Source organism: Aulonocara stuartgranti (genome assembly GCF_965226115.1).
Source record: "Aulonocara stuartgranti genome assembly, chromosome: 13".
Lineage (NCBI taxonomy): Eukaryota > Metazoa > Chordata > Actinopteri > Cichliformes > Cichlidae > Aulonocara > Aulonocara stuartgranti.
The window spans coordinates 13426984-13561173 of NC_138949.1; the positions used below are offsets into that span (position 1 = coordinate 13426984).

The window sequence follows — 134190 nt, forward strand, 5'->3', positions numbered from 1 at the left end:
TACCTGCATCAATGATGAACTCTCAAGGCTGAAAAGTCCTGGCTTTGGTCAGCCACGGTCCACGCACACGCACACGTCACCAATCCCTGACTGCTTGATCATAACAGCAATTGGGCTGCTGGGAACATGACGGGCGTTCTTCTTGATGTTAACAAGGTGCTCACCAATCTCCCTGGGAACAAACGAGATTCCTAAGACAGACAGACAAAACAGATGTTAACAACGCTTATTCTTGTGTGTGCATGCAGCCCGTTTCAGTTGCTCCTGCTTCTTTCTCCACGCTTTAACTTTTATTACTTTCCCCCTCTGTCTTTTACTTAAGGGTTAATAAAGTATTTGGATTCTGATGAGTCTCATTGTTTAGCAAACTTCTCACTTATCAGACGGACACTCACCAATGTGAGCGTTACGCAGCATCTTCAGCAGGCAGGGCTCCTCTGGGCCTGAGGGTGTTGTAAGAGGGGCTGTCAGCTGGCTGAGGTCAAGCTCGCCTATGTCCAGTGGAATATCTGCAGCAGAGCCCGCCTTCAGTGAAGTATGTTGGCTGGAAGGCTTTCAGGCCCGTCTTTGCCACTCCAGGGTCAGAGACCTTCACCTTGTTTGGATGACAGCCTGCTCTGATATTCATCTGTGGGCACAAACACCAAAACTCAAGAGACTTTTCAGTGAGAAGAAAAGGCAAACCTTGCATGCCAGAGTGAAAGTGAGAGTGTGTGTGAGTGCATACTCACCCTGAATGGACTCTCAGGGATGTTAGCGTCTCCCCAGGAGACCATCACAGTGTGCTTCACAGGCTTACGTGGGGTGCAGGTGTATGTGCTGTTGCTATTATCCTTAACCTGGACATCCACAGAATTGACTTCACCATCCTGTGCAGAAGACAAGGGATTATAGTTCAATCAGATTTAACACACTGTATTTTTCGGACCATAAGGCGCACTGTCGATGAACAGGTCTGGTTTCATACATGAGGCGCACTGGACTATAAAACGCATTAAGCGAAACAAAACAGCCAGATAAGTCAAACTTTACTCAACTCTTTCTTCTTGCTTCCTCCACTTCCGTACCATTGATTCATTCATGTTGAAATCTCTCGCAGCTGCTCTATTCTCATGTTCTACTGCGTGACTGACAGCCTTGAGTTTGAAATCCGCTTCGTCAGCATGTCTCTTAACAGGTGGCATTTTGGGGTCATGATCCACACACAATACAGTAATATTATGTTGCAGCACAGTACGTATCACTCCGCCAGGCTCCTGACTACGTAGCCGTAATGCTCCGACAATCCATCAAGCGGTGCGACTTCGTAGCTTACCAAAGTCGTACTAAAACATTTTTTGACAGATTTTTAAGCGCCGTGTATTACATAAAATCGGTTCAAGGTCAATAAGCACAACCAGAATTCATACATAAGGCGCACTGTCGATTTTTGAGATAATTAAAGGATTTTAAGTGCGACTCATAGTCCGAAAAATACGGTACATACAATATATTTAACATATTTGTGATCATATACAAAGCCAGATATACCTGGGCTATAATTTTCAGAGGAGCTTTTCCTCCTTGCTTGGCATCAACTGTGAGTTCACTGGGTTTTCCAACAGCCAGACCACTGCTCTGTAGGCCTGGACCGTACGCCTTAACCTAGAGAAAACTATTTTAAACAAACAATTAAAAAAGGAACAAGTCAAAGATCTACTATAGCCAAAAGATCATTTACAGACTATAGCGCTGTGAAAAAATATTTGCCTCCTTTCTCATTTCGTATCTTGTTCCATATTTGTCACACTTACACGTTTCAGATCAATAAATGTTAATATTAGACAAGAATGTCTAATATTAAACGGCAGTTTTCAAGGGGAAAAAGCTATCCAAACATACTTGGTCCTATATGAAAAAGTAATTGCACCGAATTAAATAAATTCTAACAACAGCTTATCAAGTTTAAAGGCGCTTCTGCTGTTTAACACGACCTCTGCTAGTTTCCTCTTTCTGGCGCAAAGCGGGAGATAAACAAGCAAGAGAGACGGGACTTGTGGCAGAAACGCCGATCAGCTGATCATTGATCAGTTTCATGATTGAAGTAGCAGCAGGAGAGGGAGAACGAGAGAAGAAGAGGCAGCTGTGCAGCAAAGACACAGAATAACTCCAGCTTTTTGTCTTTTTTTTATTGTAGCTGAAGTACGGGACAAATCGCGTTTATTTTCAGCTCAATACAAAACGCATAATATTAACTCTGAATACCAGAGGATTCCGTTTTTTATGGCACGGTTGGCTCTACTAACTAACCATATGAATAAAATAAAGTTCACCAGTAACATCATAGCACCCACCCAACTGTACAGAAACTCCATCATGCTAGCTAGTACACAGTACGAGTTATTGTAACTGACTGTAAAAAGTTAGCACAAGGAAAATAAACTCCACCTAAACTTGGTTTGACCCAGATAGACTGCAGGTCATAACTTCTTACCTGAAGCTCATTTCACCTGACAGTCGGACTGGCGGCCGCCTTGCGTCTCTCCACCTCCAGTCCTTTCCCCCATCCACCTGCTGGCCTCCACCACTTGCTAATTTGACTGAATGTGTGAAAGCTCCACCATAGCCACTACCAAACAACTGAGTTCTTTTTACACGTCTGCCAGCATCTGTCCAATCCGCCACCTTTCACTGTTTACACAGTTAGGAAAAAAAGACAACAACAACAACAAGAAAACATTGGGCCATTTAAAAGGCAAAATGAGCATCGGCCCACCGGGCAAATGGCCGGTATACCCGATGCCCCACAGACAGACTGAGGCCCCGCCGCTATTTTTGAGTGCAAAAATGTGTGGTCTCCAGCTAATGGAAAAGGCTGATCGCGTAGTGCTCTTTAAATAGAACAATTTGCCCCATTCTCTTCGCCCGTCATGTGGCCACATGTGGCGGGCTAGCAGGCTAGCAACATACAGGCCCGGGTTCGAGCCCTCGGCTCACTTCCCTCTGTATGTTCACCTGCTAGGGGGAGGTCCAGGCGGGCGATCTTGGAGTGAAAATTCCAAGGGATGACCCCTCGTAGCCTGGGCTTCCCCTGACTTTTTTCTTTGCTTTGCTTTTTTTCATTTACCTGCCAGCAACAAACACACCTCCTTGTTGTCATGGCTACCAACGACCACTCTTCTTGTGCCAACAAGTCATTGCCTGACAAAACATTATTTCCTATGTTTCCCTGCCTTTTTTGCCTTTTTTATTTCTTGTGTTTTAGACAAAAACAAAAGAAAAAGATCTACAGATTCAGGCTTTTCTTTACCTGTGGTAGTCGGGTAGAATGACGTCACTGACACTATTTCATATGAAAACAAACTTTCTCAAACAAAAAACAAAAACAAAAAAGGAGTGGGTCGGTGTGTCATCTTTACCGAGCACCATACATGTTTTGCTTCACATTCAAATTATTATTTTTCCTTTTCAAAAATAATTCAGAGAGAAAAAAAACAGAGAAGTCAAATATATCAAATTTGCACGAATCTTCTAGTGAAGGTGCCTCCTCCTTCTGACCTTAGGGTAACTAATTTCTCAGACAGTGACATGACAGTGCGCTGGGAAGCTGCAGCTGATGATGATGTTTCTTACCTCACTAAGTGGAGGCGACCTGAGACAGGTGGGGAAGAACTATTGGATTGTTGGGGTACATATTATGAAGTAAAAAAAATACAATATCTCAATAAACTGTTGTCCTGTGTCTTAAGGAGTATGAGATATCACTGTCTGCACTCTATGGAGATGGAGCTCAGAGTGAAGCTGTGGCCATACGCTACAGCACCTGTGAGTCACACATTTTCTGATCCTGAACGTTTGTCAAACTCAGGAGGGGAGAGCCTGAAACCATTTACCTAAGTCACATTAGCAGCAGTGTTCAGCCTAAAAAATAGACAAGTTAAAAGTCATGCATCCATATTATTTGTTTATTTATTAAATTATTTTCGAGACACTGTTAGTTGTTAGAAGCCAGTGTTTTAATGACAGGACATATATGACAGTAATGAGACAACCTAAGATATCCAAGATTAGCACAAAAACACAAATAGAATCACAGAAAGCGTGTTTCTCTCCCGTTAGTCTTTAAGCCCAGTTACCTTTTACTTTTCTGTGGTCAGAAGCCCTTCATGTCAAATTCTGTCTCTATGTACAATATAGCATTACTAATACAATAACCTATATGTAAATGAACTTCATTGTGTAATTGATGGCAGTTCTCAAAGTACTAGTCACTTAAAGGTTAAATTTCACATCGAAATTCTCATATTATATTCTATTTGAATGTTTAAAAAGAAAAATATCACAGTATTTATGCTTTCACTGAGCATATACCTGCATCAATGATGAACTCTCAAGGCTGAAAAGTCCTGGCTTTGGTCAGCCACGGTCCACGCACACGCACACGTCACCAATCCCTGACTGCTTGATCATAACAGCAATTGGGCTGCTGGGAACATGACGGGCGTTCTTCTTGATGTTAACAAGGTGCTCACCAATCTCCCTGGGAACAAACGAGATTCCTAAGACAGACAGACAAAACAGATGTTAACAACGCTTATTCTTGTATGTGCATGCAGCCCGTTTCAGTTGCTCCTGCTTCTTTCTCCACGCTTTAACTTTTATTACTTTCCCCCTCTGTCTTTTACTTAAGGGTTAATAAAGTATTTGGATTCTGATGAGTCTCATTGTTTAGCAAACTTCTCACTTATCAGACGGACACTCACCAATGTGAGCGTTACGCAGCATCTTCAGCAGGCAGGGCTCCTCTGGGCCTGAGGGTGTTGTAAGAGGGGCTGTCAGCTGGCTGAGGTCAAGCTCGCCTATGTCCAGTGGAATATCTGCAGCAGAGCCCGCCTTCAGTGAAGTATGTTGGCTGGAAGGCTTTCAGGCCCGTCTTTGCCACTCCAGGGTCAGAGACCTTCACCTTGTTTGGATGACAGCCTGCTCTGATATTCATCTGTGGGCACAAACACCAAAACTCAAGAGACTTTTCAGTGAGAAGAAAAGGCAAACCTTGCATGCCAGAGTGAAAGTGAGAGTGTGTGTGAGTGCATACTCACCCTGAATGGACTCTCAGGGATGTTAGCGTCTCCCCAGGAGACCATCACAGTGTGCTTCACAGGCTTACGTGGGGTGCAGGTGTATGTGCTGTTGCTATTATCCTTAACCTGGACATCCACAGAATTGACTTCACCATCCTGTGCAGAAGACAAGGGATTATAGTTCAATCAGATTTAACACACTGTATTTTTCGGACCATAAGGCGCACTGTCGATGAACAGGTCTGGTTTCATACATGAGGCGCACTGGACTATAAAACGCATTAAGCGAAACAAAACAGCCAGATAAGTCAAACTTTACTCAACTCTTTCTTCTTGCTTCCTCCACTTCCGTACCATTGATTCATTCATGTTGAAATCTCTCGCAGCTGCTCTATTCTCATGTTCTACTGCGTGACTGACAGCCTTGAGTTTGAAATCCGCTTCGTCAGCATGTCTCTTAACAGGTGGCATTTTGGGGTCATGATCCACACACAATACAGTAATATTATGTTGCAGCACAGTACGTATCACTCCGCCAGGCTCCTGACTACGTAGCCGTAATGCTCCGACAATCCATCAAGCGGTGCGACTTCATAGCTTACCAAAGTCGTACTAAAACATTTTTTGACAGATTTTTAAGCGCCGTGTATTACATAAAATCGGTTCAAGGTCAATAAGCACAACCACAATTCATACATAAGGCGCACTGTCGATTTTTGAGAGATAATTAAAGGATTTTAAGTGCGACTCATAGTCCGAAAAATACGGTACATACAATATATTTAACATATTTGTGATCATATACAAAGCCAGATATACCTGGGCTATAATTTTCAGAGGAGCTTTTCCTCCTTGCTTGGCATCAACTGTGAGTTCACTGGGTTTTCCAACAGCCAGACCACTGCTCTGTAGGCCTGGACCGTACGCCTTAACCTAGAGAAAACTATTTTAAACAAACAATTAAAAAAGGAACAAGTCAAAGATCTACTATAGCCAAAAGATCATTTACAGACTATAGCGCTGTGAAAAAATATTTGCCTCCTTTCTCATTTCGTATCTTATTCCATATTTGTCACACTTACACGTTTCAGATCAATAAATGTTAATATTAGACAAGAATGTCTAATATTAAACGGCAGTTTTCAAGGGGAAAAAGCTATCCAAACATACTTGGTCCTATATGAAAAAGTAATTGCACCGAATTAAATAAATTCTAACAACAGCTTATCAAGTTTAAAGGCGCTTCTGCTGTTTAACACGACCTCTGCTAGTTTCCTCTTTCTGGCGCAAAGCGGGAGATAAACAAGCAAGAGAGACGGGACTTGTGGCAGAAACGCCGATCAGCTGATCATTGATCAGTTTCATGATTGAAGTAGCAGCAGGAGAGGGAGAACGAGAGAAGAAGAGGCAGCTGTGCAGCAAAGACACAGAATAACTCCAGCTTTTTGTCTTTTTTTTTATTGTAGCTGAAGTATGGGACAAATCGCTTTTATTTTCAGCTCAATACAAAACGCATAATATTAACTCTGAATACCAGAGGATTCCGTTTTTTATGGCACGGTTGGCTCTACTAACTAACCATATGAATAAAATAAAGTTCACCAGTAACATCATAGCACCCACCCAACTGTACAGAAACTCCATCATGCTAGCTAGTACACAGTACGAGTTATTGTAACTGACTGTAAAAAGTTAGCACAAGGAAAATAAACTCCACCTAAACTTGGTTTGACCCAGATAGACTGCAGGTCATAACTTCTTACCTGAAGCTCATTTCACCTGACAGTCGGACTGGCGGCCGCCTTGCGTCTCTCCACCTCCAGTCCTTTCCCCCATCCACCTGCTGGCCTCCACCACTTGCTAATTTGACTGAATGTGTGAAAGCTCCACCATAGCCACTACCAAACAACTGAGTTATTTTTACACGTCTGCCAGCATCTGTCCAATCCGCCACCTTTCACTGTTTACACAGTTAGGAAAAAAAGACAACAACAACAAAACATTGGGCCATTTAAAAGGCAAAATGAGCATCGGCCCACCGGGCAAATGGCCGGTATACCCGATGCCCCACAGACAGACTGAGGCCCCGCCGCTATTTTTGAGTGCAAAAATGTGTGGTCTCCAGCTAATGGAAAAGGCTGATCGCACGATGTGCGCGTAGTGCTCTTTAAATAGAACAATTTGCCCCATTCTCTTCGCCCGTCATGTGGCCACATGTGGCGGGCTAGCAGGCTAGCAACATACAGGCCCGGGTTCGAGCCCTCGGCTCACTTCCCTCTGTATGTTCACCTGCTAGGGGGAGGTCCAGGCGGGCGATCTTGGAGTGAAAATTCCAAGGGATGACCCCTCGTAGCCTGGGCTTCCCCTGACTTTTTTTCTTTGCTTTGCTTTTTTTCTTTTACCTGCCAGCAACAAACACACCTCCTTGTTGTCATGGCTACCAACGACCACTCTTCTTGTGCCAACAAGTCATTGCCTGACAAAACATTATTTCCTATGTTTCCCTGCCTTTTTTGCCTTTTTTATTTCTTGTGTTTTAGACAAAAACAAAAGAAAAAGATCTACAGATTCAGGCTTTTCTTTACCTGTGGTAGTCGGGTAGAATGACGTCACTGACACTATTTCATATGAAAACAAACTTTCTCAAACAAAAAACAAAAACAAAAAAGGAGTGGGTCGGTGTGTCATCTTTACCGAGCACCATACATGTTTTGCTTCACATTCAAATTATTATTTTTCCTTTTCAAAAATAATTCAGAGAGAAAAAAAAACAGAGAAGTCAAATATATCAAATTTGCACGAATCTTCTAGTGAAGGTGCCTCCTCCTTCTGACCTTAGGGTAACTAATTTCTCAGACAGTGACATGACAGTGCGCTGGGAAGCTGCAGCTGATGATGATGTTTCTTACCTCACTAAGTGGAGGCGACCTGAGACAGGTGGGGAAGAACTATTGGATTGTTGGGGTACATATTATGAAGTAAAAAAAATACAATATCTCAATAAACTGTTGTCCTGTGTCTTAAGGAGTATGAGATATCACTGTCTGCACTCTATGGAGATGGAGCTCAGAGTGAAGCTGTGGCCATACGCTACAGCACCTGTGAGTCACACATTTTCTGATCCTGAACGTTTGTCAAACTCAGGAGGGGAGAGCCTGAAACCATTTACCTAAGTCACATTAGCAGCAGTGTTCAGCCTAAAAAATAGACAAGTTAAAAGTCATGCATCCATATTATTTGTTTATTTATTAAATTATTTTCGAGACACTGTTAGTTGTTAGAAGCCAGTGTTTTTTTTTTTGTTTTGTTTTTTTTTTGGCCTGTCCCGTTTGGCTCTTTTGCCATCAGAATTGTTGTCTAAAGGCAAAGAAAGATGCCCAACGGATTTACTTTACCAAACTGACCATCCCAGCCTTGCCGTAATGGTCCATTTGATTCACCTTTTATTGTTTATTTTATTTTCACTTACTGAATACGGGACAGACTTGACTGGGGGAAAGAAGGGGAGAAAGAAGGAGGGAAAGAGAAACAGCTGAGAAGAGGGACGGGGGAGAAGGGCAAAAGACAAAAACCAACAGAACGGGCAGAGAAAAAAACAATGCATATATCAATCACCTGGATCACCTGCTGAGAAAGAAAAAAGAAAGCAAGCAGAAGAGAACAAGAGTAATAGAATAAACAACATCACAATGATATATGGGAATATGACAGTAAATACTAAATGTTAAACATTATTGTGCAGCACATAAGATCAACAGAACACAGTGTGCTTTGAGGTAGGAGCCAAAAAGGGTGTAGTTTGTGGGTGTGATCACCCGTGTGTACACCTGTGAGCATGGACGCGCTTGTTTTTTGTTTTTTTAAAAGGTTCCTTCATGTAATAATCTGCTAGAGGGTGTGGGGGGGCCACAGCCCCGTCCTCCAGGGCGTGAAGCAGGTGTGGAGGAGATCAAAACTCCAGACATCCAGAGGCCCCCAGAACACAAGAGACCAAGGAAGACCAACAGAGGGGCAGCTGCGCCACTGTCCCGGAAAGAGCTGAGGAGAGTCCCAGATGAGGGCTCACTCAGCAGCCGCTGAGCAGAAGCCAGGGGGAGTTGCAGTGACGCGCCCGTGAGCTCCGCCGGCAGCCAGCTGCGCCTGAGTGACCGAGCCCCAGGCCGAGAGGCCGGGGGCACCCCACCTCCGAAGTGGCCCGAGCGAGCCCCAGGCTCCAGGCCCCGATAAGCGGCCGCCAAGGAGTGAGCCGGTGTGTACCTGGACGCCCATCCCCGGACACAAAGAACCACCAACGCACCGACACCTGAGGGAGTCCGCCACCGGCAGGGGAAGTGGTGGTAGGGGGAGATAGGCCTCCAAACCTTGGAGGGCCTGAGATGTCCCCAGAGAGGTGGCGCCTGACACCCAACCTGACATATAGACACAGACATACAGGCACACACAGATACAAACATCCATTCCCACCCTCATGCTCTCATATGCACTTACTCCACACTCAACCAACGTGGAGACAGACATAAAGAGACGTTGTACACACGATCACACTCCCCAAGCGTACTCTACAAACCGGGTCTAGGTGCCCCCGCCCCTGGAGGGGGGAACTGCACCCAGACCCAGGTGGTGTTTCCCTTTTCCCTGCGGTGGGGGGAGGCAGACCGCCCCGACTCCGCAGCAGCAGGAAGGCTCCACACTCCAGACCGCAGTCGGACGGCCAACTCCTCCTCCTAGTCCTAGCCCCCCTGCTCCAGCAGGTCGCAGAGAACGGGGGTGAGAGAAGACTCCGAACCTCCCTCCACCCGCTCATTGTAATGTTGATGCATGTGTGTTCTAAGGTGCATTTAAAACCCAGGAGGGCTTGGAGCTACCTGCCAGAGAACAGCAGGTAAGCGCATGGTCCCTCCTGCTAGCCCTCAATGTCTACGTGTATTTAAAATTGAGAGGTGGGCAACGATGCCAGGGGTGGGGTGTACACCCTGATGGTACTTTGGACTCCGTGTATCGTGCCCACCCCCAAGATCCTATATGTATGTGTAATGAGAGTGTGAGTAATGTGAATGTCTAAGTTGTGGGATAAAATTGAGGCAGAGGCAGCCAGAAGGGGACAGGGGGGGGGGGGGGGGGGGGTAGCCTCCTCTGCACCCTGGTGACATACCCCTACTCCAAGGCCCTGCATGTGTGGGTGGTTGTGGTGGAGCGGGAAGAGGGAGGCAGCTGGAGATGGGGAGGGAAAGAAGGGAGGGGCAAGTGACCCCTCCCTGGGGCCAGCTCCCCCGCTGACCCCAGTAGGCACCCCCATACTCCGCGACCCGCCAGGGAAAGGGGGCCCAGGCCCATCCAGACCGGGCCCAGTGCAGCAGCGCCGCCCGGCCCCACAGAGCCCGGGACAGTCCACCCAACCCCACCACAGAGAAAACTGCACCCACCCCACCATCCACTCATCTTCCAGACTACATAAGACAATAAACACCCAGGCTGAGATCTTCCTCCACCTCTCCTGTATCTCCCCCTCCTGCAGAGGCAGCTCCTGAGGAGAAGAAAGCTCCTGCAAGATGTGACAATCTCCCCCACCAGTTGAAGAGCCCCCCAGGTGGCTCGACGCACCGGCGGCACCCTGCTCCAGGGCTGGGCCCCCATGCACCCACCCGCCCACAACCCCGGCAACACACCAACCAGGACCCAAGCCCCCGAGGCCCGGTCCGTGTCCCAGCCCAGAGACAGAGCGCCCCCAGAACCTCACGCCCATCCCGGACCCACCCAGGGGCAGCCAGGCTACCAGGTCAGTAACCCACGTCCGTCAGCACAGACCCTCCCCTAGCCCAGCTGCACGCAGCCGCGAGGAAACAGTCACCGGAGAGCCAACAGAGCCCCTAACCGGACATGACCGCTACCCCGGGTTGAGCCCCCCAAGGAAGATGCCTCCGGGGAACCCCCCGACGCCCTAAGCCTGTCCCTACCCCCACACCAATCACAACAGTGAAGGCGGGACCAAACTATGACCCCCCACCCCCACTAGGTGATGGAGCTGATCAAAGGAGCCCAGAGCAATTGATCTGATGTGGTGGCAGAGGCTGTATCAAGACTAATGTAATCTAATAGATAATTTCTATATTGGTTAGAATTAAGATTATTTTTATTTTTCCAGTTCATGAGGACTGTTTTCTTGGCTATGCATAGGGCAGTGAAAACCATATGGGCGATATTCTTTTCTGAAGCGACATTATCTAAGCTGCCCAACAAACACACTAAGGGGGAAGTTGGAATGTTACATTTCAGACACTTCGATAAGTCTTCACATATCTCGCGCCAAAACTTCTGAACTGGTGGACAGAACCAAAGAGCGTGGATATAATTGTCCGGTGAATTGGTTTGGCAGTGTGAGCAGTTGTTGGTAGACGTAAAGCCCATCTTGAACATCCGATGACCTGTATAGTGCACTCTATGTAATATTTTGTATTGAATTAATTGAAGACTGGGATTTCTAATTAGATGAAAGGTTTTTAAGCAAATCTGAGACCAGAAGTTTAGGTCTAAGTTAACTGATAAATCCGCTTCCCATTTTGCAATAGGAAGTGATATTGATTCATCTGTTTTAGAAAGCATTCTGTATATTTTGGATAGTAATTTGGGGGGTTTAAGAGTAAGAAATTGAACCACACTTGGTGGTGTTTGTAGTTCAACTTGACCCGGTTTAAATTTCTTTTTTACTATGGATTTAATTTGTTGATATTCTAAAAATCTTTTCTTGTTGATCCCATATTGTGTAACTAGTCCGTCAAATGAAATAAATTCTGTTCCTTCTAGTATATGTTCTAAATATTTGATTCCTTTACCACTCCAATCTGAAAAGTTTATCATATTATTGTTTTGTAATATGTCAGGGTTGTTCCAGATAGGTGTACGTTTGCATGGGATTAATGAAGACGCCGTCAATTTTAGAAACTCCCACCATGCTGTCAGAGAAGAGCTGATGTTGATGCTTTTAAAGCATTCATGTCGTTGGATGTTTGAGCTGATAAATGGTAGGTCTGAGATCTCTAGATTATTGCAGAGTGCTTGTTCTACATCTAGCCAAGGTTCATCTAAGAGGGTGTGTTTTAGCCATCCTGAGATAAACTGAAGCCTGTTGGCTAAGAAGTAGTGCTGAAAGTTAGGCAGTTCTAGTCCTCCTTTATCCTTGGTCTTTTGTAGTGTTTTTAAGCTTATACGTGGGGGTTTATTTTTCCAAAGGAATTTGGACATACATGAATCTAGAGATCTGAACCAATCTTGTGGCGGTTTAGTTGGGATCATTGAGAATAAATAATTTATTTTTGGTAAGACCATCATTTTTATAGCGGCAACCCTTCCCATGAGTGATATGGGTAGACATTTCCATCTAGCCAGATCATCTTCTACCTTCTTTAAAAGTGGGATATGGTTTAATTTAGTTAGATCTGCAAGCTTGGGAGAAACATTAATACCTAAATATTTTATATTTCCCGATTGCAGTGGTGTAGAAGAGGAATTATGGAAGGAGCAATTAATCGGTAGGACTGTAGATTTTGACCAGTTAATTGAGTAATCTGATATTCTTGCAAAAGAGTTTATCAATTCAATCACCCCAGAGATATTGGTTTGTGAATTTTGGAGAAAGAGTAACACATCATCCGCATAAAGGCTGATTTTATGTTCCACGTTCTTGCATTTTATGCCCTTAATTACTGAATTCTGTCTAATTGCTGCTGCTAGTGGTTCAATAAAAATTGCAAATAGTGAAGGGGAGAGTGGGCATCCCTGCCTGGTGCCCCTCAAGAGACAGAAGCTGGAGGATGTCTGGTCATTTGTTCTAACACAAGCTGTTGGGGAATTATATAATATTTTTAACCAGTTTATGAAAGAGGATCCAAAACCAAATTTGTGTAAAGTTGCAAATAGAAATTTCCAGTTAACTCTGTCAAATGCTTTTTCTGCGTCTAAAGAGAATATTGTAGTTTCTAGGTTTTTACTGTATGAGTAGTCTATCAAATTAAGTAATCTACGTGTATTTGTTGATGAGTGCCTACCTTTTATGAAACCAGTTTGGTCAGGATGAATTAAGAGGGGGGTTATTTTCTCCAGTCTCTTTGAGAGAGCTTTGCAGATTATTTTAAGGTCTACATTTATAAGGGATATTGGACGATAGCTTGAGGGATATACAGGGTCTTTGCCTGGTTTTAGCAGGAGATTAATGTTTGCAGAATTCATATTTGATGGAAGTCTGCCCTTTTCTTTAATTTCCAACAACGTTCTGTAGAAAACTGGTGCTAGAATCGACCAGAATTCTTTGTAGAATTCTGCCGGAAAGCCATCTGGACCTGGAGCCTTATTATTGTGCATACTTATCAGGGCTTCCTGGAGTTCACCTGGTGTCAGTGGTGAATCCAGTGCCATTGCTTGAGTGTCCAATAATTTTGGAAGAGTTATGTTGTCCAAAAACTGATCAATTTCTTTTTTAGATGGGTTTATTTGTGGTGAATACAACGTTTTATAGAAATCCCTGAAAATGTTGTTTATTTGTATCGGTTCATATAATGTGTTCCCAGATGAATCTTGAACAGCACATATAGTTGTTTTTTCTTTATTTATTTTTAGCTGGTTTGCTAGAAATTGACCGGATTTATTACCATGTTCATAATTTTGTAGGCATAGTCTTTGTACTAAGAATTTTGTTTTTTTTATCAATTATCTCATTTAATTCTAGTTTTGTTTTGCGTATTTTGTTCAATGTTTCCTGATTTTGGTGGGACGCGTAGGCTTCTTCTAGTGATTTGATGTTTTTTTCTAATTCCTGAATATTTTTGTTTTCTTTTTTCTTTTTATGTGATGAGAAAGAAATTATTTTACCTCTCATCACAGCTTTCCCTGCTTCCCATAGAACAGAAGCTGATGTTTCGGGAGTGTCATTATAGTTCAAATATGAAGTCCACTCTTTTTTAAAATATTTAATAAAGTCTTCATCTTTAAGTAGTGATATATTAAATCTCCAGTTTTTTCTTGGCGTAGTATTATTCTTGTGCATTAGTGTTAAAGATACAGGACCATGATCGCTGACAGCTATAGGGTGAATCTCAGTGTCTGAAATGTCGTTCAGCAGTGAGCTGCTGACCAAAAAATAATCCAGACGAGAGTAGGAGTGATGGACATGTGAGAAAAAAGTATATTCCTTACTGGTGGGGTGAAGGGAGCGCCATGCATCGCAAAGACCAAAGTCGCTCATATACTGTTTGATTATATTTGTGGACTGCCAATTACGCTGAGTTCCCGCTGTATTGAGCCTATCCATGTCTTCATTTAGTCCAAGGTTGAGGTCACCTCCAAGAACAAGTGTGCCATCTAAGTGTTCAGAGAGTGCACTGAAAAAACCGTGAAAGAATGAGGGATCATCAACATTTGGACCATATACACTTGCAATACATAGCTTTTTATCACGTATAGATAGTTTAATGATTAAGAATCTGCCCTCTGGATCTATAACTGTATCGAGTACTGTGAAATTAATATTTTTATGTATTAAAATTGCTGCTCCCCTTTGTCTAGAATTATAACAAGCTGAGAACACATTAGGAAACTCAGGTGTTTTAAGTTCATTCGAACCTCTAAGAGGTCTGTGGGTCTCTTGTAATAGGACAACATCTGCCTGTAGTTTTTTGAGTTGGTTAAATATTTTTAACCTCTTTTCTCTGGAGCCAGCTCCATTTATATTCCATGTAATGAACCTCAGTGTACCCATAGATGTTTGTGTATAACTAGGGATGTATGCTGTGTGCGTCGCTTAGACAGGTGGAGAGAATACGTCACTTGTTCATAAATAAAGAGAAGGAGAGAGAGAAAAAATGTGTGGCGAGATGCTCCCTGAGTCTGACTTTGTGTATGCATAGTTACTAATATGAGTAGGCTTGGCTTAAGTGTGTGTGTATCTTATATGACTGTGTGCGCTGTCTGACTGATGTAAATGTGCTGCCGTTGAGCGCATGGTGCGTATGTGTCGAAATAAAGGATGTTTGTGGATGAGTGTCGAAGCAGGTGATCGAGGCAGTGAAAGGAATAAAGAAAGAAACCAAGGACAGGGGTGAGCAGCATAAAACCAAGAGGGGGAAAAGAGAGGAGGAAAAAAAAAAAAAAAACGAGAAGAAAAAAAAACAAAAACAAAACGTAAACATTCCAATTAAATCACTGACGGAGAGTGACGGTGTTAATTCTGCTATGAAATCACACTTTAAGATGTGATTTGATGCTGGTAAGTTAAACAGATGTTAATGCAAGTTAGTGTGAGTGGATAGGGAAATGGTGTAGCTGATTCTTATCTGGTGTGAGGTTAATACAGCCACGGAGTGATGTTGGGGTCGCGGTGGAGCTGTCCGTCCACGTACAGCCGGTCCACAGCGATGACAGCGCGGGAGCCCTTCTGGATGAAGCCGCGTCGGATTGGGAAGAGGACCCTGCGTCGTTCCAAGATCTCTTTGGGGAACTGGTCGTTCACGCTGAAGTCCGTTCCTTTTAATTCCCTGCCGCGGCTTTTCACATGTTGCTTTTGTTTGAAGTGGCCGAATTTGGCCACGATAGGACGTGGTCTCCCGGCCGTAGCCCGAATGGGGCCGAGGCGATGTACCCGATCGAAGACGATGTTCTTCACAGTGTCCTCCGGCAGCTTCAGGTGGGTTTTGATGAAGCTTTTTACCGTGGTCTCCGCGTCCTCTCCAGCGGCTTCTGGAATACCAGAAAATACCAGATTATCACGCATGCTACGAGCTTGTAGATCGATAACTGTTTCTTTTATTTTTTTATTTTCTCTATTGAGCTGGGTAACATTATCTCTGAGACATTTCACCGACTCCCTTAGCGTGGCATTTTCAGCAGCAAGCGTTTCCACCTGCTGCTGGCTGTACTCCAGGGATTCTCGCAAGCATTTAAATTCTCGGTGAAGAATCTCCACCAAGGACAGCCTTGCGTCGAAACTGGACAATCGCTTGTTGATTGACTCCAATATGTCGGCAATATCTTTGCCGGCTGGCGATGTTGAGCCGGGGGAATCTGCCGGGCGTTGTCTTTTCGACGACGGCGTCTCAGCTTTGGCCGGGGAAGCTGCACACGGGGTCTTCTTCATCACGAGATCCTGAAAGCACTGATCGATGTAATCTTGGAGAGTCTCTAAACTCTCCTCGTTGTTCTCCAGGGTGTTGGAGATTATTTAGACAAATAGTGTTAGTTATAAGACAATTGATAAGTGTATTTGGTAATGCTGAAGCTTAAATGAATTTGTTCAAATCTAAACTACCATTTGCTTTAATTTTCCGCCAAAATCTCCGGCGTCTGACGTCAGTTACAACATGAGTCGCTTACCTTGTCAGTCACTTCCGTCACTTACTCACCTGCCCGTCACTTACTCCTCACCTGCCCGACCAGCCTCAGGGTTTCTGATGAGACTGCCGTCAGCATAGTGATCAGCTGGGTACCTCCCAATGCTCATGTCCTCCAGTATCACATGTCCTACATGGCTTTAACTGGAGCTGATAGCCAGGATCACACTGTGAGTGGGTCGTAGTCATTACATCTTCACCTCCTCTGGCCTTCAGCCGGCTGTCATGTGTCAGAATTCCAGAAATTCCAAAACTTTAAATGAGTTCTGACTGTGTTGGGATGATAGTGTTGTTTGTTGTCTGCAGGTGCTGGTCCCTGGTGGAGAGAAGCAGGTGATGCTGGAGTCATTGCAGCCAGATACACGTTACAGCATGCTGGTCACTGCTGAGTACCACAACAGAGAAGGAGGCAGCGGTTCAGCTCAGGGCAAAACTGGTGAGTCAAACAAGGAAAGATGCCAAGACAGCTCAAGTGCAACTTCCAGTTAAGACCGACAGGCTTACATGCAAAAAGTGCAAATGTCCCATTACTTTACCCTAACAGGAGGACATGCATACTTGAAGGTTTCCACATATAGAAACATCAAGGTTTTTGGGCGGTATTGTTTCTACAGCACTACACGTACAGTCATTTTGGTCCAGAGACACAGATTCCTTTCACTGCATAATGATGGGCTCTCTGAACAATGAGACAGCAGCCAGTACCGGTACAATGACAGTACTGCTCTTGATACTTGGTTGGAAGTTTAAAAATTACTGGGTGCACTGTGTCTGCGTTTATTGTCCATGCTAGTGTGCAGACGACATTCTTTGGCTTTGTGTTTTTTGTTTGTTTTCTGTCTTTTTTCTGTCTCTCTAGACACTTTGTGGGTAAGCAGTGCGAGTGTGGTCAGGTCAGACCACTCCAGTATCTGTGTGTCATGGAGACCAGTATCTGCCGTTGATGGATATCCTATTGTAATCCAGGATGTAAAAGGTATTCTGTAATCACGTCTACAGTGATGTGAAAAGGTGTTTGCCCCCTTCCTGATTTCCTAGTGTTTTGCATATTTATCACACTTACATGTTTCAGATCATCAAACTAATTTTAATATTAGACACAGATAAGACAAGTTAATACAAAATGCAGTTTTTAAATGATGATTTCATAGATTAGGGAGAAAGATTATCCAAAGCTCCCTGGTCCTGTGTAAAGACAAATTGCCCCTCTTGTTAAATCAAGGGTTAACTGTGATTAACCAATTTTGGAAACCTCAGTTCAGTGTTACTAAACACACTCAGGCCTGATTAATTGCAGACTTGTGAATCAAGAAATCCGTTAAATAGAACCTGTGTGACAAAGTGAAACAGGCTAAAAGACCTCAAAAAGCAACACATCGTGCCATCCTCCTGGTCCTCAGTGTTAATGCCCACTTAACTGGGCCCTTCAGTGGAAAGGCTCAAGCAGATGAAGGCTAATATAACAAGATGAGACTGACAAATATTCTATTTGAATGTTTAAAAAGAAAAATATCACAGTATTTATGCTTTCACTGAGCATATACCTGCATCAATGATGAACTCTCAAGGCTGAAAAGTCCTGGCTTTGGTCAGCCACGGTCCACGCACACGCACACGTCACCAATCCCTGACTGCTTGATCATAACAGCAATTGGGCTGCTGGGAACATGACGGGCGTTCTTCTTGATGTTAACAAGGTGCTCACCAATCTCCCTGGGAACAAACGAGATTCCTAAGACAGACCGACAAAACAGATGTTAACAACGCTTATTCTTGTGTGTGCATGCAGCCCGTTTCAGTTGCTCCTGCTTCTTTCTCCACGCTTTAACTTTTATTACTTTCCCCCTCTGTCTTTTACTTAAGGGTTAATAAAGTATTTGGATTCTGATGAGTCTCATTGTTTAGCAAACTTCTCACTTATCAGACGGACACTCACCAATGTGAGCGTTACGCAGCATCTTCAGCAGGCAGGGCTCCTCTGGGCCTGAGGGTGTTGTAAGAGGGGCTGTCAGCTGGCTGAGGTCAATGTAACCAACTTTAAGGTATAAAGGTGAATTACAGCGCAATAATTACTTGGGCTCGTAATAAGACCCTGGCCAGAATCAGAAGACACCAAATTCGTATGGAGCCAAAGTATTGAGCAGCAATAATGACCTGGACACAATGTTAACTTTTGAGTAGCCACTCTTGTATTGTTACAAAGTATAACAGGTATTTGTCCAATTTGTACAGATAAAGTATAAAATAAAATAAATAGTGTGCACACTCAACAAAATAAAAGTACTCGTTGGGGCCCTTTAAGAATTTAGAGTTAAGCTGGCGATAGCCAACTTCAAAGGTCCTTGTGAATGTAACTGGAATGTATGAGTGTGTGGTGTGTATCTTCTTTGGGGTGGATCGTCCTCAAAGTGGTTGGCTCGCCATCTATCACAACCAGAATATCGTCCTGGTCCTTGGACTTTTCCGTCCTCTCCAAAAAACCTGACCGTTGCTCTGTTTCACAAAAGCCCAACACACACTGGCGTTGGAATTGCAGCAGCTCTCCGGATGAAAGGTGAGTGGTTAGCCGACGTTGCCTCTCTCCTTCATCCAGCCACTCGACTCCGGACTTCCAGCAGGTAAGTAGGCTGGCTTTCCTTCCTCTCAATCCTGAGTTTTCCTCTCTTTTGTCCGTGGATTTCTCAGTTTGAGTAGCAGATGCCTCCACTCCTCTTGCTGAGATAAGAAAAACCCGGGACACCATGCACCTCCACCTCACTTCCTGGCTGACAGGGTCAATGCGGCCTGGGTAGGCTCTGATTGGTTGCTGAGCTAGAGGTGCATTCAATGGTCATAGGAAATACGACGCTGTTGATGTGGACAGTTAATATAAAGAGAATAAGTATGATATTTTTCATCTGGGCTACACCCTCCCCTCCTGAACTCATGCACGTCCCTGTGCATGGTAGACAGTTAAATGATGATTATTTGACGGGTCAAGGAAGAGGGCGAAGCAGGCTCTTCACCATCACTGATGACATCGGCCCAAGCTGAAGACAGTCCTTGCAAGAATGATTTTGCTGCAGTGATCAGAGGATTGCCTAGCTCCGTATAGTCAAGCCGTCGTGGCGGACGACGGTTTCTCTCAGATCTCCTTACAGAATCATTTGTATCCATGTTTTCCCTTGTATCCACTGGGACTATCTCCTCCACTCTCTCCTCAGAATTCGCACCTCTGGTGCCAGCCTCCTGAAATGGAAGTTGCCTTTCTTGGACGTCTGGGTCATCAACAGGTGAGTCAGTTTCAGTTAAGGTTATTTCATCCACTTGTTCGGTCGGTGTGACTCCATTGGTAGATAAGTACTCAGTATCATCTGTAGTACTGTTAGGCATATCAGGTATGTTGCCAAAATCAGATTGGCTGTCAAAAACAGGTGGGTTGTCAATATCAGGAACATTTACAGGACTCTCACTCACTGTGTGGACAGGGGAACTCAACCAAACAGGAATGAGCAAATCATCTTCTTCGTCTGAGGAGTTCTCTTCCTCTAGCGCTGGATTTGCACGGGTTCTTGGCCTGCGTGACACTGGCTTCTGTACATGCTCACTGCTTTCCTCCACAGGTAGGTAGCCACATGGTAGCAACAGATCCCGGTGTAGTGTTCTTAGGGGACCATCTTTGTTTTCAGGCTTAACTGTATATACTGGGAGGTTGCCTGCCCTTCTCACCACTACATGCACAGTGTGTTCCCACTTGTCTGAAATCTTATGTTTGCCCCGGATACGGACATTCCTGACCAATACCCGATCTCCAGCTTCCAAGTCTGATGCAGTTACATGTCTGTCAAACCTCATTTTGTTCTTGTGAGCCATCTTTGCAGCCTTGTCCATAGCTAACTTGTAGCTTTCTTTGAGACGTGACTTGAGTTTTTGCACATATTCAGAGTGAGATGAGTGTTGTTCCTCTTGCACTGGCAGGTTGAATGCAAGGTCAACTGGCAACCGAGGTTGGCGTCCGAACATCAGTTCGTACGGGGAGAAACCAGTCACTTCATTCCTGGTGCAGTTATAAGCGTGGACCAGGGGTCTTACATGGTCACGCCAACAGGACTTATCTTGATCACGGAGAGTTCCCAACATATCAAGCAAGGTACGATTAAATCGTTCCACAGGATTGCCCCTAGGATGGTATGGGGTTGTCCTCACCTTGTGGATACCAGCCACCTGACAGAGCTCCTTGATTGTGCGGGACTCGAAATCTGGACCCTGGTCACTATGCAATTTTTCTGGGATGCCATAGTGTACCATAAAGTTCTCCCACAGACACCTTGCCACTGTGCGGGCCTTTTGATTAGGTGTTGGGATAGCAACTGCAAATTTAGTGAAGTGGTCCGTGATCACCAATATATCTTTGGTTCCACTTCTGTCAGCTTCCAGGGACAAGAAGTCCATGCACAAGAGTTCAAGAGGTCGTGTCGTATTAATGTTGACCAAGGGGGCCGCTCTTTCAGGCCGTGCCTTCCTCCGCACGCACCTGCCACACGTCTTCACTTTCCTTTCCACGTCCAAAGCCATCCTTGGCCAATAAAATCTTGACCTTACAAGGTCCAGTGTACGGTCGACTCCCATGTGACCCATATGGTCATGCAGGCTGGTGAGAACTGTGTTGCGAAGCTCAGCTGGAAGTACAAGCTGGTAGGTTTTCTGGGACCCCTCTTGGCGTCGCCGGTACAAGACATTGTTGCGGAGCTCAAGACGGTTAAGCTCTCGGAGGAGCAGTGGAAGCTCAGGGAACTGTGTGCGCACGGTTGGAGGTGGTGTGTCCCCATATTCGATCTGAGAAATAACATGCTTTATACACTGATCGGCTCTTTGCTCGTCTGCCAGCTCTGCCTCAGTTAGATGGGGAATGGTTGGCAGACCTCCAAACTGTTCCTCTTGCCCATAACTATCAGGTACAGCACTAGGAGACACAGCAAGCACCTCCACCAAGGCAACACAATCTGCATCTGCCTCTCTTTCCTTGTCAGGACTGACGCTGTAGGTGAACTGCCTCTCACAGATTGCTTTCACCACAGACTGATTTACAGCATTGATGTTGTCTGGATCACAAAGGTGATCTTGAGTGAACTGTTGTATGCGTTCAATCTCTTTTTGTGATTTCAGGTCGTCCGCTAGCCCTCCGTGTGGTCTGCGTGATAATCCATCCGCATCTCCATTCTGCTTCCCTGGACGATAGAGGAGTTTGAAAGAGAATGTGGACAGTGCTGCTAGCCACCTATAGCTAGTTGCGTCAAGTTTTGCTGAAGTCAGAATGTAAGTCAGCGGATTACTATCCGTTACAACAGTGAAGTGGTTGCCGTAGAGATAGTCGCTGAACTTTTCTGTAACTGACCACTTGAGCGCCAGAAACTCCAACTTGTGCGCTGGATAGCGATTTTCGCTCCGTGACAGCCCTCTACTTGCATAGCCTATGACTCTAAGTTGTCCCTCTTGCTCCTGATACAATACAGCACCAAGCCCGGTGGTACTGGCGTCGGTGTGCAGTATATAGGGTTTCTGGGGGTCAGCGAAGGCAAGTACAGGGGCAGTGGTGAGACTTTGGATGACTGACTCGAAGGCTGCCTGGCAAGCTGGCGTCCAGCGACCTCCGAAAGGGTCTTTTGGGTCATGGTACTGATGTGCACTTTGTCTTGCGTTTACTTTTGATTTCTTGTGGCTAGGTGGGTACCCTGAAGTTAAGTTGTGGAGAGGTTTCACAATGCTGGAATACCCCTTAACGAACCTTCTATAATACCCAGCAAAACCAAGGAACGACTTTAACTCTCGCAGGGTCTGTGGGACAGGCCATGTTTTAAGGGCCGAAATCTTCTCAGGGTCAGTCCGAACTCCATTTCTGGAGACCACATGTCCCAGATAACGGACTGAAGTCTGGAAGAAGACACATTTCTCTGGTGACAGCTTTAACCCAAACTCTTTTAGACGAGTGAGCACTTTCATGAGTCTTTCTTCGTGTTCCTCAAGGGTTCGGGAGAATACTATCACGTCATCAAGAAAGACCAATGCATCCTTCAAATGCATATCCCCCATGCACCGCTCCATTAACCGCTGGAACGTGCTGGGGGCGTTCATTACACCCTGAGGCATTCTGTTGAACTCCCAGAAGCCGAGAGGGCACACAAAGGCCGTCTTCGGTTTGTCTGCTTCTTCGACCTCGATCTGGTAGTACCCTGATTTTAGATCAAGAACAGAGAACCACTGTGAACCATTGAGGGCTGAGAATGTGTCCTCTAGCTTCGGAAGGCTGTACGCATCTTTTATAGTCTGAAGGTTTAGACGCCTATAATCGATGCACAACCGGACTTGGCCGTTCTTTTTCCGGACTACCACTATGGGTGACGCAAATGGGGACTCTGACTCTCTAATAACTCCTGGATCAAGGAGTTCCTGAATGTGCTTCCGGACAGCCTCAATGTCCCGTGGGTGGATTGGCCGGGCACGTAGTTTGAAAGGCGTGCCATCCGAAAGTTTTATATGATGTCGCACCTGGTCCGTCCGGCCAAAATCCAGGTCGTGCTGTGCAAACACCTCAGGCATGCCGCTGAGCTGCTGAGTGATGCGCTGTTTCCATTCCAATGGAACTGGGGAGTCACCAAAATTGAAGGTTATGGTGGGCTCTTGGAAAGACGGAGTGTCTGGAGTTCTCTGGGATAGTTCTGACTGTTTGGTCTTGTTGTGTTCCTTTAATAGGATGGTCTGATAAGCACTAACCTCTGCAATAGTACACTTGGCAGGGATGACAATGTCGTGGTCAGACTCGTTGCTTATAACAACTGGCAACTTGTGGGGCCGCCGCTGGGGAAAGTCCACCAGACCGGCTTTAAGTAGCAGGCCACCGGGCAAGGGGGACGATGATGGGTACTCAATTACAACTGATTTTTCATCCTGAAGGCCCTCGCCAAGGGCGACTCCCTCCACCACTACAGTTGAACCAGCTGGAATGACTTGAGGCATCTTGCCAAGTAGCTTCACTACCCCCTGATGGGTGTCACTTGTCTGCTTCCGTCTCAACTCAATGATTTTGAAGACTACTTTGTAGCCATGTGGGAGGGGTTGACGATTGGCTAAGTCAGTCTCTGAGTAGATGTCGAACAGTACATCTAGGGTGTTTGTGCCTATGAGCATGAGGGATTGTGAAGTGTCAGGGACGATTAAAGCAAGTGTGTTTACATCTACTGGAACACCTATAAAGTCCTTTGGAAAAGTTATGGTCATTTCTATATAGCCAAAGTAAGGCACTAGCTGGCCATTAGCACCTTCCACTTCTAAGAGGTCATGTAGTGGCTTGATCTTTTGCTCTGAAAGGTGCTGCTGGTAAAATGACTCAGGAACAGTGGTAACTTGGGAGCCTGAGTCAAGAAGACAGTTGACTTCTTCACCTCTCACAGTCACTTGAGCTGTACTTCTGGTACCAATCAACTGTTTAGGGAGTTGGAAAGATTGGTTCTGCTCTGAATGGTTTAAGCCAGAACATGTTTGTGCTTTGACAGTCTTTGCTGGGGTACTTACTTTGTTAACCTCAGCTGTGATTTTGTCACCATTGTTTACGTCTGAGGGACGTTGTTGACTCTCCTCAGCTCCTGTTTGTCCCACAACAGGAACTGTTAGATGTTTAAAGGTGAATCTGTACAATCTCGCGCTTCCCACTGGCGTTGTTTCTCCTCCAACTGCTTCTTTTTTTCTGCTACTAGGTTGGGGTTAGCGGGGTCAACACAGCATGGAGCGATATGTCCATCTTCACCGCAGTTGAAACAATACCAGGGCTTGGGTCTGCCCCTTTGCCTCTTTGAAGTCTGTCTTTGCATACGTCCATCTACACCATGTGGCTTTGACATCTTACTCTGCGGCTTCCCTGCAGGGTCCTTGCTGTTTGCAAACTTTGTTTTTTTCTGTGACATGAATGTAGTTAGTTGACTTTGCAGACTCGCCACCTGCTTTCGCAGATCCTCAATAGCAGCAATGCTGCTCCCATGTTTCTCCTCTGGTTCACAAACATGTGCACCCTGGAACTGTAACTGAGTTCTCTGCTTTGTGGTGCCAATGTGTTTTCTCATACGGTTAGTTTTTGCTTGCTGTCGATCTTCCTCAGAGCGAATCATTAACAACAGGTCTGAGAATTGGGGTGGGCTGCTCTTCTTTTGCTCAAGTTGCAGGGCGCTGAGTAGGTCGTTGTCCCAACATCCCCTGCAGAACTGTTTAAGTAGATGTTTGTCCACTTCTTCACATGCGACTCCCCCCCTCTTCGTGGCTCTGTTTAATGCTAGCTGTAGCCGGTGAAGGTAAGTGGATGACTTCTCACTTGGATCTTGAAGGGTGTTCAGGAATTGAGCGAAAAGTTCCTCACCATCTTCTACAGTGCCAAAGGCTGAATCTAGAAGCTGCAAATAAGTCACAGGTGGTGACTCAGGCCGCAAACTCTTAACTATATCAGCTGCTGGTGGGAGCAGGCTCTCATGGATCTTTCTGGATATTTGCAGGGGGGACATGCTGGGATCATTTTGGAGCAGTTCAATTTGTGTGCGCCATGTGTCATAATCAGTTTCACTGTTAGGTCTGGGAACCTTACCGGAGAAGGAACGGAGTCTCACCTGGGACTGGATGTGTGGGACAACATCTTGCCTTCGTACGATATGCTCTACCACAACCTTCTGAATGTCAGGTGGGTTCAAGTCACTTACTGAGAGGGACGCTGCTCTCCTTCCATTAGTGAGGGGAACATCATCAGTGGCACCAGTATCACTTGGTGTAACATCTGAATGTGAGGTGTGACACTGTCGCTCTTTAGAAGCGGGCGGAGATACAACAGTGGTCTCGACATACGTGGGAGAAGGTTCTTCAGTGGTGGGTCGCATGGCTTCAACATCCTCCCCAATCTGACACATCATCTCCTTCAGCACCTCACCGTAGTCTTTGCCACTCAGCTTGGCTAGTTCCTTGAGTTCCGCCAAGTAGGTTTTTGTAACATTACTCCCAACCGTGGTAGTGTACATGCTACTGAGTGTTTTAATTTCATAGACAACGCTGGGATCAGCTTGTGCTGTGTATGTGTATGGTAAACGAGGTTCTAAACCTTCTAAGGCTGAACTGCTAGAGTATTCTACGATCAGGTTTTGGTAGAAGTTGGACAGTGAATCATCAACAAAAAGGACTCTTGTGATTTTACCATACTGTTTCAGAAAGTCAATGACCTGTTCATCTTTCTCAGATACCTGTGTTATCCCAGCGACAACAACCGCATTAGGTATTTTGACACCAGACTTTTGTATGAAATCCATGCTGGTCATTGCCTCAATATTGATGCTCAAATCAATTGGCTCCTGGCTGGCTCGCCACTTCTGTAACCAACTTTAAGGTATAAAGGTGAATTACAGCGCAATAATTACTTGGGCTCGTAATAAGACCCTGGCCAGAATCAGAAGACACCAAATTCGTATGGAGCCAAAGTATTGAGCAGCAATAATGACCTGGACACAATGTTAACTTTTGAGTAGCCACTCTTGTATTGTTACAAAGTATAACAGGTATTTGTCCAATTTGTACAGATAAAGTATAAAATAAAATAAATAGTGTGCACACTCAACAAAATAAAAGTACTCGTTGGGGCCCTTTAAGAATTTAGAGTTAAGCTGGCGATAGCCAACTTCAAAGGTCCTTGTGAATGTAACTGGAATGTATGAGTGTGTGGTGTGTATCTTCTTTGGGGTGGATCGTCCTCAAAGTGGTTGGCTCGCCATCTATCACAACCAGAATATCGTCCTGGTCCTTGGACTTTTCCGTCCTCTCCAAAAAACCTGACCGTTGCTCTGTTTCACAAAAGCCCAACACACACTGGCGTTGGAATTGCAGCAGCTCTCCGGATGAAAGGTGAGTGGTTAGCCGACGTTGCCTCTCTCCTTCATCCAGCCACTCGACTCCGGACTTCCAGCAGGTAAGTAGGCTGGCTTTCCTTCCTCTCAATCCTGAGTTTTCCTCTCTTTTGTCCGTGGATTTCTCAGTTTGAGTAGCAGATGCCTCCACTCCTCTTGCTGAGATAAGAAAAACCCGGGACACCATGCACCTCCACCTCACTTCCTGGCTGACAGGGTCAATGCGGCCTGGGTAGGCTCTGATTGGTTGCTGAGCTAGGTGCCCTCACGTGGGGTGAACTGAGAGGTGCATTCAATGGTCATAGGAAATACGACGCTGTTGATGTGGACAGTTAATATAAAGAGAATAAGTATGATATTTTTCATCTGGGCTACATCAAGCTCGCCTATGTCCAGTGGAATATCTGCAGCAGAGCCCGCCTTCAGTGAAGTATGTTGGCTGGAAGGCTTTCAGGCCCGTCTTTGCCACTCCAGGGTCAGAGACCTTCACCTTGTTTGGATGACAGCCTGCTCTGATATTCATCTGTGGGCACAAACACCAAAACTCAAGAGACTTTTCAGTGAGAAGAAAAGGCAAACCTTGCATGCCAGAGTGAAAGTGAGAGAGTGTGTGAGTGCATACTCACCCTGAATGGACTCTCAGGGATGTTAGCGTCTCCCCAGGAGACCATCACAGTGTGCTTCACAGGCTTACGTGGGGTGCAGGTGTATGTGCTGTTGCTATTATCCTTAACCTGGACATCCACAGAATTGACTTCACCATCCTGTGCAGAAGACAAGGGATTATAGTTCAATCAGATTTAACACACTGTATTTTTCGGACCATAAGGCGCACTGTCGATGAACAGGTCTGGTTTCATACATGAGGCGCACTGGACTATAAAACGCATTAAGCGAAACAAAACAGCCAGATAAGTCAAACTTTACTCAACTCTTTCTTCTTGCTTCCTCCACTTCCGTACCATTGATTCATTCATGTTGAAATCTCTCGCAGCTGCTCTATTCTCATGTTCTACTGCGTGACTGACAGCCTTGAGTTTGAAATCCGCTTCATCAGCATGTCTCTTAACAGGTGGCATTTTGGGGTCATGATCCACACACAATACAGTAATATTATGTTGCAGCACAGTACGTATCACTCCGCCAGGCTCCTGACTACGTAGCCGTAATGCTCCGACAATCCATCAAGCGGTGCGACTTCGTAGCTTACCAAAGTCGTACTAAAACATTTTTTGACAGATTTTTAAGCGCCGTGTATTACATAAAATCGGTTCAAGGTCAGTAAGCACAACCAGAATTCATACATAAGGCGCACTGTCGATTTTTGAGATAATTAAAGGATTTTAAGTGCGACTCATAGTCCGAAAAATACGGTACATACAATATATTTAACATATTTGTGATCATATACAAAGCCAGATATACCTGGGCTATAATTTTCAGAGGAGCTTTTCCTCCTTGCTTGGCATCAACTGTGAGTTCACTGGGTTTTCCAACAGCCAGACCACTGCTCTGTAGGCCTGGACCGTACGCCTTAACCTAGAGAAAACTGTTTTAAACAAACAATTAAAAAAGGAACAAGTCAAAGATCTACTATAGCCAAAAGATCATTTACAGACTATAGCGCTGTGAAAAAATATTTGCCTCCTTTCTCATTTCGTATCTTGTTCCATATTTGTCACACTTACACGTTTCAGATCAATAAATGTTAATATTAGACAAGAATGTCTAATATTAAACGGCAGTTTTCAAGGGGAAAAAGCTATCCAAACATACTTGGTCCTATATGAAAAAGTAATTGCACCGAATTAAATAAATTCTAACAACAGCTTATCAAGTTTAAAGGCGCTTCTGCTGTTTAACACGACCTCTGCTAGTTTCCTCTTTCTGGCGCAAAGCGGGAGATAAACAAGCAAGAGAGACGGGACTTGTGGCAGAAACGCCGATCAGCTGATCATTGATCAGTTTCATGATTGAAGTAGCAGCAGGAGAGGGAGAACGAGAGAAGAAGAGGCAGCTGTGCAGCAAAGACACAGAATAACTCCAGCTTTTTGTCTTTTTTTTATTGTAGCTGAAGTACGGGACAAATCGCGTTTATTTTCAGCTCAATACAAAACGCATAATATTAACTCTGAATACCAGAGGATTCCGTTTTTTATGGCACGGTTGGCTCTACTAACTAACCATATGAATAAAATAAAGTTCACCAGTAACATCATAGCACCCACCCAACTGTACAGAAACTCCATCATGCTAGCTAGTACACAGTACGAGTTATTGTAACTGACTGTAAAAAGTTAGCACAAGGAAAATAAACTCCACCTAAACTTGGTCTGACCCAGATAGACTGCAGGTCATAACTTCTTACCTGAAGCTCATTTCACCTGACAGTCGGACTGGCGGCCGCCTTGCGTCTCTCCACCTCCAGTCCTTTCCCCCATCCACCTGCTGGCCTCCACCACTTGCTAATTTGACTGAATGTGTGAAAGCGCCACCATAGCCACTACCAAACAACTGAGTTCTTTTTACACGTCTGCCAGCATCTGTCCAATCCGCCACCTTTCACTGTTTACACAGTTAGGAAAAAAAGACAACAACAAGAAAACATTGGGCCATTTAAAAGGCAAAATGAGCATCGGCCCACCGGGCAAATGGCCGGTATACCCGATGCCCCACAGACAGACTGAGGCCCCGCCGCTATTTTTGAGTGCAAAAATGTGTGGTCTCCAGCTAATGGAAAAGGCTGATCGCACGATGTGCGCGTAGTGCTCTTTAAATAGAACAATTTGCCCCATTCTCTTCGCCCGTCATGTGGCCACATGTGGCGGGCTAGCAGGCTAGCAACATACAGGCCCGGGTTCGAGCCCTCGGCTCACTTCCCTCTGTATGTTCACCTGCTAGGGGGAGGTCCAGGCGGGCGATCTTGGAGTGAAAATTCCAAGGGATGACCCCTCGTAGCCTGGGCTTCCCCTGACTTTTTTTCTTTGCTTTGCTTTTTTTCATTTACCTGCCAGCAACAAACACACCTCCTTGTTGTCATGGCTACCAACGACCACTCTTCTTGTGCCAACAAGTCATTGCCTGACAAAACATTATTTCCTATGTTTCCCTGGCTTTTTTGCCTTTTTTATTTCTTGTGTTTTAGACAAAAACAAAAGAAAAAGATCTACAGATTCAGGCTTTTCTTTACCTGTGGTAGTCGGGTAGAATGACGTCACTGACACTATTTCATATGAAAACAAACTTTCTCAAACAAAAAACAAAAACAAAAAAGGAGTGGGTCGGTGTGTCATCTTTACCGAGCACCATACATGTTTTGCTTCACATTCAAATTATTATTTTTCCTTTTCAAAAATAATTCAGAGAGAAAAAAAACAGAGAAGTCAAATATATCAAATTTCCACGAATCTTCTAGTGAAGGTGCCTCCTCCTTCTGACCTTAGGGTAACTAATTTCTCAGACAGTGACATGACAGTGCGCTGGGAAGCTGCAGCTGATGATGATGTTTCTTACCTCACTAAGTGGAGGCGACCTGAGACAGGTGGGGAAGAACTATTGGATTGTTGGGGTACATATTATGAAGTAAAAAAAATACAATATCTCAATAAACTGTTGTCCTGTGTCTTAAGGAGTATGAGATATCACTGTCTGCACTCTATGGAGATGGAGCTCAGAGTGAAGCTGTGGCCATACGCTACAGCACCTGTGAGTCACACATTTTCTGATCCTGAACGTTTGTCAAACTCAGGAGGGGAGAGCCTGAAACCATTTACCTAAGTGACATTAGCAGCAGTGTTCAGCCTAAAAAATAGACAAGTTAAAAGTCATGCATCCATATTATTTGTTTATTTATTAAATTATTTTCGAGACACTGTTAGTTGTTAGAAGCCAGTGTTTTAATGACAGGACATATATGACAGTAATGAGACAACCTAAGATATCCAAGATTAGCACAAAAACACAAATAGAATCACAGAAAGCGTGTTTCTCTCCCGTTAGTCTTTAGGCCCAGTTACCTTTTACTTTTCTGTGGTCAGTAGCCCTTCATGTCATATTCTGTCTCTATGTACAATATAGCATTACTAATACAAGAACCTATATGTAAATGAACTTCATTGTGTAATTGATGGCAGTTCTCAAAGTACTAGTCACTTAAAGGTTAAATTTCACATCGAAATTCTCATATTATATTCTATTTGAATGTTTAAAAAGAAAAATATCACAGTATTTATGCTTTCACTGAGCATATACCTGCATCAATGATGAACTCTCAAGGCTGAAAAGTCCTGGCTTTGGTCAGCCACGGTCCACGCACACGTCACCAATCCCTGACTGCTTGATCATAACAGCAATTGGGCTGCTGGGAACATGACGGGCGTTCTTCTTGATGTTAACAAGGTGCTCACCAATCTCCCTGGGAACAAACGAGATTCCTAAGACAGACCGACAAAACAGATGTTAACAACGCTTATTCTTGTGTGTGCATGCAGCCCGTTTCAGTTGCTCCTGCTTCTTTCTCCACGCTTTAACTTTTATTACTTTCCCCCTCTGTCTTTTACTTAAGGGTTAATAAAGTATTTGGATTCTGATGAGTCTCATTGTTTAGCAAACTTCTCACTTATCAGACGGACACTCACCAATGTGAGCGTTACGCAGCATCTTCAGCAGGCAGGGCTCCTCTGGGCCTGAGGGTGTTGTAAGAGGGGCTGTCAGCTGGCTGAGGTCACGCTCGCCTATGTCCAGTGGAATATCTGCAGCAGAGCCCGCCTTCAGTGAAGTATGTTGGCTGGAAGGCTTTCAGGCCCGTCTTTGCCACTCCAGGGTCAGAGACCTTCACCTTGTTTGGATGACAGCCTGCTCTGATATTCATCTGTGGGCACAAACACCAAAACTCAAGAGACTTTTCAGTGAGAAGAAAAGGCAAACCTTGCATGCCAGAGTGAAAGTGAGAGTGTGTGTGAGTGCATACTCACCCTGAATGGACTCTCAGGGATGTTAGCGTCTCCCCAGGAGACCATCACAGTGTGCTTCACAGGCTTACGTGGGGTGCAGGTGTATGTGCTGTTGCTATTATCCTTAACCTGGACATCCACAGAATTGACTTCACCATCCTGTGCAGAAGACAAGGGATTATAGTTCAATCAGATTTAACACACTGTATTTTTCGGACCATAAGGCGCACTGTCGATGAACAGGTCTGGTTTCATACATGAGGCGCACTGGACTATAAAACGCATTAAGCGAAACAAAACAGCCGGATAAGTCAAACTTTACTCAACTCTTTCTTCTTGCTTCCTCCACTTCCGTACCATTGATTCATTCATGTTGAAATCTCTCGCAGCTGCTCTATTCTCATGTTCTACTGCGTGACTGACAGCCTTGAGTTTGAAATCCGCTTCGTCAGCATGTCTCTTAACAGGTGGCATTTTGGGGTCATGATCCACACACAATACAGTAATATTATGTTGCAGCACAGTACGTATCACTCCGCCAGGCTCCTGACTACGTAGCCGTAATGCTCCGACAATCCATCAAGCGGTGCGACTTCGTAGCTTACCAAAGTCGTACTAAAACATTTTTTGACAGATTTTTAAGCGCCGTGTATTACATAAAATCGGTTCAAGGTCAATAAGCACAACCACAATTCATACATAAGGCGCACTGTCGATTTTTGAGAGATAATTAAAGGATTTTAAGTGCGACTCATAGTCCGAAAAATACGGTACATACAATATATTTAACATATTTGTGATCATATACAAAGCCAGATATACCTGGGCTATAATTTTCAGAGGAGCTTTTCCTCCTTGCTTGGCATCAACTGTGAGTTCACTGGGTTTTCCAACAGCCAGACCACTGCTCTGTAGGCCTGGACCGTACGCCTTAACCTAGAGAAAACTATTTTAAACAAACAATTAAAAAAGGAACAAGTCAAAGATCTACTATAGCCAAAAGATCATTTACAGACTATAGCGCTGTGAAAAAATATTTGCCTCCTTTCTCATTTCGTATCTTGTTCCATATTTGTCACACTTACACGTTTCAGATCAATAAATGTTAATATTAGACAAGAATGTCTAATATTAAACGGCAGTTTTCAAGGGGAAAAAGCTATCCAAACATACTTGGTCCTATATGAAAAAGTAATTGCACCGAATTAAATAAATTCTAACAACGGCTTATCAAGTTTAAAGGCGCTTCTGCTGTTTAACACGACCTCTGCTAGTTTCCTCTTTCTGGCGCAAAGCGGGAGATAAACAAGCAAGAGAGACGGGACTTGTGGCAGAAACGCCGATCAGCTGATCATTGATCAGTTTCATGATTGAAGTAGCAGCAGGAGAGGGAGAACGAGAGAAGAAGAGGCAGCTGTGCAGCAAAGACACAGAATAACTCCAGCTTTTTGTCTTTTTTTATTGTAGCTGAAGTACGGGACAAATCGCTTTTATTTTCAGCTCAATACAAAACGCATAATATTAACTCTGAATACCAGAGGATTCCGTTTTTTATGGCAGGGTTGGCTCTACTAACTAACCATATGAATAAAATAAAGTTCACCAGTAACATCATAGCACCCACCCAACTGTACAGAAACTCCATCATGCTAGCTAGTACACAGTACGAGTTATTGTAACTGACTGTAAAAAGTTAGCACAAGGAAAATAAACTCCACCTAAACTTGGTTTGACCCAGATAGACTGCAGGTCATAACTTCTTACCTGAAGCTCATTTCACCTGACAGTCGGACTGGCGGCCGCCTTGCGTCTCTCCACCTCCAGTCCTTTCCCCCATCCACCTGCTGGCCTCCACCACTTGCTAATTTGACTGAATGTGTGAAAGCGCCACCATAGCCACTACCAAACAACTGAGTTCTTTTTACACGTCTGCCAGCATCTGTCCAATCCGCCACCTTTCACTGTTTACACAGTTAGGAAAAAAAGACGACAACAACAACAACAACAAGAAAACATTGGGCCATTTAAAAGGCAAAATTAGCATCGGCCCACCGGGCAAATGGCCGGTATACCCGATGCCCCACAGACAGACTGAGGCCCCGCCGCTATTTTTGAGTGCAAAAATGTGTGGTCTCCAGCTAATGGAAAAGGCTGATCGCGTAGTGCTCTTTAAATAGAACAATTTGCCCCATTCTCTTCGCCCGTCATGTGGCCACATGTGGCGGGCTAGCAGGCTAGCAACATACAGGCCCGGGTTCGAGCCCTCGGCTCACTTCCCTCTGTATGTTCACCTGCTAGGGGGAGGTCCAGGCGGGCGATCTTGGAGTGAAAATTCCAAGGGATGACCCCTCGTAGCCTGGGCTTCCCCTGACTTTTTTTCTTTGCTTTGCTTTTTTTCATTTACCTGCCAGCAACAAACACACCTCCTTGTTGTCATGGCTACCAACGACCACTCTTCTTGTGCCAACAAGTCATTGCCTGACAAAACATTATTTCCTATGTTTCCCTGGCTTTTTTGCCTTTTTTATTTCTTGTGTTTTAGACAAAAACAAAAGAAAAAGATCTACAGATTCAGGCTTTTCTTTACCTGTGGTAGTCGGGTAGAATGACGTCACTGACACTATTTAATATGAAAACAAACTTTCTCAAACAAAAAACAAAAACAAAAAAGGAGTGGGTCGGTGTGTCATCTTTACCAAGCACCATACATGTTTTGCTTCACATTCAAATTATTATTTTTCCTTTTCAAAAATAATTCAGAGAGAAAAAAAACAGAGAAGTCAAATATATCAAATTTGCACGAATCTTCTAGTGAAGGTGCCTCCTCCTTCTGACCTTAGGGTAACTAATTTCTCAGACAGTGACATGACAGTGCGCTGGGAAGCTGCAGCTGATGATGATGTTTCTTACCTCACTAAGTGGAGGCGACCTGAGACAGGTGGGGAAGAACTATTGGATTGTTGGGGTACATATTATGAAGTAAAAAAAATACAATATCTCAATAAACTGTTGTCCTGTGTCTTAAGGAGTATGAGATATCACTGTCTGCACTCTATGGAGATGGAGCTCAGAGTGAAGCTGTGGCCATACGCTACAGCACCTGTGAGTCACACATTTTCTGATCCTGAACGTTTGTCAAACTCAGGAGGGGAGAGCCTGAAACCATTTACCTAAGTCACATTAGCAGCAGTGTTCAGCCTAAAAAATAGACAAGTTAAAAGTCATGCATCCATATTATTTGTTTATTTATTAAATTATTTTCGAGACACTGTTAGTTGTTAGAAGCCAGTGTTTTAATGACAGGACATATATGACAGTAATGAGACAACCTAAGATATCCAAGATTAGCACAAAAACACAAATAGAATCACAGAAAGCGTGTTTCTCTCCCGTTAGTCTTTAGGCCCAGTTACCTTTTACTTTTCTGTGGTCAGTAGCCCTTCATGTCATATTCTGTCTCTATGTACAATATAGCATTACTAATACAATAACCTATATGTAAATGAACTTCATTGTGTAATTGATGGCAGTTCTCAAAGTACTAGTCACTTAAAGGTTAAATTTCACATCGAAATTCTCATATTATATTCTATTTGAATGTTTAAAAAGAAAAATATCACAGTATTTATGCTTTCACTGAGCATATACCTGCATCAATGATGAACTCTCAAGGCTGAAAAGTCCTGGCTTTGGTCAGCCACGGTCCACGCACACGTCACCAATCCCTGACTGCTTGATCATAACAGCAATTGGGCTGCTGGGAACATGACGGGCGTTCTTCTTGATGTTAACAAGGTGCTCACCAATCTCCCTGGGAACAAACGAGATTCCTAAGACAGACCGACAAAACAGATGTTAACAACGCTTATTCTTGTGTGTGCATGCAGCCCGTTTCAGTTGCTCCTGCTTCTTTCGCCACGCTTTAACTTTTATTACTTTCCCCCTCTGTCTTTTACTTAAGGGTTAATAAAGTATTTGGATTCTGATGAGTCTCATTGTTTAGCAAACTTCTCACTTATCAGACGGACACTCACCAATGTGAGCGTTACGCAGCATCTTCAGCAGGCAGGGCTCCTCTGGGCCTGAGGGTGTTGTAAGAGGGGCTGTCAGCTGGCTGAGGTCAAGCTCGCCTATGTCCAGTGGAATATCTGCAGCAGAGCCCGCCTTCAGTGAAGTATGTTGGCTGGAAGGCTTTCAGGCCCGTCTTTGCCACTCCAGGGTCAGAGACCTTCACCTTGTTTGGATGACAGCCTGCTCTGATATTCATCTGTGGGCACAAACACCAAAACTCAAGAGACTTTTCAGTGAGAAGAAAAGGCAAACCTTGCATGCCAGAGTGAAAGTGAGAGAGTGTGTGAGTGCATACTCACCCTGAATGGACTCTCAGGGATGTTAGCGTCTCCCCAGGAGACCATCACAGTGTGCTTCACAGGCTTACGTGGGGTGCAGGTGTATGTGCTGTTGCTATTATCCTTAACCTGGACATCCACAGAATTGACTTCACCATCCTGTGCAGAAGACAAGGGATTATAGTTCAATCAGATTTAACACACTGTATTTTTCGGACCATAAGGCGCACTGTCGATGAACAGGTCTGGTTTCATACATGAGGCGCACTGGACTATAAAACGCATTAAGCGAAACAAAACAGCCAGATAAGTCAAACTTTACTCAACTCTTTCTTCTTGCTTCCTCCACTTCCGTACCATTGATTCATTCATGTTGAAATCTCTCGCAGCTGCTCTATTCTCATGTTCTACTGCGTGACTGACAGCCTTGAGTTTGAAATCCGCTTCGTCAGCATGTCTCTTAACAGGTGGCATTTTGGGGTCATGATCCACACACAATACAGTAATATTATGTTGCAGCACAGTACGTATCACTCCGCCAGGCTCCTGACTACGTAGCCGTAATGCTCCGACAATCCATCAAGCGGTGCGACTTCGTAGCTTACCAAAGTCGTACTAAAACATTTTTTGACAGATTTTTAAGCGCCGTGTATTACATAAAATCGGTTCAAGGTCAATAAGCACAACCACAATTCATACATAAGGCGCACTGTCGATTTTTGAGAGATAATTAAAGGATTTTAAGTGCGACTCATAGTCCGAAAAATACGGTACATACAATATATTTAACATATTTGTGATCATATACAAAGCCAGATATACCTGGGCTATAATTTTCAGAGGAGCTTTTCCTCCTTGCTTGGCATCAACTGTGAGTTCACTGGGTTTTCCAACAGCCAGACCACTGCTCTGTAGGCCTGGACCGTACGCCTTAACCTAGAGAAAACTATTTTAAACAAACAATTAAAAAAGGAACAAGTCAAAGATCTACTATAGCCAAAAGATCATTTACAGACTATAGCGCTGTGAAAAAATATTTGCCTCCTTTCTGATTTCGTATCTTATTCCATATTTGTCACACTTACACGTTTCAGATCAATAAATGTTAATATTAGACAAGAATGTCTAATATTAAACGGCAGTTTTCAAGGGGAAAAAGCTATCCAAACATACTTGGTCCTATATGAAAAAGTAATTGCACCGAATTAAATAAATTCTAACAACAGCTTATCAAGTTTAAAGGCGCTTCTGCTGTTTAACACGACCTCTGCTAGTTTCCTCTTTCTGGCGCAAAGCGGGAGATAAACAAGCAAGAGAGACGGGACTTGTGGCAGAAACGCCGATCAGCTGATCATTGATCAGTTTCATGATTGAAGTAGCAGCAGGAGAGGGAGAACGAGAGAAGAAGAGGCAGCTGTGCAGCAAAGACACAGAATAACTCCAGCTTTTTGTCTTTTTTTATTGTAGCTGAAGTACGGGACAAATCGCTTTTATTTTCAGCTCAATACAAAACGCATAATATTAACTCTGAATACCAGAGGATTCCGTTTTTTATGGCACGGTTGGCTCTACTAACTAACCATATGAATAAAATAAAGTTCACCAGTAACATCATAGCACCCACCCAACTGTACAGAAACTCCATCATGCTAGCTAGTACACAGTACGAGTTATTGTAACTGACTGTAAAAAGTTAGCACAAGGAAAATAAACTCCACCTAAACTTGGTTTGACCCAGATAGACTGCAGGTCATAACTTCTTACCTGAAGCTCATTTCACCTGACAGTCGGACTGGCGGCCGCCTTGCCTCTCTCCACCTCCAGTCCTTTCCCCCATCCACCTGCTGGCCTCCACCACTTGCTAATTTGACTGAATGTGTGAAAGCTCCACCATAGCCACTACCAAACAACTGAGTTCTTTTTACACGTCTGCCAGCATCTGTCCAATCCGCCACCTTTCACTGTTTACACAGTTAGGAAAAAAAGACAACAACAAGAACAAAACATTGGGCCATTTAAAAGGCAAAATGAGCATCGGCCCACCGGGCAAATGGCCGGTATACCCGATGCCCCACAGACAGACTGAGGCCCCGCCGCTATTTTTGAGTGCAAAAATGTGTGGTCTCCAGCTAATGGAAAAGGCTGATCGCACGATGTGCGCGTAGTGCTCTTTAAATAGAACAATTTGCCCCATTCTCTTCGCCCGTCATGTGGCCACATGTGGCGGGCTAGCAGGCTAGCAACATACAGGCCCGGGTTCGAGCCCTCGGCTCACTTCCCTCTGTATGTTCACCTGCTAGGGGGAGGTCCAGGCGGGCGATCTTGGAGTGAAAATTCCAAGGGATGACCCCTCGTAGCCTGGGCTTCCCCTCACTTTTTTTCTTTGCTTTGCTTTTTTTCATTTACCTGCCAGCAACAAACACACCTCCTTGTTGTCATGGCTACCAACGACCACTCTTCTTGTGCCAACAAGTCATTGCCTGACAAAACATTATTTCCTATGTTTCCCTGCCTTTTTTGCCTTTTTTATTTCTTGTGTTTTAGACAAAAACAAAAGAAAAAGATCTACAGATTCAGCCTTTTCTTTACCTGTGGTAGTCGGGTAGAATGACGTCACTGACACTATTTAATATGAAAACAAACTTTCTCAAACAAAAAACAAAAACAAAAAAGGAGTGGGTCGGTGTGTCATCTTTACCGAGCACCATACATGTTTTGCTTCACATTCAAATTATTATTTTTCCTTTTCAAAAATAATTCAGAGAGAAAAAAAACAGAGAAGTCAAATATATCAAATTTGCACGAATCTTCTAGTGAAGGTGCCTCCTCCTTCTGACCTTAGGGTAACTAATTTCTCAGACAGTGACATGACAGTGCGCTGGGAAGCTGCAGCTGATGATGATGTTTCTTACCTCACTAAGTGGAGGCGACCTGAGACAGGTGGGGAAGAACTATTGGATTGTTGGGGTACATATTATGAAGTAAAAAAAATACAATATCTCAATAAACTGTTGTCCTGTGTCTTAAGGAGTATGAGATATCACTGTCTGCACTCTATGGAGATGGAGCTCAGAGTGAAGCTGTGGCCATACGCTACAGCACCCGTGAGTCACACATTTTCTGATCCTGAACGTTTGTCAAACTCAGGAGGGGAGAGCCTGAAACCATTTACCTAAGTGACATTAGCAGCAGTGTTCAGCCTAAAAAATAGACAAGTTAAAAGTCATGCATCCATATTATTTGTTTATTTATTAAATTATTTTCGAGACACTGTTAGTTGTTAGAAGCCAGTGTTTTAATGACAGGACATATATGACAGTAATGAGACAACCTAAGATATCCAAGATTAGCACAAAAACACAAATAGAATCACAGAAAGCGTGTTTCTCTCCCGTTAGTCTTTAGGCCCAGTTACCTTTTACTTTTCTGTGGTCAGTAGCCCTTCATGTCATATTCTGTCTCTATGTACAATATAGCATTACTAATACAATAACCTATATGTAAATGAACTTCATTGTGTAATTGATGGCAGTTGTCAAAGTACTAGTCACTTAAACGTTAAATTTCACATCGAAATTCTCATATTATATTCTATTTGAATGTTTAAAAAGAAAAATATCACAGTATTTATGCTTTCACTGAGCATATACCTGCATCAATGATAAACTCTCAAGGCTGAAAAGTCCTGGCTTTGGTCAGCCACGGTCCACGCACACGCACACGTCACCAATCCCTGACTGCTTGATCATAACAGCAATTGGGCTGCTGGGAACATGACGGGCGTTCTTCTTGATGTTAACAAGGTGCTCACCAATCTCCCTGGGAACAAACGAGATTCCTAAGACAGACCGACAAAACAGATGTTAACAACGCTTATTCTTGTGTGTGCATGCAGCCCGTTTCAGTTGCTCCTGCTTCTTTCTCCACGCTTTAACTTTTATTACTTTCCCCCTCTGTCTTTTACTTAAGGGTTAATAAAGTATTTGGATTCTGATGAGTCTCATTGTTTAGCAAACTTCTCACTTATCAGACGGACACTCACCAATGTGAGCGTTACGCAGCATCTTCAGCAGGCAGGGCTCCTCTGGGCCTGAGGGTGTTGTAAGAGGGGCTGTCAGCTGGCTGAGGTCAAGCTCGCCTATGTCCAGTGGAATATCTGCAGCAGAGCCCGCCTTCAGTGAAGTATGTTGGCTGGAAGGCTTTCAGGCCCGTCTTTGCCACTCCAGGGTCAGAGACCTTCACCTTGTTTGGATGACAGCCTGCTCTGATATTCATCTGTGGGCACAAACACCAAAACTCAAGAGACTTTTCAGTGAGAAGAAAAGGCAAACCTTGCATGCCAGAGTGAAAGTGAGAGTGTGTGTGAGTGCATACTCACCCTGAATGGACTCTCAGGGATGTTAGCGTCTCCCCAGGAGACCATCACAGTGTGCTTCACAGGCTTACGTGGGGTGCAGGTCTATGTGCTGTTGCTATTATCCTTAACCTGGACATCCACAGAATTGACTTCACCATCCTGTGCAGAAGACAAGGGATTATAGTTCAATCAGATTTAACACACTGTATTTTTCGGACCATAAGGCGCACTGTCGATGAACAGGTCTGGTTTCATACATGAGGCGCACTGGACTATAAAACGCATTAAGCGAAACAAAACAGCCAGATAAGTCAAACTTTACTCAACTCTTTCTTCTTGCTTCCTCCACTTCCGTACCATTGATTCATTCATGTTGAAATCTCTCGCAGCTGCTCTATTCTCATGTTCTACTGCGTGACTGACAGCCTTGAGTTTGAAATCCGCTTCGTCAGCATGTCTCTTAACAGGTGGCATTTTGGGGTCATGATCCACACACAATACAGTAATATTATGTTGCAGCACAGTACGTATCACTCCGCCAGGCTCCTGACTACGTAGCCGTAATGCTCCGACAATCCATCAAGCGGTGCGACTTCATAGCTTACCAAAGTCGTACTAAAACATTTTTTGACAGATTTTTAAGCGCCGTGTATTACATAAAATCGGTTCAAGGTCAATAAGCACAACCACAATTCATACATAAGGCGCACTGTCGATTTTTGAGATAATTAAAGGATTTTAAGTGCGACTCATAGTCCGAAAAATACGGTACATACAATATATTTAACATATTTGTGATCATATACAAAGCCAGATATACCTGGGCTATAATTTTCAGAGGAGCTTTTCCTCCTTGCTTGGCATCAACTGTGAGTTCACTGGGTTTTCCAACAGCCAGACCACTGCTCTGTAGGCCTGGACCGTACGCCTTAACCTAGAGAAAACTATTTTAAACAAACAATTAAAAAAGGAACAAGTCAAAGATCTACTATAGCCAAAAGATCATTTACAGACTATAGCGCTGTGAAAAAATATTTGCCTCCTTTCTCATTTCGTATCTTATTCCATATTTGTCACACTTACACGTTTCAGATCAATAAATGTTAATATTAGACAAGAATGTCTAATATTAAACGGCAGTTTTCAAGGGGAAAAAGCTATCCAAACATACTTGGTCCTATATGAAAAAGTAATTGCACTGAATTAAATAAATTCTAACAACAGCTTATCAAGTTTAAAGGCGCTTCTGCTGTTTAACACGACCTCTGCTAGTTTCCTCTTTCTGGCGCAAAGCGGGAGATAAACAAGCAAGAGAGACGGGACTTGTGGCAGAAACGCCGATCAGCTGATCATTGATCAGTTTCATGATTGAAGTAGCAGCAGGAGAGGGAGAACGAGAGAAGAAGAGGCAGCTGTGCAGCAAAGACACAGAATAACTCCAGCTTTTTGTCTTTTTTTTATTGTAGCTGAAGTACGGGACAAATCGCTTTTATTTTCAGCTCAATACAAAACGCATAATATTAACTCTGAATACCAGAGGATTCCGTTTTTTATGGCACGGTTGGCTCTACTAACTAACCATATGAATAAAATAAAGTTCACCAGTAACATCATAGCACCCACCCAACTGTACAGAAACTCCATCATGCTAGCTAGTACACAGTACGAGTTATTGTAACTGACTGTAAAAAGTTAGCACAAGGAAAATAAACTCCACCTAAACTTGGTTTGACCCAGATAGACTGCAGGTCATAACTTCTTACCTGAAGCTCATTTCACCTGACAGTCGGACTGGCGGCCGCCTTGCGTCTCTCCACCTCCAGTCCTTTCCCCCATCCACCTGCTGGCCTCCACCACTTGCTAATTTGACTGAATGTGTGAAAGCTCCACCATAGCCACTACCAAACAACTGAGTTCTTTTTACACGTCTGCCAGCATCTGTCCAATCCGCCACCTTTCACTGTTTACACAGTTAGGAAAAAAAGACGACGACAACAACAACAACAACAAAACATTGGGCCATTTAAAAGGCAAAATGAGCATCGGCCCACCGGGCAAATGGCCGGTATACCCGATGCCCCACAGACAGACTGAGGCCCCGCCGCTATTTTTGAGTGCAAAAATGTGTGGTCTCCAGCTAATGGAAAAGGCTGATCGCGTAGTGCTCTTTAAATAGAACAATTTGCCCCATTCTCTTCGCCCGTCATGTGGCCACATGTGGCGGGCTAGCAGGCTAGCAACATACAGGCCCGGGTTCGAGCCCTCGGCTCACTTCCCTCTGTATGTTCACCTGCTAGGGGGAGGTCCAGGCGGGCGATCTTGGAGTGAAAATTCCAAGGGATGACCCCTCGTAGCCTGGGCTTCCCCTGACTTTTTTTCTTTGCTTTGCTTTTTTTCATTTACCTGCCAGCAACAAACACACCTCCTTGTTGTCATGGCTACCAACGACCACTCTTCTTGTGCCAACAAGTCATTGCCTGACAAAACATTATTTCCTATGTTTCCCTGGCTTTTTTGCCTTTTTTATTTCTTGTGTTTTAGACAAAAACAAAAGAAAAAGATCTACAGATTCAGGCTTTTCTTTACCTGTGGTAGTCGGGTAGAATGACGTCACTGACACTATTTAATATGAAAACAAACTTTCTCAAACAAAAAACAAAAACAAAAAAGGAGTGGGTCGGTGTGTCATCTTTACCGAGCACCATACATGTTTTGCTTCACATTCAAATTATTATTTTTCCTTTTCAAAAATAATTCAGAGAGAAAAAAAACAGAGAAGTCAAATATATCAAATTTGCACGAATCTTCTAGTGAAGGTGCCTCCTCCTTCTGACCTTAGGGTAACTAATTTCTCAGACAGTGACATGACAGTGCGCTGGGAAGCTGCAGCTGATGATGATGTTTCTTACCTCACTAAGTGGAGGCGACCTGAGACAGGTGGGGAAGAACTATTGGATTGTTGGGGTACATATTATGAAGTAAAAAAAATACAATATCTCAATAAACTGTTGTCCTGTGTCTTAAGGAGTATGAGATATCACTGTCTGCACTCTATGGAGATGGAGCTCAGAGTGAAGCTGTGGCCATACGCTACAGCACCTGTGAGTCACACATTTTCTGATCCTGAACGTTTGTCAAACTCAGGAGGGGAGAGCCTGAAACCATTTACCTAAGTGACATTAGCAGCAGTGTTCAGCCTAAAAAATAGACAAGTTAAAAGTCATGCATCCATATTATTTGTTTATTTATTAAATTATTTTCGAGACACTGTTAGTTGTTAGAAGCCAGTGTTTTAATGACAGGACATATATGACAGTAATGAGACAACCTAAGATATCCAAGATTAGCACAAAAACACAAATAGAATCACAGAAAGCGTGTTTCTCTCCCGTTAGTCTTTAGGCCCAGTTACCTTTTACTTTTCTGTGGTCAGTAGCCCTTCATGTCATATTCTGTCTCTATGTACAATATAGCATTACTAATACAAGAACCTGTATGTAAATGAACTTCATTGTGTAATTGATGGCAGTTGTCAAAGTACTAGTCACTTAAAGGTTAAATTTCACATCGAAATTCTCATATTATATTCTATTTGAATGTTTAAAAAGAAAAATATCACAGTATTTATGCTTTCACTGAGCATATACCTGCATCAATGATAAACTCTCAAGGCTGAAAAGTCCTGGCTTTGGTCAGCCACGGTCCACGCACACGCACACGTCACCAATCCCTGACTGCTTGATCATAACAGCAATTGGGCTGCTGGGAACATGACGGGCGTTCTTCTTGATGTTAACAAGGTGCTCACCAATCTCCCTGGGAACAAACGAGATTCCTAAGACAGACCGACAAAACAGATGTTAACAACGCTTATTCTTGTGTGTGCATGCAGCCCGTTTCAGTTGCTCCTGCTTCTTTCTCCACGCTTTAACTTTTATTACTTTCCCCCTCTGTCTTTTACTTAAGGGTTAATAAAGTATTTGGATTCTGATGAGTCTCATTGTTTAGCAAACTTCTCACTTATCAGACGGACACTCACCAATGTGAGCGTTACGCAGCATCTTCAGCAGGCAGGGCTCCTCTGGGCCTGAGGGTGTTGTAAGAGGGGCTGTCAGCTGGCTGAGGTCAAGCTCGCCTATGTCCAGTGGAATATCTGCAGCAGAGCCCGCCTTCAGTGAAGTATGTTGGCTGGAAGGCTTTCAGGCCCGTCTTTGCCACTCCAGGGTCAGAGACCTTCACCTTGTTTGGATGACAGCCTGCTCTGATATTCATCTGTGGGCACAAACACCAAAACTCAAGAGACTTTTCAGTGAGAAGAAAAGGCAAACCTTGCATGCCAGAGTGAAAGTGAGAGAGTGTGTGAGTGCATACTCACCCTGAATGGACTCTCAGGGATGTTAGCGTCTCCCCAGGAGACCATCACAGTGTGCTTCACAGGCTTACGTGGGGTGCAGGTGCAGGTCTATGTGCTGCTGCTATTATCCTTAACCTGGACATCCACAGAATTGACTTCACCATCCTGTGCAGAAGACAAGGGATTATAGTTCAATCAGATTTAACACACTGTATTTTTCGGACCATAAGGCGCACTGTCGATGAACAGGTCTGGTTTCATACATGAGGCGCACTGGACTATAAAACGCATTAAGCGAAACAAAACAGCCAGATAAGTCAAACTTTACTCAACTCTTTCTTCTTGCTTCCTCCACTTCCGTACCATTGATTCATTCATGTTGAAATCTCTGGCAGCTGCTCTATTCTCATGTTCTACTGCGTGACTGACAGCCTTGAGTTTGAAATCCGCTTCGTCAGCATGTCTCTTAACAGGTGGCATTTTGGGGTCATGATCCACACACAATACAGTAATATTATGTTGCAGCACAGTACGTATCACTCCGCCAGGCTCCTGACTACGTAGCCGTAATGCTCCGACAATCCATCAAGCGGTGCGACTTCGTAGCTTACCAAAGTCGTACTAAAACATTTTTTGACAGATTTTTAAGCGCCGTGTATTACATAAAATCGGTTCAAGGTCAATAAGCACAACCACAATTCATACATAAGGCGCACTGTCGATTTTTGAGAGATAATTAAAGGATTTTAAGTGCGACTCATAGTCCGAAAAATACGGTACATACAATATATTTAACATATTTGTGATCATATACAAAGCCAGATATACCTGGGCTATAATTTTCAGAGGAGCTTTTCCTCCTTGCTTGGCATCAACTGTGAGTTCACTGGGTTTTCCAACAGCCAGACCACTGCTCTGTAGGCCTGGACCATACGCCTTAACCTAGAGAAAACTATTTTAAACAAACAATTAAAAAAGGAACAAGTCAAAGATCTACTATAGCCAAAAGATCATTTACAGACTATAGCGCTGTGAAAAAATATTTGCCTCCTTTCTGATTTCGTATCTTGTTCCATATTTGTCACACTTACACGTTTCAGATCAATAAATGTTAATATTAGACAAGAATGTCTAATATTAAACGGCAGTTTTCAAGGGGAAAAAGCTATCCAAACATACTTGGTCCTATATGAAAAAGTAATTGCACCGAATTAAATAAATTCTAACAACAGCTTATCAAGTTTAAAGGCGCTTCTGCTGTTTAACACGACCTCTGCTAGTTTCCTCTTTCTGGCGCAAAGCGGGAGATAAACAAGCAAGAGAGACGGGACTTGTGGCAGAAACGCCGATCAGCTGATCATTGATCAGTTTCATGATTGAAGTAGCAGCAGGAGAGGGAGAACGAGAGAAGAAGAGGCAGCTGTGCAGCAAAGACACAGAATAACTCCAGCTTTTTGTCTTTTTTTTATTGTAGCTGAAGTACGGGACAAATCGCTTTTATTTTCAGCTCAATACAAAACGCATAATATTAACTCTGAATACCAGAGGATTCCGTTTTTTATGGCACGGTTGGCTCTACTAACTAACCATATGAATAAAATAAAGTTCACCAGTAACATCATAGCACCCACCCAACTGTACAGAAACTCCATCATGCTAGCTAGTACACAGTACGAGTTATTGTAACTGACTGTAAAAAGTTAGCACAAGGAAAATAAACTCCACCTAAACTTGGTTTGACCCAGATAGACTGCAGGTCATAACTTCTTACCTGAAGCTCATTTCACCTGACAGTCGGACTGGCGGCCGCCTTGCGTCTCTCCACCTCCAGTCCTTTCCCCCATCCACCTGCTGGCCTCCACCACTTGCTAATTTGACTGAATGTGTGAAAGCTCCACCATAGCCACTACCAAACAACTGAGTTCTTTTTACACGTCTGCCAGCATCTGTCCAATCCGCCACCTTTCACTGTTTACACAGTTAGGAAAAAAAGACGACAACAACAACAACAACAAAACATTGGGCCATTTAAAAGGCAAAATTAGCATCGGCCCACCGGGCAAATGGCCAGACAGACTGAGGCCCCGCCGCTATTTTTGAGTGCAAAAATGTGTGGTCTCCAGCTAATGGAAAAGGCTGATCGCACGATGTGCGCGTAGTGCTCTTTAAATAGAACAATTTGCCCCATTCTCTTCGCCCGTCATGTGGCCACATGTGGCGGGCTAGCAGGCTAGCAACATACAGGCCCGGGTTCGAGCCCTCGGCTCACTTCCCTCTGTATGTTCACCTGCTAGGGGGAGGTCCAGGCGGGCGATCTTGGAGTGAAAATTCCAAGGGATGACCCCTCGTAGCCTGGGCTTCCCCTGACTTTTTTTCTTTGCTTTGCTTTTTTTCATTTACCTGCCAGCAACAAACACACCTCCTTGTTGTCATGGCTACCAACGACCACTCTTCTTGTGCCAACAAGTCATTGCCTGACAAAACATTATTTCCTATGTTTCCCTGCCTTTTTTGCCTTTTTTATTTCTTGTGTTTTAGACAAAAACAAAAGAAAAAGATCTACAGATTCAGGCTTTTCTTTACCTGTGGTAGTCGGGTAGAATGACGTCACTGACACTATTTCATATGAAAACAAACTTTCTCAAACAAAAAACAAAAACAAAAAAGGAGTGGGTCGGTGTGTCATCTTTACCGAGCACCATACATGTTTTGCTTCACATTCAAATTATTATTTTTCCTTTTCAAAAATAATTCAGAGAGAAAAAAAAACAGAGAAGTCAAATATATCAAATTTGCACGAATCTTCTAGTGAAGGTGCCTCCTCCTTCTGACCTTAGGGTAACTAATTTCTCAGACAGTGACATGACAGTGCGCTGGGAAGCTGCAGCTGATGATGATGTTTCTTACCTCACTAAGTGGAGGCGACCTGAGACAGGTGGGGAAGAACTATTGGATTGTTGGGGTACATATTATGAAGTAAAAAAAATACAATATCTCAATAAACTGTTGTCCTGTGTCTTAAGGAGTATGAGATATCACTGTCTGCACTCTATGGAGATGGAGCTCAGAGTGAAGCTGTGGCCATACGCTACAGCACCCGTGAGTCACACATTTTCTGATCCTGAACGTTTGTCAAACTCAGGAGGGGAGAGCCTGAAACCATTTACCTAAGTCACATTAGCAGCAGTGTTCAGCCTAAAAAATAGACAAGTTAAAAGTCATGCATCCATATTATTTGTTTATTTATTAAATTATTTTCGAGACACTGTTAGTTGTTAGAAGCCAGTGTTTTAATGACAGGACATATATGACAGTAATGAGACAACCTAAGATATCCAAGATTAGCACAAAAACACAAATAGAATCACAGAAAGCGTGTTTCTCTCCCGTTAGTCTTTAGGCCCAGTTACCTTTTACTTTTCTGTGGTCAGTAGCCCTTCATGTCATATTCTGTCTCTATGTACAATATAGCATTACTAATACAAGAACCTGTATGTAAATGAACTTCATTGTGTAATTGATGGCAGTTCTCAAAGTACTAGTCACTTAAAGGTTAAATTTCACATCGAAATTCTCATATTATATTCTATTTGAATGTTTAAAAAGAAAAATATCACAGTATTTATGCTTTCACTGAGCATATACCTGCATCAATGATGAACTCTCAAGGCTGAAAAGTCCTGGCTTTGGTCAGCCACGGTCCACGCACACGCACACGTCACCAATCCCTGACTGCTTGATCATAACAGCAATTGGGCTGCTGGGAACATGACGGGCGTTCTTCTTGATGTTAACAAGGTGCTCACCAATCTCCCTGGGAACAAACGAGATTCCTAAGACAGACCGACAAAACAGATGTTAACAACGCTTATTCTTGTGTGTGCATGCAGCCCGTTTCAGTTGCTCCTGCTTCTTTCTCCACGCTTTAACTTTTATTACTTTCCCCCTCTGTCTTTTACTTAAGGGTTAATAAAGTATTTGGATTCTGATGAGTCTCATTGTTTAGCAAACTTCTCACTTATCAGACGGACACTCACCAATGTGAGCGTTACGCAGCATCTTCAGCAGGCAGGGCTCCTCTGGGCCTGAGGGTGTTGTAAGAGGGGCTGTCAGCTGGCTGAGGTCAAGCTCGCCTATGTCCAGTGGAATATCTGCAGCAGAGCCCGCCTTCAGTGAAGTATGTTGGCTGGAAGGCTTTGAGGCCCGTCTTTGCCACTCCAGGGTCAGAGACCTTCACCTTGTTTGGATGACAGCCTGCTCTGATATTCATCTGTGGGCACAAACACCAAAACTCAAGAGACTTTTCAGTGAGAAGAAAAGGCAAACCTTGCATGCCAGAGTGAAAGTGAGAGTGTGTGAGTGCATACTCCCCCTGAATGGACTCTCAGGGATGTTAGCGTCTCCCCAGGAGACCATCACAGTGTGCTTCACAGGCTTACGTGGGGTGCAGGTGTATGTGCTGTTGCTATTATCCTTAACCTGGACATCCACAGAATTGACTTCACCATCCTGTGCAGAAGACAAGGGATTATAGTTCAATCAGATTTAACACACTGTATTTTTCGGACCATAAGGCGCACTGTCGATGAACAGGTCTGGTTTCATACATGAGGCGCACTGGACTATAAAACGCATTAAGCGAAACAAAACAGCCAGATAAGTCAAACTTTACTCAACTCTTTCTTCTTGCTTCCTCCACTTCCGTACCATTGATTCATTCATGTTGAAATCTCTCGCAGCTGCTCTATTCTCATGTTCTACTGCGTGACTGACAGCCTTGAGTTTGAAATCCGCTTCGTCAGCATGTCTCTTAACAGGTGGCATTTTGGGGTCATGATCCACACACAATACAGTAATATTATGTTGCAGCACAGTACGTATCACTCCGCCAGGCTCCTGACTACGTAGCCGTAATGCTCCGACAATCCATCAAGCGGTGCGACTTCATAGCTTACCAAAGTCGTACTAAAACATTTTTTGACAGATTTTTAAGCGCCGTGTATTACATAAAATCGGTTCAAGGTCAGTAAGCACAACCACAATTCATACATAAGGCGCACTGTCGATTTTTGAGAGATAATTAAAGGATTTTAAGTGCGACTCATAGTCCGAAAAATACGGTACATACAATATATTTAACATATTTGTGATCATATACAAAGCCAGATATACCTGGGCTATAATTTTCAGAGGAGCTTTTCCTCCTTGCTTGGCATCAACTGTGAGTTCACTGGGTTTTCCAACAGCCAGACCACTGCTCTGTAGGCCTGGACCGTGCGCCTTAACCTAGAGAAAACTATTTTAAACAAACAATTAAAAAAGGAACAAGTCAAAGATCTACTATAGCCAAAAGATCATTTACAGACTATAGCGCTGTGAAAAAATATTTGCCTCCTTTCTGATTTCGTATCTTATTCCATATTTGTCACACTTACACGTTTCGGATCAATAAATTTTAATATTAGACAAGAATGTCTAATATTAAACGGCAGTTTTCAAGGGGAAAAAGCTATCCAAACATACTTGGTCCTATATGAAAAAGTAATTGCACCGAATTAAATAAATTCTAACAACAGCTTATCAAGTTTAAAGGCGCTTCTGCTGTTTAACACGACCTCTGCTAGTTTCCTCTTTCTGGCGCAAAGCGGGAGATAAACAAGCAAGAGAGACGGGACTTGTGGCAGAAACGCCGATCAGCTGATCATTGATCAGTTTCATGATTGAAGTAGCAGCAGGAGAGGGAGAACGAGAGAAGAAGAGGCAGCTGTGCAGCAAAGACACAGAATAACTCCAGCTTTTTGTCTTTTTTTTATTGTAGCTGAAGTACGGGACAAATCGCGTTTATTTTCAGCTCAATACAAAACGCATAATATTAACTCTGAATACCAGAGGATTCCGTTTTTTATGGCACGGTTGGTGAAGGAAACTGTTTCCAGGGCCTACTCCGTGGATCGGCTTCCTCCGAGGCGTGGACGTCTATCAGCAGAGAATGTACCTTCACCTATCAGCAGAGAATGTCCCTTAGTCTGTAACACAGTCAAATATATTCTCAAGTAATATTCAAGCATGCCATTCAGCGTGTTAGTACGAGCAGCTCGGGAGCAGCTTGGGAGAACAAGAAAACAGAGACTGCTTTAGATTGTCTTCCCAAAGTGACTCAACTTTATTCACAAGTACAACAGTTTATATAGAGGGTAAAATTCATGAGACAGCAGATTATCAGTTTAAACCAGTACAGACCAAGATAAGGCAGCGTCTTCCTGCCCTTGGGTGAAGAAGCATCCTTTGTGTAGTGTATCAGTTCAGCTACAATTGTGATTATCTCAGCGACATATTTTCAAGGCACAAAACAAAGAGTTCTTACATTAGTGAAATCTGAAACAAACCATTTGGCCTTCAACAGGCGTCTAAAAGATTAAGAAACTAATGTAGCTGAGGGAGTGATCTCTGTGGTATTTCAACCTTGTACCAGCCTGTGATTCTCACACATCAATTCTTGGGTCAAAGAGAAAAATAACTAAAACAAAAGGGGCCTTATTGAATGACAGAGTTTTCCTGCATAATGTCACTATAAAACAATATCCAGTAAATGCTCCCATGGTACTAAAATACCTAACAGTTCCCCACTTTTATTATTTTTAAAAATAATAACTCAAATAGAAAGGAAAAATCACAAATGTAATAACATAATATAAAAAGCAAATCATAAAATGTAATAGTTCACAACCTAATGTTCAATATACACATCAGGAACATCATTGGTAACATCTGGCACATCCTCAGGATCAATTTGTGCTAATTGCAAATACATTGAAGTAGCTGTACTGGTAGCTATACGGGTTATCATTGAGCGTACACAGGGTATCACACAACAGGCAATAATCATCAAAAACAAAATAATACATGCTACAACTGTTACAAAGGCTATAATGAGTTCCTTCCATTTTCCAAACGTGTCCTGCATCCACTTGTCTAGCCACTGACCGTGACCTGTATTGGCTCTTAGTTCTATCTGCAATGCTTCAAGTTTATTCATAGCTTGTGTAAATGAACCGTTAGGGGCGGTATTATTGGGAATAAAAGTACAACAAAAATCTTCAAACATAGCACAAACACCTCCTTTCTCAGCTAACAGCATATCTAAGGCCATTCTATTTTGCATGGTCATTAAGGAGGCAGCAGACATCTGTTCTCCTAGGGCTTTAAGGGCCGTATTGGTCAAATTAGTAAGTCTTTGCTGATTGTAATAAACATAATTGATCCAGCCTACATTTTTGTTTACCTGTATCCACGGTAGTATTGAGACAAACCCTGCTGATATTTCTCCTTGTGCCTTTAATTCATTTGGTATCCCGCGTGGAACTCCTATAGCATCTATGTAAACGTTATGTGAATAAGCGGAGCGTTCCGTCCGTCTGCTGGATACAGGCAGATCCGAGGTTTGTTGTATCAGTAGTTCTTGAGCTAAAGTTACTAGACCGCAGGTACCGGTCCAATTAACAGGTAAGGCTAATCTAAGAGTATTATTGCACATCCAATAAGCATGTGGGATTGGTCTGGTCAGGCGCGAAGCTGTAAAGCCTTTTAATATGCCTCCCCAGTACGAGTCGTTTAGTGTGTTGGGCGAATGCAGGATTGTTGAGTTATCTGAATGCGTACTTATATATGCATATATATAAGAAAACATATGTTTATATTGTGTCCTGTCAACACTCGCTGCTAGCCATGTTTCGTTACAGCGTGCTCCTGGAGAGTCAGAAAAGAACGTATAGTTTTGTGTGTCATAATTTATGTTTTCAAGTTTTGGTCGGTGTATGCATGTCATCAAAATATTTGGGTGATGGCGCACCTGTGTTGGGGGCGAAAGAGGTTCAGTGCGGTCTTCGGGGCGCTTCATTTGGTTGCAGGGGTGGGTAGAATCATTAATCATGCTAACATCCTTACTAGAGACTTGTGCTGTGTATATGAATAAACAATCTAAAGGACTTAGTTCTACTCGCAGCGCTTCAATCAGGGTTACCGTTAAGGGCCCCTTTTTATCATTTTTGAATAGCATCTTTGTTAAGGGAAAACCTGAAATTGGATATCCCACTATGACCTGTTCTGGATTACCCTTTGAACAGACATAACAGTTACTGTTTCCTAAGTCACGAGCGGCTGTTCTGGCATTGTCATACCAGGCGTTAGTTCCTGTTCTAGGGGGTGCATAAGATGGTTTATTGGTGGTGTCTGTGTTGCTTTCTACTGATTTTAGAGAACGTGACGAGTGTACTAGGTGGGTGTCTTGCCAAGTGGAGCATGAGGTATTGTCAGCAAAATGTGGCTTGCAGAAATGTGAACAGGGTTGCACTTTACAATACGAAATAGTAAATAAAAATCCTAAGATTAATGCAGTAGATATGATTAATAACCTAAATATATAAAAAAGACAGTTCTTTAGTCGTCTCCTGGCCTGGTCCCAGGTTCGAGAGACACCGAATAAGCGTCGTGTGATGACAATGGGCATTTCATTTTCTCCATTATCAGGATGAAACGAGTCTATCTTTATCAGGTTAGACATTGTGTGGTACTCTAGGCTTTCTGTTCCTGCTGGATGTTCGAGTACCTTGTTGTTGTTCAGGCGGGGGATCAAAGGGCTTTCTGAGTCTTGGCTCTTTCAGGCGTTGTGTGTTAATCAGTGATTGTGTGTGTGTAGGTGGATTGGATCCGGGCGCTGGCTCGCCTGAGTCGTCATCTATAGGTGTATTGAATCCGGGCGCTGGCTCGCCGGAGACGTCATCTACTTGATCCGACGCCTTAGGTGGTTTGGTGGGGCTGGTCTTAACCCTGCTGGCATGAATCCACTGAGGTTGTCCGTCTGTTAGGATGCTGGTTCTCGTCACTGCAAGTACAGTCTGGGGGCTGGAACACGCGGCCTCCCCGAGTGCCCTTGGTTTTAGCGACTTTACCAACACCGCATCTCCTGGTTTCCACGGATGGGTTGGATCTATGGAAGGGAGAGGCTGAGAGAGACAAACTTTCTGATAGTTATTATTCAGTGTTTCTACCAGGTTATGAACATAGTCAGACAATGCAGTGTCTATGTCCCCTTCCAATAGCGGTGCCCCTCTGGAGGCTGACCATGGTGTTGGAAACGGTCTTCCCATGATTATTTCAAATGGAGATAATTTGGTTGCTGCGGATGGAGTCATTCTAATCTCACAGAGGACTTGAGGAAGTAATTTGATCCAGGTCATTCCTGTTTCTATCATTGCTTTAGTCAGGCGGTTTTTTATGGTCCTATTCATTCTTTCTACAACTCCTGAACTCTGAGGATGGTATGGCACATGATATTTCCAGTCTATTGCTAGAGTTTTAGCACACTTTTGAATTACTTCTGATGTGAATGAAGGTCCTCTATCACTGTTAATTTGGTGAGGTATTCCGAATCTGGGTATTATTTCATTGCACAACTTTTGACAGACTACTTCTGCAGTTTCTTTTGATGTTGGGTAAGCTTCTACCCATTTACTAAATTGGTCCACTATTACCAGTAAGTACTTGATGCTTCCTTGTGCTGGCATGTGTGTAAAATCAATTTGTAATGTATGAAATGGGAAATCTGGTTGTGGTAAATGCTGATGTTTTGCTTTTGGTTTTCCTACATTAGTTCGTGCACATGTTAGACAGGTTGCTAATATGCGTTTTACTGCGTGTGATGTTTTCTTGATTACAAATCTTGATTTTATTGCTCCTATTACCCCTCTTTGTCCGACATGACTCACACCGTGAAAAATGGCGGACAAGGATTGGCAGTAGTGAAGATGGGAGGGCAATCAAACCCTCAAGGTTTTTGTATAAGCCGTCTCTGTTATCTAAGGTACAATCATTACTTTCCCAGTAAGTGTAATCTAAGGCAGAGGCTTGCTCTTGTATGAATTTTAGGTCAACATTTGTTTCTAAATAGTCTGGGAGCGTGACAAGTGGCAGCTGTAAAGGCAAAGATAATACTTCCCTTCTGGGTGGTTGCTGTGAGGCAGCAGCTGCTTTCGCGGTTACGTCTGCAAGAGCATTTCCCACTGCTTCGTCTGTGTCAGCCGTGCTGTGCCCCTTCGTTTTAACAACTGCAATTGCCGATGGCAGCTGTATAGCCTGCAAAAGTCTTTGAACAAGGTCAGAATTAGCGATCGGTTTTCCATCAGCAGATCTAAATCCTCTTTGTCTCCACAATGTGCCAAAGTCATGCACCACACCGAATGCATAACGGCTATCAGTGTAAATTGTTACCCGCTTATCCACATGTAACTCACAGGCGCGTATTAAAGCCATGAGTTCTGCTTTTTGTGCTGAGTGAAATGGTAATGAGTGAGCCTCTAGTATGATGTCAGGCAATGTCACCACCGAATAGCCACAAAGAAATAAGTTGTCATTTGGTTTTGAACAGGACCCGTCCACATAAACAATGACTGAGTCTGGGATTGGTGTCTGCTCTAAGTCTGGGCGTGGTGCTGTGGATTCCTGTATACGTGTCATACAATCATGATCGTCAGGGTCGTCTGAACCATCCTGTCGGTCAGAGGAACACAGCATATGAATGAGTAAGTGTGCTGGCGAATTGGGTGTGCTGCTTGCTTTTATAGTGAGATTTGCTGTTGAAGTTAGTGTAGCTTCATAACCTGAGCGACGTTGTGCGGTCATGTGTTGTGTAGTTATGTTTGCTAGAATGGTCGTGACCTGGTGATTGGTGTGTAGAATAGTGTCATGTGAGAGTGTGAGCTTCTCGCAGTCCCTTATCATGATAGAGCAAGCTGCTACTGCTCTCAGGCAGGCCGGCATCCCCTGAACTACTGCTGGCAGCACCTTTGAGTAGAAGGCTACTGGACGGTAGCCACAGCCATGCTCTTGGGCCAATACACCTGCACAGGTTGTGCCGTTCTCTGTGACGTACAGGTGGAACGGTAAGTGGTAGTCAGGCAGACCCAAACAAGGGGCGGAGGTCAGCGCTCCCTGTAATGCATTGAAAGAGGCAGTCATTTCTGTGGACCACAGTATTCGAGGAGGCTTGTCTTTTTTGCAGCATTCACGCAGAATGTGGTCATGAAAAGAACAGTCTGGTATCCACTGTCTGCAATAGTTCACCATGCCTAGGAAAGACAGCATTTCTTTCTGTGTAGTGGGCTTAGGGACAGAGGTCACAGCTTTGACCCTGTCTGTAGTCATAGAACGTTGTCCGTGAGACAGTGTAAATCCCAAATATTGAACAGAAGTCTGACAGTACTGCATTTTCTTTGCTGATGCTTTGTGGCCAGTCTGTTGGAGGTGCTGGAGTAGCATGTGTGTGGCAGTTTGACATAGTTTTTCACTTTCAGCACAGAGGAGGAGATCATCTACATACTGGATCAGAGTACAGCCCTCTGGAGGAGTGAAGCCGTCCAGGGTAGCACGTACTACCATTGAGAAAGCCGCAGGGCTGTCTATCATGCCTTGGGGTAAGCGAGTCCATGTGTACTGCTTATCTCTATGTGTAAAAGCAAATATCGGCTGTGTGTCTATATGCACAGGTACTGAGAAAAAGGCGGAGCACAAATCCACCACAGTAAAATGTGTGGCTGTTGCTGGAATAGATGTCAGTATGCTGGGGACATCTGGGACAATAGGTGGCAGAGGCTTAATGACTGCATTAACTTGCCTTAAGTCTTGTGTGAAACGCCATACGCCAGGTTTGTTAGGCTTTGGCACAGGATTGACAGGAGTGTTATATGGAGATACTGTGGGCTTTATTACTCCAGCTGTCAATAAATCTCCTATGATGATGTCTAAGGCTGCGGCTTTTTCAGCGGAAATGGGATATTGCTTGACATATACCGGCTTGTTGTTTTTCAGCTGAGCATGATAAGGTGTACAGTCAATAAATCCTACATCATTCTCACCTCTTGACCATAATGTCATGTTTTGATATTCAGCTGGCAATGTGACAGCAGAGATAGTACAGTGTATGGGGTAGGTTAGATCTATGTGTCGACATGGTGCAGTGATGTCATAGCCTATGTCTGAGTTATGTGACAAAACCACTGTTTGGCCTTCACTGGTGTGAGCAGTTATCATGTTGTTGAACAGTGTGAGAGAAACAAATATGTGGCTTCCAGGCATGGGGCTACCTGGTAACGGTGTTTGCACATGTTTTTGACACAGAGTGTGACGTGGGATACCAGTCAGATGGATATTGAGTTCATTCTCCGCTGAGGCGTCCAGCTGACACAGAGGCTGTTCCTTCTCCATGGTGTCGGTGCATAGGGCAGAGAAAACATAGCTGTTATCAGTATCTGCAAACATTTCACCCTTTGTGTTAAATGAAATACACAAGTTCATTTTTGCCATTAAATCTCTGCCTAATAGATTCACAGGCGAGTTTGGAATAATTATGAATGGATGATATGTAATTTCATCTGGTTTTGGGCCCCAGCGTGTTTTTAGAGAATGAGTTTTGGGGCATTGCACTAGAGTTCCGTTTATTCCCATGGTGTTGATGCACACAGAGGAAACAGGCCCACTATAGAATTTTCCAGACAGTGAACTTTTAGTGGCTCCACTGTCAACTAAAAAAGAATAAATCTTTTCACCTATTTCTATATCTAACATGGGCAAGCTTTCTGTGTTACGGGACAATTGCAAATGCAGCATCGTGTGTAGTGCTTCACACTGTCCCTCATCTTCACCTGGGCCTCCCTATGGTTGGTCCAGTCTTTCGTTATCATATGGGTGGGGATTAAAATGTGGATTATAAGGTTGCTGCCTAAGTGCAAAGGGGCCATTATTTTGATGTGATTCCTGTCTGCGTTGCCAGTTACCTTGTCTGTAAGAGCTCTGCTGACGCCTAGTGGCAGGAGCTGGTCCTGTGTTTTGTGGTTGAGACCTATGTGCTGCTGATTTGCATTCCCTCCTCCAGTGTCCTATTTTTCCACAGTAAAAACATACGTCTCCACTCCTATCTCTCCTTCTGAAATCTCCCTGCTGCGCTTGTTGAGGGGACGGGGCCCCTGCATACATCATTTTTTCACTTTCCTCTGAGCCTTCAACATCAAAATTCAACATCATCTTAACAGTTTTAGCCTTCGTGCTGTTGGGGAAAAGATCTGCACCAGCTTTTGTTTTGACAAGTGTGATAAAGTTCTTTATTTTCATGTCATAGAGATTATCAGTGGCAGTCAGCTTCAATAGTTGTGAACATTCTGGATGAATATTGTTTAAGAATGTTGTTATGAAAATCTGATCATTTCCTCCTTCAGGCATGCATGCCTCATTAGTCCAGCAGTGTGTGAAACGTTTCATAAACACTAGAATGGATTCATCTGGCTTTTGCTTACACATGGTTACTGCATTTAAATCAATTTTATCTCTAGACATTGTGAGCAGAAATTTCTTTAGATTTTGAAAAAAGGCTGTGATTTTGTCATCGTTTATCCACAAAAACGAGGTGGTGTTGGCTGCTTGGTCATTTTTAGGGTCTAGTTCCTCTACTTCTTCAATAAGCTGAGATTCAGTCACACCTGGGATTCGTTGACATAATATATATCTATAGTCAGGCCCACCCAGGTGGTGGTATCTGGTACTTCTCTGTAATGCAGAAACAAAGGCTGTAGGATTTTGTAGAGGATCGGGAAGTTCTTTAATGGTTGCTGCTAACTCTGAAATTTTAGGGGGTTGAATGCAACACATGTCCCCTATTATCATGAACGGGAGGGAGGTGCTGACGTCATTAAATTGTGATCCCTGCTTTTCTTTATAACGGGTGTTTTTGTGGGGGCCCTCTTGAGTTTTTTCCTCTTTTTTCTGCTTTAAGTAGTTCCTTATTAAATTTCTGGTGTTAGTTATTGCTTTTGGCACAGTCAAACCATTCGCTACTCTAGTGTGGCGCTGAACATGATTATCTATGACGGAAACGGCTTCCTGCAGTTCAGCTTCCGTACGTTCAGTTAAAGGATCTTTCATGATTTCCTCACACTCTGCCATTAACTGTTTTGTTTGCTTTTTATGTTCCTGTAACTCTCTTTCTCGTTCAGTGTATTCTCGTTCCTGTCTTTGATCTAGGTTAAACCAGTCATCTTCTTCTGATTTAGGTGTCATTTCAGTGCCTTCCTCACTCTTTTGGGATTCTGCTGTTAAATCAGGATATACGCGCTGATGACGTGCAGCCGCCGCAGCAGCTATTAATTCTGTTTTTTCATCATAAGGCGGCGGAGCCGTAGGTTGAACGGATGGGCATATAAGGCTAGTTTTTTCTGCAGTGGATTTACTAGAGCCTACACTGGCTTGATTTAAAGCATTTACGTCTGGCTCGGGTCCTTTTTTCCATAGTGGTAGCATGCGATTGGTCACATCACGACATTCTATCATATATTTTTTACAGGACTTTTTAATCAGCCTACTTTCCTTATCACAAATAGTATTTAACATTTCTACTGACCTGTTTTCTGGCGATAATCGTTCGGGATAGGGCTCCGGAAATACATTAGGATGCATTAAAGTTATAGTTCTTAAGTTCGAGACGAAATCAGTCACGTAAGCACTTCCGCATGTTCTGGATACGTAATCATGGAAGTCTTCATTGATTCGCGAGCGTGGGTTAAACATAACCGGAAGTGGGAGTCGTACTGAGCCGCTATTTGTGATTTTATATTTTATTTTTTTCGGTTTTACAGTTAATTTTGATTTTTTATCGGACCCGTCTAAGGTCTTTGAATTATTCTGACCCATGGTCAGTGATTTCCAGAGGGGTTTAGACGCTTTGAAGGATTTAAGTTAGTTTTTATTTTTGCTGTGGCACACCTGAGGTTACTTGATTTTTTTTGCTAGCAATTTTATGTTTTTAGTGAGCAACTTCTCACTTTTTAACGAGCAACTTCTCGTTTTATGACCCCAGGCAACTTCCTGTGTCCTTTCTGCTGGTGAGCAACTTCTTAGTTTATGACAGCAGGCAACTTCCTGTGTCCTTTCTGCTTTTATTTTACAAAACAACAGGCAACTTCCTGTGTTTCTATGTGGGCCACTAAAGAAGGCTCCTCAGTGTATCCCACTTGTTACTATGTGGGCCACTGAAGAAGGCCTCGTCAGCGTATCCCGTTTCTATGTGGATCACTGAGAAAGGCATAACACAGTCTTATAAAATAAAAGACGAGTGCCTACCTTCGTCAGGATCCCACTTCTGACACCAAAATTGAAGGAAACTGTTTCCAGGGCCTACTCCGTGGATTGGCTTCCTCCGAGGCGTGGACGTCTATCAGCAGAGAATGTACCTTCACCTATCAGCAGAGAATGTCCCTTAGTCTGTAACACAGTCAAATATATTCTCAAGTAATATTCAAGCATGCCATTCAGCGTGTTAGTACGAGCAGCTCGGGAGCAGCTTGGGAGAACAAGAAAACAGAGACTGCTTTAGATTGTCTTCCCAAAGTGACTCAACTTTATTCACAAGTACAACAGTTTATATAGAGGGTAAAATTCATGAGACAGCAGATTATCAGTTTAAACCAGTACAGACCAAGATAAGGGAGCGTCTTCCTGCCCTTGGGTGAAGAAGCATCCTTTGTGTAGTTTATCAGTTCAGCTACAATTGTGATTATCTCAGCGACATATTTTCAAGGCACAAAACGAAGAGTTCTTACATTAGTGAAATCTGAAACAAACCATTTGGCCTTCAACAGGCGTCTAAAAGATTAAGAAACTAATGTAGCTGAGGGAGTGATCTCTGTGGTATTTCAACCTTGTACCAGCCTGTGATTCTCACACATCAATTCTTGGGTCAAAGAGAAAAATAACTAAAACAAAGGGGCCTTATTGAATGACAGAGTTTTCCTGCATAATGTCACTATAAAACAATATCCAGTAAATGCTCCCATGGTACTAAAATACCTAACAGTAACTGACTGTAAAAAGTTAGCACAAGGAAAATAAACTCCACCTAAACTTGGTTTGACCCAGATAGACTGCAGGTCATAACTTCTTACCTGAAGCTCATTTCACCTGACAGTCGGACTGGCGGCCGCCTTGCGTCTCTCCACCTCCAGTCCTTTCCCCCATCCACCTGCTGGCCTCCACCACTTGCTAATTTGACTGAATGTGTGAAAGCTCCACCATAGCCACTACCAAACAACTGAGTTATTTTTACACGTCTGCCAGCATCTGTCCAATCCGCCACCTTTCACTGTTTACACAGTTAGGAAAAAAAGACAACAACAACAACAACAACAAAACATTGGGCCATTTAAAAGGCAAAATTAGCATCGGCCCACCGGGCAAATGGCCGGTATACCCGATGCCCCACAGACAGACTGAGGCCCCGCCGCTATTTTTGAGTGCAAAAATGTGTGGTCTCCAGCTAATGGAAAAGGCTGATCGCGTAGTGCTCTTTAAATAGAACAATTTGCCCCATTCTCTTCGCCCGTCATGTGGCCACATGTGGCGGGCTAGCAGGCTAGCAACATACAGGCCCGGGTTCGAGCCCTCGGCTCACTTCCCTCTGTATGTTCACCTGCTAGGGGGAGGTCCAGGCGGGCGATCTTGGAGTGAAAATTCCAAGGGATGACCCCTCGTAGCCTGGGCTTCCCCTGACTTTTTTTCTTTGCTTTGCTTTTTTTCATTTACCTGCCAGCAACAAACACACCTCCTTGTTGTCATGGCTACCAACGACCACTCTTCTTGTGCCAACAAGTCATTGCCTGACAAAACATTATTTCCTATGTTTCCCTGCCTTTTTTGCCTTTTTTATTTCTTGTGTTTTAGACAAAAACAAAAGAAAAAGATCTACAGATTCAGGCTTTTCTTTACCTGTGGTAGTCGGGTAGAATCACGTCACTGACACTATTTAATATGAAAACAAACTTTCTCAAACAAAAAACAAAAACAAAAAAGGAGTGGGTCGGTGTGTCATCTTTACCGAGCACCATACATGTTTTGCTTCACATTCAAATTATTATTTTTCCTTTTCAAAAATAATTCAGAGAGAAAAAAAACAGAGAAGTCAAATATATCAAATTTGCACGAATCTTCTAGTGAAGGTGCCTCCTCCTTCTGACCTTAGGGTAACTAATTTCTCAGACAGTGACATGACAGTGCGCTGGGAAGCTGCAGCTGATGATGATGTTTCTTACCTCACTAAGTGGAGGCGACCTGAGACAGGTGGGGAAGAACTATTGGATTGTTGGGGTACATATTATGAAGTAAAAAAAATACAATATCTCAATAAACTGTTGTCCTGTGTCTTAAGGAGTATGAGATATCACTGTCTGCACTCTATGGAGATGGAGCTCAGAGTGAAGCTGTGGCCATACGCTACAGCACCTGTGAGTCACACATTTTCTGATCCTGAACGTTTGTCAAACTCAGGAGGGGAGAGCCTGAAACCATTTACCTAAGTGACATTAGCAGCAGTGTTCAGCCTAAAAAATAGACAAGTTAAAAGTCATGCATCCATATTATTTGTTTATTTATTAAATTATTTTCGAGACACTGTTAGTTGTTAGAAGCCAGTGTTTTAATGACAGGACATATATGACAGTAATGAGACAACCTAAGATATCCAAGATTAGCACAAAAACACAAATAGAATCACAGAAAGCGTGTTTCTCTCCCGTTAGTCTTTAGGCCCAGTTACCTTTTACTTTTCTGTGGTCAGTAGCCCTTCATGTCATATTCTGTCTCTATGTACAATATAGCATTACTAATACAAGAACCTATATGTAAATGAACTTCATTGTGTAATTGATGGCAGTTCTCAAAGTACTAGTCACTTAAAGGTTAAATTTCACATCGAAATTCTCATATTATATTCTATTTGAATGTTTAAAAAGAAAAATATCACAGTATTTATGCTTTCACTGAGCATATACCTGCATCAATGATGAACTCTCAAGGCTGAAAAGTCCTGGCTTTGGTCAGCCACGGTCCACGCACACGCACACGTCACCAATCCCTGACTGCTTGATCATAACAGCAATTGGGCTGCTGGGAACATGACGGGCGTTCTTCTTGATGTTAACAAGGTGCTCACCAATCTCCCTGGGAACAAACGAGATTCCTAAGACAGACCGACAAAACAGATGTTAACAACGCTTATTCTTGTGTGTGCATGCAGCCCGTTTCAGTTGCTCCTGCTTCTTTCTCCACGCTTTAACTTTTATTACTTTCCCCCTCTGTCTTTTACTTAAGGGTTAATAAAGTATTTGGATTCTGATGAGTCTCATTGTTTAGCAAACTTCTCACTTATCAGACGGACACTCACCAATGTGAGCGTTACGCAGCATCTTCAGCAGGCAGGGCTCCTCTGGGCCTGAGGGTGTTGTAAGAGGGGCTGTCAGCTGGCTGAGGTCAAGCTCGCCTATGTCCAGTGGAATATCTGCAGCAGAGCCCGCCTTCAGTGAAGTATGTTGGCTGGAAGGCTTTCAGGCCCGTCTTTGCCACTCCAGGGTCAGAGACCTTCACCTTGTTTGGATGACAGCCTGCTCTGATATTCATCTGTGGGCACAAACACCAAAACTCAAGAGACTTTTCAGTGAGAAGAAAAGGCAAACCTTGCATGCCAGAGTGAAAGTGAGAGTGTGTGAGTGCATACTCCCCCTGAATGGACTCTCAGGGATGTTAGCGTCTCCCCAGGAGACCATCACAGTGTGCTTCACAGGCTTACGTGGGGTGCAGGTGTATGTGCTGTTGCTATTATCCTTAACCTGGACATCCACAGAATTGACTTCACCATCCTGTGCAGAAGACAAGGGATTATAGTTCAATCAGATTTAACACACTGTATTTTTCGGACCATAAGGCGCACTGTCGATGAACAGGTCTGGTTTCATACATGAGGCGCACTGGACTATAAAACGCATTAAGCGAAACAAAACAGCCAGATAAGTCAAACTTTACTCAACTCTTTCTTCTTGCTTCCTCCACTTCCGTACCATTGATTCATTCATGTTGAAATCTCTCGCAGCTGCTCTATTCTCATGTTCTACTGCGTGACTGACAGCCTTGAGTTTGAAATCCGCTTCGTCAGCATGTCTCTTAACAGGTGGCATTTTGGGGTCATGATCCACACACAATACAGTAATATTATGTTGCAGCACAGTACGTATCACTCCGCCAGGCTCCTGACTACGTAGCCGTAATGCTCCGACAATCCATCAAGCGGTGCGACTTCGTAGCTTACCAAAGTCGTACTAAAACATTTTTTGACAGATTTTTAAGCGCCGTGTATTACATAAAATCGGTTCAAGGTCAGTAAGCACAACCACAATTCATACATAAGGCGCACTGTCGATTTTTGAGATAATTAAAGGATTTTAAGTGCGACTCATAGTCCGAAAAATACGGTACATACAATATATTTAACATATTTGTGATCATATACAAAGCCAGATATACCTGGGCTATAATTTTCAGAGGAGCTTTTCCTCCTTGCTTGGCATCAACTGTGAGTTCACTGGGTTTTCCAACAGCCAGACCACTGCTCTGTAGGCCTGGACCGTACGCCTTAACCTAGAGAAAACTATTTTAAACAAACAATTAAAAAAGGAACAAGTCAAAGATCTACTATAGCCAAAAGATCATTTACAGACTATAGCGCTGTGAAAAAACATTTGCCTCCTTTCTGATTTCGTATCTTGTTCCATATTTGTCACACTTACACGTTTCAGATCAATAAATTTTAATATTAGACAAGAATGTCTAATATTAAACGGCAGTTTTCAAGAGGAAAAAGCTATCCAAACATACTTGGTCCTATATGAAAAAGTAATTGCACCGAATTAAATAAATTCTAACAACAGCTTATCAAGTTTAAAGGCGCTTCTGCTGTTTAACACGACCTCTGCTAGTTTCCTCTTTCTGGCGCAAAGCGGGAGATAAACAAGCAAGAGAGACGGGACTTGTGGCAGAAACGCCGATCAGCTGATCATTGATCAGTTTCATGATTGAAGTAGCAGCAGGAGAGGGAGAACGAGAGAAGAAGAGGCAGCTGTGCAGCAAAGACACAGAATAACTCCAGCTTTTTGTCTTTTTTTATTGTAGCTGAAGTACGGGACAAATCGCTTTTATTTTCAGCTCAATACAAAACGCATAATATTAACTCTGAATACCAGAGGATTCCGTTTTTTATGGCACGGTTGGCTCTACTAACTAACCATATGAATAAAATAAAGTTCACCAGTAACATCATAGCACCCACCCAACTGTACAGAAACTCCATCATGCTAGCTAGTACACAGTACGAGTTATTGTAACTGACTGTAAAAAGTTAGCACAAGGAAAATAAACTCCACCTAAACTTGGTTTGACCCAGATAGACTGCAGGTCATAACTTCTTACCTGAAGCTCATTTCACCTGACAGTCGGACTGGCGGCCGCCTTGCGTCTCTCCACCTCCAGTCCTTTCCCCCATCCACCTGCTGGCCTCCACCACTTGCTAATTTGACTGAATGTGTGAAAGCTCCACCATAGCCACTACCAAACAACTGAGTTATTTTTACACGTCTGCCAGCATCTGTCCAATCCGCCACCTTTCACTGTTTACACAGTTAGGAAAAAAAGACAACAACAACAACAACAAAACATTGGGCCATTTAAAAGGCAAAATGAGCATCGGCCCACCGGGCAAATGGCCGGTATACCCGATGCCCCACAAACAGACTGAGGCCCCGCCGCTATTTTTGAGTGCAAAAATGTGTGGTCTCCAGCTAATGGAAAAGGCTGATCGCACGATGTGCGCGTAGTGCTCTTTAAATAGAACAATTTGCCCCATTCTCTTCGCCCGTCATGTGGCCACATGTGGCGGGCTAGCAGGCTAGCAACATACAGGCCCGGGTTCGAGCCCTCGGCTCACTTCCCTCTGTATGTTCACCTGCTAGGGGGAGGTCCAGGCGGGCGATCTTGGAGTGAAAATTCCAAGGGATGACCCCTCGTAGCCTGGGCTTCCCCTGACTTTTTTTCTTTGCTTTGCTTTTTTTCATTTACCTGCCAGCAACAAACACACCTCCTTGTTGTCATGGCTACCAACGACCACTCTTCTTGTGCCAACAAGTCATTGCCTGACAAAACATTATTTCCTATGTTTCCCTGCCTTTTTTGCCTTTTTTATTTCTTGTGTTTTAGACAAAAACAAAAGAAAAAGATCTACAGATTCAGGCTTTTCTTTACCTGTGGTAGTCGGGTAGAATGACGTCACTGACACTATTTAATATGAAAACAAACTTTCTCAAACAAAAAACAAAAACAAAAAAGGAGTGGGTCGGTGTGTCATCTTTACCGAGCACCATACATGTTTTGCTTCACATTCAAATTATTATTTTTCCTTTTCAAAAATAATTCAGAGAGAAAAAAAACAGAGAAGTCAAATATATCAAATTTGCACGAATCTTCTAGTGAAGGTGCCTCCTCCTTCTGACCTTAGGGTAACTAATTTCTCAGACAGTGACATGACAGTGCGCTGGGAAGCTGCAGCTGATGATGATGTTTCTTACCTCACTAAGTGGAGGCGACCTGAGACAGGTGGGGAAGAACTATTGGATTGTTGGGGTACATATTATGAAGTAAAAAAAATACAATATCTCAATAAACTGTTGTCCTGTGTCTTAAGGAGTATGAGATATCACTGTCTGCACTCTATGGAGATGGAGCTCAGAGTGAAGCTGTGGCCATACGCTACAGCACCCGTGAGTCACACATTTTCTGATCCTGAACGTTTGTCAAACTCAGGAGGGGAGAGCCTGAAACCATTTACCTAAGTGACATTAGCAGCAGTGTTCAGCCTAAAAAATAGACAAGTTAAAAGTCATGCATCCATATTATTTGTTTATTTATTAAATTATTTTCGAGACACTGTTAGTTGTTAGAAGCCAGTGTTTTAATGACAGGACATATATGACAGTAATGAGACAACCTAAGATATCCAAGATTAGCACAAAAACACAAATAGAATCACAGAAAGCGTGTTTCTCTCCCGTTAGTCTTTAGGCCCAGTTACCTTTTACTTTTCTGTGGTCAGTAGCCCTTCATGTCATATTCTGTCTCTATGTACAATATAGCATTACTAATACAAGAACCTGTATGTAAATGAACTTCATTGTGTAATTGATGGCAGTTCTCAAAGTACTAGTCACTTAAAGGTTAAATTTCACATCGAAATTCTCATATTATATTCTATTTGAATGTTTAAAAAGAAAAATATCACAGTATTTATGCTTTCACTGAGCATATACCTGCATCAATGATGAACTCTCAAGGCTGAAAAGTCCTGGCTTTGGTCAGCCACGGTCCACGCACACGTCACCAATCCCTGACTGCTTGATCATAACAGCAATTGGGCTGCTGGGAACATGACGGGCGTTCTTCTTGATGTTAACAAGGTGCTCACCAATCTCCCTGGGAACAAACGAGATTCCTAAGACAGACCGACAAAACAGATGTTAACAACGCTTATTCTTGTGTGTGCATGCAGCCCGTTTCAGTTGCTCCTGCTTCTTTCTCCACGCTTTAACTTTTATTACTTTCCCCCTCTGTCTTTTACTTAAGGGTTAATAAAGTATTTGGATTCTGATGAGTCTCATTGTTTAGCAAACTTCTCACTTATCAGACGGACACTCACCAATGTGAGCGTTACGCAGCATCTTCAGCAGGCAGGGCTCCTCTGGGCCTGAGGGTGTTGTAAAAGGGGCTGTCAGCTGGCTGAGGTCAAGCTCGCCTATGTCCAGTGGAATATCTGCAGCAGAGCCCGCCTTCAGTGAAGTATGTTGGCTGGAAGGCTTTCAGGCCCGTCTTTGCCACTCCAGGGTCAGAGACCTTCACCTTGTTTGGATGACAGCCTGCTCTGATATTCATCTGTGGGCACAAACACCAAAACTCAAGAGACTTTTCAGTGAGAAGAAAAGGCAAACCTTGCATGCCAGAGTGAAAGTGAGAGTGTGTGAGTGCATACTCACCCTGAATGGACTCTCAGGGATGTTAGCGTCTCCCCAGGAGACCATCACAGTGTGCTTCACAGGCTTACGTGGGGTGCAGGTGTATGTGCTGTTGCTATTATCCTTAACCTGGACATCCACAGAATTGACTTCACCATCCTGTGCAGAAGACAAGGGATTATAGTTCAATCAGATTTAACACACTGTATTTTTCGGACCATAAGGCGCACTGTCGATGAACAGGTCTGGTTTCATACATGAGGCGCACTGGACTATAAAACGCATTAAGCGAAACAAAACAGCCAGATAAGTCAAACTTTACTCAACTCTTTCTTCTTGCTTCCTCCACTTCCGTACCATTGATTCATTCATGTTGAAATCTCTCGCAGCTGCTCTATTCTCATGTTCTACTGCGTGACTGACAGCCTTGAGTTTGAAATCCGCTTCGTCAGCATGTCTCTTAACAGGTGGCATTTTGGGGTCATGATCCACACACAATACAGTAATATTATGTTGCAGCACAGTACGTATCACTCCGCCAGGCTCCTGACTACGTAGCCGTAATGCTCCGACAATCCATCAAGCGGTGCGACTTCGTAGCTTACCAAAGTCGTACTAAAACATTTTTTGACAGATTTTTAAGCGCCGTGTATTACATAAAATCGGTTCAAGGTCAATAAGCACAATCAGAATTCATACATAAGGCGCACTGTCGATTTTTGAGAGATAATTAAAGGATTTTAAGTGCGACTCATAGTCCGAAAAATATGGTACATACAATATATTTAACATATTTGTGATCATATACAAAGCCAGATATACCTGGGCTATAATTTTCAGAGGAGCTTTTCCTCCTTGCTTGGCATCAACTGTGAGTTCACTGGGTTTTCCAACAGCCAGACCACTGCTCTGTAGGCCTGGACCGTACGCCTTAACCTAGAGAAAACTATTTTAAACAAACAATTAAAAAAGGAACAAGTCAAAGATCTACTATAGCCAAAAGATCATTTACAGACTATAGCGCTGTGAAAAAATATTTGCCTCCTTTCTCATTTCGTATCTTATTCCATATTTGTCACACTTACACGTTTCAGATCAATAAATTTTAATATTAGACAAGAATGTCTAATATTAAACGGCAGTTTTCAAGGGGAAAAAGCTATCCAAACATACTTGGTCCTATATGAAAAAGTAATTGCACCGAATTAAATAAATTCTAACAACAGCTTATCAAGTTTAAAGGCGCTTCTGCTGTTTAACACGACCTCTGCTAGTTTCCTCTTTCTGGCGCAAAGCGGGAGATAAACAAGCAAGAGAGACGGGACTTGTGGCAGAAACGCCGATCAGCTGATCATTGATCAGTTTCATGATTGAAGTAGCAGCAGGAGAGGGAGAACGAGAGAAGAAGAGGCAGCTGTGCAGCAAAGACACAGAATAACTCCAGCTTTTTGTCTTTTTTTTATTGTAGCTGAAGTACGGGACAAATCGCTTTTATTTTCAGCTCAATACAAAACGCATAATATTAACTCTGAATACCAGAGGATTCCGTTTTTTATGGCACGGTTGGCTCTACTAACTAACCATATGAATAAAATAAAGTTCACCAGTAACATCATAGCACCCACCCAACTGTACAGAAACTCCATCATGCTAGCTAGTACACAGTACGAGTTATTGTAACTGACTGTAAAAAGTTAGCACAAGGAAAATAAACTCCACCTAAACTTGGTTTGACCCAGATAGACTGCAGGTCATAACTTCTTACCTGAAGCTCATTTCACCTGACAGTCGGACTGGCGGCCGCCTTGCGTCTCTCCACCTCCAGTCCTTTCCCCCATCCACCTGCTGGCCTCCACCACTTGCTAATTTGACTGAATGTGTGAAAGCTCCACCATAGCCACTACCAAACAACTGAGTTCTTTTTACACGTCTGCCAGCATCTGTCCAATCCGCCACCTTTCACTGTTTACACAGTTAGGAAAAAAAGACAACAACAATAACAACAAGAAAACATTGGGCCATTTAAAAGGCAAAATGAGCATCGGCCCACCGGGCAAATGGCCGGTATACCCGATGCCCCACAGACAGACTGAGGCCCCGCCGCTATTTTTGAGTGCAAAAATGTGTGGTCTCCAGCTAATGGAAAAGGCTGATCGCACGATGTGCGCGTAGTGCTCTTTAAATAGAACAATTTGCCCCATTCTCTTCGCCCGTCATGTGGCCACATGTGGCGGGCTAGCAGGCTAGCAACATACAGGCCCGGGTTCGAGCCCCCGGCTCACTTCCCTCTGTATGTTCACCTGCTAGGGGGAGGTCCAGGCGGGCGATCTTGGAGTGAAAATTCCAAGGGATGACCCCTCGTAGCCTGGGCTTCCCCTGACTTTTTTTCTTTGCTTTGCTTTTTTTCATTTACCTGCCAGCAACAAACACACCTCCTTGTTGTCATGGCTACCAACGACCACTCTTCTTGTGCCAACAAGTCATTGCCTGACAAAACATTATTTCCTATGTTTCCCTGCCTTTTTTGCCTTTTTTATTTCTTGTGTTTTAGACAAAAAGAAAAGAAAAAGATCTACAGATTCAGGCTTTTCTTTACCTGTGGTAGTCGGGTAGAATGACGTCACTGACACTATTTAATATGAAAACAAACTTTCTCAAACAAAAAACAAAAACAAAAAAGGAGTGGGTCGGTGTGTCATCTTTACTGAGCACCATACATGTTTTGCTTCACATTCAAATTATTATTTTTCCTTTTCAAAAATAATTCAGAGAGAAAAAAAACAGAGAAGTCAAATATATCAAATTTGCACGAATCTTCTAGTGAAGGTGCCTCCTCCTTCTGACCTTAGGGTAACTAATTTCTCAGACAGTGACATGACAGTGCGCTGGGAAGCTGCAGCTGATGATGATGTTTCTTACCTCACTAAGTGGAGGCGACCTGAGACAGGTGGGGAAGAACTATTGGATTGTTGGGGTACATATTATGAAGTAAAAAAAATACAATATCTCAATAAACTGTTGTCCTGTGTCTTAAGGAGTATGAGATATCACTGTCTGCACTCTATGGAGATGGAGCTCAGAGTGAAGCTGTGGCCATACGCTACAGCACCTGTGAGTCACACATTTTCTGATCCTGAACGTTTGTCAAACTCAGGAGGGGAGAGCCTGAAACCATTTACCTAAGTCACATTAGCAGCAGTGTTCAGCCTAAAAAATAGACAAGTTAAAAGTCATGCATCCATATTATTTGTTTATTTATTAAATTATTTTCGAGACACTGTTAGTTGTTAGAAGCCAGTGTTTTAATGACAGTAATGAGACAACCTAAGATATCCAAGATTAGCACAAAAACACAAATAGAATCACAGAAAGCGTGTTTCTCTCCCGTTAGTCTTTAGGCCCAGTTACCTTTTACTTTTCTGTGGTCAGAAGCCCTTCATGTCAAATTCTGTCTCTATGTACAATATAGCATTACTAATACAAGAACCTATATGTAAATTAACTTCATTGTGTAATTGATGGCAGTTGTCAAAGTACTAGTCACTTAAAGGTTAAATTTCACATCGAAATTCTCATCTTTGAATAACTAGAACTCTGAGCTATGAAATAAATGTAGTGAGGTTAAAGTATCAAATCAAAGTATCAAATTCTCTGTTATACTTTACATTTATTTTCTAAAAAAACACTTTGCTCTGCTGCCAAAATAATTTCCTCCTTTAAAGAAACAAAGTGAGTGTTAAGTGTCGTTAGCTGTGGTACTTTATCTCTTCTATGATGTTGCTGCAGGGTCTGGTGGAGGCCCGACCAGCCTCAGGGTTTCTGATGAGACTGGCGTCAGCATAGTGATCAGCTGGGTACCTCCCAATGCTCATGTCCTCCAGTATCACATGTCCTACATGGCTTTAACTGGAGCTGATAGCCAGGATCACACTGTGAGTGGGTCGTAGTCATTACATCTTCACCTCCTCTGGCCTTCAGCCGGCTGTCATGTGTCAGAATTCCAGAAATTCCAAAACTTTAAATGAGTTCTGACTGTGTTGGGATGATAGTGTTGTTTGTTGTCTGCAGGTGCTGGTCCCTGGTGGAGAGAAGCAGGTGATGCTGGAGTCATTGCAGCCAGATACACGTTACAGCATGCTGGTCACTGCTGAGTACCACAACAGAGAAGGAGGCAGCGGTTCAGCTCAGGGCAAAACTGGTGAGTCAAACAAGGAAAGATGCCAAGACAGCTCAAGTGCAACTTCCAGTTAAGACCGACAGGCTTACATGCAAAAAGTGCAAATGTCCCATTACTTTACCCTAACAGGAGGACATGCATACTTGAAGGTTTCCACATATAGAAACATCAAGGTTTTTGGGCGGTATTGTTTCTACAGCACTACACGTACAGTCATTTTGGTCCAGAGACACAGATTCCTTTCACTGCATAATGATGGGCTCTCTGAACAATGAGACAGCAGCCAGTACCGGTACAATGACAGTACTGCTCTTGATACTTGGTTGGAAGTTTAAAAATTACTGGGTGCACTGTGTCTGCGTTTATTGTCCATGCTAGTGTGCAGACGACATTCTTTGGCTTTGTGTTTTTTGTTTGTTTTCTGTCTTTTTTCTGTCTCTCTAGACACTTTGTGGGTAAGCAGTGCGAGTGTGGTCAGGTCAGACCACTCCAGTATCTGTGTGTCATGGAGACCAGTATCTGCCGTTGATGGATATCCTATTGTAATCCAGGATGTAAAAGGTATTCTGTAATCACGTCTACAGTGATGTGAAAAGGTGTTTGCCCCCTTCCTGATTTCCTAGTGTTTTGCATATTTATCACACTTACATGTTTCAGATCATCAAACTAATTTTAATATTAGACACAGATAAGACAAGTTAATACAAAATGCAGTTTTTAAATGATGATTTCATAGATTAGGGAGAAAGATTATCCAAACCTCCCTGGTCCTGTGTAAAGACAAATTGCCCCTCTTGTTAAATCAAGGGTTAACTGTGATTAACCAATTTTGGAAACCTCAGTTCAGTGTTACTAAACACACTCAGGCCTGATTAATTGCAGACTTGTGAATCAAGAAATCCGTTAAATAGAACCTGTGTGACAAAGTGAAACAGGCTAAAAGACCTCAAAAAGCAACACATCGTGCCATCCTCCTGGTCCTCAGTGTTAATGCCCACTTAACTGGGCCCTTCAGTGGAAAGGCTCAAGCAGATGAAGGCTAATATAACAAGATGAGACTGACAAATATTCTATTTGAATGTTTAAAAAGAAAAATATCACAGTATCTATGCTTTCACTGAGCATATACCTGCATCAATGATGAACTCTCAAGGCTGAAAAGTCCTGGCTTTGGTCAGCCACGGTCCACGCACACGTCACCAATCCCTGACTGCTTGATCATAACAGCAATTGGGCTGCTGGGAACATGACGGGCGTTCTTCTTGATGTTAACAAGGTGCTCACCAATCTCCCTGGGAACAAACGAGATTCCTAAGACAGACCGACAAAACAGATGTTAACAACGCTTATTCTTGTGTGTGCATGCAGCCCGTTTCAGTTGCTCCTGCTTCTTTCTCCACGCTTTAACTTTTATTACTTTCCCCCTCTGTCTTTTACTTAAGGGTTAATAAAGTATTTGGATTCTGATGAGTCTCATTGTTTAGCAAACTTCTCACTTATCAGACGGACACTCACCAATGTGAGCGTTACGCAGCATCTTCAGCAGGCAGGGCTCCTCTGGGCCTGAGGGTGTTGTAAGAGGGGCTGTCAGCTGGCTGAGGTCAAGCTCGCCTATGTCCAGTGGAATATCTGCAGCAGAGCCCGCCTTCAGTGAAGTATGTTGGCTGGAAGGCTTTCAGGCCCGTCTTTGCCACTCCAGGGTCAGAGACCTTCACCTTGTTTGGATGACAGCCTGCTCTGATATTCATCTGTGGGCACAAACACCAAAACTCAAGAGACTTTTCAGTGAGAAGAAAAGGCAAACCTTGCATGCCAGAGTGAAAGTGAGAGTGTGTGTGAGTGCATACTCACCCTGAATGGACTCTCAGGGATGTTAGCGTCTCCCCAGGAGACCATCACAGTGTGCTTCACAGGCTTACGTAGGGTGTAGGTGCAGGTGTATGTGCTGTTGCTATTATCCTTAACCTGGACATCCACAGAATTGACTTCACCATCCTGTGCAGAAGACAAGGGATTATAGTTCAATCAGATTTAACACACTGTATTTTTCGGACCATAAGGCGCACTGTCGATGAACAGGTCTGGTTTCATACATGAGGCGCACTGGACTATAAAACGCATTAAGCGAAACAAAACAGCCAGATAAGTCAAACTTTACTCAACTCTTTCTTCTTGCTTCCTCCACTTCCGTACCATTGATTCATTCATGTTGAAATCTCTCGCAGCTGCTCTATTCTCATGTTCTACTGCGTGACTGACAGCCTTGAGTTTGAAATCCGCTTCGTCAGCATGTCTCTTAACAGGTGGCATTTTGGGGTCATGATCCACACACAATACAGTAATATTATGTTGCAGCACAGTACGTATCACTCCGCCAGGCTCCTGACTACGTAGCCGTAATGCTCCGACAATCCATCAAGCGGTGCGACTTCATAGCTTACCAAAGTCATACTAAAACATTTTTTGACAGATTTTTAAGCGCCGTGTATTACATAAAATCAGTTCAAGGTCAATAAGCACAACCACAATTCATACATAAGGCGCACTGTCGATTTTTGAGATAATTAAAGGATTTTAAGTGCGACTCATAGTCCGAAAAATACGGTACATACAATATATTTAACATATTTGTGATCATATACAAAGCCAGATATACCTGGGCTATAATTTTCAGAGGAGCTTTTCCTCCTTGCTTGGCATCAACTGTGAGTTCACTGGGTTTTCCAACAGCCAGACCACTGCTCTGTAGGCCTGGACCGTACGCCTTAACCTAGAGAAAACTATTTTAAACAAACAATTAAAAAAGGAACAAGTCAAAGATCTACTATAGCCAAAAGATCATTTACAGACTATAGCGCTGTGAAAAAACATTTGCCTCCTTTCTGATTTCGTATCTTGTTCCATATTTGTCACACTTACACGTTTCAGATCAATAAATGTTAATATTAGACAAGAATGTCTAATATTAAACGGCAGTTTTCAAGGGGAAAAAGCTATCCAAACATACTTGGTCCTATATGAAAAAGTAATTGCACCGAATTAAATAAATTCTAACAACAGCTTATCAAGTTTAAAGGCGCTTCTGCTGTTTAACACGACCTCTGCTAGTTTCCTCTTTCTGGCGCAAAGCGGGAGATAAACAAGCAAGAGAGACGGGACTTGTGGCAGAAACGCCGATCAGCTGATCATTGATCAGTTTCATGATTGAAGTAGCAGCAGGAGAGGGAGAACGAGAGAAGAAGAGGCAGCTGTGCAGCAAAGACACAGAATAACTCCAGCTTTTTGTCTTTTTTTTATTGTAGCTGAAGTACGGGACAAATCGCTTTTATTTTCAGCTCAATACAAAACGCATAATATTAACTCTGAATACCAGAGGATTCCGTTTTTTATGGCACGGTTGGCTCTACTAACTAACCATATGAATAAAATAAAGTTCACCAGTAACATCATAGCACCCACCCAACTGTACAGAAACTCCATCATGCTAGCTAGTACACAGTACGAGTTATTGTAACTGACTGTAAAAAGTTAGCACAAGGAAAATAAACTCCACCTAAACTTGGTTTGACCCAGATAGACTGCAGGTCATAACTTCTTACCTGAAGCTCATTTCACCTGACAGTCGGACTGGCGGCCGCCTTGCGTCTCTCCACCTCCAGTCCTTTCCCCCATCCACCTGCTGGCCTCCACTGTAACTAACAGTGAAGTGTTCCAATGTTTTTCTTGTGTTTATATTTGTAAGTTTCCTTTAATTGTGGAACTTTGTTTTGTAATTGGTGGTAGCGGAAGTAACGTGCAGCACGGACTGAGTTTGTGGTGACACTAGAGCAGAGAAGCATGGCGCTCTGTGAGTTCAGCTGCATCGTCCTACTGCTTTAAACTGGACTTAAGTTTTAAAGAACACATAAGTTAAGTTAAGTTAAATTAAACCCAATTGTGGACTCACCGTTGAGAGGAGTAGCGGCTCGCGCGAAGAACGGACTTTGTCCCGTTTGGCTACAGCAGGCAATGAGGTGTGTTCAGGGTGCCTCTGTTAATTTCAGTTTCAATGAAAGTGCCATAAAAGGGCATTTATGTGTCTATACCTTTATTGTTTGGATTTACTGTGATAAGAGTTATTGTAAACATGTTGCTTATTGCAATTGTTTTCTTTGGGTAGTTCTCACGATGATGATGATGATGACGACGCTGAGTGATCTTGTCACCGAACATTGAATAAATCATCTGTAAACAAGAACTTGTCCGCGTGGTGGCTAACGGGAGCTACAGTGAGAACTCATCTGCTCCTTGTGAGTGGGCGAGAAAGAAAGGAACATAAGTCATCTCTAGCGTGTCTACAAGGGTCCCCAAGCTCCTGCCAGAAGCCAAGAACGGGTTTGCTCATCCTAACAATTCAAAGAAAGGACATATTGATCTTCTCAAGTGTGCTGCAGAAAATTAACCTGAAGACCATTTGCAAGTTTGGATGCTTTAAAGTGTTAATAAGGGTGTCCTGAAGTGGCTTCATTGTAGCTGCAAGCAAGAAGGTTCAAGTTTACAATTGATCATGAGTTTGAAAAAATATGTGTCTTTAAGGGTTGTTAGTGATTTCAGACATGTGTTTAAGGGTTATAAGAATAAGCTACTAAAGCAGTCCTGGATTTTATGCAAGGTTTTATTCAAAGGAAGTAACCAAGTTTGTTACAAGCTATAAGCAGTGTTATTTTATGTTATCAGACTCCTTTACTTAGCCTAACATGTCAGTCACAAATCTCTCTAAACTGAGTGACAATCCTGAGGCAGAGACTGTGACCAGGCCTCAGCAAAACCCTCCACTGTGCAGTTCTCCTCTGCAAAATACAGATGGTCCACAAGAAGTTCGAGTAACATCAGATGTTCATCCATCAACAAGTAAGTGTGCGCAACAAAAAATTCAAAACCCACCTCGTAAAAGCCAGAGGTCAAGAACCTTAACTGAAAAGGGAAGAGGAATGTTAAACCAAAGGATTAAGGAGTTGGAGCAAAGTTTTAAGATCAAGTACGAAAAGTGGAAGGTTCTAGCAAAGGATGCTAACCATTCAATTTCTGACAATTGTTCAGATGAAGAGCTGCAAGCAATAATAAACAACATTAATACTGCTTCCAGCGAACTAAACACAGCATATGAAAACTGGCGTCAGGTGGACATTCCTGATAACAATGCACGCCGCAGAATTGATACTTGCAAGGAGGTAACAAGAACTGTTATTAAGACTGCACAAAGACGTTTGAGAGGAAAGGCACCAGTCAAACCACAGTTTAATGTAGATGAATCTTTTTTAATGTCTGAGAAATCATATGGCGTCAGTAAGCACTCACAGGTTTCCAGTCAATACAAACAGTCACACGTTGCATCAAGAGTCGCTTCTAAGTCCTCCAGTGCATCATCCATGAGCAGACAAGAAGCTGCTGCTAAAATGGCTGCAGCCCAAGCAACACTGGAAATCCTTCATGAACAACAGTGTCAGCAAGCAGAGCTTCTGCAGCTGGAGGCTGAAGATAAAAGACAGATTGCAGAACAAACAGCTGAAGCCTGCAGACGACGTTTAAGAATGGAGGAAGAAGAAGCACAGTTACAAGCAAAACTTGAGGTTGAAAATGCTGCCAGGCGAAAGCTTTTGGAAGACAAACGCAAGGAACTGGAACGATTGGAAGCACTCAAACAGTTAAGGGTGGCTAAGGCAACCATGCAAGTGTATGAGCAAGAGCAAGATGAAGATTCAGAAGAAGAAATTAAGCAGTTACTGCATGGATGTAAAACTGAAAGCCAAAGGGAAGGGGACCGATTTCAGCACACAAGTCACATACATAACTCACCAGAGTTACACTTACCACAACAAGCTGTTATACATCAACAGCATGATGGTGGCATCGCAGCACTTGCCATGTTATTAGCAGATTCTATTAGTGCCAGTCGTCTTCCTATGCCAGAGCCGACAACATTCAGTGGTGACCCGCTAAAATATAAGAACTGGAAGGCTGCCTTTCAAACTTTAATCGAAAGAAAAAACATACCAGCCTCTGAGAAAATCTACTATTTGTGCAAGTACGTTAGTGGACCAGCTAAGAAGGCTGTTGAAAACTATTTCCTGTTAGGCACTGAGGCTGCTTATAAGGCAGCATGGGAAGTATTAGATGAGAGATTTGGAAACTCCTTCCTTATTGCCAAAGCCTTCAGAGACAAACTCAGTGCATGGCCCAGAATTGGCTCCAAGGACAGTCTGGAACTTCAGGAATTTGTGGACTTTCTACGGAGCTGTGAAGCTGCGGAAAGCCAGATTAAAGGTCTAGAGGTTCTTAATGATTGCAATGAGAATCAAAAAATCCTCTCCAAGCTCCCCGATTGGTTGACATCAAGGTGGAATAGGAAAGTGTTGACGATAGAGGAGGAGACTGGCAGATTTCCAAGCTTTAGCCAGTTTGTGCAGTTTCTCATAAGGGAAGCCAGGATCGCATGCAATCCTGTGACTTCACTCCATGCCTTGAAACAGTGCGATGGAGAAAAGGTCAAGCCACAACGAAACCAGACTCCTGCAGCTAAAGTTCTAACAACAAACACTGATGAGAAGATTGCTGCCAGCAGTTGTCTGTTTTGTGAAAGACCAGGCCACAGTCTGTACAAATGTAGAAAATTTTTGGAACGACCAATATTGGAACGACACAGGTTTGTTCAAGATAATAAGCTATGCTTTGGTTGCTTAAAGCCTGGACATCACTCGAGAGACTGTAAGTACAGAAGCACTTGCAGTACATGCCAGAAAAGGCATCCAACTTGCTTACACGATGATCAAAGAGAACAAAAGACACGAAAGACTGAAGGAATAAGGCAGGAAGCTAGACACAGAGAACAAAGCAATGAACAGCTAGAAGAAAGAGAAGCTATAGCAATAAGTGAAGCAACATCCAACAGAGTTCAGCATGACAACACCAACATTCAGACATCTACAATCATTCCTGTGTGGGTTTCAATGATGAAAGAGCCTGACAGAGAAACACTTGTGTATGCTCTCCTTGATACGCAAAGTGACACAACTTTCATTCTTGAGGAGGCAGCAGATTCTCTAAATGCAAAGGGGGAACAGGTCAAGCTAAAGTTATCTACTATGGCCTCTACAAACAAAGTTGTAGCTTGCCAAAGGATCTCTGGGTTGCAAGTTAGAGGATTCAACTCAGAGAAGAAAATAACTCTTCCTACAACCTACACAAGAAAGTTCATTCCGGCGAACAGAGACCACATACCCACACCAGAGACAGCAATGGCATGGCCCCATCTTGAGCAGATTGCAGATAGGATTGCTCCTCGTCAAGGGTGTGATGTTGGTCTACTAATTGGCTACAACTGTTCTCAGGCACTTCTTCCTAGAGAGGTGGTGTGCGGTGAAGAAAATCAACCATTTGCACAGAGAACAGACTTGGGATGGAGCATTATTGGACATGGCAGCCCATACGTAGACTGTGGAGACACTATTGGAGTGAGTCATCAAGTCATCACAAGGCAAGTGACACCGGAACTTCAGCTTCCATCAAGTCCCAAACAGGAAGTTCACTATGTATGCAGAACACAGATCAAGGAAGTCATCTCATCTGACATAATTAAAGCGCTTGAATGTGACTTTAATGAGAGAGTTGCTGAGGACAATCACTTCTCTCAAGATGACCTCCAGTTTTTGTCGAAATTGAAACAAGGAATCAAACACAAAGAAGATGGTCATATTGAGATGCCTCTTCCATTTAAACGAGAAAGGCCGAGCTTGCCAGACAATATGGTGTGTGCTATCCATCGCCTTAAGCACCTAGAAAGGAAATTAAGGGGAAACAGCAGATATTACCAGGACTACAAAACCTTCATGGAAGAGACCATAGCGCGTGGAGATGCTGAGAAGATCCCCAAGGCTGATCTCCACAAACACCCAGTGTGGTACATCCCACACCATGGTGTTTATCACCCGCAAAAGCCTGGGAAAATCCGCATTGTTTTTGACTGTTCAGCCCGGTTTCAGGGGACATCTTTAAATGATCATCTATTGACTGGGCCAGAGCTGACAAATTCCCTTGTTGGTGTCTTGTGTCGGTTTCGCAAGGAAAAGGTTGCAATCATGTGTGACATAGAACGTATGTTCCACCAATTTCACGTGAGGGCAGAAGACCAAGATTACCTCCGCTTTCTCTGGTGGGAGAATGGAGATTTAGAAGCACAGCCAGCAGTCTATCGCATGAGAGTCCATTTGTTTGGAGCTGCTTCGTCTCCAGGCTGTGCTAATTATGGCCTCAAACATCTTGCTGCAATGGCAAGGGGGAATTTCAGCGAAGCATCCGTCCGCTTCATAGAAAGAAACTTTTATGTTGATGACGGTTTGACTAGTGTATCCACCGAAGCAAAGGGAATCCAGCTAGTGAATGAAGCAAGGGAGCTTTGCAACACTGGCAACTTAAGGTTGCATAAGTTCATTTCCAACAGTAAGCAGGTGTTGTCATCAATCCCAAAGGAAGAGTGTGCTGGAGGAGCCAACAACTTGGATATGGCTCTTCATGAACCACACATGGAGAGAGCCCTTGGTGTACAATGGTGTGTCACATCAGATGATTTCCAGTTTAGAGTGGTGGTGAAAGAAAAACCCATGAGCAGAAGAGGGGTATTGTCCACCGTGGCCTCGGTGTTTGATCCGCTTGGCTTTGTCGCACCTTTCATCCTTTTAGGAAAGAAAATCCTCCAGCAAATGTGTCTCGAGAGAGTTAGTTGGGATGATCCTCTTCCAGACCATCTGCTGCCCCAGTGGGAATCCTGGTTGAGAGGACTGCAAGATCTAGCAACCATAAAGGTACAACGATGCTACCTACCAGGAAGCTTTGGCAAAGTTGTGAAATACGAGCTGCATCATTTTTCAGATGCCAGTGCCTCAGGTTATGGAGAGTGCTCATACCTGAGAGTAATAAGCGCATCGGGAGAAGTGCACTGTTCCCTCGTGATGGGGAAAGCAAGGGTAGCTCCTTCAAAGGTAACAACTATACCAAGACTTGAGCTCTCTGCAGCAGTGGTGGCAGTGCGCACAAGTGACATGCTCCAGAGAGAGCTTGAAATGGAAGGCCTGCAGGAATACTTTTGGACTGATTCAAGGGTTGTCCTTGGCTACATCAACAATGATGCAAGGAGATTTCATGTTTTTGTAGCAAACCGTGTCCAACGTATCAAGCAGAGCACACATCCTGACCAATGGAACTACATTGCTTCAGAAGACAACCCCGCTGACCACTCTTCTAGGGGACAGACAGCAGAACAGCTCAAGGCATCTAACTGGTTTAGAGGTCCAAATTTTCTGTGGCAGCTAAACCTCCCAAGTAGTGTGTTCACAGTGGGAGAAATATCAGAAGATGACCCAGAGTTACGAAAGACTCATGTCCACAAAATTCACTCAAGGGAAGAGAGGTCACTGCTAGATCGTCTTGAAAGGTTTTCAGATTGGGCAAGAGCAGTACAAGCTGTAGCCATACTGAAACGCAGAGCAAGGGCAGCTAAAGGCCACAAACCAAGGTTTAGTGAACCCACCACTTTGCAGGAGCGTAAGGAGGCAGAAGTTTTTCTCATCAAACTGGTTCAAGCAACACACCTTGCTGAAACCATGAAGAGTCTCAAGCTTAATGGGCAAATCAAGGCAATTGACAAGGCAAATAAATTGCACAAATTAAACCCATTCCTTGATGAGCAGGGTGTACTCAGGGTTGGAGGGCGCTTAACAATGTCCAGTCTTCACCCCCATGTGAAACACCCAGCTATCCTTCCTAAAGGAAGCCATTTGGCAACACTGCTCATCAAGCATCATCATGAAAAGGTGCAGCACCAAGGTCGAGGTATGACTGTTAACGAGCTGCGAGCCAATGGTGTTTGGATTCTTGGATGCAGTAAGGCAGTCTCCTCTCATATTTACAGCTGCACAAAATGCAGGAAGTTTAGACGGAACACTGAAGGACAAAGGATGGCGAACCTCCCACAAGAACGCACGGAGTTGTCTCCACCCTTCACATATTGTGGGATGGACTGCTTCGGGCCTATCTATGTCAAGGATGGCAGAAAGGAGCTTAAGCGTTATGGGCTTTTACTCACATGCATGTGCTCAAGAGCCATACATATTGAGATGCTTGAGGACTTAACAACTGATGCATTCATCAATGCCTTGCGTTCGTTTATTGCATTGCGTGGAAGTGTCAGGCAAATTCGATGTGATCAAGGCAGCAATTTCATTGGTGCAAGGCACGAGTTCGCTGAAGCCATGAAGGAGATGGATGGAGAGAACCTCAAGAAATTTGGATGTGAGTTTGTTATGAACACACCATCTGCAAGTCATAAAGGTGGGGTTTGGGAACGCCAAATACGCACCGTGCGTAATGTTCTGGCATCCGTTCTCGACCAAGCAGTTAAAAGGCTCGACAGCAGTTCGTTAAGAACCTTCCTCTACGAAGTTATGGCAATTGTGAATAGCAGGCCATTAACATCAGAGCATTTGCACAATCCATCTGGTCCAGAACCCTTGACACCTAACCACATTCTGACAATGAAGTCAAGCATTATTCCCCCACCTCCTGGAAAGTTTATCAAGGAAGATGTGTACCTGCAAAAACGATGGCGCAGAGTACAGTTCTTAGCCAACAGCTTCTGGGAACGGTGGAAAAGGGAATATCTGTTGAATCTTCAGAGCAGACAAAAATGGAACAGAGCAAGACGAAATGCGAAAGTCAATGATATTGTGCTTCTCAAGGATGATTCTGCTCCACGTAGTCAATGGAAGATGGGAAGGATCATAGATGTCTATCTGGGACAGGATGGAAAGGTGAGAAGTGTGAGGTTGTTGATCAGTGACTCAACTCTAGATGCTAGAGGAAGGCGCACCACAAAACCAACCTATCTGGAGAGACCTATTCAAAAGACTGTAACTCTACTGGAGGCTAATTGAAGAGCCACTTTGCCAATCCACAAGTTCAATTAATGTTAAATGTGATTTCTTGTTATATCCATACATGTTACGTTTTATGGGAAAATCACAGGTGATTTGGTGGGAGTGTAACTAACAGTGAAGTGTTCCAATGTTTTTCTTGTGTTTATATTTGTAAGTTTCCTTTAATTGTGGAACTTTGTTTTGTAATTGGTGGTAGCGGAAGTAACGTGCAGCACGGACTGAGTTTGTGGTGACACTAGAGCAGAGAAGCATGGCGCTCTGTGAGTTCAGCTGCATCGTCCTACTGCTTTAAACTGGACTTAAGTTTTAAAGAACACATAAGTTAAGTTAAGTTAAATTAAACCCAATTGTGGACTCACCGTTGAGAGGAGTAGCGGCTCGCGCGAAGAACGGACTTTGTCCCGTTTGGCTACAGCAGGCAATGAGGTGTGTTCAGGGTGCCTCTGTTAATTTCAGTTTCAATGAAAGTGCCATAAAAGGGCATTTATGTGTCTATACCTTTATTGTTTGGATTTACTGTGATAAGAGTTATTGTAAACATGTTGCTTATTGCAATTGTTTTCTTTGGGTAGTTCTCACGATGATGATGATGATGACGACGCTGAGTGATCTTGTCACCGAACATTGAATAAATCATCTGTAAACAAGAACTTGTCCGCGTGGTGGCTAACGGGAGCTACATCCACCACTTGCTAATTTGACTGAATGTGTGAAAGCTCCACCATAGCCACTACCAAACAACTGAGTTCTTTTTACACGTCTGCCAGCATCTGTCCAATCCGCTTCCTTTCACTGTTTACACAGTTAGGAAAAAAAGACAACAACAACAACAACAACAAAACATTGGGCCATTTAAAAGGCAAAATGAGCATCGGCCCACCGGGCAAATGGCCGGTATACCCGATGCCCCACAGACAGACTGAGGCCCCGCCGCTATTTTTGAGTGCAAAAATGTGTGGTCTCCAGCTAATGGAAAAGGCTGATCGCGTAGTGCTCTTTAAATAGAACAATTTGCCCCATTCTCTTCGCCCGTCATGTGGCCACATGTGGCGGGCTAGCAGGCTAGCAACATACAGGCCCGGGTTCGAGCCCTCGGCTCACCTCCCTCTGTATGTTCACCTGCTAGGGGGAGGTCCAGGCGGGCGATCTTGGAGTGAAAATTCCAAGGGATGACCCCTCGTAGCCTGGGCTTCCCCTCACTTTTTTTCTTTGCTTTGCTTTTTTTCATTTACCTGCCAGCAACAAACACACCTCCTTGTTGTCATGGCTACCAACGACCACTCTTCTTGTGCCAACAAGTCATTGCCTGACAAAACATTATTTCCTATGTTTCCCTGCCTTTTTTGCCTTTTTTATTTCTTGTGTTTTAGACAAAAACAAAAGAAAAAGATCTACAGATTCAGGCTTTTCTTTACCTGTGGTAGTCGGGTAGAATGAAGTCACTGACACTATTTCATATGAAAACAAACTTTCTCAAACAAAAAACAAAAACGAAAAAGGAGTGGGTCGGTGTGTCATCTTTACCGAGCACCATACATGTTTTGCTTCACATTCAAATTATTATTTTTCCTTTTCAAAAATAATTCAGAGAGAAAAAAAACAGAGAAGTCAAATATATCAAATTTGCACGAATCTTCTAGTGAAGGTGCCTCCTCCTTCTGACCTTAGGGTAACTAATTTCTCAGACAGTGACATGACAGTGCGCTGGGAAGCTGCAGCTGATGATGATGTTTCTTACCTCACTAAGTGGAGGCGACCTGAGACAGGTGGGGAAGAACTATTGGATTGTTGGGGTACATATTATGAAGTAAAAAAAATACAATATCTCAATAAACTGTTGTCCTGTGTCTTAAGGAGTATGAGATATCACTGTCTGCACTCTATGGAGATGGAGCTCAGAGTGAAGCTGTGGCCATACGCTACAGCACCTGTGAGTCACACATTTTCTGATCCTGAACGTTTGTCAAACTCAGGAGGGGAGAGCCTGAAACCATTTACCTAAGTGACATTAGCAGCAGTGTTCAGCCTAAAAAATAGACAAGTTAAAAGTCATGCATCCATATTATTTGTTTATTTATTAAATTATTTTCGAGACACTGTTAGTTGTTAGAAGCCAGTGTTTTAATGACAGGACATATATGACAGTAATGAGACAACCTAAGATATCCAAGATTAGCACAAAAACACAAATAGAATCACAGAAAGCGTGTTTCTCTCCCGTTAGTCTTTAGGCCCAGTTACCTTTTACTTTTCTGTGGTCAGTAGCCCTTCATGTCATATTCTGTCTCTATGTACAATATAGCATTACTAATACAAGAACCTGTATGTAAATGAACTTCATTGTGTAATTGATGGCAGTTGTCAAAGTACTAGTCACTTAAAGGTTAAATTTCACATCGAAATTCTCATATTATATTCTATTTGAATGTTTAAAAAGAAAAATATCACAGTATTTATGCTTTCACTGAGCATATACCTGCATCAATGATAAACTCTCAAGGCTGAAAAGTCCTGGCTTTGGTCAGCCACGGTCCACGCACACGCACACATCACCAATCCCTGACTGCTTGATCATAACAGCAATTGGGCTGCTGGGAACATGACGGGCGTTCTTCTTGATGTTAACAAGGTGCTCACCAATCTCCCTGGGAACAAACGAGATTCCTAAGACAGACCGACAAAACAGATGTTAACAACGCTTATTCTTGTGTGTGCATGCAGCCCGTTTCAGTTGCTCCTGCTTCTTTCTCCACGCTTTAACTTTTATTACTTTCCCCCTCTGTCTTTTACTTATGGGTTAATAAAGTATTTGGATTCTGATGAGTCTCATTGTTTAGCAAACTTCTCACTTATCAGACGGACACTCACCAATGTGAGCGTTACGCAGCATCTTCAGCAGGCAGGGCTCCTCTGGGCCTGAGGGTGTTGTAAGAGGGGCTGTCAGCTGGCTGAGGTCAAGCTCGCCTATGTCCAGTGGAATATCTGCAGCAGAGCCCGCCTTCAGTGAAGTATGTTGGCTGGAAGGCTTTGAGGCCCGTCTTTGCCACTCCAGGGTCAGAGACCTTCACCTTGTTTGGATGACAGCCTGCTCTGATATTCATCTGTGGGCACAAACACCAAAACTCAAGAGACTTTTCAGTGAGAAGAAAAGGCAAACCTTGCATGCCAGAGTGAAAGTGAGAGTGTGTGTGAGTGCATACTCACCCTGAATGGACTCTCAGGGATGTTAGCGTCTCCCCAGGAGACCATCACAGTGTGCTTCACAGGCTTACGTGGGGTGCAGGTGTATGTGCTGTTGCTATTATCCTTAACCTGGACATCCACAGAATTGACTTCACCATCCTGTGCAGAAGACAAGGGATTATAGTTCAATCAGATTTAACACACTGTATTTTTCGGACCATAAGGCGCACTGTCGATGAACAGGTCTGGTTTCATACATGAGGCGCACTGGACTATAAAACGCATTAAGCGAAACAAAACAGCCAGATAAGTCAAACTTTACTCAACTCTTTCTTCTTGCTTCCTCCACTTCCGTACCATTGATTCATTCATGTTGAAATCTCTCGCAGCTGCTCTATTCTCATGTTCTACTGCGTGACTGACAGCCTTGAGTTTGAAATCCGCTTCGTCAGCATGTCTCTTAACAGGTGGCATTTTGGGGTCATGATCCACACACAATACAGTAATATTATGTTGCAGCACAGTACGTATCACTCCGCCAGGCTCCTGACTACGTAGCCGTAATGCTCCGACAATCCATCAAGCGGTGCGACTTCGGAGCTTACCAAAGTCGTACTAAAACATTTTTTGACAGATTTTTAAGCGCCGTGTATTACATAAAATCGGTTCAAGGTCAATAAGCACAACCACAATTCATACATAAGGCGCACTGTCGATTTTTGAGATAATTAAAGGATTTTAAGTGCGACTCATAGTCCGAAAAATACGGTACATACAATATATTTAACATATTTGTGATCATATACAAAGCCAGATATACCTGGGCTATAATTTTCAGAGGAGCTTTTCCTCCTTGCTTGGCATCAACTGTGAGTTCACTGGGTTTTCCAACAGCCAGACCACTGCTCTGTAGGCCTGGACCGTACGCCTTAACCTAGAGAAAACTATTTTAAACAAACAATTAAAAAAGGAACAAGTCAAAGATCTACTATAGCCAAAAGATCATTTACAGACTATAGCGCTGTGAAAAAACATTTGCCTCCTTTCTGATTTCGTATCTTGTTCCATATTTGTCACACTTACACGTTTCAGATCAATAAATGTTAATATTAGACAAGAATGTCTAATATTAAACGGCAGTTTTCAAGGGGAAAAAGCTATCCAAACATACTTGGTCCTATATGAAAAAGTAATTGCACCGAATTAAATAAATTCTAACAACAGCTTATCAAGTTTAAAGGCGCTTCTGCTGTTTAACACGACCTCTGCTAGTTTCCTCTTTCTGGCGCAAAGCGGGAGATAAACAAGCAAGAGAGACGGGACTTGTGGCAGAAACGCCGATCAGCTGATCATTGATCAGTTTCATGATTGAAGTAGCAGCAGGAGAGGGAGAACGAGAGAAGAAGAGGCAGCTGTGCAGCAAAGACACAGAATAACTCCAGCTTTTTGTCTTTTTTTTATTGTAGCTGAAGTACGGGACAAATCGCTTTTATTTTCAGCTCAATACAAAACGCATAATATTAACTCTGAATACCAGAGGATTCCGTTTTTTATGGCACGGTTGGCTCTACTAACTAACCATATGAATAAAATAAAGTTCACCAGTAACATCATAGCACCCACCCAACTGTACAGAAACTCCATCATGCTAGCTAGTACACAGTACGAGTTATTGTAACTGACTGTAAAAAGTTAGCACAAGGAAAATAAACTCCACCTAAACTTGGTTTGACCCAGATAGACTGCAGGTCATAACTTCTTACCTGAAGCTCATTTCACCTGACAGTCGGACTGGCGGCCGCCTTGCGTCTCTCCACCTCCAGTCCTTTCCCCCATCCACCTGCTGGCCTCCACCACTTGCTAATTTGACTGAATGTGTGAAAGCTCCACCATAGCCACTACCAAACAACTGAGTTATTTTTACACGTCTGCCAGCATCTGTCCAATCCGCCACCTTTCACTGTTTACACAGTTAGGAAAAAAAGACAACAACAACAAAACATTGGGCCATTTAAAAGGCAAAATGAGCATCGGCCCACCGGGCAAATGGCCGGTATACCCGATGCCCCACAGACAGACTGAGGCCCCGCCGCTATTTTTGAGTGCAAAAATGTGTGGTCTCCAGCTAATGGAAAAGGCTGATCGCACGATGTGCGCGTAGTGCTCTTTAAATAGAACAATTTGCCCCATTCTCTTCGCCCGTCATGTGGCCACATGTGGCGGGCTAGCAGGCTAGCAACATACAGGCCCGGGTTCGAGCCCTCGGCTCACCTCCCTCTGTATGTTCACCTGCTAGGGGGAGGTCCAGGCGGGCGATCTTGGAGTGAAAATTCCAAGGGATGACCCCTCGTAGCCTGGGCTTCCCCTGACTTTTTTTCTTTGCTTTGCTTTTTTTCATTTACCTGCCAGCAACAAACACACCTCCTTGTTGTCATGGCTACCAACGACCACTCTTCTTGTGCCAACAAGTCATTGCCTGACAAAACATTATTTCCTATGTTTCCCTGCCTTTTTTGCCTTTTTTATTTCTTGTGTTTTAGACAAAAACAAAAGAAAAAGATCTACAGATTCAGGCTTTTCTTTACCTGTGGTAGTCGGGTAGAATGACGTCACTGACACTATTTCATATGAAAACAAACTTTCTCAAACAAAAAACAAAAACGAAAAAGGAGTGGGTCGGTGTGTCATCTTTACCGAGCACCATACATGTTTTGCTTCACATTCAAATTATTATTTTTCCTTTTCAAAAATAATTCAGAGAGAAAAAAAACAGAGAAGTCAAATATATCAAATTTGCACGAATCTTCTAGTGAAGGTGCCTCCTCCTTCTGACCTTAGGGTAACTAATTTCTCAGACAGTGACATGACAGTGCGCTGGGAAGCTGCAGCTGATGATGATGTTTCTTACCTCACTAAGTGGAGGCGACCTGAGACAGGTGGGGAAGAACTATTGGATTGTTGGGGTACATATTATGAAGTAAAAAAAATACAATATCTCAATAAACTGTTGTCCTGTGTCTTAAGGAGTATGAGATATCACTGTCTGCACTCTATGGAGATGGAGCTCAGAGTGAAGCTGTGGCCATACGCTACAGCACCTGTGAGTCACACATTTTCTGATCCTGAACGTTTGTCAAACTCAGGAGGGGAGAGCCTGAAACCATTTACCTAAGTGACATTAGCAGCAGTGTTCAGCCTAAAAAATAGACAAGTTAAAAGTCATGCATCCATATTATTTGTTTATTTATTAAATTATTTTCGAGACACTGTTAGTTGTTAGAAGCCAGTGTTTTAATGACAGGACATATATGACAGTAATGAGACAACCTAAGATATCCAAGATTAGCACAAAAACACAAATAGAATCACAGAAAGCGTGTTTCTCTCCCGTTAGTCTTTAGGCCCAGTTACCTTTTACTTTTCTGTGGTCAGTAGCCCTTCATGTCATATTCTGTCTCTATGTACAATATAGCATTACTAATACAAGAACCTGTATGTAAATGAACTTCATTGTGTAATTGATGGCAGTTGTCAAAGTACTAGTCACTTAAAGGTTAAATTTCACATCGAAATTCTCATATTATATTCTATTTGAATGTTTAAAAAGAAAAATATCACAGTATTTATGCTTTCACTGAGCATATACCTGCATCAATGATAAACTCTCAAGGCTGAAAAGTCCTGGCTTTGGTCAGCCACGGTCCACGCACACGCACACATCACCAATCCCTGACTGCTTGATCATAACAGCAATTGGGCTGCTGGGAACATGACGGGCGTTCTTCTTGATGTTAACAAGGTGCTCACCAATCTCCCTGGGAACAAACGAGATTCCTAAGACAGACCGACAAAACAGATGTTAACAACGCTTATTCTTGTGTGTGCATGCAGCCCGTTTCAGTTGCTCCTGCTTCTTTCTCCACGCTTTAACTTTTATTACTTTCCCCCTCTGTCTTTTACTTATGGGTTAATAAAGTATTTGGATTCTGATGAGTCTCATTGTTTAGCAAACTTCTCACTTATCAGACGGACACTCACCAATGTGAGCGTTACGCAGCATCTTCAGCAGGCAGGGCTCCTCTGGGCCTGAGGGTGTTGTAAGAGGGGCTGTCAGCTGGCTGAGGTCAAGCTCGCCTATGTCCAGTGGAATATCTGCAGCAGAGCCCGCCTTCAGTGAAGTATGTTGGCTGGAAGGCTTTGAGGCCCGTCTTTGCCACTCCAGGGTCAGAGACCTTCACCTTGTTTGGATGACAGCCTGCTCTGATATTCATCTGTGGGCACAAACACCAAAACTCAAGAGACTTTTCAGTGAGAAGAAAAGGCAAACCTTGCATGCCAGAGTGAAAGTGAGAGTGTGTGTGAGTGCATACTCACCCTGAATGGACTCTCAGGGATGTTAGCGTCTCCCCAGGAGACCATCACAGTGTGCTTCACAGGCTTACGTGGGGTGCAGGTGTATGTGCTGTTGCTATTATCCTTAACCTGGACATCCACAGAATTGACTTCACCATCCTGTGCAGAAGACAAGGGATTATAGTTCAATCAGATTTAACACACTGTATTTTTCGGACCATAAGGCGCACTGTCGATGAACAGGTCTGGTTTCATACATGAGGCGCACTGGACTATAAAACGCATTAAGCGAAACAAAACAGCCAGATAAGTCAAACTTTACTCAACTCTTTCTTCTTGCTTCCTCCACTTCCGTACCATTGATTCATTCATGTTGAAATCTCTCGCAGCTGCTCTATTCTCATGTTCTACTGCGTGACTGACAGCCTTGAGTTTGAAATCCGCTTCGTCAGCATGTCTCTTAACAGGTGGCATTTTGGGGTCATGATCCACACACAATACAGTAATATTATGTTGCAGCACAGTACGTATCACTCCGCCAGGCTCCTGACTACGTAGCCGTAATGCTCCGACAATCCATCAAGCGGTGCGACTTCGGAGCTTACCAAAGTCGTACTAAAACATTTTTTGACAGATTTTTAAGCGCCGTGTATTACATAAAATCGGTTCAAGGTCAATAAGCACAACCACAATTCATACATAAGGCGCACTGTCGATTTTTGAGATAATTAAAGGATTTTAAGTGCGACTCATAGTCCGAAAAATACGGTACATACAATATATTTAACATATTTGTGATCATATACAAAGCCAGATATACCTGGGCTATAATTTTCAGAGGAGCTTTTCCTCCTTGCTTGGCATCAACTGTGAGTTCACTGGGTTTTCCAACAGCCAGACCACTGCTCTGTAGGCCTGGACCGTACGCCTTAACCTAGAGAAAACTATTTTAAACAAACAATTAAAAAAGGAACAAGTCAAAGATCTACTATAGCCAAAAGATCATTTACAGACTATAGCGCTGTGAAAAAACATTTGCCTCCTTTCTGATTTCGTATCTTGTTCCATATTTGTCACACTTACACGTTTCAGATCAATAAATGTTAATATTAGACAAGAATGTCTAATATTAAACGGCAGTTTTCAAGGGGAAAAAGCTATCCAAACATACTTGGTCCTATATGAAAAAGTAATTGCACCGAATTAAATAAATTCTAACAACAGCTTATCAAGTTTAAAGGCGCTTCTGCTGTTTAACACGACCTCTGCTAGTTTCCTCTTTCTGGCGCAAAGCGGGAGATAAACAAGCAAGAGAGACGGGACTTGTGGCAGAAACGCCGATCAGCTGATCATTGATCAGTTTCATGATTGAAGTAGCAGCAGGAGAGGGAGAACGAGAGAAGAAGAGGCAGCTGTGCAGCAAAGACACAGAATAACTCCAGCTTTTTGTCTTTTTTTTATTGTAGCTGAAGTACGGGACAAATCGCTTTTATTTTCAGCTCAATACAAAACGCATAATATTAACTCTGAATACCAGAGGATTCCGTTTTTTATGGCACGGTTGGCTCTACTAACTAACCATATGAATAAAATAAAGTTCACCAGTAACATCATAGCACCCACCCAACTGTACAGAAACTCCATCATGCTAGCTAGTACACAGTACGAGTTATTGTAACTGACTGTAAAAAGTTAGCACAAGGAAAATAAACTCCACCTAAACTTGGTTTGACCCAGATAGACTGCAGGTCATAACTTCTTACCTGAAGCTCATTTCACCTGACAGTCGGACTGGCGGCCGCCTTGCGTCTCTCCACCTCCAGTCCTTTCCCCCATCCACCTGCTGGCCTCCACCACTTGCTAATTTGACTGAATGTGTGAAAGCTCCACCATAGCCACTACCAAACAACTGAGTTCTTTTTACACGTCTGCCAGCATCTGTCCAATCCGCCACCTTTCACTGTTTACACAGTTAGGAAAAAAAGACAACAACAACAAAACATTGGGCCATTTAAAAGGCAAAATGAGCATCGGCCCACCGGGCAAATGGCCGGTATACCCGATGCCCCACAGACAGACTGAGGCCCCGCCGCTATTTTTGAGTGCAAAAATGTGTGGTCTCCAGCTAATGGAAAAGGCTGATCGCACGATGTGCGCGTAGTGCTCTTTAAATAGAACAATTTGCCCCATTCTCTTCGCCCGTCATGTGGCCACATGTGGCGGGCTAGCAGGCTAGCAACATACAGGCCCGGGTTCGAGCCCTCGGCTCACTTCCCTCTGTATGTTCACCTGCTAGGGGGAGGTCCAGGCGGGCGATCTTGGAGTGAAAATTCCAAGGGATGACCCCTCGTAGCCTGGGCTTCCCCTGACTTTTTTTCTTTGCTTTGCTTTTTTTCTTTTACCTGCCAGCAACAAACACACCTCCTTGTTGTCATGGCTACCAACGACCACTCTTCTTGTGCCAACAAGTCATTGCCTGACAAAACATTATTTCCTATGTTTCCCTGCCTTTTTTGCCTTTTTTATTTCTTGTGTTTTAGACAAAAACAAAAGAAAAAGATCTACAGATTCAGGCTTTTCTTTACCTGTGGTAGTCGGGTAGAATGACGTCACTGACACTATTTCATATGAAAACAAACTTTCTCAAACAAAAAACAAAAACAAAAAAGGAGTGGGTCGGTGTGTCATCTTTACCGAGCACCATACATGTTTTGCTTCACATTCAAATTATTATTTTTCCTTTTCAAAAATAATTCAGAGAGAAAAAAAAACAGAGAAGTCAAATATATCAAATTTGCACGAATCTTCTAGTGAAGGTGCCTCCTCCTTCTGACCTTAGGGTAACTAATTTCTCAGACAGTGACATGACAGTGCGCTGGGAAGCTGCAGCTGATGATGATGTTTCTTACCTCACTAAGTGGAGGTGACCTGAGACAGGTGGGGAAGAACTATTGGATTGTTGGGGTACATATTATGAAGTAAAAAAAATACAATATCTCAATAAACTGTTGTCCTGTGTCTTAAGGAGTATGAGATATCACTGTCTGCACTCTATGGAGATGGAGCTCAGAGTGAAGCTGTGGCCATACGCTACAGCACCTGTGAGTCACACATTTTCTGATCCTGAACGTTTGTCAAACTCAGGAGGGGAGAGCCTGAAACCATTTACCTAAGTCACATTAGCAGCAGTGTTCAGCCTAAAAAATAGACAAGTTAAAAGTCATGCATCCATATTATTTGTTTATTTATTAAATTATTTTCGAGACACTGTTAGTTGTTAGAAGCCAGTGTTTTAATGACAGGACATATATGACAGTAATGAGACAACCTAAGATATCCAAGATTAGCACAAAAACACAAATAGAATCACAGAAAGCGTGTTTCTCTCCCGTTAGTCTTTAGGCCCAGTTACCTTTTACTTTTCTGTGGTCAGTAGCCCTTCATGTCATATTCTGTCTCTATGTACAATATAGCATTACTAATACAAGAACCTATATGTAAATGAACTTCATTGTGTAATTGATGGCAGTTCTCAAAGTACTAGTCACTTAAAGGTTAAATTTCACATCGAAATTCTCATATTATATTCTATTTGAATGTTTAAAAAGAAAAATATCACAGTATTTATGCTTTCACTGAGCATATACCTGCATCAATGATGAACTCTCAAGGCTGAAAAGTCCTGGCTTTGGTCAGCCACGGTCCACTCACACGTCACCAATCCCTGACTGCTTGATCATAACAGCAATTGGGCTGCTGGGAACATGACGGGCGTTCTTCTTGATGTTAACAAGGTGCTCACCAATCTCCCTGGGAACAAACGAGATTCCTAAGACAGACCGACAAAACAGATGTTAACAACGCTTATTCTTGTGTGTGCATGCAGCCCGTTTCAGTTGCTCCTGCTTCTTTCTCCACGCTTTAACTTTTATTACTTTCCCCCTCTGTCTTTTACTTAAGGGTTAATAAAGTATTTGGATTCTGATGAGTCTCATTGTTTAGCAAACTTCTCACTTATCAGACGGACACTCACCAATGTGAGCGTTACGCAGCATCTTCAGCAGGCAGGGCTCCTCTGGGCCTGAGGGTGTTGTAAGAGGGGCTGTCAGCTGGCTGAGGTCAAGCTCGCCTATGTCCAGTGGAATATCTGCAGCAGAGCCCGCCTTCAGTGAAGTATGTTGGCTGGAAGGCTTTCAGGCCCGTCTTTGCCACTCCAGGGTCAGAGACCTTCACCTTGTTTGGATGACAGCCTGCTCTGATATTCATCTGTGGGCACAAACACCAAAACTCAAGAGACTTTTCAGTGAGAAGAAAAGGCAAACCTTGCATGCCAGAGTGAAAGTGAGAGTGTGTGTGAGTGCATACTCACCCTGAATGGACTCTCAGGGATGTTAGCGTCTCCCCAGGAGACCATCACAGTGTGCTTCACAGGCTTACGTGGGGTGCAGGTGTATGTGCTGTTGCTATTATCCTTAACCTGGACATCCACAGAATTGACTTCACCATCCTGTGCAGAAGACAAGGGATTATAGTTCAATCAGATTTAACACACTGTATTTTTCGGACCATAAGGCGCACTGTCGATGAACAGGTCTGGTTTCATACATGAGGCGCACTGGACTATAAAACGCATTAAGCGAAACAAAACAGCCAGATAAGTCAAACTTTACTCAACTCTTTCTTCTTGCTTCCTCCACTTCCGTACCATTGATTCATTCATGTTGAAATCTCTGGCAGCTGCTCTATTCTCATGTTCTACTGCGTGACTGACAGCCTTGAGTTTGAAATCCGCTTCGTCAGCATGTCTCTTAACAGGTGGCATTTTGGGGTCATGATCCACACACAATACAGTAATATTATGTTGCAGCACAGTACGTATCACTCCGCCAGGCTCCTGACTACGTAGCCGTAATGCTCCGACAATCCATCAAGCGGTGCGACTTCATAGCTTACCAAAGTCGTACTAAAACATTTTTTGACAGATTTTTAAGCGCCGTGTATTACATAAAATCGGTTCAAGGTCAGTAAGCACAACCAGAATTCATACATAAGGCGCACTGTCGATTTTTGAGAGATAATTAAAGGATTTTAAGTGCGACTCATAGTCCGAAAAATACGGTACATACAATATATTTAACATATTTGTGATCATATACAAAGCCAGATATACCTGGGCTATAATTTTCAGAGGAGCTTTTCCTCCTTGCTTGGCATCAACTGTGAGTTCACTGGGTTTTCCAACAGCCAGACCACTGCTCTGTAGGCCTGGACCGTACGCCTTAACCTAGAGAAAACTATTTTAAACAAACAATTAAAAAAGGAACAAGTCAAAGATCTACTATAGCCAAAAGATCATTTACAGACTATAGCGCTGTGAAAAAACATTTGCCTCCTTTCTGATTTCGTATCTTGTTCCATATTTGTCACACTTACACGTTTCAGATCAATAAATGTTAATATTAGACAAGAATGTCTAATATTAAACGGCAGTTTTCAAGGGGAAAAAGCTATCCAAACATACTTGGTCCTATATGAAAAAGTAATTGCACCGAATTAAATAAATTCTAACAACAGCTTATCAAGTTTAAAGGCGCTTCTGCTGTTTAACACGACCTCTGCTAGTTTCCTCTTTCTGGCGCAAAGCGGGAGATAAACAAGCAAGAGAGACGGGACTTGTGGCAGAAACGCCGATCAGCTGATCATTGATCAGTTTCATGATTGAAGTAGCAGCAGGAGAGGGAGAACGAGAGAAGAAGAGGCAGCTGTGCAGCAAAGACACAGAATAACTCCAGCTTTTTGTCTTTTTTTTTATTGTAGCTGAAGTACGGGACAAATCGCGTTTATTTTCAGCTCAATACAAAACGCATAATATTAACTCTGAATACCAGAGGATTCCGTTTTTTATGGCACAGTTGGCTCTACTAACTAACCATATGAATAAAATAAAGTTCACCAGTAACATCATAGCACCCACCCAACTGTACAGAAACTCCATCATGCTAGCTAGTACACAGTACGAGTTATTGTAACTGACTGTAAAAAGTTAGCACAAGGAAAATAAACTCCACCTAAACTTGGTTTGACCCAGATAGACTGCAGGTCATAACTTCTTACCTGAAGCTCATTTCACCTGACAGTCGGACTGGCGGCCGCCTTGCGTCTCTCCACCTCCAGTCCTTTCCCCCATCCACCTGCTGGCCTCCACCACTTGCTAATTTGACTGAATGTGTGAAAGCTCCACCATAGCCACTACCAAACAACTGAGTTCTTTTTACACGTCTGCCAGCATCTGTCCAATCCGCCACCTTTCACTGTTTACACAGTTAGGAAAAAAAGACGACGACAACAACAACAACAAGAAAACATTGGGCCATTTAAAAGGCAAAATGAGCATCGGCCCACCGGGCAAATGGCCGGTATACCCGATGCCCCACAGACAGACTGAGGCCCCGCCGCTATTTTTGAGTGCAAAAATGTGTGGTCTCCAGCTAATGGAAAAGGCTGATCGCGTAGTGCTCTTTAAATAGAACAATTTGCCCCATTCTCTTCGCCCGTCATGTGGCCACATGTGGCGGGCTAGCAGGCTAGCAACATACAGGCCCGGGTTCGAGCCCTCGGCTCACCTCCCTCTGTATGTTCACCTGCTAGGGGGAGGTCCAGGCGGGCGATCTTGGAGTGAAAATTCCAAGGGATGACCCCTCGTAGCCTGGGCTTCCCCTGACTTTTTTCTTTGCTTTGCTTTTTTTCATTTACCTGCCAGCAACAAACACACCTCCTTGTTGTCATGGCTACCAACGACCACTCTTCTTGTGCCAACAAGTCATTGCCTGACAAAACATTATTTCCTATGTTTCCCTGCCTTTTTTGCCTTTTTTATTTCTTGTGTTTTAGACAAAAAGAAAAGAAAAAGATCTACAGATTCAGGCTTTTCTTTACCTGTGGTAGTCGGGTAGAATGACGTCACTGACACTATTTAATATGAAAACAAACTTTCTCAAACAAAAAACAAAAACGAAAAAGGAGTGGGTCGGTGTGTCATCTTTACCGAGCACCATACATGTTTTGCTTCACATTCAAATTATTATTTTTCCTTTTCAAAAATAATTCAGAGAGAAAAAAAACAGAGAAGTCAAATATATCAAATTTGCACGAATCTTCTAGTGAAGGTGCCTCCTCCTTCTGACCTTAGGGTAACTAATTTCTCAGACAGTGACATGACAGTGCGCTGGGAAGCTGCAGCTGATGATGATGTTTCTTACCTCACTAAGTGGAGGCGACCTGAGACAGGTGGGGAAGAACTATTGGATTGTTGGGGTACATATTATGAAGTAAAAAAAATACAATATCTCAATAAACTGTTGTCCTGTGTCTTAAGGAGTATGAGATATCACTGTCTGCACTCTATGGAGATGGAGCTCAGAGTGAAGCTGTGGCCATACGCTACAGCACCTGTGAGTCACACATTTTCTGATCCTGAACGTTTGTCAAACTCAGGAGGGGAGAGCCTGAAACCATTTACCTAAGTGACATTAGCAGCAGTGTTCAGCCTAAAAAATAGACAAGTTAAAAGTCATGCATCCATATTATTTGTTTATTTATTAAATTATTTTCGAGACACTGTTAGTTGTTAGAAGCCAGTGTTTTAATGACAGGACATATATGACAGTAATGAGACAACCTAAGATATCCAAGATTAGCACAAAAACACAAATAGAATCACAGAAAGCGTGTTTCTCTCCCGTTAGTCTTTAGGCCCAGTTACCTTTTACTTTTCTGTGGTCAGTAGCCCTTCATGTCATATTCTGTCTCTATGTACAATATAGCATTACTAATACAAGAACCTATATGTAAATGAACTTCATTGTGTAATTGATGGCAGTTCTCAAAGTACTAGTCACTTAAAGGTTAAATTTCACATCGAAATTCTCATATTATATTCTATTTGAATGTTTAAAAAGAAAAATATCACAGTATTTATGCTTTCACTGAGCATATACCTGCATCAATGATGAACTCTCAAGGCTGAAAAGTCCTGGCTTTGGTCAGCCACGGTCCACTCACACGTCACCAATCCCTGACTGCTTGATCATAACAGCAATTGGGCTGCTGGGAACATGACGGGCGTTCTTCTTGATGTTAACAAGGTGCTCACCAATCTCCCTGGGAACAAACGAGATTCCTAAGACAGACCGACAAAACAGATGTTAACAACGCTTATTCTTGTGTGTGCATGCAGCCCGTTTCAGTTGCTCCTGCTTCTTTCTCCACGCTTTAACTTTTATTACTTTCCCCCTCTGTCTTTTACTTAAGGGTTAATAAAGTATTTGGATTCTGATGAGTCTCATTGTTTAGCAAACTTCTCACTTATCAGACGGACACTCACCAATGTGAGCGTTACGCAGCATCTTCAGCAGGCAGGGCTCCTCTGGGCCTGAGGGTGTTGTAAGAGGGGCTGTCAGCTGGCTGAGGTCAAGCTCGCCTATGTCCAGTGGAATATCTGCAGCAGAGCCCGCCTTCAGTGAAGTATGTTGGCTGGAAGGCTTTCAGGCCCGTCTTTGCCACTCCAGGGTCAGAGACCTTCACCTTGTTTGGATGACAGCCTGCTCTGATATTCATCTGTGGGCACAAACACCAAAACTCAAGAGACTTTTCAGTGAGAAGAAAAGGCAAACCTTGCATGCCAGAGTGAAAGTGAGAGTGTGTGTGAGTGCATACTCACCCTGAATGGACTCTCAGGGATGTTAGCGTCTCCCCAGGAGACCATCACAGTGTGCTTCACAGGCTTACGTGGGGTGCAGGTGTATGTGCTGTTGCTATTATCCTTAACCTGGACATCCACAGAATTGACTTCACCATCCTGTGCAGAAGACAAGGGATTATAGTTCAATCAGATTTAACACACTGTATTTTTCGGACCATAAGGCGCACTGTCGATGAACAGGTCTGGTTTCATACATGAGGCGCACTGGACTATAAAACGCATTAAGCGAAACAAAACAGCCAGATAAGTCAAACTTTACTCAACTCTTTCTTCTTGCTTCCTCCACTTCCGTACCATTGATTCATTCATGTTGAAATCTCTCGCAGCTGCTCTATTCTCATGTTCTACTGCGTGACTGACAGCCTTGAGTTTGAAATCCGCTTCGTCAGCATGTCTCTTAACAGGTGGCATTTTGGGGTCATGATCCACACACAATACAGTAATATTATGTTGCAGCACAGTACGTATCACTCCGCCAGGCTCCTGACTACGTAGCCGTAATGCTCCGACAATCCATCAAGCGGTGCGACTTCGGAGCTTACCAAAGTCGTACTAAAACATTTTTTGACAGATTTTTAAGCGCCGTGTATTACATAAAATCGGTTCAAGGTCAATAAGCACAACCACAATTCATACATAAGGCGCACTGTCGATTTTTGAGATAATTAAAGGATTTTAAGTGCGACTCATAGTCCGAAAAATACGGTACATACAATATATTTAACATATTTGTGATCATATACAAAGCCAGATATACCTGGGCTATAATTTTCAGAGGAGCTTTTCCTCCTTGCTTGGCATCAACTGTGAGTTCACTGGGTTTTCCAACAGCCAGACCACTGCTCTGTAGGCCTGGACCGTACGCCTTAACCTAGAGAAAACTATTTTAAACAAACAATTAAAAAAGGAACAAGTCAAAGATCTACTATAGCCAAAAGATCATTTACAGACTATAGCGCTGTGAAAAAATATTTGCCTCCTTTCTGATTTCGTATCTTGTTCCATATTTGTCACACTTACACGTTTCAGATCAATAAATTTTAATATTAGACAAGAATGTCTAATATTAAACGGCAGTTTTCAAGGGGAAAAAGCTATCCAAACATACTTGGTCCTATATGAAAAAGTAATTGCACCGAATTAAATAAATTCTAACAACAGCTTATCAAGTTTAAAGGCGCTTCTGCTGTTTAACACGACCTCTGCTAGTTTCCTCTTTCTGGCGCAAAGCGGGAGATAAACAAGCAAGAGAGACGGGACTTGTGGCAGAAACGCCGATCAGCTGATCATTGATCAGTTTCATGATTGAAGTAGCAGCAGGAGAGGGAGAACGAGAGAAGAAGAGGCAGCTGTGCAGCAAAGACACAGAATAACTCCAGCTTTTTGTCTTTTTTTTTATTGTAGCTGAAGTACGGGACAAATCGCTTTTATTTTCAGCTCAATACAAAACGCATAATATTAACTCTGAATACCAGAGGATTCCGTTTTTTATGGCACGGTTGGCTCTACTAACTAACCATATGAATAAAATAAAGTTCACCAGTAACATCATAGCACCCACCCAACTGTACAGAAACTCCATCATGCTAGCTAGTACACAGTACGAGTTATTGTAACTGACTGTAAAAAGTTAGCACAAGGAAAATAAACTCCACCTAAACTTGGTTTGACCCAGATAGACTGCAGGTCATAACTTCTTACCTGAAGCTCATTTCACCTGACAGTCGGACTGGCGGCCGCCTTGCGTCTCTCCACCTCCAGTCCTTTCCCCCATCCACCTGCTGGCCTCCACCACTTGCTAATTTGACTGAATGTGTGAAAGCTCCACCATAGCCACTACCAAACAACTGAGTTCTTTTTACACGTCTGCCAGCATCTGTCCAATCCGCCACCTTTCACTGTTTACACAGTTAGGAAAAAAAGACGACGACAACAACAACAACAAGAAAACATTGGGCCATTTAAAAGGCAAAATGAGCATCGGCCCACCGGGCAAATGGCCGGTATACCCGATGCCCCACAGACAGACTGAGGCCCCGCCGCTATTTTTGAGTGCAAAAATGTGTGGTCTCCAGCTAATGGAAAAGGCTGATCGCACGATGTGCGCGTAGTGCTCTTTAAATAGAACAATTTGCCCCATTCTCTTCGCCCGTCATGTGGCCACATGTGGCGGGCTAGCAGGCTAGCAACATACAGGCCCGGGTTCGAGCCCTCGGCTCACTTCCCTCTGTATGTTCACCTGCTAGGGGGAGGTCCAGGCGGGCGATCTTGGAGTGAAAATTCCAAGGGATGACCCCTCGTAGCCTGGGCTTCCCCTGACTTTTTTTCTTTGCTTTGCTTTTTTTCATTTACCTGCCAGCAACAAACACACCTCCTTGTTGTCATGGCTACCAACGACCACTCTTCTTGTGCCAACAAGTCATTGCCTGACAAAACATTATTTCCTATGTTTCCCTGCCTTTTTTGCCTTTTTTATTTCTTGTGTTTTAGACAAAAACAAAAGAAAAAGATCTACAGATTCAGGCTTTTCTTTACCTGTGGTAGTCGGGTAGAATGACGTCACTGACACTATTTAATATGAAAACAAACTTTCTCAAACAAAAAACAAAAACAAAAAAGGAGTGGGTCGGTGTGTCATCTTTACCGAGCACCATACATGTTTTGCTTCACATTCAAATTATTATTTTTCCTTTTCAAAAATAATTCAGAGAGAAAAAAAACAGAGAAGTCAAATATATCAAATTTGCACGAATCTTCTAGTGAAGGTGCCTCCTCCTTCTGACCTTAGGGTAACTAATTTCTCAGACAGTGACATGACAGTGCGCTGGGAAGCTGCAGCTGATGATGATGTTTCTTACCTCACTAAGTGGAGGCGACCTGAGACAGGTGGGGAAGAACTATTGGATTGTTGGGGTACATATTATGAAGTAAAAAAAATACAATATCTCAATAAACTGTTGTCCTGTGTCTTAAGGAGTATGAGATATCACTGTCTGCACTCTATGGAGATGGAGCTCAGAGTGAAGCTGTGGCCATACGCTACAGCACCTGTGAGTCACACATTTTCTGATCCTGAACGTTTGTCAAACTCAGGAGGGGAGAGCCTGAAACCATTTACCTAAGTGACATTAGCAGCAGTGTTCAGCCTAAAAAATAGACAAGTTAAAAGTCATGCATCCATATTATTTGTTTATTTATTAAATTATTTTCGAGACACTGTTAGTTGTTAGAAGCCAGTGTTTTAATGACAGGACATATATGACAGTAATGAGACAACCTAAGATATCCAAGATTAGCACAAAAACACAAATAGAATCACAGAAAGCGTGTTTCTCTCCCGTTAGTCTTTAGGCCCAGTTACCTTTTACTTTTCTGTGGTCAGTAGCCCTTCATGTCATATTCTGTCTCTATGTACAATATAGCATTACTAATACAAGAACCTATATGTAAATGAACTTCATTGTGTAATTGATGGCAGTTGTCAAAGTACTAGTCACTTAAAGGTTAAATTTCACATCGAAATTCTCATATTATATTCTATTTGAATGTTTAAAAAGAAAAATATCACAGTATTTATGCTTTCACTGAGCATATACCTGCATCAATGATGAACTCTCAAGGCTGAAAAGTCCTGGCTTTGGTCAGCCACGGTCCACTCACACGTCACCAATCCCTGACTGCTTGATCATAACAGCAATTGGGCTGCTGGGAACATGACGGGCGTTCTTCTTGATGTTAACAAGGTGCTCACCAATCTCCCTGGGAACAAACGAGATTCCTAAGACAGACCGACAAAACAGATGTTAACAACGCTTATTCTTGTGTGTGCATGCAGCCCGTTTCAGTTGCTCCTGCTTCTTTCTCCACGCTTTAACTTTTATTACTTTCCCCCTCTGTCTTTTACTTAAGGGTTAATAAAGTATTTGGATTCTGATGAGTCTCATTGTTTAGCAAACTTCTCACTTATCAGACGGACACTCACCAATGTGAGCGTTACGCAGCATCTTCAGCAGGCAGGGCTCCTCTGGGCCTGAGGGTGTTGTAAGAGGGGCTGTCAGCTGGCTGAGGTCAAGCTCGCCTATGTCCAGTGGAATATCTGCAGCAGAGCCCGCCTTCAGTGAAGTATGTTGGCTGGAAGGCTTTCAGGCCCGTCTTTGCCACTCCAGGGTCAGAGACCTTCACCTTGTTTGGATGACAGCCTGCTCTGATATTCATCTGTGGGCACAAACACCAAAACTCAAGAGACTTTTCAGTGAGAAGAAAAGGCAAACCTTGCATGCCAGAGTGAAAGTGAGAGTGTGTGTGAGTGCATACTCACCCTGAATGGACTCTCAGGGATGTTAGCGTCTCCCCAGGAGACCATCACAGTGTGCTTCACAGGCTTACGTGGGGTGCAGGTGTATGTGCTGTTGCTATTATCCTTAACCTGGACATCCACAGAATTGACTTCACCATCCTGTGCAGAAGACAAGGGATTATAGTTCAATCAGATTTAACACACTGTATTTTTCGGACCATAAGGCGCACTGTCGATGAACAGGTCTGGTTTCATACATGAGGCGCACTGGACTATAAAACGCATTAAGCGAAACAAAACAGCCAGATAAGTCAAACTTTACTCAACTCTTTCTTCTTGCTTCCTCCACTTCCGTACCATTGATTCATTCATGTTGAAATCTCTCGCAGCTGCTCTATTCTCATGTTCTACTGCGTGACTGACAGCCTTGAGTTTGAAATCCGCTTCGTCAGCATGTCTCTTAACAGGTGGCATTTTGGGGTCATGATCCACACACAATACAGTAATATTATGTTGCAGCACAGTACGTATCACTCCGCCAGGCTCCTGACTACGTAGCCGTAATGCTCCGACAATCCATCAAGCGGTGCGACTTCGGAGCTTACCAAAGTCGTACTAAAACATTTTTTGACAGATTTTTAAGCGCCGTGTATTACATAAAATCGGTTCAAGGTCAATAAGCACAACCACAATTCATACATAAGGCGCACTGTCGATTTTTGAGATAATTAAAGGATTTTAAGTGCGACTCATAGTCCGAAAAATACGGTACATACAATATATTTAACATATTTGTGATCATATACAAAGCCAGATATACCTGGGCTATAATTTTCAGAGGAGCTTTTCCTCCTTGCTTGGCATCAACTGTGAGTTCACTGGGTTTTCCAACAGCCAGACCACTGCTCTGTAGGCCTGGACCGTACGCCTCAACCTAGAGAAAACTATTTTAAACAAACAATTAAAAAAGGAACAAGTCAAAGATCTACTATAGCCAAAAGATCATTTACAGACTATAGCGCTGTGAAAAAATATTTGCCTCCTTTCTGATTTCGTATCTTGTTCCATATTTGTCACACTTACACGTTTCAGATCAATAAATTTTAATATTAGACAAGAATGTCTAATATTAAACGGCAGTTTTCAAGGGGAAAAAGCTATCCAAACATACTTGGTCCTATATGAAAAAGTAATTGCACCGAATTAAATAAATTCTAACAACAGCTTATCAAGTTTAAAGGCGCTTCTGCTGTTTAACACGACCTCTGCTAGTTTCCTCTTTCTGGCGCAAAGCGGGAGATAAACAAGCAAGAGAGACGGGACTTGTGGCAGAAACGCCGATCAGCTGATCATTGATCAGTTTCATGATTGAAGTAGCAGCAGGAGAGGGAGAACGAGAGAAGAAGAGGCAGCTGTGCAGCAAAGACACAGAATAACTCCAGCTTTTTGTCTTTTTTTATTGTAGCTGAAGTACGGGACAAATCGCTTTTATTTTCAGCTCAATACAAAACGCATAATATTAACTCTGAATACCAGAGGATTCCGTTTTTTATGGCACGGTTGGCTCTACTAACTAACCATATGAATAAAATAAAGTTCACCAGTAACATCATAGCACCCACCCAACTGTACAGAAACTCCATCATGCTAGCTAGTACACAGTACGAGTTATTGTAACTGACTGTAAAAAGTTAGCACAAGGAAAATAAACTCCACCTAAACTTGGTTTGACCCAGATAGACTGCAGGTCATAACTTCTTACCTGAAGCTCATTTCACCTGACAGTCGGACTGGCGGCCGCCTTGCCTCTCTCCACCTCCAGTCCTTTCCCCCATCCACCTGCTGGCCTCCACCACTTGCTAATTTGACTGAATGTGTGAAAGCTCCACCATAGCCACTACCAAACAACTGAGTTCTTTTTACACGTCTGCCAGCATCTGTCCAATCCGCCACCTTTCACTGTTTACACAGTTAGGAAAAAAAGACAACAACAAGAACAAAACATTGGGCCATTTAAAAGGCAAAATTAGCATCGGCCCACCGGGCAAATGGCCGGTATACCCGATGCCCCACAGACAGACTGAGGCCCCGCCGCTATTTTTGAGTGCAAAAATGTGTGGTCTCCAGCTAATGGAAAAGGCTGATCGCACGATGTGCGCGTAGTGCTCTTTAAATAGAACAATTTGCCCCATTCTCTTCGCCCGTCATGTGGCCACATGTGGCGGGCTAGCAGGCTAGCAACATACAGGCCCGGGTTCGAGCCCTCGGCTCACTTCCCTCTGTATGTTCACCTGCTAGGGGGAGGTCCAGGCGGGCGATCTTGGAGTGAAAATTCCAAGGGATGACCCCTCGTAGCCTGGGCTTCCCCTGACTTTTTTTCTTTGCTTTGCTTTTTTTCATTTACCTGCCAGCAACAAACACACCTCCTTGTTGTCATGGCTACCAACGACCACTCTTCTTGTGCCAACAAGTCATTGCCTGACAAAACATTATTTCCTATGTTTCCCTGCCTTTTTTGCCTTTTTTATTTCTTGTGTTTTAGACAAAAACAAAAGAAAAAGATCTACAGATTCAGGCTTTTCTTTACCTGTGGTAGTCGGGTAGAATGACGTCACTGACACTATTTAATATGAAAACAAACTTTCTCAAACAAAAAACAAAAACAAAAAAGGAGTGGGTCGGTGTGTCATCTTTACCGAGCACCATACATGTTTTGCTTCACATTCAAATTATTATTTTTCCTTTTCAAAAATAATTCAGAGAGAAAAAAAACAGAGAAGTCAAATATATCAAATTTGCACGAATCTTCTAGTGAAGGTGCCTCCTCCTTCTGACCTTAGGGTAACTAATTTCTCAGACAGTGACATGACAGTGCGCTGGGAAGCTGCAGCTGATGATGATGTTTCTTACCTCACTAAGTGGAGGCGACCTGAGACAGGTGGGGAAGAACTATTGGATTGTTGGGGTACATATTATGAAGTAAAAAAAATACAATATCTCAATAAACTGTTGTCCTGTGTCTTAAGGAGTATGAGATATCACTGTCTGCACTCTATGGAGATGGAGCTCAGAGTGAAGCTGTGGCCATACGCTACAGCACCTGTGAGTCACACATTTTCTGATCCTGAACGTTTGTCAAACTCAGGAGGGGAGAGCCTGAAACCATTTACCTAAGTGACATTAGCAGCAGTGTTCAGCCTAAAAAATAGACAAGTTAAAAGTCATGCATCCATATTATTTGTTTATTTATTAAATTATTTTCGAGACACTGTTAGTTGTTAGAAGCCAGTGTTTTAATGACAGGACATATATGACAGTAATGAGACAACCTAAGATATCCAAGATTAGCACAAAAACACAAATAGAATCACAGAAAGCGTGTTTCTCTCCCGTTAGTCTTTAGGCCCAGTTACCTTTTACTTTTCTGTGGTCAGTAGCCCTTCATGTCATATTCTGTCTCTATGTACAATATAGCATTACTAATACAATAACCTATATGTAAATGAACTTCATTGTGTAATTGATGGCAGTTCTCAAAGTACTAGTCACTTAAAGGTTAAATTTCACATCGAAATTCTCATATTATATTCTATTTGAATGTTTAAAAAGAAAAATATCACAGTATTTATGCTTTCACTGAGCATATACCTGCATCAATGATGAACTCTCAAGGCTGAAAAGTCCTGGCTTTGGTCAGCCACGGTCCACGCACACGTCACCAATCCCTGACTGCTTGATCATAACAGCAATTGGGCTGCTGGGAACATGACGGGCGTTCTTCTTGATGTTAACAAGGTGCTCACCAATCTCCCTGGGAACAAACGAGATTCCTAAGACAGACCGACAAAACAGATGTTAACAACGCTTATTCTTGTGTGTGCATGCAGCCCGTTTCAGTTGCTCCTGCTTCTTTCTCCACGCTTTAACTTTTATTACTTTCCCCCTCTGTCTTTTACTTAAGGGTTAATAAAGTATTTGGATTCTGATGAGTCTCATTGTTTAGCAAACTTCTCACTTATCAGACGGACACTCACCAATGTGAGCGTTACGCAGCATCTTCAGCAGGCAGGGCTCCTCTGGGCCTGAGGGTGTTGTAAGAGGGGCTGTCAGCTGGCTGAGGTCACGCTCGCCTATGTCCAGTGGAATATCTGCAGCAGAGCCCGCCTTCAGTGAAGTATGTTGGCTGGAAGGCTTTCAGGCCCGTCTTTGCCACTCCAGGGTCAGAGACCTTCACCTTGTTTGGATGACAGCCTGCTCTGATATTCATCTGTGGGCACAAACACCAAAACTCAAGAGACTTTTCAGTGAGAAGAAAAGGCAAACCTTGCATGCCAGAGTGAAAGTGAGAGTGTGTGAGTGCATACTCACCCTGAATGGACTCTCAGGGATGTTAGCGTCTCCCCAGGAGACCATCACAGTGTGCTTCACAGTGGGGTGCAGGTCTATGTGCTGTTGCTATTATCCTTAACCTGGACATCCACAGAATTGACTTCACCATCCTGTGCAGAAGACAAGGGATTATAGTTCAATCAGATTTAACACACTGTATTTTTCGGACCATAAGGCGCACTGTCGATGAACAGGTCTGGTTTCATACATGAGGCGCACTGGACTATAAAACGCATTAAGCGAAACAAAACAGCCAGATAAGTCAAACTTTACTCAACTCTTTCTTCTTGCTTCCTCCACTTCCGTACCATTGATTCATTCATGTTGAAATCTCTGGCAGCTGCTCTATTCTCATGTTCTACTGCGTGACTGACAGCCTTGAGTTTGAAATCCGCTTCGTCAGCATGTCTCTTAACAGGTGGCATTTTGGGGTCATGATCCACACACAATACAGTAATATTATGTTGCAGCACAGTACGTATCACTCCGCCAGGCTCCTGACTACGTAGCCGTAATGCTCCGACAATCCATCAAGCGGTGCGACTTCATAGCTTACCAAAGTCGTACTAAAACATTTTTTGACAGATTTTTAAGCGCCGTGTATTACATAAAATCGGTTCAAGGTCAATAAGCACAACCAGAATTCATACATAAGGCGCACTGTCGATTTTTGAGATAATTAAAGGATTTTAAGTGCAACTCATAGTCCGAAAAATACGGTACATACAATATATTTAACATATTTGTGATCATATACAAAGCCAGATATACCTGGGCTATAATTTTCAGAGGAGCTTTTCCTCCTTGCTTGGCATCAACTGTGAGTTCACTGGGTTTTCCAACAGCCAGACCACTGCTCTGTAGGCCTGGACCGTACGCCTTAACCTAGAGAAAACTGTTTGAAACAAACAATTAAAAAAGGAACAAGTCAAAGATCTACTATAGCCAAAAGATCATTTACAGACTATAGCGCTGTGAAAAAATATTTGCCTCCTTTCTGATTTCGTATCTTGTTCCATATTTGTCACACTTACACGTTTCAGATCAATAAATGTTAATATTAGACAAGAATGTCTAATATTAAACGGCAGTTTTCAAGGGGAAAAAGCTATCCAAACATACTTGGTCCTATATGAAAAAGTAATTGCACCGAATTAAATAAATTCTAACAACAGCTTATCAAGTTTAAAGGCGCTTCTGCTGTTTAACACGACCTCTGCTAGTTTCCTCTTTCTGGCGCAAAGCGGGAGATAAACAAGCAAGAGAGACGGGACTTGTGGCAGAAACGCCGATCAGCTGATCATTGATCAGTTTCATGATTGAAGTAGCAGCAGGAGAGGGAGAACGAGAGAAGAAGAGGCAGCTGTGCAGCAAAGACACAGAATAACTCCAGCTTTTTGTCTTTTTTTTATTGTAGCTGAAGTACGGGACAAATCGCTTTTATTTTCAGCTCAATACAAAACGCATAATATTAACTCTGAATACCAGAGGATTCCGTTTTTTATGGCACGGTTGGCTCTACTAACTAACCATATGAATAAAATAAAGTTCACCAGTAACATCATAGCACCCACCCAACTGTACAGAAACTCCATCATGCTAGCTAGTACACAGTACGAGTTATTGTAACTGACTGTAAAAAGTTAGCACAAGGAAAATAAACTCCACCTAAACTTGGTTTGACCCAGATAGACTGCAGGTCATAACTTCTTACCTGAAGCTCATTTCACCTGACAGTCGGACTGGCGGCCGCCTTGCGTCTCTCCACCTCCAGTCCTTTCCCCCATCCACCTGCTGGCCTCCACCACTTGCTAATTTGACTGAATGTGTGAAAGCTCCACCATAGCCACTACCAAACAACTGAGTTCTTTTTACACGTCTGCCAGCATCTGTCCAATCCGCCACCTTTCACTGTTTACACAGTTAGGAAAAAAAGACGACGACAACAACAACAACAAGAAAACATTGGGCCATTTAAAAGGCAAAATGAGCATCGGCCCACCGGGCAAATGGCCGGTATACCCGATGCCCCACAGACAGACTGAGGCCCCGCCGCTATTTTTGAGTGCAAAAATGTGTGGTCTCCAGCTAATGGAAAAGGCTGATCGCGTAGTGCTCTTTAAATAGAACAATTTGCCCCATTCTCTTCGCCCGTCATGTGGCCACATGTGGCGGGCTAGCAGGCTAGCAACATACAGGCCCGGGTTCGAGCCCTCGGCTCACTTCCCTCTGTATGTTCACCTGCTAGGGGGAGGTCCAGGCGGGCGATCTTGGAGTGAAAATTCCAAGGGATGACCCCTCGTAGCCTGGGCTTCCCCTGACTTTTTTTCTTTGCTTTGCTTTTTTTCATTTACCTGCCAGCAACAAACACACCTCCTTGTTGTCATGGCTACCAACGACCACTCTTCTTGTGCCAACAAGTCATTGCCTGACAAAACATTATTTTCTATGTTTCCCTGGCTTTTTTGCCTTTTTTATTTCTTGTGTTTTAGACAAAAACAAAAGAAAAAGATCTACAGATTCAGGCTTTTCTTTACCTGTGGTAGTCGGGTAGAATGACGTCACTGACACTATTTAATATGAAAACAAACTTTCTCAAACAAAAAACAAAAACAAAAAAGGAGTGGGTCGGTGTGTCATCTTTACCGAGCACCATACATGTTTTGCTTCACATTCAAATTATTATTTTTCCTTTTCAAAAATAATTCAGAGAGAAAAAAAACAGAGAAGTCAAATATATCAAATTTGCACGAATCTTCTAGTGAAGGTGCCTCCTCCTTCTGACCTTAGGGTAACTAATTTCTCAGACAGTGACATGACAGTGCGCTGGGAAGCTGCAGCTGATGATGATGTTTCTTACCTCACTAAGTGGAGGCGACCTGAGACAGGTGGGGAAGAACTATTGGATTGTTGGGGTACATATTATGAAGTAAAAAAAATACAATATCTCAATAAACTGTTGTCCTGTGTCTTAAGGAGTATGAGATATCACTGTCTGCACTCTATGGAGATGGAGCTCAGAGTGAAGCTGTGGCCATACGCTACAGCACCTGTGAGTCACACATTTTCTGATCCTGAACGTTTGTCAAACTCAGGAGGGGAGAGCCTGAAACCATTTACCTAAGTGACATTAGCAGCAGTGTTCAGCCTAAAAAATAGACAAGTTAAAAGTCATGCATCCATATTATTTGTTTATTTATTAAATTATTTTCGAGACACTGTTAGTTGTTAGAAGCCACTGTTTTAATGACAGGACATATATGACAGTAATGAGACAACCTAAGATATCCAAGATTAGCACAAAAACACAAATAGAATCACAGAAAGCGTGTTTCTCTCCCGTTAGTCTTTAGGCCCAGTTACCTTTTACTTTTCTGTGGTCAGTAGCCCTTCATGTCATATTCTGTCTCTATGTACAATATAGCATTACTAATACAAGAACCTGTATGTAAATGAACTTCATTGTGTAATTGATGGCAGTTCTCAAAGTACTAGTCACTTAAAGGTTAAATTTCACATCGAAATTCTCATATTATATTCTATTTGAATGTTTAAAAAGAAAAATATCACAGTATTTATGCTTTCACTGAGCATATACCTGCATCAATGATGAACTCTCAAGGCTGAAAAGTCCTGGCTTTGGTCAGCCACGGTCCACGCACACGTCACCAATCCCTGACTGCTTGATCATAACAGCAATTGGGCTGCTGGGAACATGACGGGCGTTCTTCTTGATGTTAACAAGGTGCTCACCAATCTCCCTGGGAACAAACGAGATTCCTAAGACAGACCGACAAAACAGATGTTAACAACGCTTATTCTTGTGTGTGCATGCAGCCCGTTTCAGTTGCTCCTGCTTCTTTCTCCACGCTTTAACTTTTATTACTTTCCCCCTCTGTCTTTTACTTAAGGGTTAATAAAGTATTTGGATTCTGATGAGTCTCATTGTTTAGCAAACTTCTCACTTATCAGACGGACACTCACCAATGTGAGCGTTACGCAGCATCTTCAGCAGGCAGGGCTCCTCTGGGCCTGAGGGTGTTGTAAGAGGGGCTGTCAGCTGGCTGAGGTCAAGCTCGCCTATGTCCAGTGGAATATCTGCAGCAGAGCCCGCCTTCAGTGAAGTATGTTGGCTGGAAGGCTTTCAGGCCCGTCTTTGCCACTCCAGGGTCAGAGACCTTCACCTTGTTTGGATGACAGCCTGCTCTGATATTCATCTGTGGGCACAAACACCAAAACTCAAGAGACTTTTCAGTGAGAAGAAAAGGCAAACCTTGCATGCCAGAGTGAAAGTGAGAGTGTGTGTGAGTGCATACTCACCCTGAATGGACTCTCAGGGATGTTAGCGTCTCCCCAGGAGACCATCACAGTGTGCTTCACAGGCTTACGTGGGGTGCAGGTGTATGTGCTGTTGCTATTATCCTTAACCTGGACATCCACAGAATTGACTTCACCATCCTGTGCAGAAGACAAGGGATTATAGTTCAATCAGATTTAACACACTGTATTTTTCGGACCATAAGGCGCACTGTCGATGAACAGGTCTGGTTTCATACATGAGGCGCACTGGACTATAAAACGCATTAAGCGAAACAAAACAGCCAGATAAGTCAAACTTTACTCAACTCTTTCTTCTTGCTTCCTCCACTTCCGTACCATTGATTCATTCATGTTGAAATCTCTGGCAGCTGCTCTATTCTCATGTTCTACTGCGTGACTGACAGCCTTGAGTTTGAAATCCGCTTCGTCAGCATGTCTCTTAACAGGTGGCATTTTGGGGTCATGATCCACACACAATACAGTAATATTATGTTGCAGCACAGTACGTATCACTCCGCCAGGCTCCTGACTACGTAGCCGTAATGCTCCGACAATCCATCAAGCGGTGCGACTTCATAGCTTACCAAAGTCGTACTAAAACATTTTTTGACAGATTTTTAAGCGCCGTGTGTTAGGTATTTTGATACCATAGTAGCATTTACAGGATATTGTTTTATACAGGAAAACTGTTACTCAATAAGGCCAATCTACTAGTTGTTTTTCTCTTTCTCTGTGACCCAAGAATTAATGTGTAGGACTCACAAGCTGGTACCCCAAGGTCGAAAACACCACAGAGATGAGACCACTTCCTTACTCCCATCCTCCCTTTTTCTTTATCTCCTGGAAAAGGCTCGTTAAAGGCTAGGTGGTTCGTTTCAGAATTCACTAATGAAAGAACTCTGTATTTTATGTCTAGGAGTGTATTTTGCTGGGATGATCATAAATTATAGCTGAACTGATAAACTACACAAGGGATACTTTGCTCAGAAGGCAGGAAGACGTTTCCTTATTTAGTCTGTACCGGTTTGAACTGGGAAAGCTGACACACGAACCTTTTTTTCCTCTATATAAACTGCTGTGTATCAAATAAACCTTGGAGTCGATTGGGAAGGCAACCTAAAGCAGTCTCTGTTTTCTTGTTCTCCCAAGCTGCTCCCGAGCTCGTACTAACACGCTGAATGGCATACCTGAGTGTTACTTTAAATAATTAGGAATCTTAGAAGGAAAGGACAAAACTCTGCTTATCGCTCACGCCACGGAGGAAACCCGGGACGGCAATTTCCTTCAATTTTGGTGTCAGAAGTGGGATGACTGACAGAAGGTAAATATGCGTCTTTCATATTTATATAAAGACCTATTATACCTCTCTCAGTGATCGATCCATAAAAAAACGGGATATGCTGACGAAGTTTCACTTAGTGATCCAGAGAGATACACTGACTGACTTCCTCAGTCCCCGAATAAAGTAAATTAACCCTTGTGTGGTGTTGGTGGACACAGGAAGTTGCCTGTTGTCTTGAATATTTTAATTTTGTTTAAGTTGCTCACTCAGAAAGAGTGACACAGGAAGTTGCCTGTTGTCTTAAATACTTCTCGTTAAGTGAGAAGTTGCTCACCAAAGAGTGACACAGGAAGTTGCCTGTTGTCTTAAATACTTCTCGTTAAGTGAGAAGTTGCTCACCAAAGAGTGACACAGGGAGAAGTTGAACGGGTCTCACAGACCCGATTACCATACAAGGGTTAAAAGCAGTAAATTAAAAGCAGAAAGACACAGGAAGTTGCCTGTTGTTTTACGAGAAGTTGCTCGTTAAGCGAGAAGTTGCTCGCTAAGTGAGAGTTGCTCACACAAACAAAAAATTGCTAGCAATAAATTTAAAGTGACCTCAGCTGTGCCGCAGCGAAAATACTAACATAAATCCTCCTAGCGTGTAAACCCCTCTGGAAATCACTGAACATGGGTCAGAATTATTCAAAGACCACAGACAGGTCCGATAAAAAATCTAAAGTACCTGTAAAACCAAAAAATTAATAAAATACAAAATAAAGTCTCAAATAACGGCTCAGTATAACTCCCATTTCCGGTTACGTGTAACCTACGTCCGCGAATCGGTGAAGACGTCCATGATCACGTATCCAGAACATGCGGGAGTGCTTATGTGACTGACTTTGTTTACAACTTAAGAAGTTCAATGCATTCTAATTTATTTCCGGAGCCCTATCCCGAACGATTATCGCCAGAAAACAGGTCAGTAGAAATGTTGAATATCATTTGTGATAAGAAAAGTAGTCTGCTTAAAAAGTCCTGTAGAAAATATATGATAGAATGCCGCGACGTGATGCATCAAATGTTACCGCTATGGACAAAAGGAGGGTAAGTAATGACAAAGTCGCCGATTTCTTTAAGAATCTAAAGAAATTCCTGCTAACAATGTCCAGAGACAAAATTGACTTAAATGCAGTAACTATGTGTAAACAGAAGCCTGATGAATCTATCCTAGTATTCATAAAACGCTTTATGCACTGTTGGACAAGCTAGAGGTGCAAATTTAGCTCAGTTTTCCAGCAGCCGCAGACACCCAAAGCAAAAATGAATTTGTGTATTTAATTTAACATAAAGGGTGAAATGTTTGCTGACACTGATAACAGCTTATGTTTTCTCTGCCCTATGTACCGACATGATGGAGAAGGAACATCCTCTGTGTCAGCTGGACCCTCAGCAGAGAATGAACTCAACATCCTTTTTGTCCGGTACTCTATGTCACACACTGTGCCAAAAAAACGTGTACAGACGCCACTAACAGGTAATCCCATGACTGGGAGCCACACTTTTGTTTCTCTCACACTGTTCAACAACATGATAACTGCTCACACAAGTGAAGGTCAAACAGTGATTTTGTCACATAACTCAGACATAGGTTATGATATAACTACACCATGTCGTCACATAGATCTAACCTATCCTATCCACTGTACTATTTCTGCACTTATGTTGCCAGCTGAATACCAGAATATGACATTGTGGTCAAAAAGTGAGAATGATATAGGATTTATTGACTGCATACCTTATCACGCACAGCTAAAAAACAAAAAGCGAGTATATGTCAGGCAATGTCCCCTTTCCACGGAAAAAGCCGCAGCTCTAGATGTCATCATAGGAGATTTATTGACTACAGGAGCAATAAAGCCCACACTCCTGTCAATCCTGTGCCAAAGCCTAACAAACCTGGCGTATGGCGTTTCATACAAGACTTAAGGCAAATTAATGCAGTCAACATTCCTCTGCCACCTCTCGTTTCAGATGTTCACAGCATATTGACATGCATTGCATACACATTTTACCGTGGTGGATTTATGCTCCGCTCCTTTTTCTCAGTACCTGTGACACACAGCCGTTATTTGCATTCACACATAGAAATAAGCAGTACACTTGGACTCGTTTGCCCCAAGGCATGATAGACGGCTCTGCTGCTTTCTCAATGGTGCTTCACTCCTCCAGGGCTGCACCCTGATCCACATGTGGATGACCTCCTCCTCTGTGCTGAAAGTGAAAAACTGTGTCAAACTGCTACACACATGCTTCTCCAGCACCTCCAAAAGACTGACCACAAAGCATATGCAAAGAAAATGCAGTACTGTCAGACTTCTGTTCAATATTTGGGATTCACACTGTCTCACGGAAAACGTTCCATGACTGCAGACAGGGTCAAAGCTGTGACCTCTGTCCCTCGTCCCACTACACAGAAGGAAATGTTGTCCTTCCTGGGCATGGTGAACTATTGCAGACAGTGGATACCAGACTGTTCTTTTCATGACCACATTCTGCGTGACTGTTGTAAAAAAAGACAAGCCTCCTCGAATACTGTGGTCCACAGAAATGACTGCCTCTTTCAATGCATTAAAGGGAGTGCTGACCTCCGCCACTCAAAGGTGCTGCCTGAATTGTTCAGGGAATGCCGGCCTGCCTGAGGGCAGTAGCAGCTTGCTCTATCATGATAAGGGACTGCGAGAAGCTCACACTCTCACATGACACTATTCTACACACCAATCACCAGGTCACGACCATTCTAGCAAACATAACTAAACAACATGCAAATCTCACTATAAAAGCGAGCAGCACACCTGATTCGCCAGCACATTTATTGATCCTATGCTGTGTTCTTCTGACCGACAGGATGGCTCAGACAGGCTTGACGTTCATGACTGCATGACACGTATACAGGAATCCACAGCACCACGTCCAGATTTAGAGCAAACACCTATCCCAGACTCAGCCACGGTTTATGTGGACGGGTCCTGTTCAAGGCCGAATGACAACTCATTTCTTTGTGGCTATTCAGTGGTGACATTGCCTGACATCATACTAGAGGCTCACTCATTACCATTTCACTCAGCACAAAAAGCAGAGCTCATGGCTTTAATACGCGCCTGTGAGCTACATTTGGATAAGCATGTGACGATTTACGCAGACAGCCGCTATGCATTTGGCGTTGTGCATGACTTTGGCACATTGTGGAGACAGAGAGGATTTAGATCTGCTGATGGAAAATAAATTGCTAAATTCTGATTTTGTTCAAAGACTTTTTCAGGCTATACAGCTGCCATCGGCCGTTGCAGTTGTAAAAACGAAAGGACACAGTACAGCTGACACAGACGAAGCAACAGGTAATGCCTTAGCAGACGTGACAGCCAAGGCTGCAGCTGCATCACAGCTCCCACCGCCGCAGGAAGTATTATCTGTGCCCCTACAGCTGCCACTTGTTACACTCCCAGACTATTTAGACACAAATGTTGATTTAAAATTCATACAAGAGCAAGCCTCTGCATAGAATAATGACTGTACCTTAGATGACAGAGATGGCTTATACAAAATCTTAAGGGTTTGATTGCCCTCCCATATTCCCTGATGCCAGTCCTTGCCCGACATTTTCACTGTGTGAGTCATGTCGGACAAAGAGGGGTAATAGGGGCAATAAAATTAAGATTTGTAATTGAGAAAACATCACATGCAGTAAAAAGCATATTAGCAACCTGCCTAACATGTGCACGAACTAATGTAGGAAAATCAAAAGCGAAACATCAGCATTTACCACAACCAGATTTTCCATTTCATACATTACAAATTGATTTTACACATATGCCAGCGCAAGGAAGCATCAAGTACTTACTGGTAATAGTGGATCAATTTAGTAAATGAGTAGAAGCTTATCCAACCTCAAAAGAAACTGCAGAAGTAGTCTATCAAAAGTTGAGCAATGAAATAATACCCAGATTCGGAATACCTCACCAGATTAACAGTGATAGAGGATCTTCATTCACATTAGAAGTAATTCAAAAGTGTGCTAAAACTTTAATGACCTGGGTCAAATTACTTCCTCAAGTCCTCTGTGAGATTGGAATGACTCCATCTGCAGTAACCAAATTATTTCCATTTGAAATAAGACTATTTCCAACACCATGGTCAGCTTCCAGAGGGGCACCGCTAGTAGAAGGTGATGTATATTGCATTGTCCACTGATGTTCACAACCTGGTAGAAAAACTGAATAATAACTATCAGAAAGTTTGTCTCTCTCAGCTTTTCCCCTCCACAGTTCCACCAGTGGAGACAAGGAGATGCATGTTGGAGAAGCCACTAAAACCAAGGACTCTCTGGGAGGCCGCGCGTGTTCCAGCCCCCAGACTGTACTGGCAGTGACGAAGAACCAGCATCCTCACAGACGGACAACCTCAGTGGATTCATGCCAGCAGGGTTAAGACCAGCCCAATCGGACCATCTCAGGCGTCGGATCAAGCAGATGACATCTCCGGCGAGCCAGCGCCCGGATCCAGAGCAAATAAACACACGGGTAGATGACATCTCAGGCGAGCCAGCGCCCAGATCCAAAAGTTACATACACACACGCAATCACTGATTAACACACAACGTCTGAAAGAACAACAACAAGGTACTCAAACATCCAGCAGGAACAGAAAGCCAAAAGTACCACATGATGTCTAACCTGATAAAGCCAGACTCATTTCATCCTGATAATGGAGAAAATGAAATGCCCATTGTCATCATACGACGCTTATTCTGTGTCTCTCGAACCTGGGACCAGGCCAGGAGACGACTGAAGAACTGTCTTTCTTATATATTTAGGTTATTTATCACATCTATCGCAGTAACCTTAGGATTTCTCTTTGCTATTTTGTATTGTAAACTGCAACCATGTTCACATTTCTGCAGGTCATATTTTGCTGACTATACCTCATGCTCTATTTTGCAAGACACCTACTTAATGCACTCCTCACGCTCCCTAAAATCAGTAAATAGCAACATAGACGCCACTAATAAACCATCTTATGCGCCCTCTAGAACAGGAGCTAACGCCTGGTATGAAAATGCCAGAACAGCCGCTCGTGATTTAGGAAACAGTAACTGTTATGTCTGTTCAAAGGCTAATCCAGAACAGGTAATAGTAGGATACCCCATATCCGGTTTCCCCCTCACTGAGGGACTAGAGAAAATCGGCGGAGATAATGCTCTCTTTAAAGACACTTTACAGTTGACTCTGAGCCCTCTCGACTGCCTACTTAGACACACACACACACCAACTAACCCTGAGACTCCATTAGGCGAATTATTGAAGTTATCTAATGACACCGCAGGGACCTGCGCCCCAATGAAACGCCCCAAGAATAGGTTAAAGCCCTCACTGCCCTTAGGACAGATCCCTCTCCATTTTAATACTAGTATGATATGTCTGCGCAGACTAAAGTTAACTGGCCCAGACACACACATAGATTATACAAAGGATAACTATACATTCTTCTCTGACTCCCCAGGTGCACGCTGTAATGAGACATGGCTAGCTGTCTCTGTGGCTGAAGTTGTATCATATCTGGAGGAACACACACACAGTTCAAGTTCGAGCAGAGAATCGATCATTGTTCCCCCAGACGGTGTATTAAATGACACTGACTGGGGGGAGTTAGTTAAATCACACATGGTCACGCGCCTAACTAGAGCAATCCCACATGCTTATTGGATGTGCAATAATACTCTTAGATTAGCTTTACCTGTTAATTGGACCGGTACCTGTGGTCTAGTAACCGTTGATGTATGCTGTACTGTCATTCCCAATAATACCGCTCCTAACGGTTCATTCACACAAGCTATGAATAAACTTGAAGCATTGCAGATAGAACTAATTGCCAATGCAGGTCACGGTCAGTGGCTAGATAAGTGGCTACAGGACACGTTTGGAAGATGGAAGGAACTAATTGTAGCCTTTGTAACCGTTGCAGCATGTTTTTGATGATTATTGTCTGTTGTGTGATACCATGTATACGCTCTCGGAATTTTTGATATTAAGCTCACTCGAAGGACTAGTTACATTTATGATTTGTTTCACATTTATGATTTATCTTTATATTATGTTATTACATTCTGTCTTTATACTATGTTATCATTTCATGATAAAAGGGGAGAACTGTTATGATATTTTGATACCACGGTAAGCATTTACAGGATATTGTTTTATACAGGAAAACTGTTACTCAATAAGGCCAATCTACTAGTTGTTTTTCTCTTTCTCTGTGACCCAAGAATTAATGTGTAGGACTCACAAGCTGGTACCCCAAGGTCGAAAACACCACAGAGATGAGACCACTTCCTTACTCCCATCCTCCCTTTTTCTTTATCTCCTGGAAAAGGCTCGTTAAAGGCTAGGTGGTTCGTTTCAGAATTCACTAATGAAAGAACTCTGTATTTTATGTCTAGGAGTGTATTTTGCTGGGATGATCATAAATTATAGCTGAACTGATAAACTACACACAGGATACTTCTTTGCTCACAAGGCAGGAAGACGTTTCCTTATTTAGTCTGTACCGGTTTGAACTGGGAAAGCTGACACACGAACCTTTTTTTTCATCTATATAAACTGCTGTGTATCAAATAAACCTTTGAGATGATTTGGGAAGGCAACCTGAAGCAGTCTGTGTTTCCTTGTTCTCCCAAGCTGCTCCCGGCGCTGTAACTAACCCAGCTGAACGGCATACCTGAGTGTTACTTTAAATAATTAGGAATCTTAAAAGGTAAGGACAAAACTCTGCTTATCGCTCACGCCACGGAGGAAACCCGGGACGGCAATTTCCTTCAATTGAGATATTGTATTTTTTTTTTTACTTCATAATATGTACCCCAACAATCCAATAGTTCTTCCCCACCTGTCTCAGGTCGCCTCCACTTAGTGAGGTAAGAAACATCATCATCAGCTGCAGCTTCCCAGCGCACTGTCATGTCACTGTCTGAGAAATTAGTTACCCTAAGGTCAGAAGGAGGAGGCACCTTCACTAGAAGATTCGTGCAAATTTGATATATTTGACTTCTCTGTTTTTTTTCTCTCTGAATTATTTTTGAAAAGGAAAAATAATAATTTGAATGTGAAGCAAAACATGTATGGTGCTCGGTAAAGATGACACACCGACCCACTCCTTTTTTGTTTTTGTTTTTTGTTTGAGAAAGTTTGTTTTCATATTAAATAGTGTCAGTGACGTCATTCTACCCGACTACCACAGGTAAAGAAAAGCCTGAATCTGTAGATCTTTTTCTTTTGTTTTTGTCTAAAACACAAGAAATAAAAAAGGCAAAAAAGGCAGGGAAACATAGGAAATAATGTTTTGTCAGGCAATGACTTGTTGGCACAAGAAGAGTGGTCGTTGGTAGCCATGACAACAAGGAGGTGTGTTTGTTGCTGGCAGGTAAATGAAAAAAAGCAAAGCAAAGAAAAAAGTGAGGGGAAGCCCAGGCTACGAGGGGTCATCCCTTGGAATTTTCACTCCAAGATCGCCCGCCTGGGCCTCCCCCTAGCAGGTGAACATACAGAGGGAAGTGAGCCGAGGGCTCGAACCCGGGCCTGTATGTTGCTAGCCTGCTAGCCCGCCACATGTGGCCACATGACGGGCGAAGAGAATGGGGCAAATTGTTCTATTTAAAGAGCACTACGCGCACATCGTGTGATCAGCCTTTTCCATTAGCTGGAGACCACACATTTTTGCACTCAAAAATAGCGGCGGGGCCTCAGTCTGTCTGTGGGGCATCGGGTATACCGGCCATTTGCCCGGTGGGCCGATGCTAATTTTGCCTTTTAAATGGCCCAATGTTTTGTTGTTGTTGTCTTTTTTTCCTAACTGTGTAAACAGTGAAAGGTGGCGGATTGGACAGATGCTGGCAGACGTGTAAAAAGAACTCAGTTGTTTGGTAGTGGCTATGGTGGAGCTTTCACACATTCAGTCAAATTAGCAAGTGGTGGAGGCCAGCAGGTGGATGGGGGAAAGGACTGGAGGTGGAGAGACGCAAGGCGGCCGCCAGTCCGACTGTCAGGTGAAATGAGCTTCAGGTAAGAAGTTATGACCTGCAGTCTATCTGGGTCAAACCAAGTTTAGGTGGAGTTTATTTTCCTTGTGCTAACTTTTTACAGTCAGTTACAATAACTCGTACTGTGTACTAGCTAGCATGATGGAGTTTCTGTACAGTTGGGTGGGTGCTATGATGTTACTGGTGAACTTTATTTTATTCATATGGTTAGTTAGTAGAGCCAACCGTGCCATAAAAAACGGAATCCTCTGGTATTCAGAGTTAATATTATGCGTTTTGTATTGAGCTGAAAATAAAAGCGATTTGTCCCGTACTTCAGCTACAATAAAAAAAAGACAAAAAGCTGGAGTTATTCTGTGTCTTTGCTGCACAGCTGCCTCTTCTTCTCTCGTTCTCCCTCTCCTGCTGCTACTTCAATCATGAAACTGATCAATGATCAGCTGATCGGCGTTTCTGCCACAAGTCCCGTCTCTCTTGCTTGTTTATCTCCCGCTTTGCGCCAGAAAGAGGAAACTAGCAGAGGTCGTGTTAAACAGCAGAAGCGCCTTTAAACTTGATAAGCTGTTGTTAGAATTTATTTAATTCGGTGCAATTACTTTTTCATATAGGACCAAGTATGTTTGGATAGCTTTTTCCCCTTGAAAACTGCCGTTTAATATTAGACATTCTTGTCTAATATTAACATTTATTGATCTGAAACGTGTAAGTGTGACAAATATGGAATAAGATACGAAATCAGAAAGGAGGCAAATATTTTTTCACAGCGCTATAGTCTGTAAATGATCTTTTGGCTATAGTAGATCTTTGACTTGTTCCTTTTTTAATTGTTTGTTTAAAATAGTTTTCTCTAGGTTAAGGCGTACGGTCCAGGCCTACAGAGCAGTGGTCTGGCTGTTGGAAAACCCAGTGAACTCACAGTTGATGCCAAGCAAGGAGGAAAAGCTCCTCTGAAAATTATAGCCCAGGTATATCTGGCTTTGTATATGATCACAAATATGTTAAATATATTGTATGTACCGTATTTTTCGGACTATGAGTCGCACTTAAAATCCTTTAATTATCTCTCAAAAATCGACAGTGCGCCTTATGTATGAATTGTGGTTGTGCTTATTGACCTTGAACCGATTTTATGTAATACACGGCGCTTAAAAATCTGTCAAAAAATGTTTTAGTACGACTTTGGTAAGCTACGAAGTCGCACCGCTTGATGGATTGTCGGAGCATTACGGCTACGTAGTCAGGAGCCTGGCGGAGTGATACGTACTGTGCTGCAACATAATATTACTGTATTGTGTGTGGATCATGACCCCAAAATGCCACCTGTTAAGAGACATGCTGACGAAGCGGATTTCAAACTCAAGGCTGTCAGTCACGCAGTAGAACATGAGAATAGAGCAGCTGCGAGAGATTTCAACATGAATGAATCAATGGTACGGAAGTGGAGGAAGCAAGAAGAAAGAGTTGAGTAAAGTTTGACTTATCTGGCTGTTTTGTTTCGCTTAATGCGTTTTATAGTCCAGTGCGCCTCATGTATGAAACCAGACCTGTTCATCGACAGTGCGCCTTATGGTCCGAAAAATACAGTGTGTTAAATCTGATTGAACTATAATCCCTTGTCTTCTGCACAGGATGGTGAAGTCAATTCTGTGGATGTCCAGGTTAAGGATAATAGCAACAGCACATACACCTGCACCCCACGTAAGCCTGTGAAGCACACTGTGATGGTCTCCTGGGGAGACGCTAACATCCCTGAGAGTCCATTCAGGGTGAGTATGCACTCACACACTCTCACTTTCACTCTGGCATGCAAGGTTTGCCTTTTCTTCTCACTGAAAAGTCTCTTGAGTTTTGGTGTTTGTGCCCACAGATGAATATCAGAGCAGGCTGTCATCCAAACAAGGTGAAGGTCTCTGACCCTGGAGTGGCAAAGACGGGCCTGAAAGCCTTCCAGCCAACATACTTCACTGAAGGCGGGCTCTGCTGCAGATATTCCACTGGACATAGGCGAGCTTGACCTCAGCCAGCTGACAGCCCCTCTTACAACACCCTCAGGCCCAGAGGAGCCCTGCCTGCTGAAGATGCTGCGTAACGCTCACATTGGTGAGTGTCCGTCTGATAAGTGAGAAGTTTGCTAAACAATGAGACTCATCAGAATCCAAATACTTTATTAACCCTTAAGTAAAAGACAGAGGGGGAAAGTAATAAAAGTTAAAGCGTGGAGAAAGAAGCAGGAGCAACTGAAACGGGCTGCATGCACACACAAGAATAAGCGTTGTTAACATCTGTTTTGTCGGTCTGTCTTAGGAATCTCGTTTGTTCCCAGGGAGATTGGTGAGCACCTTGTTAACATCAAGAAGAACGCCCGTCATGTTCCCAGCAGCCCAATTGCTGTTATGATCAAGCAGTCAGGGATTGGTGACGTGTGCGTGTGCGTGGACCGTGGCTGACCAAAGCCAGGACTTTTCAGCCTTGAGAGTTTATCATTGATGCAGGTATATGCTCAGTGAAAGCATAAATACTGTGATATTTTTCTTTTTAAACATTCAAATAGAATATAATATGAGAATTTCGATGTGAAATTTAACCTTTAAGTGACTAGTACTTTGAGAACTGCCATCAATTACACAATGAAGTTCATTTACATATAGGTTCTTGTATTAGTAATGCTATATTGTACATAGAGACAGAATATGACATGAAGGGCTACTGACCACAGAAAAGTAAAAGGTAACTGGGCCTAAAGACTAACGGGAGAGAAACACGCTTTCTGTGATTCTATTTGTGTTTTTGTGCTAATCTTGGATATCTTAGGTTGTCTCATTACTGTCATATATGTCCTGTCATTAAAACACTGGCTTCTAACAACTAACAGTGTCTCGAAAATAATTTAATAAATAAACAAATAATATGGATGCATGACTTTTAACTTGTCTATTTTTTAGGCTGAACACTGCTGCTAATGTGACTTAGGTAAATGGTTTCAGGCTCTCCCCTCCTGAGTTTGACAAACGTTCAGGATCAGAAAATGTGTGACTCACAGGTGCTGTAGCGTATGGCCACAGCTTCACTCTGAGCTCCATCTCCATAGAGTGCAGACAGTGATATCTCATACTCCTTAAGACACAGGACAACAGTTTATTGAGATATTGTATTTTTTTTACTTCATAATATGTACCCCAACAATCCAATAGTTCTTCCCCACCTGTCTCAGGTCGCCTCCACTTAGTGAGGTAAGAAACATCATCATCAGCTGCAGCTTCCCAGCGCACTGTCATGTCACTGTCTGAGAAATTAGTTACCCTAAGGTCAGAAGGAGGAGGCACCTTCACTAGAAGATTCGTGCAAATTTGATATATTTGACTTCTCTGTTTTTTTTCTCTCTGAATTATTTTTGAAAAGGAAAAATAATAATTTGAATGTGAAGCAAAACATGTATGGTGCTCGGTAAAGATGACACACCGACCCACTCCTTTTTTGTTTTTGTTTTTTGTTTGAGAAAGTTTGTTTTCATATTAAAGCAGTGTCAGTGACGTCATTCTACCCGACTACCACAGGTAAAGAAAAGCCTGAATCTGTAGATCTTTTTCTTTTGTTTTTGTCTAAAACACAAGAAATAAAAAAGGCAAAAAAGCCAGGGAAACATAGGAAATAATGTTTTGTCAGGCAATGACTTGTTGGCACAAGAAGAGTGGTCGTTGGTAGCCATGACAACAAGGAGGTGTGTTTGTTGCTGGCAGGTAAATGAAAAAAAGCAAAGCAAAGAAAAAAAGTCAGGGGAAGCCCAGGCTACGAGGGGTCATCCCTTGGAATTTTCACTCCAAGATCACCCGCCTGGACCTCCCCCTAGCAGGTGAACATACAGAGGGAAGTGAGCCGAGGGCTCGAACCCGGGCCTGTATGTTGCTAGCCTGCTAGCCCGCCACATGTGGCCACATGACGGGCGAAGAGAATGGGGCAAATTGTTCTATTTAAAGAGCACTACGCGCACATCGTGCGATCAGCCTTTTCCATTAGCTGGAGACCACACATTTTTGCACTCAAAAATAGCGGCGGGGCCTCAGTCTGTCTGTGGGGCATCGGGTATACCGGCCATTTGCCCGGTGGGCCGATGCTAATTTTGCCTTTTAAATGGCCCAATGTTTTCTTGTTGTTGTTGTTGTTGTCTTTTTTTCCTAACTGTGTAAACAGTGAAAGGTGGCGGATTGGACAGATGCTGGCAGACGTGTAAAAAGAACTCAGTTGTTTGGTAGTGGCTATGGTGGAGCTTTCACACATTCAGTCAAATTAGCAAGTGGTGGAGGCCAGCAGGTGGATGGGGGAAAGGACTGGAGGTGGAGAGACGCAAGGCGGCCGCCAGTCCGACTGTCAGGTGAAATGAGCTTCAGGTAAGAAGTTATGACCTGCAGTCTATCTGGGTCAAACCAAGTTTAGGTGGAGTTTATTTTCCTTGTGCTAACTTTTTACAGTCAGTTACAATAACTCGTACTGTGTACTAGCTAGCATGATGGAGTTTCTGTACAGTTGGGTGGGTGCTATGATGTTACTGGTGAACTTTATTTTATTCATATGGTTAGTTAGTAGAGTTGCCAACCGTGCCATAAAAAACGGAATCCTCTGGTATTCAGAGTTAATATTATGCGTTTTGTATTGAGCTGAAAATAAAAGCGATTTGTCCCGTACTTCAGCTACAATAAAAAAAAGACAAAAAGCTGGAGTTATTCTGTGTCTTTGCTGCACAGCTGCCTCTTCTTCTCTCGTTCTCCCTCTCCTGCTGCTACTTCAATCATGAAACTGATCAATGATCAGCTGATCGGCGTTTCTGCCACAAGTCCCGTCTCTCTTGCTTGTTTATCTCCCGCTTTGCGCCAGAAAGAGGAAACTAGCAGAGGTCGTGTTAAACAGCAGAAGCGCCTTTAAACTTGATAAGCTGTTGTTAGAATTTATTTCATTCGGTGCAATTACTTTTTCATATAGGACCAAGTATGTTTGGATAGCTTTTTCCCCTTGAAAACTGCCGTTTAATATTAGACATTCTTGTCTAATATTAACATTTATTGATCTGAAACGTGTAAGTGTGACAAATATGGAATAAGATACGAAATCAGAAAGGAGGCAAATATTTTTTCACAGCGCTATAGTCTGTAAATGATCTTTTGGCTATAGTAGATCTTTGACTTGTTCCTTTTTTAATTGTTTGTTTAAAATAGTTTTCTCTAGGTTAAGGCGCACGGTCCAGGCCTACAGAGCAGTGGTCTGGCTGTTGGAAAACCCAGTGAACTCACAGTTGATGCCAAGCAAGGAGGAAAAGCTCCTCTGAAAATTATAGCCCAGGTATATCTGGCTTTGTATATGATCACAAATATGTTAAATATATTGTATGTACCGTATTTTTCGGACTATGAGTCGCACTTAAAATCCTTTAATTATCTCTCAAAAATCGACAGTGCGCCTTATGTATGAATTGTGGTTGTGCTTACTGACCTTGAACCGATTTTATGTAATACACGGCGCTTAAAAATCTGTCAAAAAATGTTTTAGTACGACTTTGGTAAGCTACGAAGTCGCACCGCTTGATGGATTGTCGGAGCATTACGGCTACGTAGTCAGGAGCCTGGCGGAGTGATACGTACTGTGCTGCAACATAATATTACTGTATTGTGTGTGGATCATGACCCCAAAATGCCACCTGTTAAGAGACATGCTGACGAAGCGGATTTCAAACTCAAGGCTGTCAGTCACGCAGTAGAACATGAGAATAGAGCAGCTGCGAGAGATTTCAACATGAATGAATCAATGGTACGGAAGTGGAGGAAGCAAGAAGAAAGAGTTGAGTAAAGTTTGACTTATCTGGCTGTTTTGTTTCGCTTAATGCGTTTTATAGTCCAGTGCGCCTCATGTATGAAACCAGACCTGTTCATCGACAGTGCGCCTTATGGTCCGAAAAATACAGTGTGTTAAATCTGATTGAACTATAATCCCTTGTCTTCTGCACAGGATGGTGAAGTCAATTCTGTGGATGTCCAGGTTAAGGATAATAGCAACAGCACATACACCTGCACCCCACGTAAGCCTGTGAAGCACACTGTGATGGTCTCCTGGGGAGACGCTAACATCCCTGAGAGTCCATTCAGGGGGAGTATGCACTCACACACTCTCACTTTCACTCTGGCATGCAAGGTTTGCCTTTTCTTCTCACTGAAAAGTCTCTTGAGTTTTGGTGTTTGTGCCCACAGATGAATATCAGAGCAGGCTGTCATCCAAACAAGGTGAAGGTCTCTGACCCTGGAGTGGCAAAGACGGGCCTGAAAGCCTTCCAGCCAACATACTTCACTGAAGGCGGGCTCTGCTGCAGATATTCCACTGGACATAGGCGAGCTTGACCTCAGCCAGCTGACAGCCCCTCTTACAACACCCTCAGGCCCAGAGGAGCCCTGCCTGCTGAAGATGCTGCGTAACGCTCACATTGGTGAGTGTCCGTCTGATAAGTGAGAAGTTTGCTAAACAATGAGACTCATCAGAATCCAAATACTTTATTAACCCTTAAGTAAAAGACAGAGGGGGAAAGTAATAAAAGTTAAAGCGTGGAGAAAGAAGCAGGAGCAACTGAAACGGGCTGCATGCACACACAAGAATAAGCGTTGTTAACATCTGTTTTGTCGGTCTGTCTTAGGAATCTCGTTTGTTCCCAGGGAGATTGGTGAGCACCTTGTTAACATCAAGAAGAACGCCCGTCATGTTCCCAGCAGCCCAATTGCTGTTATGATCAAGCAGTCAGGGATTGGTGACGTGTGCGTGGACCGTGGCTGACCAAAGCCAGGACTTTTCAGCCTTGAGAGTTCATCATTGATGCAGGTATATGCTCAGTGAAAGCATAAATACTGTGATATTTTTCTTTTTAAACATTCAAATAGAATATAATATGAGAATTTCGATGTGAAATTTAACCTTTAAGTGACTAGTACTTTGAGAACTGCCATCAATTACACAATGAAGTTCATTTACATACAGGTTATTGTATTAGTAATGCTATATTGTACATAGAGACAGAATATGACATGAAGGGCTACTGACCACAGAAAAGTAAAAGGTAACTGGGCCTAAAGACTAACGGGAGAGAAACACGCTTTCTGTGATTCTATTTGTGTTTTTGTGCTAATCTTGGATATCTTAGGTTGTCTCATTACTGTCATATATGTCCTGTCATTAAAACACTGGCTTCTAACAACTAACAGTGTCTCGAAAATAATTTAATAAATAAACAAATAATATGGATGCATGACTTTTAACTTGTCTATTTTTTAGGCTGAACACTGCTGCTAATGTGACTTAGGTAAATGGTTTCAGGCTCTCCCCTCCTGAGTTTGACAAACGTTCAGGATCAGAAAATGTGTGACTCACAGGTGCTGTAGCGTATGGCCACAGCTTCACTCTGAGCTCCATCTCCATAGAGTGCAGACAGTGATATCTCATACTCCTTAAGACACAGGACAACAGTTTATTGAGATATTGTATTTTTTTTTACTTCATAATATGTACCCCAACAATCCAATAGTTCTTCCCCACCTGTCTCAGGTCGCCTCCACTTAGTGAGGTAAGAAACATCATCATCAGCTGCAGCTTCCCAGCGCACTGTCATGTCACTGTCTGAGAAATTAGTTACCCTAAGGTCAGAAGGAGGAGGCACCTTCACTAGAAGATTCGTGCAAATTTGATATATTTGACTTCTCTGTTTTTTTTCTCTCTGAATTATTTTTGAAAAGGAAAAATAATAATTTGAATGTGAAGCAAAACATGTATGGTGCTCGGTAAAGATGACACACCGACCCACTCCTTTTTTGTTTTTGTTTTTTGTTTGAGAAAGTTTGTTTTCATATTAAAGCAGTGTCAGTGACGTCATTCTACCCGACTACCACAGGTAAAGAAAAGCCTGAATCTGTAGATCTTTTTCTTTTGTTTTTGTCTAAAACACAAGAAATAAAAAAGGCAAAAAAGGCAGGGAAACATAGGAAATAATGTTTTGTCAGGCAATGACTTGTTGGCACAAGAAGAGTGGTCGTTGGTAGCCATGACAACAAGGAGGTGTGTTTGTTGCTGGCAGGTAAATGAAAAAAAGCAAAGCAAAGAAAAAAAGTCAGGGGAAGCCCAGGCTACGAGGGGTCATCCCTTGGAATTTTCACTCCAAGATCGCCCGCCTGGACCTCCCCCTAGCAGGTGAACATACAGAGGGAAGTGAGCCGAGGGCTCGAACCCGGGCCTGTATGTTGCTAGCCTGCTAGCCCGCCACATGTGGCCACATGACGGGCGAAGAGAATGGGGCAAATTGTTCTATTTAAAGAGCACTACGCGCACATCGTGCGATCAGCCTTTTCCATTAGCTGGAGACCACACATTTTTGCACTCAAAAATAGCGGCGGGGCCTCAGTCTGTCTGTGGGGCATCGGGTATACCGGCCATTTGCCCGGTGGGCCGATGCTAATTTTGCCTTTTAAATGGCCCAATGTTTTCTTGTTGTTGTTGTTGTTGTCTTTTTTTCCTAACTGTGTAAACAGTGAAAGGTGGCGGATTGGACAGATGCTGGCAGACGTGTAAAAATAACTCAGTTGTTTGGTAGTGGCTATGGTGGAGCTTTCACACATTCAGTCAAATTAGCAAGTGGTGGAGGCCAGCAGGTGGATGGGGGAAAGGACTGGAGGTGGAGAGACACAAGGCGGCCGCCAGTCCGACTGTCAGGTGAAATGAGCTTCAGGTAAGAAGTTATGACCTGCAGTCTATCTGGGTCAAACCAAGTTTAGGTGGAGTTTATTTTCCTTGTGCTAACTTTTTACAGTCAGTTACAATAACTCGTACTGTGTACTAGCTAGCATGATGGAGTTTCTGTACAGTTGGGTGGGTGCTATGATGTTACTGGTGAACTTTATTTTATTCATATGGTTAGTTAGTAGAGCCAACCGTGCCATAAAAAACGGAATCCTCTGGTATTCAGAGTTAATATTATGCGTTTTGTATTGAGCTGAAAATAAAAGCGATTTGTCCCGTACTTCAGCTACAATATAAAAAAGACAAAAAGCTGGAGTTATTCTGTGTCTTTGCTGCACAGCTGCCTCTTCTTCTCTCGTTCTCCCTCTCCTGCTGCTACTTCAATCATGAAACTGATCAATGATCAGCTGATCGGCGTTTCTGCCACAAGTCCCGTCTCTCTTGCTTGTTTATCTCCCGCTTTGCGCCAGAAAGAGGAAACTAGCAGAGGTCGTGTTAAACAGCAGAAGCGCCTTTAAACCTGATAAGCTGTTGTTAGAATTTATTTAATATCACTTTCTAGTAACAGCTGATGTTTGTTGGAGCCACAGCTGTAAAAGCTGCTGGCCATGATATCGGTTTGGTTATCTGGTGAGAGGGAAACATGAAGATGAAACCAGGAGATGTCCTTACTGAATCATCAGCGCTGAAGAGGTGATGGAGAAACAGGTTTACCTTTTAGGTGACATGAATGGGTTGAAGGAAAGCCATGAACTGTTTCTGAGAGACAACTTACACCTTTTCTATGTAGCTGACAGCTGGTAACTGTGCAGGGGCGGGTCTAGCAAAGTTTTGCCATGGGGCCAGGTAGAGCATTAACAGGGAAAGGGGGCACAAAGAAATACTTTTCTTTCTTATTCTCATTTAAAATTTCTAGCTTTCAACAAATAATTATCCGAATCTTACAACCAAAGTTTTCATCCGATGTCAAATTTATAGAAATCCATTATTGTACATAGTAAGTTTTTTTCAGGGTCCCAACATAATTTCTTCAGAAGAAAGTACTGTACATGATGCCAGTATTTTCCCACATTTTCTAGATACTGTACTAGTACTTTGTGTAAAATGCCATCGAAAAGTCAGTTAAGTTTTATTCTTTCTCACCTGTCTTTCTGTCTCCTTTCACTTTTAAAAGGTTGCCATGTTAGAAAAAATATTTTGCCCTGCCATGCTGTTTATTGATGTGGTAAATAAATAGTTTATGAAAATATCACTAAATCTGTCATTTATTATTTTTAATATTCAGTAATGGTCATGTCTCACCTCTAGTCTTCTCTGTCTTAATTTCAGGTTTCCACCATATGTTGTAGATAGTTCAGGAAGTTAACTCAACCAAGCAGTCTTTGGGTTTCGGCTAAGTACTGTTTAGAATACCAGAATAGGGAGGATGGTGTAGGTTTAAGTTTATTAGATTGATACATATGTACCAACAAGACAGTGTACATCACTGTCACAACGACGTTTGTTTTCATTCAAAGGCTTTATGGTTTTTCCTATAATACCTGGTGGGCCGGTCTCTAGTCAAAATGCCCGGGCTGATTTTTTGTCCCAGTCCAGCCCTGATGTCTACTCTTGTTGTTCATATTTGTTATAAGACTGTCGAATAGTAGTTAAAACAATAAAGACCTATTGTGCCAGTATCACCATGACTCTTTCTTGTTTGTTCAGAATAACGACTGAACATGGCATTTTAGCGCTACCAAAAAATGATTGTGGCCTATAACCTGTCACTGAAACAATATTTCGGCTTCAAACTTGTTGGATATATTCCAGAAGGGTTACATGTGATATATTATATCCCAAAAACTCTCCAAGAACTGCTGAATAACTTGTTCAGGAACAATAAAACTGATAATATGCAATTTCCAACCTGCCAAAAAGTGATTGCCGCCTATATCTTGTCACTGAAAAAATGTTTCTGCTTCAAAATTGTTGGATATCATCCAGAAGGGTTACACGTGACATATTATATCCCAAACACTCTCCAAGAACTGCTGAATAACTTTTAAAAGAACATTAATACCGATAATATGCCATTTTCAGCCTGCCAAAAAGTGATTGTGGACTATATCTTGTCACTGAAACAATATTTCTGCATCAAACTTGTTGGGTATCATCCAAAAGGGTTACATGTGACACATTATATCTCAAACAATCTCTAAGGACTGTTCAATAACTATTAAAGGACCATTAATACCCATAATATGCCATTTTCGACTTGCCAAAAAGTGACTGTGGACTATAACTTGTCACTGAAATACTATTTCTGCTTCAAACTTGGTGCATGTCATTCAGAAGGGTCATTGTTACGCCCCAGTCTAGGGGTACAGGGATGCAACATAGGTTTGGAAAATTGCCCCGCCCTGGTCCCCAAAACCATACACAGAGGGAAAACCAATCTCTTAGTGAATGGTGGTTTATTTTTCTACACTGCAAAAATGAAGCTCCGGGGTGAACAAAGGCCAAAATAACAAACAAAACAAGCTAAGTCAGGAGGAGGTGCTATCTAAACCCTATGTGAAATCAAACATCAAACAAAAGACAAGCGCTACACCTAACTCCCTAACTGAAATAAACAGGAGAAAACAGTGCAAGGAAAACAATAAGGCAGCTCACCCCTTCTGTTCCAGTGCTATTTACAATGTGCTATTTACAATGAAAACTAATGTACACACTATATACAGAACTCAGAAGGTCGCACAAATGTCTCAGGTTTTGGAGGCCAGGGCCAGGGTCAGGTCTGCTGCTGCTCCTGTCAGTGGCTGCCCCAGGACAACTGCTGGTGAGGGATTTTGAATGCGACCCATGATCGGCAGACCAATCGGCAGCCGTCTGCTCATCCACTCAGGGACCTGCAAAGACTTAAAGGCACAGACAAAGAAAACAACCACCAAAACAACCACCAAAACAGATTATGGCCAGGGCCATAACAGTCATATGTCAAATATTACATCTCAAACAGTCCCTCAGAACTGCTAAATTACCATTAAGGGAACAATAAAACTGACAATATGCAATTTTCAACCTGCCAAAAAGTGATTGTGGACTATAACTTGTCACTGAAACAATATTTCTGCTTCAAACTTGTTGGATATCATCCAGAAGGGTTACATGTGACATATTATATCCCAAACACTCTCCAAGAACTGCTGAATAACTTTTAAAAGAACATTAATACCGATAATATGTCATTTTCAACCTGTGCATAAAAAGTCAAATTTCAAAAATGTTGTAATTCAAAAATAATACAAAAAAAGGATTAGGAACACCAAGTAATAGGAAAGACAAAACAACGGTAATAAAAATGTCATTCCAATACAGCACTTATTAATTGAAACGAAAACCAAAAACAAATAACAATTACATCCAATTAAAGAAGAAACCACCAGTTAAAATAAACTAACAAATAGACCAGAAACAGGGGGTACAGCGGAAGCTCAACACCAGTAAACCATGGAACAACATATATATTAATTCTTTGCATACAGTAACTATGCTAACATGTTAGGAAACACAAAATAATTGAATAATCCTACAAACAAATTGCAATCAAAGCTGAACTCTAATGTTGTGAACAACACAGAAACACACACAGCAACACGAACATAAATTAATGAATTAATAAACAAATAAACAACCAATAAATATTATAGGAGACAACGATACAAAACAAGAAACATTTCAAAAACATTGAAAAATTGACAGCGACCCTAACTTTCTGACCAGCATGCTTCACAAACAAATGGGGTTTTTTTTGGTCTTGCGGGGCTTCTTGGCACAGCCCCTGTGGTACCACCGTGGGTAAATCTTGCAGCCAGTATGAATTAGACAAAACAAGGTAACACGAGTATTTTGTTAAAAGTGTTATACAAATAAGTATGTAAATAACAATCTTGCAAAATACTAAATCCCTTTGAGGCAATAATAATTTTAGGTTACTTTACAAAAGTAAAAAGAAAAAAGTTTATTTTGTGACCCAGAAAGAGTAATATTTCAAACTCCGCCACTCTGTGTTCCTCCGCCACTGCCTCGTTTGAGTTTTTGGACGAAATGGATTCTGGGATATTGCATTTCGTCATTTCGAGCTGATTGCAGACCAGAACAGGCAATCAGATTTGTCCTTTTTTGTGCTCCTTTATGTCATCTGCACTTGTCTGTTTGTGACGTCTGCACTGTGCCGTGTTTTTGTTATTCAATAAATGCATTCCAAAAAAACAACAACAAAAAAAAAAAACAGGCAATCAGATTTTTTTTGCATCCAAGTCTGTGATTGGCTGGTTTTGTGGCACAAATATAACGGTGTACAGAAAGAGTTGAGCG

General features: G+C 43.0%; 1 protein-coding gene and 1 long non-coding RNA gene across 8 annotated transcripts; one reads left to right on the forward strand and one right to left on the reverse strand.

The window, feature by feature from the left end:
* Positions 1-50278: 50278 nt before the first annotated feature.
* On the forward strand, positions 50279-119682 carry LOC309719984. The gene is made up of 2 exons (XR_014280380.1): positions 50279-51393; positions 118872-119682. It is a non-coding gene; the product is annotated as an uncharacterized lncRNA (long non-coding RNA).
* LOC309719983 (uncharacterized protein) lies at positions 50492-59581 on the reverse strand. 7 transcript variants are annotated; one of them, XR_014280375.1, is made up of 3 exons: positions 58796-58954; positions 56541-56601; positions 50492-55338 (listed from the first exon to the last, which is right to left on the reverse strand). XR_014280375.1 is itself a non-coding variant. In XM_082556434.1 (3 exons), the coding sequence occupies exons 2-3, from the start codon at positions 56508-56510 to the stop codon at positions 53998-54000; spliced, it is 1362 nt and encodes a 453-aa protein (XP_082412560.1). In that variant the 5' UTR covers positions 56511-56604; positions 58796-58954; the 3' UTR covers positions 50492-53997. The 7 variants fall into 7 exon arrangements, 1 of the variants encoding a protein (XP_082412560.1); XM_082556434.1 differs by having other exon boundaries at positions 56490-56604; XR_014280374.1 differs by lacking the exon at positions 58796-58954 and adding an exon at positions 59515-59581 and having other exon boundaries at positions 50492-56604.
* Positions 119683-134190: the final 14508 nt, after the last annotated feature.

Bases quoted from the DNA above. Each gene is read 5' to 3' on its own strand.
- LOC309719983 (XM_082556434.1), bottom strand. From the start codon at position 56,510: ATGTGCAAACACCGTTACCAG. The intron at 55,339-56,489 runs GTAGCCCCATGC...AATGCATTACAG, and splicing joins TGTGCAAACACCGTTACCAG to GGAGCGCTGACCTCCGCCCC.